Source organism: Oculina patagonica, chromosome 13 (genome assembly GCF_052425735.1).
Source record: "Oculina patagonica isolate OP01 chromosome 13, crgOcupat, whole genome shotgun sequence".
NCBI lineage: Eukaryota > Metazoa > Cnidaria > Anthozoa > Scleractinia > Oculinidae > Oculina > Oculina patagonica.
Window position 1 is genome coordinate 24,066,353 of NC_135770.1, and position 139,882 is coordinate 24,206,234.

The 139,882-nt window shown below is 39.2% G+C and overlaps 12 protein-coding genes, 2 long non-coding RNA genes and 2 pseudogenes across 26 annotated transcripts in view; 1 reads left to right on the plus strand and 15 right to left on the minus strand.

Moving 5' to 3' along the window:
* Positions 1-1,260, plus strand: part of LOC144636250 (exportin-5-like) — a 35,345-nt gene extending 34,085 nt beyond the window's left edge. Inside the window, exon 38 of the mRNA XM_078495409.1 lies at positions 86-1,260. Coding sequence (XP_078351535.1) covers positions 86-235 — 150 coding nt within the window. The 3' untranslated portion in view covers positions 236-1,260. The remainder of the gene's footprint in view (positions 1-85) is intronic.
* Positions 1,261-4,098: 2,838 nt separating this feature from the next.
* LOC144636622 (uncharacterized) lies at positions 4,099-7,168 on the minus strand. The gene is made up of 3 exons (XR_013567575.1): positions 7,046-7,168; positions 4,644-4,713; positions 4,099-4,247 (listed from the first exon to the last, which is right to left on the minus strand). It is a non-coding gene; the product is annotated as an uncharacterized LOC144636622 (long non-coding RNA).
* Positions 7,169-13,861: 6,693 nt separating this feature from the next.
* On the minus strand, positions 13,862-41,696 carry LOC144636369 (uncharacterized). 4 transcript variants are annotated; one of them, XM_078495560.1, is made up of 6 exons: positions 41,364-41,659; positions 41,097-41,237; positions 40,837-40,980; positions 40,685-40,727; positions 40,057-40,183; positions 13,862-14,487 (listed from the first exon to the last, which is right to left on the minus strand). In XM_078495560.1, the coding sequence occupies exons 1-6, from the start codon at positions 41,608-41,610 to the stop codon at positions 13,963-13,965; spliced, it is 1,227 nt and encodes a 408-aa protein (XP_078351686.1). In that variant the 5' UTR covers positions 41,611-41,659; the 3' UTR covers positions 13,862-13,962. The 4 variants fall into 4 exon arrangements, with proteins under 4 accessions (XP_078351686.1, XP_078351687.1, XP_078351685.1 ...); XM_078495561.1 differs by having other exon boundaries at positions 40,837-40,977; positions 41,097-41,240; XM_078495559.1 differs by having other exon boundaries at positions 41,097-41,240; positions 41,364-41,658.
* On the minus strand, positions 17,446-19,467 carry LOC144636465 (putative skeletal organic matrix protein 5). Its single transcript, XM_078495679.1, has 4 exons — positions 19,180-19,467; positions 19,033-19,075; positions 18,190-18,316; positions 17,446-18,107 (listed from the first exon to the last, which is right to left on the minus strand). The coding sequence occupies exons 1-4, from the start codon at positions 19,391-19,393 to the stop codon at positions 17,589-17,591; spliced, it is 903 nt and encodes a 300-aa protein (XP_078351805.1). The 5' UTR covers positions 19,394-19,467; the 3' UTR covers positions 17,446-17,588.
* Positions 22,972-31,115, minus strand: LOC144636478 (putative skeletal organic matrix protein 5). Its single transcript, XM_078495695.1, has 6 exons — positions 31,066-31,115; positions 28,819-28,888; positions 28,262-28,423; positions 28,017-28,053; positions 23,736-23,856; positions 22,972-23,653 (listed from the first exon to the last, which is right to left on the minus strand). Exons 2-6 carry the CDS (start codon positions 28,823-28,825, stop codon positions 23,129-23,131), a joined length of 852 nt encoding a protein of 283 aa, XP_078351821.1. The 5' UTR covers positions 28,826-28,888; positions 31,066-31,115; the 3' UTR covers positions 22,972-23,128.
* On the minus strand, positions 33,604-34,315 carry LOC144635501 (uncharacterized). The gene is made up of 2 exons (XM_078494601.1): positions 34,198-34,315; positions 33,604-34,064 (listed from the first exon to the last, which is right to left on the minus strand). The coding sequence occupies exons 1-2, from the start codon at positions 34,313-34,315 to the stop codon at positions 33,604-33,606; spliced, it is 579 nt and encodes a 192-aa protein (XP_078350727.1).
* Positions 41,697-52,962: 11,266 nt separating the features above from the next.
* LOC144636319 (uncharacterized) lies at positions 52,963-54,793 on the minus strand. Its single transcript, XM_078495497.1, has one exon. It carries the CDS (start codon positions 54,676-54,678, stop codon positions 53,212-53,214), a length of 1,467 nt encoding a protein of 488 aa, XP_078351623.1. The 5' UTR covers positions 54,679-54,793; the 3' UTR covers positions 52,963-53,211.
* A 4,440-nt stretch (positions 54,794-59,233) lies between these two features.
* Positions 59,234-62,021, minus strand: LOC144636592 (uncharacterized). Of its 3 annotated transcripts, XR_013567555.1 has the most exons (3): positions 60,257-60,805; positions 60,050-60,099; positions 59,234-59,953 (listed from the first exon to the last, which is right to left on the minus strand). It is a non-coding gene; the product is annotated as an uncharacterized LOC144636592 (long non-coding RNA). The 3 variants fall into 3 exon arrangements; XR_013567553.1 differs by lacking the exons at positions 59,234-59,953; positions 60,257-60,805 and adding an exon at positions 60,820-62,021 and having other exon boundaries at positions 59,972-60,099; XR_013567554.1 differs by lacking the exon at positions 59,234-59,953 and having other exon boundaries at positions 59,972-60,099.
* Positions 62,022-65,880: 3,859 nt separating this feature from the next.
* Positions 65,881-67,158, minus strand: LOC144636364 (uncharacterized). The gene has a single exon (XM_078495554.1). The coding sequence runs from the start codon at positions 67,132-67,134 to the stop codon at positions 65,881-65,883; it is 1,254 nt and encodes a 417-aa protein (XP_078351680.1). The 5' UTR covers positions 67,135-67,158.
* Positions 67,159-72,092: 4,934 nt separating this feature from the next.
* On the minus strand, positions 72,093-91,315 carry LOC144636469 (putative skeletal organic matrix protein 5). Of its 2 annotated transcripts, none has more exons than XM_078495683.1 (4): positions 91,090-91,315; positions 90,940-90,987; positions 90,291-90,427; positions 72,093-72,678 (listed from the first exon to the last, which is right to left on the minus strand). In XM_078495683.1, exons 1-4 carry the CDS (start codon positions 91,277-91,279, stop codon positions 72,202-72,204), a joined length of 852 nt encoding a protein of 283 aa, XP_078351809.1. In that variant the 5' UTR covers positions 91,280-91,315; the 3' UTR covers positions 72,093-72,201. The 2 variants fall into 2 exon arrangements, with proteins under 2 accessions (XP_078351809.1, XP_078351808.1); XM_078495682.1 differs by lacking the exon at positions 72,093-72,678 and adding an exon at positions 89,432-90,108.
* On the minus strand, positions 80,267-86,278 carry LOC144636454 (putative skeletal organic matrix protein 5). Of its 4 annotated transcripts, none has more exons than XR_013567513.1 (5): positions 85,887-86,278; positions 85,729-85,768; positions 84,981-85,107; positions 84,255-84,896; positions 80,267-80,314 (listed from the first exon to the last, which is right to left on the minus strand). XR_013567513.1 is itself a non-coding variant. In XM_078495665.1 (4 exons), exons 1-4 carry the CDS (start codon positions 86,140-86,142, stop codon positions 84,378-84,380), a joined length of 945 nt encoding a protein of 314 aa, XP_078351791.1. In that variant the 5' UTR covers positions 86,143-86,278; the 3' UTR covers positions 84,201-84,377. The 4 variants fall into 4 exon arrangements, 1 of the variants encoding a protein (XP_078351791.1); XR_013567511.1 differs by having other exon boundaries at positions 85,729-85,771; XR_013567512.1 differs by having other exon boundaries at positions 80,273-80,317; positions 84,257-84,896; positions 85,729-85,771.
* LOC144636467 (putative skeletal organic matrix protein 5) lies at positions 80,380-81,902 on the minus strand. The gene is made up of 4 exons (XM_078495680.1): positions 81,629-81,902; positions 81,502-81,541; positions 81,034-81,160; positions 80,380-80,933 (listed from the first exon to the last, which is right to left on the minus strand). The coding sequence occupies exons 1-4, from the start codon at positions 81,828-81,830 to the stop codon at positions 80,406-80,408; spliced, it is 897 nt and encodes a 298-aa protein (XP_078351806.1). The 5' UTR covers positions 81,831-81,902; the 3' UTR covers positions 80,380-80,405.
* Positions 91,316-95,450: 4,135 nt separating the features above from the next.
* Positions 95,451-98,133, minus strand: LOC144636461 (putative skeletal organic matrix protein 5; annotated as a pseudogene). Its single transcript, XR_013567514.1, has 4 exons — positions 97,745-98,133; positions 97,578-97,647; positions 96,230-96,356; positions 95,451-96,146 (listed from the first exon to the last, which is right to left on the minus strand). The product of XR_013567514.1 is annotated as a putative skeletal organic matrix protein 5 (transcript).
* A 1,816-nt stretch (positions 98,134-99,949) lies between these two features.
* Positions 99,950-102,412, minus strand: LOC144636489 (putative skeletal organic matrix protein 5). Of its 2 annotated transcripts, none has more exons than XM_078495710.1 (4): positions 102,240-102,412; positions 102,081-102,120; positions 100,678-100,804; positions 99,950-100,594 (listed from the first exon to the last, which is right to left on the minus strand). In XM_078495710.1, the coding sequence occupies exons 1-4, from the start codon at positions 102,361-102,363 to the stop codon at positions 100,076-100,078; spliced, it is 810 nt and encodes a 269-aa protein (XP_078351836.1). In that variant the 5' UTR covers positions 102,364-102,412; the 3' UTR covers positions 99,950-100,075. The 2 variants fall into 2 exon arrangements, with proteins under 2 accessions (XP_078351836.1, XP_078351835.1); XM_078495709.1 differs by having other exon boundaries at positions 102,081-102,123.
* A 14,254-nt stretch (positions 102,413-116,666) lies between these two features.
* LOC144636479 (putative skeletal organic matrix protein 5) lies at positions 116,667-122,638 on the minus strand (annotated as a pseudogene). The gene is made up of 4 exons (XR_013567517.1): positions 118,211-122,638; positions 118,066-118,108; positions 117,423-117,558; positions 116,667-117,283 (listed from the first exon to the last, which is right to left on the minus strand). The product of XR_013567517.1 is annotated as a putative skeletal organic matrix protein 5 (transcript).
* A 1,908-nt stretch (positions 122,639-124,546) lies between these two features.
* Positions 124,547-126,761, minus strand: LOC144636486 (putative skeletal organic matrix protein 5). The gene is made up of 4 exons (XM_078495705.1): positions 126,179-126,761; positions 126,030-126,072; positions 125,363-125,498; positions 124,547-125,208 (listed from the first exon to the last, which is right to left on the minus strand). Exons 1-4 carry the CDS (start codon positions 126,306-126,308, stop codon positions 124,693-124,695), a joined length of 825 nt encoding a protein of 274 aa, XP_078351831.1. The 5' UTR covers positions 126,309-126,761; the 3' UTR covers positions 124,547-124,692.
* Between the last annotated feature and the right edge of the window lie 13,121 nt (positions 126,762-139,882).

Genomic DNA, 139,882 nt, shown 5'->3' on the forward strand with positions numbered 1-139,882 from the left:
ACTAGCACCACACTTAGTTTACTTTGGCTTGCAATAATTTTGGCACGGAAAACCATGCGTATTAATGTCCATTGTTATTCCACAGAAACACATTGGTGAATTGTTCAAGAATGAAATCAAGATTAAAGATCTTCCCGCAATTCAGATTCGTGTCAAACCAGAACCAAAAGGCACTGAAGACCTGACAGGACTCGCTGAACTATTTGATCCGTCTAGGAGCTCAGAAATACCATAGACACCATTGCAACAAAGTGAAACAATCCTAACAACAAGTTGTTAAATCTAAAGAAAATGTTGTTAAACAAAACGAAACACAAAGTATTTAGTATTGTGTAAAGATTTTCAGTCAGCTGTACCAAAGTTTATAATACTCCATCACATAGTTCATTGCTTTGTACGTATTTGATATTGCCACATTGCCTCAGATTATTGCTGTAGTTATTTCATAGCAAGTTGTTGAGTTTTATGTTTCCGTTGGTTTCAAAATCACATAAGAAGCTTGACACAAGCAAAAAAAAGAGATCACAATGAAAAAGTTGTTCAATAGAGGTGGTTAATGGCCTTCGTTTTCTTTGTTACCCCGACTCAAAACGTTTTGCTTTTTCTTAGCGTTTTCTTTGCTCTCTCTTTTCTTGCTTGGATACTCCCAGAAACACGTGCACCTCTATACAAGTCATGTTTTTAGGATGTTTACCCACGAACCCAGACAAAAAAGAGTTGGGAAAGTTGTTAAAACATGTCCTATTAGAGAGTTTCGAATTCAATTTAGCAATCCCCATTCCTGTACTGCTGTAGGACCCCCCGTGCCCCCCAATCATTGTTGGTCCCTCACTTTACAACCTTGCGTGTGTAAGTTCGCTTTTCGCTCAACATTGAATAGAGGAGGGGAGGGGAAGAACAGAAAAGCAAAACTTCCCATGACTTTTGTCAGGGGTTGCAGATTGATTGTATGTCCAATCTTGTGCACTGGAACTTTGAATGTATCTTACATACATACATACATACATACTTTATTTAACGTGGAAAAAAGTACACACTTAGCTGTTAGCTAGTTTACAGGTGCTCCACGATTAAAAGTTTAGTATTTACAAAAGTATTTACATCAAAACAAAGGGTATAAAAGTATTACATCAGACTATTTTAAAATGGTTAAAAAAAAAAAAAAAAAAAAAAAAAAAAAGAAACAAACAAACAAACAAACAACAACACCATCTAGCTAAATTAAGATTCCTAAAAAATATATATATATAAATATAAAAATCCTATCTAAAAGCGATAAAATATAATTATTAAACATTGAAATCAGTTTGTCTAATCTTTTTCAAAAAGTCCTTTGAGCCTGCCATGGAACGAATATCACGAGGTAGCATGTTCCAGTGCTTTGCTGCAGCATAACGCGACGACTTAAGACCATATCTGGTAGTGTTTACTTTAGGTATGGAAAGATTAAAATTACCGCGAAGATTGTACGCTGTTCTCTTTTCAGTTATAAGATTTTTGAAGCTGGATGGTGCCCTGCCTTGAATAATATTGTTCACAGTCAATAACATATCTTGAGTGCGACGATTTTCTAAGGTTGATTTTGATCCGATACGCCGCAAGAGCGCTTCGTACGACGAGGTCTTGTCGCTGTACACAAATCTCAAGGCCCTCGCATTTGTTCTTTCCAGTTTTTCTATATTTCTTCTTCCACAGTGATACCAAACTTGAAACTCTTGGTTATTTTTTGCTAGAGAGACAATGACTCATTGTAGATCATTGTATAGGTGGTTACCCTCTTTTGTACTTTGCATCCCAAATGAGCAAAGACTTCACTTAGAATAATTTTAGATGGCTTAGTGTGTCGAAATGTAACTCGCATGGAAATTCTCGTCTTTTTTTTATTTCGCTATATTTCATCCGACATTGAAATTTTCTAGAGCACGCAATGCCTTTTTGGCTGGTTGGGAATACATATGTTGCTTGTGTTTTCTTGACTGACTGAGACTTCATAGAAAAATACCCTAACCAAAAATAGTAAGATTTCATGTTGAAACTGTTTTAAAGACAGAAAAATCCATTTAGGTTGATATTTGACAATTGGTTTCTTTGAAAACTGTGAGTAAAAAAAAACAACTTGTCACATATGAAGTTCTGGAGAATACGTAGTGAATATTCTTTCACTAGAGTATCTTGGGCAATTTTCTTAATTTTTTAACCATCTTGTACCTTTGAGGAATATGGCTTCTCTAGATGGGTTCTCTCTCCAACTCAGTTTTGTATTTCTTTGGGGGGGGGGGGGGGAGGGGATGTTGAACTTGGGAGTCATTAACAATTTCTGTCAATAATCCTTCAAAGTCAAGGTATATAAGCGCTGTTTTTTATCGCAGGTAATCGAGTTCCAGCAATGTCCCACTTGAACTGTTCCTTCAGGGATTTGACTTAAATACGCTTGCGTGTTGCCGAACGCATTTTAAGGGTCCCGAAGATTTTGCAATGTGTAGTTTCAAATACAGTAACAGTCAGAAACATTTATTCCCAACACCACGCTTTATTGATTGTTTTTCTTAAATCTAACTACAACAGTTGTTGAGTTAATCAGTTAACTTCAGAGCTCTTTTGACAGGAAACCATTTTTGCATAAAATTGATTCAAGAGGCATGGAGACAGTTCTTATCACTGCACCAAGATATAACCCATGGCTTTGATGTGTTTGTCTCCATTATCTGGTGAGTGTGTCGCCTCGTTTCCACACGTGTTGGAGTCATCATGTGCCCCTCCTGTACCAAACCCGATTCTGGAATCACAGGAGTGGCAGTGATTTTCTTGGTTACCAAGGAAACCGATCCTTGCTTTAGAATGTGAACTACGAACCACTGCATTGAACCCTTCCTTGTTACAGTTGGGCTGTAAGGAGGCCTGAGAACCAATCAGCGTCTTCCACGTGTTACGGCCCAGTGAGGTGGCGCGGTATTGCCCGTCAGCGATCAGTGAGTACAGAGAGTCGGCCTGCTTGTTGATGACAATGAAGTTGATCTGTTGGCCGATCTTCATACCAAGACAAATCTTGGTGAAGGGTGTGCTCCAGTAGCTCGGTAACTTGGTCTCTTGTGTGTCAAACCCAGTCTTGCCTCCTGCAAGGTTATAGGTATTTCTGTCGCTCCATAAATGGGAATCGAAATGAAAAGTTCTCTGAAATAAAAAAAGGAAAATTTAATTTTCAATTTGATGAAATGTGCGCGCTAACTAGCTGTGCTGGGAATAGGTCTGTACCTTGTTTCCATCAATTTTCATGACTGGCGTCCATCCTCCATCTCCACATCCAAAGTTTTCCATGTGACAGTAAACAGGAATATTTTGTGAGCCAAACATCAGCGTTAACACTTTTGACGACCTGTTTGGGAAAGGATAGAATTGAGCTACAATCATTGACAAGTGTTGACACATAATCAATTTAGGCCCTATTTTATTGTTATTTGGACTAATTTCATCCTTTTGCCCCACTTTTCCACCCCCCCCCCCCTTCCCCCTATCAATGTTGTAGGTTGTTTCTAGTAGCCCATTGCTACAATTTTACAGCATTGGATGGGGGGGGAAGGGGGGTATTTTAGCAGACAGTCCTGAAATTTGAAAACTAGTGGTAAATTTGCCAAAATCAAACCAGAGCGAAGTCAATGTGTCAACTACTCTTGTCGAAGATTGTAGTCAGTTCATATTTAGACAAAATGTATTCTATCGAGAAGATATTGCAGACGATAGATCACGATACGGTATTTTAATTTACCACAAAAGTTAAACTATTTTTTACCCCCATTAAAACATTTCAACATTTCAACATTCCAATGCCAAAAACTTACTTGTGTTTGGTAAACAATTTCTTACAAGAAGAAGCGGGAACGGCTGTAAAGAAAATAACACAGGTTTAAACATGGTTAAAAACTCGTGTCTAAATATAAGTTGTGAATTGCTCCTGAAAAAACTACTGTAAGAATGGCGTTTATTCAAATTGCTAGGATTTCCCAAACATAGGATTTGCTCCGTGGGATTTTAGATTAGTGCCAGAGCATTAAATCTGCTAATACTATCTGCCAGTTGTCTGCTCTCACCTTCAGCAGTAGTCTCCTTTTTAATTTCTTCTACCATGTTCTGGAGCTCGTCGAGTTGCATTTTCATGTCCTTCAATAGAGCCTTGATCTGTTTGCAACATCTAGTCCTTTTTGCGTAAACAGCTGAGCTTAGAACAATCAACACCAACAACGACAAACAACCTGAAAGTGAGAAGAGAAAAGAATACATCGTGAGTGTTTTGGGGTCGCTCAAACATATTTTCACAATCTTACAATCGCAGAATTATCTAGTAATGATATTTGCCAGAAACTTCAAGCACTCTTTTTGACAATTTCTAAAATAGTTTGTAAGACATGTTACACGTGACATGGCACACAATTTGTATGTGATCTTTGTTTGGTGAAAAAAGAAACAGCGAAAAAATGAAAGCTGCTAGTGTCGGTTCCAAAAGAATATGTTTACATGGAACCGGTCAGAAAACCGGTCGCAATACCTGAACCTGCTCTATTGCAAACTTTAAGGAGAATAGGAACGTTGTTCCAACTTCCACAGTAGATTACGGTAATAAAGAAACTATTAATTTTCTTTTTACCCACCTTTCATATTTTTGAAGCAAATGTACCAATGTCAACTCACAGGTGGCGTCTAAACTCGAGTGATAAAAACCTGGCACAAAACGAATGTTTGTTTAGTACCAATTTTGACTTTAGCTCCACAGTGAAAAATTAATAAAGTCCGTCTCAACTGATCCTACTTGGCTTTCTCGTCGTAAATCGAAATTTGAAATAATTGCTAACCTGACCATCGTGTTGAAATTGGAAAGCTAAATTCTATGAATAATCTTCAGTTTTTGTCTTGCTACGGTTGCAAGGGGGTTGTAGGTCAGGGTAAGACCTTTAAGTTTCCAATAGGCCTTATTCGTATTCTCGGTATTGGACTGGAACTAGCTTGCAATGGAGGCTAATGCGGGTAATCTTTTCAAATGCAAATGACATGAAGCTCATTTTAATGATATTCCCCCGCATGAGCCCCCATTGCAAGCTAGTTCCATTCCAATACCGAGAATACGAATAGGGTCTATTAAAATATCTCCCTCAACCTCTTACATAAAATAAGAAACTCTCTATAAATAACTAAAACAGTGTAAAAGGATTATGGACCAATACAGTAACCTTAAGTTTGTTTGATGGCAATTTTTTTTATGAATTATTTTGTGTTTATCTAATGCTCACTTTTGTTTTCATGATACGCTTATCATGTATCTATCTTGGACCATGCGCTATTGGTGTTGTAACACATTATTAATATAATATATATATTAGCTCCACCTCTATTTTCTGGTTCTTAAATTTTGTGAAAATACTCTCATTGAAAATTCATAGCCGAAATAAATCGTCAACTTCAATCGCAGAAATTGGGCTTCGAAACCCTGTCTTTACCATAGACCAAAAGGTAAGATTTGAGCCCACGATAAAATGGTAAAAAGTAACTCGGTCAGCGATCAGCTTCAAAAAGCACATGACCTCGATGAGGTGAACACCTGAGCCCCCGATATGGTGATGTGATACTAGTCAGCGGATACCTTGTTTTATCAGCTGCCAATTGATCATAACATGGATGTCCAATATCAAACATACAAGCCGGCGTTAGCGTTCGTAGGGGTATAATAAGATGGTTTCCCCTTCCTCCCGCTCGGGTTGCTTTGGGACTCCTGTCTACCTCCCCGAGAGTCTGTAGGTGCGGGCGCGCGTACGCTCAATCGATCACCAAAATTTTTTCGGTTTCATGGGTTTACCAAATTTTCTTACCCATGGTGCTCTGCTGGCGCGCCTGCTTTTTTCTAGTTATCATGCTTATCTGCAATAGATTAAGTTTCTCAATGCTCGCAAAATCAAGTCTGCTTTTCCTTTTAGCGAAGATAAGTGTTAAAGTATAACCGTTACAAAGTATATACATTCTGATATGTTCTCTGCTGTTTAATTGTATTTTAGCCGCTCTTTGATGCCCTTTTATTCTGCAAAATCAAGTCATTGACCACATGGTCTACAATATCAGTTAATGAATAAAAACTCTGCACATTATTAGCTTTAATTGCTGGATTTTCCCAAAGAAAATTTTGTAAATTATTACGCTTTCACGCAGCTACTTTGACTCCAGTCCATTACTCGTTTACAAAGTTATAGCCAGTGTCTAAAATAGGATGGCTACATTTCATTTGGCAGTCGGTGGGCATTTTCCAAGATAGAGACAACTGCATTGAATTTTCTCGCTTTTAAAATATTTGTATTTTAGTCATGTTTCTTTTAAATCTGACCAAAATTGATAAGACTACAATTTGTTGTAGATAATAGTAATAAAGTTTTGTCCTCATTCCTTTTTAAAATTAGGTTTTATCGGTCTGAAAGGGGGTACCTCGATGACACTAAACAGTTAAACCGGTGATGGCTTGTTACTTTTCTATCACTGACGACGACAATTATTTCTATTATTTTTTAACTCTTCCTGCATTATTTGGATCAACTACTGACATCATGCTCTTCAAGGAAGAATTTTGCTTTCTGCTCTTGTCACTAACGATCACGAACTCGCGAGAAAGCGACCACGGTAGACTGCTAAACTTCACACTAGTTTTCCCAAAAGGTTTTCTTGGTAACTTTTGTCTTAAAAAAAAAACGTTTCACCCATCGCCAAATTAAATCGATCGGGTGGGATTTCTGCAAAAGTATGGTTTGAAGTTTCATTAGAGAAAAGTTGGTTCAGCGCGGATAATCGTTTACTCAACACATTTTATCCGCGCCGGGCTAGTATTTCGTGAATTCGTACCAATTTTATCCGCGCGGACGCATACCGTTTTTACCCGAACCGTGCCAAAAATATTTTGTCGTGCAAATGGACCTTTAAACGCGACGTTTTTAAAAGATGTTACCGTTAACAGCTTAAGAGTTCTGCTTCGGAATTTAAAAGTACAGTCAAACGTTCTTTAAGTCATGTAACCTACCTTGCTTGTTATGCCTGCTTGTTTTTTCACCTCGCTTCACAAACCAGCAACTCCAGTGTGAAGAAGAACTGCTAAGTATTTGTCGTTTTATACCACTGACAACGACCTTTTTTCGACGTCCGTGATTAAACTCATGAATACTAAACGAAAGTATTTTTGGTTTTTGACATCCTGTTTGCGTTTCACAGGATGAACATTTTTCATGAAACTGTTTGTCTCTTGGAAATATTTTGTTATCACCAATCAATAAACCATTCTTCCAGCTGTAGATTGCCGTTAACAAAATTTGCCCCCTCCCCCTCCCCCCCCCAAAAAATAATAACTGCTGAGCATTTACGAGGAATATTTTTTTGCCGGGTCGGCACCTTCACCTTGCTTCACAAACCAGCAATTCCAGTGTGTAGAACTGCTAAGTGTGAGTCGTTTTATAGCTCTGACAATGACCTTCTTTCGACATCCGTGATTTAACACATGAATTCATAAAAGCAAACTCATCCTGGCGACAAAGAATTCACTTACTTCTTTGTCGCCAGGATGAGTTTGCTTTTATTTTGACGTTTTTAAAAAATAATTCTCATCCTGTTTGCGTTTCCAGGATGAAAATGTTTTTCCTGAAACTGTTGGTCTCGCCTTTTTTCAGACCGGATCCATTTGGATCATTTTGGAACCGCTCAAGTGTAAACATAACCTTAACAAAGACACTAGCAAGTTTCAGTTTTTCACTGTTTTTTTTTTCTTTCGCCAAAGATCATGTAAAGATTGTGTGCCATGTCGCGTATAACATGTCTGACTAACTTTATATGGAAATTGTCACATAGCCGTGCTTGAAGTTTCTGCTAAAGATCATGTCTAGAAAATTATGCCATTGTTAAATTGTGAAAAACAAAACTCACGATGTATTCACTTTCAGGTTGTCTGTCGTTGTTGGTGTTGATTGTACTAAGCTCAGATGTTTACCCGGCCCGACCCGTTAGCTCAGAAGTTGGTAGAGCACCGGACTACCGTGCGGGAGGTCTCGGGTTCGAGTCCCAGACCGGATCAACACTCAGGGTCTTAAAATAGCTGAGGAGAATAAATATGCTGCCTTTGCAATAACATCTGCAAATGGTGAGATATTCTATAAGGACGATAAACCGTAGGCCCCGTCTCCTGTATCTCCAGTGTTACAAATTTTTGCAAACAGGAAGCAACAGTTAATTTTTTTTACAAAATAGCACAAAAATACCTCTGAATGCTTCAAAATACTTTCAAAACAGCTTCAAAACAGTTTCAAAACACAGTTGGTTTGGTAAGGGTGGTCAGCAGGGACGTAAAAGAATCCACACACTTATCGTAAAGAGTAAGGGCATGGAGTTCCCGGTGTTGTGGTCTGGTCTTTGCCCGTTGTACTGTGCTTACTGTGAAATTCTCGGATCGAGATATTAGCTGTATAAGCTACTCTACAAATCCGAGATAAAGAAAAGTGATGTATTTATGTACGAGAAGAGGACTGAATGTTGCCAACAGATCAAGACCGGCGCTAGTGCAGGGGATGAAAATGCAACTCGACGAACTCCAGAACACGGTAGAAAAAATTAAAACCAAGACTACTACTTAAGGTGAGAGCAGATAGAATTAGCAGATTTATTTTTCTGACACTAATCTAAAAACTCACGGAACAAATACTATGTTTTCAGGCTATTAAACTATGAAAATACCAAGAAATTTTTTGAAAGGGGAAATATTCAGAATGAGAAGTCAGAGGGAAAAATTGAACTTATTTCGACACGTTTCGAGCTCTGGAAGCGACTAAGCCCGCCTCACCCCTCCCTACCTTGTCTTTATTATTATGCATGGTAAACATCGTATAATAAAAAGACGCAAATTTGCTTCAAATTGCACGCTAGAAAATGAGTGCGAGAAATTAGAAACGAAACTACTACTGAAGCGTACGGTACTCATAAACCCCTTTGATGAAGGAGGTTTAAGTGGCAGTTTCTCTTAAAGCGGTCCATTGCATTTCGGGTTCGGAAAAAAGTTTTCCCTCAAACTTTGCCCAGTGAACTATCTTAGGTTGTAAGTAAATGCAACGACTTTAGTTTTTGGAAATACGTTAAAATATATATTTTTAGAGCTCTCAACAGTGAAGGCTGCAAAAGGCCTAATTTTGAGCTTGGCCAGAACGAGAAATTTCATAAGTTGACGAGCTCGGCGTTCAAAAACAACCAAACGCACCAAATTATTATTATTATTTCTAAGTTGAGTGGTCCTTCAAAGGTTGGAAACGCATGTTAATTTTGATACATTTTGATTTACGGGTCCGTGAAAATTTAAATATCAGCAACCGTTAGATCGCTTTTTGTAAACATGCAAAAGTATGGTGTCTTCGCCGGCCTTTATTTCACGAGTCCAGACCAGACCATTCTAAATTCCACCTAAATCCTACTAAACAGATGTTAGGAAGCATAGAAAAATAAAAATACCTTGCACTTTTTATCTTCCTTTGCCACAGCGACTTCGAACATTTCGTGCTTATGCGAGTATTCCATACACATTATGCAAATGAGCTTACTTACTCGCATAAGCACGAAATTTTCGAAGTCGCTGTGGCAAAGGAAGATAAAAAGTGCAAGGTATATTTATATTTCTATGCTTCCTAACATCTGTTTAGTAGGATTCAGTTGGAATTTAGAATGGTCTTGTCTGGACTCGTGAAATAAAGGCCGGCGAAGACACCATACTTTTGCATGTTTACAAAAAGCGATCTAACGGTTGCTGATATTTAAATTTTCACGGACCCGTAAATCAAAATGTATCAAAATTAACATGCGTTTCCAACTTTTGAAGGACCACTCAACTTAGGAATAATAATAATAATTTGGTGCGTTTGGTTGTTTTTGAGCGGCGAGCTCGTCAACTTATGAAATTTCTCGTTCTGACCAAGCTCAAAATTAGGCCTTTTGCAGCCTTCACTGTTGAGAGCTCTAAAAATATATTTTAACGTATTTCTAAAAACTAAAGTCGTTGCATTTACTTACAACCTAATATAGTTCACTGGGCAAAGTTTGAGGGAAAACTTTTTTCCGAACCCGAAATGCAATGGACCGCTTTAAGAGAAAGTGCCACTTAAATTGGATAAGGAGCATTTCCGTTCATCTCTCTCGCCGGTCGATCAATTTTGGCTTGAGAATCTGCATTCAAAATCGTTGTATCAAAGTTTTGTGGCTAAGGTATCCAGTAAGCAAACTGCTATGAAGAAATAAGACACCTTTCGTCTTGACTGAGAGAAGATCTAACTACTGCCTTTTAAATCAACTCTTTACACAAAACTACGAGAATTCTAATATAAATTACTCAACAAAATAATATATACAAATGACATGCTATTCAAATTTAGGGAAGTTGACTCTCCTTTGTGTTATTTCTGTGAAGATGAGCCTAAAAATGTTTAGAACACTTCTTTTTTACTGCTTTCTGGAAAGAGGTAAACCTCTTGTTAACTCTCAGGGTATGTTGTTCAGGTCGTTTAATATTAGAGATATTCTTTTTGGGGTCCTTGACACAGTCAGTAATGAAATTCTACTTAGTTATATTGTCCTAGAAAGCAAAAACTTTATTTATCGCAATAAAATAAATGAGACTTCTCTCTCACTTACATTATTAAGCGAAAAAAATTAAAAAGAATATTTCAAATACATGTATAACGTTATATATCCAAACAATAACAAATTACAACTTCCTTATAATAAATGGAATCCTTTTCTTCATCTAGTAGAACAGTAGCTTTCTAAAACCTTGTAAATATTTTGGTCAGTTTTTTTTCTTAGCATATTGTAATGTAGTGTAACGTAGTGTCGTGTATGTAAAAATTTTAATAAAATACAAAAAAACTCCAGTGTGTAGAAGAACTGCTAAGTGTTAGTCGTTTTATACCACTAACAAAGACCTTTTTATCGACTTCCGTGATGAAACACATGAATACTAAACGAAAGTTGTTTTAGCGTTATTAAGAAGAGAACTCGCATCCTGTTTGCGTTTAAAGGATGACCCTTTTTTTCATGAAACTGTCGGTATCTTGGAAACAGGCTTTGGTAGATTGTGCTAGCATAATTTTAAGCATAATTTAGCAAAACGAGCATTATTTTAAGCTTTTTATTTCAGTTTAGCACTGCTAGCATGATCCGAGCTTTTATGCGTTAAAAACAAAAAAAAATGTCATAGTTCTAGAATAATTCAGTTTGTAGCAGAGCTTCCTCGTGCGCCGAAGGTAAGCAAATGGGAATCCATTGAAGAAAAATTTTGGGAGTCGCGTACGCACGGATTAGGCCTGGGGACGAGGTTGCCGTCCGTGGCTAATAAAGAAACAGCAAATAATGCTCGCAGGGCAAGACAAAACATAGACAACGGGTAAAACTTCTCAGCAACACTACACATTAAACCTCGATGCGTCTTTACGCAAAAAATGTGGCTCTCGTCCGATCGCTACACGGTTAAAATTTAATTTTATTGGTCTCTGGTCGCATTTTTTCGTAGCCGTAACAAACAATTGACCTAATCTTCTATCGACTGGATAATGTGGACGTTTCAGTTTGATCTAAATGAAGTTATGGTATGAAAACGCAGGAACCTTTGTTGCGCGGTGTTCACTGTGTAGGCTGAATGAAATTTGCGAAAAGGGGGGGAATATTTGTCTCTTTTGTATAAAGCAAAACGATAAGAGGATCGCAAAACTATTTTCTATTAACTCTTAGTTAATTTTTACGAGGCCGTGAGTTGTTCTGCCTCAAGAATGTTATTTTCGTTGCACCGTAAGACATTCATTTTATTGATGATCGTTTTAAATTTGTCTTGCATCTATGAGCTAGCGTATACATTAAAGCTATGACCGCATATTTATCAGAATGGAAACAATGTTAACTCCAGTGAAAATTAAATAAATGGTGAGCTCCGCTTTTAAGCTTGCCTAAATCTAAACATTATTCTATTTCTGTATTGTTTCTGGAAGATATTGAGGTCTGTGCTAAGGCCCATGGTCAAATATGGTCCGGCAGACTCCAGGTCACTGTGCATATCTGAGAGACTGAGACTCTCCTCAGGCCACCACGCTTATGGCTCGGCGGCAAAGATGGCGTCGTCCTCGAGTACATTCCCCTTCCAGCACTTCCTATGCCGTACCGAGAGCTTCAATCCCTAGAGAACGTGTAAGTTACGTTTTGACCCGGATTCAGAACCCAGAAACGGTTGATTTGGATATCATTTGCTACTCATTTGGCTTTTCGAGGTGCGCACATGCGAGACTGGAAGGTGGACGACATGAATGTTCATTTAAGTTAAAATTGATAGAGTTAACTGAGCTACTTCTGATATTTTTTTTCCTTAAAATCTAAGTAGCATAATTTCGGTGACAGAAAGCATAATTTGCAAAAAGTAGCATAATTTTGGCATAATTTCTAAAAAATATGAGCACTGCTAAAAGCAAAAATGCACTTTTTTCGAGCACAATCTACCAAAACCTAAAACGTTAGAATCACCTTGCCTCAGTGACAATACCACGTGAAAGTACTGCTCAGTAGCTTTCTTTTGAATGGTCACACATAAGAGTTGTTGTGTTGATGTACATTGTTATTGCACAGAAACACATTGGTGAATTATTCAAGAACAAAATCAAGATTAAAGATCTTCCCGCAATTCAGATTCGTGTCAAACCAGAACCGAAAGGAACTGAAGACCTGACAGGACTCGCTGAACTTTTTGATCCGTCTAGGAGCTCAGAGATACCATGATTCAAACAAAGTAAAACAATCCTCACAGCAAATTGTTTGATCTAAAACAATTGTCAGGAAGAAAAAACACAAAATTTTAACTGTCTTTTTCATTAAACAGCACCAAAGGTGGTAGCACTCCATTACACAGTACGTGTTTAGTATTGTAGCATTGTCTCAAAAGATTTTTGTAGTTTTTTTGTAGTAATAAAAGTCACACTTTATTTGCGCTACTGTGTTTTTTGTTCCCAACACCCTTCCAAAAGCTCACCCTTACCACCAAAAATACTAACCCTAATCCTAACCGTAAATTAACCTTGTCTGTGTGTGTTCTTGGTTTCAGTAGGGGCTGTAAAAAAACTTTGCTTATTCCCTTTACCGCGCTTTATAGGTTTTACGACACATTTTTATCGAAATCTAATCGCAACAACTGTCAAAGCATCTTGAAAAGAGATAATGTTTTGGCATGAAATGGCTTCAATGTTCATCCAAACCAGTACCTTCCGACAAACTATAAAACACCCTGGAATCAGCGCTTTAGCAGGCATTTTGTTCGTTGCCAAGGATGCTTATTCGTGCCTAAGATTGTTGCCGGAAAGGAAATTTTACTGACAGAATTGAAGCTGCATGAAAGGTTGAGGCTACTGAATAGTTTAGTTTGTACATCGAGAGATTCCTTTGTAAAGGTGTACACCGATAAAAAGAACGCGGCATTTTAACAACGTTCCCAAGGTATTTTTGTCACTTTGACACCACATGTGATCTGGTGAAATATTGCCCTTTAGAATAATCGGCACGAAGAGGAGATAACGAGAGCAAAGAATGCGACAAAATAGAGATAGTGTATGACTGAGGTAAAACTTATGCATAGACTGAATAGGAGACGGGAAGACAACTGCACTGAAAAGATTTTTTTTCTATACCAAAACTGAAGCATTGTCCAGAATAATCAGTGACCGTCTTAATGGAAGAGTGCCTTCTGTCCGCTTTGATTAAGCAAAGTATTTAAAAGGAAACTGAGCTGTTTTAATCTGGCAAAATAATTTTATTTTGATCTCAGTTCTACAAGTACTACAGCAACGATGTGTGAACCTTCTTCTTTGTATCTTGTCTTAACTTGCATGCGGCTATCACTCACGCACTCATTCTGCCAGCACTCACTCCTTCTGCCAGCTCTCACTGCACCAGAATGTATCCCATGGCTTTGATGTGTTTGCCTCCATTGTCAGAAGACGGGTGATCTATAGCTTCGTTTCCACACGTGTTGGAGTCATCATGAAGCCCTCCTGTACCAAACCCGATTCTGGAGTCACAGGTGCCGCAGTCATTTTCGTTGTTACCAAGAAAACCGATTCGAGCTTTACCCACGTCATTTCTACCACTAGCTGCATTGAACCCTTCCTTGTTACAGTTGGTCTGTAAGGAGGCCCGAGAGCCAATCAGTGACTTCCACGTGTAACGACCCAGTGAGGTGGCGCGGTATTGCCCATCAGCGATCAGTGAGTACAGAGAATTGGCATGTCTGTTGATGACAATGAACTTTTTCTGATGACCGATCCTCATTCCGAGACAAATCTTGGAGAAGGGTGTGTTCCAGTAGGTCGGTAACTTGGTCTCTTGGAAGTCAAACCCAGTCTTACCTCCTGCAAGGTTATAGGCATTTCTGTCTCTCCAGAAATGAGAATCGTAATGGAATGTTCTCTGAAATTAAAACGGAAACTACAAGTTTTATTTCGATGAAAAGTCTACACTTGTTTTACAGTTCTGGGGATAGGTTTGTACCTTTGCACCATCAATCTTCATAGCCAGCGTCCATCCTCCATCTCCACATCCAAAATTCCCCATGTGACAATAAACAGGAATCTTTTGTGAACCAAACATCAGCGTTAACACTTTTGACGACCTGTTTAGAGTAAGAAAAATTGGAATAGTCGGTTTATATTCAAAAAAAAGTTTCCTTTCGAGAGACCTGGAAATTCGTTTTCAGGCAACAATTCAGGTTCATATCTGTACCCTTGGGTTAAAGATATCGCGGAAAGATATCTGTGGTTATTTTGTACCTTACTCAAGAACACAAAATAGTGTCAATGACAAAAATTGATCGCTTCGCTCGTTTTCAGTTCTAACATCTTCATTTCGCAGCCATTTTCCTCTCATTCGTTCTCTGTTTGCGCTGTATTATTTTACACGCTAAATTTCCCGAGATAATCTGCGCAACGACTGCAATAGAAATGTGAAACAATAGAAACATTTCAACTGTAAACTTACTTGTGTTTGGCATACAGTTCTCTACAAGAAGAGGCGGGAACGGCTGTAAAGAAAGTAAAACTCATCAGGTTAACATAGTTATTTAGAATAAAATTACTAAGTTAAAAAGCGCCGCTCCCAACAATGACAATAAGTCGAATGCCGCTAGCTAGGACTGCAAGAGTTTACCTGGTGGTGGTTTTGCAGCAATTTGGCGGGCAATTTGGCGTATGGTTGCCACTGGCACCGCGTACAGCGATAAGAACGAGCAGATTTGCACCCCAAAAGCTGCAAATAAAAAGCGCATTTTGAGAACTCGAGATAAAACTTTGTGCGTCTCAACCGGCTGAATTTTGTGGATAACTGACTTCAATGATTCCGCTTTCCTGTTAACATGACGTTATTGTCAACAATTCGTGAATATTTTCTTGCTTGCAGCCACGTCGACCAATCTACCACTTCCAAATTCATTTTTAACTTAACACGGTCTCTGTGAGCAACTGCCCTCGACAAGCTAATTTTTTTTTAAAAATAATTGACGACAATCGATTCATGTTGCTTCGGTTTTAGCTCAAATAATTTGAAGTGGTTAAACGCTCTGTATAAGATTTGTGAATAACCTTTGCCTTATTACTGTTGAATAGAAATATTCACGCAGTATGCATACATTTAATTTTCGGTGTTACTTCTTAAATTAATATACGTCGGTTTTAATTAAATATTTTGTAAACCGTTAATCACATTGTTGAAAGTGATTTTTAAAATCTTTTTGACGCTTCAGTCTGCCTACTTGTATTTGTATTTTGCTTGAGCGATTAAAAGATTTTGGTAAAATAGGAACATGAAACAAAAGTCAAAACAATTCAACACGGCCCTATGTACAACTTTGTTTCGGTTGAGAGATCTCGACTCTGAGATCTCGAATATTGAAAAAAAAAAAATACTAAAAACTAACTTAGACAACTTAGTAGGTCTTATTAAATAAGTGCTCAATAAATGTGTAGTGTACAAGTTTATTTAAACGAGTTTGCGGACTCGCCATAATACAAAAGACGATAAAAGGTACACCATGATGCTACTCACTAAATTAAATTAAATTAAATTAAATCAAATTATGACCAGCGCTTTCAGAGTTTGAAGCGCGGTTGGCGCTATCTTGTGATCAGAATGAGAGTAGATCAGATACTCTCCTTGGGTTAATGTTTTTTAAAGTGGACATTATTGCTTCAAAAAGTAAATTTTAAAATTTTACAGCACTTAACAATTGCTTCCCTAATATTGAACCTGTGAAATTGCATTTCAATGTGATCAACGGTTTTCTCTTGCCCCAGGCTGATGAATAAAATGTTCACGTAGCGTGTATGCAAATTATTATAACTGTGACAGTATTTTCTGAAGTTGTAGGTTTTAAAATAAGTGAAAAAACTAAAATACCATTATCAAGTCCTTCACGGTGAGTGTTCGTCAACGCTTCCTTGAGCCGTATTCTGCACTCCGTTGTATTTAACGAGTAGGAATGCCTAAAATATACAGAGAAATACAAATCTTCGCAGTCAAAACAAGTGTGCGTCCCGATTGAAAAGTTTCGCTTCAGAGATTTTAAATATTTGTTTTTTGATAAATCAATACAATGTGAATCATTCTCGTCCCCATAGCCCTCACGCTCCTTTTAGCTATATAGCCGGCAGGGCCTTGGCACTAGAAACGAAAGGATCTGGGAACAAACGATTTTTGAACTAAATCGAATTTTTCTATTGGCTGTTTGAAACAAAGAACTCTGTTAACGACAATCAAAAACGACACGACTCTCTCACACAGTATAGAAACTTCAGGACTGCATACATGAAGAGCGGAAGTCCTGGAATCTAGGACTGGAAATCCAGTGTCTCTAGAGCCTTTTGTATCATGTGCCAAGGCGCCGCCGGCTAAAAGAAGCGAAAAGGGCTTTGGGGATGAGAATGGATCTGAATAAGACAAATTTTCTGAGATGAAAGTTTCATTTTCTTCAGAAAAATGCATTTTGGCTTTCATTTGAAAAATGTTTTTTCTGAAAACTGAAATTTACAAAGTTCTGCAATTTCGTGGGAAACATTCCCTCACTAGAGTATCTTGGGCAATTTCTTGTCTTTTTTTAACTATCTTGTGTTGAGAGTCGTCAACATTTATCGTCATCAACAATTTCAATATTCTTTCCATGTCAAGGTAAATAAGCACTGTATTTTTTTAATCGCTGGTAATCGATTTACAGAAATAGGTCCAACTTAAACTGGTCATTCAGGGGTTTCATCTAAAAACTTCTGTGCGCTGCTGAACGAATTTTAAGGGTCTCAGAGATGTGCTTGTCCCAATGTGCAGCGTGCAATTTCAAACTCAATAACTTTAGTCACAAACATTATTTATTACCATCACCACGTTTTATTTGTTTTACCACTGTTTTTTCTTCTCAAATCTAACTACGTACAAAGTTGTTGGGTTAATCAGTTAACTTCAGAGCTCTTTTGACGGGAGATTATTTTTGCTTGAATTAGATGCAAAAGTCACGGAGACAGTTCTTATCACTGCACCAAGATATAACCCATGGCTTTGATGTGTTTGATGCCATTATCTGGTGTGTAAGTTGCCTCGTTTCCACACGTGTTGGAGTCATCATGTTTCCCTCCTGTACCAAACCCGATTCTGGAATCACAGCTGTTGCAGTCATTTTCTTGGTTACCAAGGATACCGATCCTTGCTTTTGAATGGGGAATATCAGTGCCCACTGCATTGAACCCTTCCTTGTTACAGTTGCGCTGTAAGGAGGCCTGTGAGCCAATCAGCGTCTTCCACGTGTTACGACCCAGTGAGGTGGCGCGGTATTGCCCGTCAGCGATCAGTAAGTACAGAGAGTTGGCCTGCTTGTTGATGACAATGAAGTTGAGCTGTTGGCCGATTTTCATACCAAGACAAATCTTGGAGAAGGGTGTGTTCCAGTAGGTCGGTAACTTGGTCTCGTGTGTGTCAAACCCAGTCTGTCCTCCTGCAAGGTTATAGGCATTTTGGTTGCTCCAGAAAGGAGAATTGTAATGGAACGTTTTCTGAAAAAAAAAACGGGAAAGTTAAGTTTTATTCCGATGAAATGTCCACACTAATTTAACAGTGCTGGAGATAGGTTTGTACCTTGTGTCCATCAATCTTCATGGCTAGCGTCCATCCTCCATCTCCACATCCAAAGTTTCCCATGTGACAGTAAACAGGAATCTTTTGTGAACCAAACATCAGCGTAAACAGTTGACTCTTTAAAGAGCTGTCAGAAGCGGAAGAGAGAATGGGGTTAGTTACCTAAAAGTCTTGCTACCGGGTGTTTTCACCAATCCTAGCAATATTTGTAGGCAATTTGCACTTTTGGTTCAGTCCAGTTTAGCTTAAGATTCTTTACCCTTGGGTTGAAGTCATTATCTTCCGATGCAATATCAGTGCAGCTCACACAGGCGCCTCTCTGCGTGCCAGCTCTCACGATCCTGCCGTAAGTCTCACTATTTTTTTTATCTTTTCTCACGGCCTCACGAGAAGACTCAAAATCTCACGTTTTTTTTGAGGAATAATATTTTGGAATGAAATATTACCTTATTAAATAAGAAAAGGAAACCTAATGGGAACGGTAGTGCCATTAAGTGAGAAACTAACAAAGCAGAACACTGCACTATTACATTTTGTACCGTATTGTCTGATTTGTTTGCCGCTTTTGCTTAGTTTCAAGTCCTCTGCTAGTAATTTTATTCAGCGGTTAAGTAAACCATTAACCGAACCTCAATTCTATGCTAAATCCATGCTGGAAAAAGGGTTTGTTCAATCGTGATTTGAAAAAATAGAATCTCACTACTTGTTTTGTAGTCCTTTGTAGGATCTCCAGATTACTTTTTTTACTGTGACATCCACGTTTGTTAAGCTTTTAACTGAATCAGTGTCACGCGACTTACACGTGGGAACGTGTATTAAAAGAAATTTTAACTCTGAACTTACTTATTTTTGTCATACAGTTCCTTGCAAGATGAGGCAAGACCTGCTGAATAAAAGATGACAAAGCGTCGGTTACACTGATGTAAGTTTGAAAAGCCACAACAGAAAAACTTTATTAAAAATCAGTCAAAAATGATTGTGCTAGTTTACCTGGTGGTGTTGGCTGTGGAGTGGGATGGGCAGTTTTGCTGACCAGCGCAGTAAGGTCTTCCAGTTTCTTTTCCAACGTCTTAATGCCTTGACAGATCGTCATCTCGTTGCAGCTGCATTCAGCATTGTCGTTTGGTGTTTGAGTGCAGTTGACTATCAGCGCGAGAAAGTTTGCGCAAAAACAAACTGCGAAGAACAAACGCATTTCGAGCATTCGTGGTAAAACGTATTTGGTGCGTCTTCACTGAAGCCTGTTCTGGTTTACAGATTCCTGTGAGTGAGTGTTTGAGTGTACTTCCTTTTATATTTTCATGCTTGCACTCAGCCACATCCAATCAACATATTCCAAGTTTTAATGGTTTTAATTTCACTTTAAAGATTTCTGGCTAAGTGTTTCCACTTCTAATAGCTACAGAAATATCATATCCGATAGCAATATGAAGACTTCAACGGATAACTGTCAATAACTGATATTATAACACACTGAAGTCTCAATTTCTATTCTGTGAGCTGCAGATAATTCTGGATTTTTTTCATGTGTAGAGGGTGGTTCCATAGCGGGTACTGGGCGAGTATTTCGTCCTTTGTTATTGTTTATTTAAAATTTCTTCAAAACTTCAATGTATTATTAAACAGTTTTTGAATTAGATTTTTCGTGATATCCAGAGTTATCAAAGATTTTGTAAGTGTTATCAGCCTCAGCCATCGGCTTCGACTAGGGCCCTTGATAATTCTGCATATCACGAAAAACCGAATCCAATATTTGTTTATAGTCCGGTGGATACGTGAGAAATTGAGACTTGGCACACACTAGAAATCACGAGGAACATTTGAAAGATTATAGGCAATCTAGATATGACAGATATGACCTTCGTCAACAAATTGGTGAAGTTTTCAAGAATGAAATCAAGCTAGATTTCCGCTGATCAATTATGTTCTGGATTTCAGATTCCGATATTTTCGTGCTTGCGCTAAGATTCCATGTTAAGTTTTAATTTCACCTTAGAGATTTCACGCTTTAAGTGGTTTCATTTTTGACTACTATAGCAACAGTAACATCATATCTGATAGCAATGTGATGGCATTAACTGATGACTGATCATTAACTGATATAGTCCGGCAAATAAGTGAAAACATTGTGTATTTTTATGATAAAAGCACGAGACTTGGCAAACTTATACTAAAACTCATTTCAAAAGTTGTAGGCAATCTGGTTAAGACCTTTGTAAAGGGGAAGGGGGGGGGGGGGGGGAGGGCCTTTTTTTCAAAATATACAGCCAAATTCTTTGTGATGTGATCGCGACAACAATGAACAGAATGACTTGGCATAACGTCAAATTGTTACTTCAAACTAATATCGAAGATAAAAAAAAATTGGCGTCCAATTCTTTTAAAAGTGTATGAAAGCATTTTTAAATTGTATGCGAGCACTGATAACAGATCACGACTGATAAAGCCCGGCGGATAAGTAAAAATATTGTGCATTGTATGATATAAGCGTGAGACTTGGCACACTAACACTTGAAATTCATAGTATATTATATAAAATGAATATGAAAATTTACGTAGCATGTTAACAAATTGCCCGGGGGGGGGGGTACTCCCTTAAAAGGGCTTAACGGGGGCGTGCGGCCCGATAGGGTATGGTTTTCAGCCTTTTCAGTCTTGAACTGGGTATATATTTTACCCCTTGTTGTCTTAAACGGGATATCTTTACATGGGCCAATGTCAAACAGGATAGGCTAATATGTCTGCAGAGGTTTAAATTTATACAAATTATTCCATATTGCTGACTTACATTGATTTTGGTATTTATACTTAGCTTACAACAAAGCCAGTGGGGTACTTGTTTATGTCTTAGACGGGGTATCAAAAATTGGCATTCTGTCTTAAACAGGGTAGGAAAATTAGAGGTTCGAGTCTGAAACAGGGTCAGGGTTTAGGAGGCCGGGCTGCACCTCCCTACTGGAGTTTATATCATGCCCCCCCAGGACAAATTGTAACTGTGACAGTTTTACTTGAAATTCAGAGTTTATAGGTAATCTGGATATGACCTCCGTCAGGGGGAAGGGACATTTTCCAAAATGTTGGCCAGCCAGATTCTTTGTTACGACTGAAACAAAATGAATTGACACAACGTCAAATTGTCATTTTTATGATAGAAACTTAACTAAAATCTAAGATTAAAAGATTGAATTAATTTTTAAAGTGTATTAGAGCGTTAAGTTCGAGTGGTCAGTTCGTGGTTAAATTATCTATTTAAATTGTGAATTTCATTACGACTCAACAGTAATATCATATCCGATAGCAATATGATGACATTAACTTATAACTGATCAACAACCGATACAGTCCCGCAGATATGTGAAAATATTGTGCATGTTATGATACAAGCGTGAGACTTGGCACACTAACACTTGAAATTCATAGTATATAATGTAAAATAAATTTCAAAATTTACGTAGCATGTATACAAATTGTAACTGTGACAGTTTTTCAGTAGTGGAAGGTAACATACGTGCAAAAAACTAATAAAATGGTCTGAAAAACTTTGTCAGCGGCACGCTTGACAAATTGTTCACGGTGAGTGTTCGTCAACTCTTTTTTGAGCCAACTTCTGCTCTCCATTGCATTTAATGAGTTTATTAGAGTATACATTGGAATAAAGTGCTCCGCAGTCTAAACAATTTTATAGCACAACTAAAGTAAAGCGCGCGCTCTAATTGGTTAATTTAGCGTCTACTATTTGCCTAGGGGTATACGCTGACGTATGCCTTTAACCTGAGCGCGCGCTGATCTGATGCGACATGGCACAAGAAATTGCTACTTCTTGACGAGTCTTTCTCAATTTTGCTATCAATTTGAAAAGCTAAACATAAGAAAATCGATCTCTCCAAATTCAAGTCTGAAAAGCTAGGGAGGCGTATCTTATCAAAAGGGGTCAAATCCTTGAACCTAAGGGCATTAACAAAAGAGACGAAATTCAATATAGTATACAATGTGCTTAGAGTAACACCGTTTGATTTACCTTATCTTGTAATATTAATCTTAGTTTGTTTTTCCGTTGGTTTTAATTCAACGGTTATTTTTGAATTGTAAACTTATTTTCAGCCTTTCTGTTGCTATTGAATAGTTCAATTGGCAAATAATTAAGGGCTGTCTTTAAATCTAAATGAAACAGCCCATTTTCAACTTCGTTCCTTGGGTAATTTTCCTCAGTTTGGCACCACAGGACATCTGGTAAAAAAAATGCCCTCCACATCAATTGCTTTGAAGAGAAAAATAACGAGAGCAAAAGGTGTAGCAAAACAGAGCTACAATCCCGGCCAAAACGGTTGAGACACTGCTAAATTTCACCAATTTTGGTTCTACAGCTAATTTTTGTTAATCCCTCCTTCCCTATTTCAATTTTGTTAATGTTGTCGTTTTATGGAAACAAAGCCTGGTGAATTGCAAACCCCATAAAACAACAATGAGTTGGGGGAGAGTGGGATAACATGTTTTTAACAAGCTTGCCAGTCAAGACATTCGCAAAAATCTGTGAAATGCGTTAATTTGTCTCAAGTGGTTTCGTCCGGGATTGTAGGGTACGATTGAGGAATAAATAAAGGGGAGGGTGAGAAACGGGAAGAGAATTATACTGAAGACGTTGCTTAAACTGCACCAAAACGGAAGGATTGTCCCCAGAATAATATTCCATTGCTTAATGAACTTTTAACTTGACAGTTTTATCTGAGACCGTGCCATTTGCCCACTTTGATAAAACAAAGTATTCTAAAGGAAACTGAGCCGTTTTAATCTGGCAAGAGATTTTATTTTCATCTCAGTTCTACAAGTACTACAGCCCCGATGTGTGAACCTTCTATTACTAACAGAGATCATTAGTTTGTATCTTGTCTTGCATGCAGTTATCACTCATGTTTACAAACTCAATTTCTTCTGCCAGCTCTCACTGCACCAGAATGTATCCCATGGCTTTGATGTGTTTAGCTCCATTGTCTGAAGATGGGTGATCTATAGCTTCGTTTCCACACGTGTTGGAGTCATCATGTTGCCCTCCTGTACCAAACCCAATTCTGGAGTCACAGGTGTCGCAGTCATTTTCGTTGTTACCAAGGAAACCGATTCTTGCTTTACCCATGGTGGTGGCATCACTAGCTGCATTGAAGCCTTCCTTGTTACAGTTGAGCTGCAGGGAGGCCTGTGAATCAATCAGCGTCTTCCACGTGTTGCGACTCAGTGAGGTGGCGCGGTATTGCCCGTCAGCGATCAGTGAGAACAGAGAGTCGGCCTGCTTGTTGATGACAATGAAGTTGATTTGTTGGCCGATCTTCATACCAAGACAAATCTTTGAAAAGGGTGTGTTCCAGTAGGTCGGTAACTTGGTCTCTTGTGTGTCAAACCCAGTCTTGCCTCCTACAAGGTTAGAGGTATTTTTATCGCTCCATAAATGGGAATCGAAATGAAGCGTTCTCTGAAATTTAAAAAGGAAAATTTAGTTTTCAATTTGATGAAATGTTTACACCAATTAACAGTGCTGGGGAATAGTTTTTTACCTTGTTGCCGTCAATCTTCATGACTGGCGTCCATCCTCCATCTCCACATCCAAAGTTTCCCATGTGACAGTAAACAGGAATCTTTTGTGAACCAAACATCAGCGTAAACACTTTTGACGACCTGTTTGGGAAAGGATAGAATGGAGCTAGTCAGTTCATATTCAGACAAAATGTTTTCTACCGAGATCAAATAGACCATTTGCATTATGACGTAAAAGCGCAAAGACTTCTGGTAGTTGTAGTTAAGTTCGCGGGAAAACACCATTTCTGGCTTGTGATTGGCTAAGGGCAGCCAAGCGGGAAGGTGGACATCTATGACATTTATTTGAAGCTGAGCTGCTAAAGTTTACGCTCTTGTCGCTTCGAAATTTGCTTATACATTTATATTTCAGTTACCTGCCAAAAATATAGAAAACAGGATAATAGTTTTGGAATAAAAATTGACTGACAAATGTTGTTCGTGTTCAAGTAAGTTATGTACGTTGTGTGGCGGAGTTGACTTGGTAGAATTTCATTCATTGCGGCCGACAACTTCTTTTCGTAAATAATTTTAGCCTAAAATCACAGCTTCAAAAAAATCGCGCACTGGAAACAGATTGCTTGAAAGTACGAGTCTAGCCATTGACTTAGTTTATCATCTATTTTCAGACGTTCAACAAACGATCGCTTCCATCGATCGCAGGTGAATAAATTCTTGACTGAAAAGCTTAGAAAATTTACCATATATCATGATTGTTCGGCGGGACGGTCAGTTTAATTTATTTTTACAGAGAGACAGAGAAACGAGTCAAATAATTTTCCTCGTTCAATCGAGCTTCATTGATGAATCATGAAGGGTCAATGACAGAGGATTTCCAAGCTGATCAGTCAAAACTTCCTTGTGTAGGTGAATACAGATTATTTGTTTTTTATCTTAAAATTGTATTTCTTTTTTTCGTCAAATTAGAACTGTAATTGCAATATTCTTTAACAAAGAAGCTTTCTTGTTTTTTGTACTGGAAATGTCAACTCTTCGATTAGGAGTTGTGGTTTCAATACGAGCGAGGGTCGTGAGCAAATATAATTTTATTTACATAATTTTGTTGATGAGCGATTACTTGTGAGACTCGAACGATGTGCCTCAAAGATTTTAAAGGGAAACAAGGGTCTAGAAAAATTTTACCTTAAATGAAAGCGCGTGTGTTCAGGACTTCAAAAATAGTTGTCGTTTGGTGAAGCGCCGCCTTGAATTTTAGCAAGAGGGCTTTGAAATCGTTCAAAATCACCGCTTTCGAACACCGACGGCCGCCATCTTGAATGACGTAGGCTATGACGTAGCATCAGTCAAAGCTGGTTTTGCGATGACCCAGATCTTCGGTGCAAAAGTAATATCTAATAAAGCCCAGAATATTATGGTTCGCTGCCTGGATGCTGGCTGTAGCAACACATACAAAAAACTAAGGGATTGGTCACCCTTCATAAGTTCCTGAGGGTGAAAAAATCGAAAAAGTGGCACGCCAAGACATATAAACGAGAGGGTAAATGCGGTAAATGACCGAAGCGCGGGAACTGTTTTCTCTGATCCGATCATTTTACGCTAATTATAAAATGACTTCGAGCAAGATTTCCAGGTACGTAAATTGTTTACATGTAATTTATATTTTACATCCTCATGAAAGGTAGCGTGCGGTATTCCGAGTTTATAACATTTATTTTTAAGTGGATATGCTAAATTTGTTCCTGAAATCAGCGCGAATTTCCTGACCGTAAGCGGCGATGTAATTGTTATCGATTTGTTCACGAAAAAAGCCGCAGCACACATAATCAGCCAGTGTTTTATTTTATTTTGTCTCAGGAATAGTTGCAAAATCTAAGGAATCCTCCCATCTCTTAGGGATATTACACTGTTTATTGTTATCATCGCCTTTTCTGATCCTTGTGTCACGCAGTTGATGTTACCAATATTACTGACTGGTACATGTATTTCCTTACAGACGGAGCTACTTGGAACAAAAGGAAAAAAAAACCGCCACTAAAGGAGGAAGCTATTCCTACCATTTTCAGCTACACTTCTGAAAATAGAGTCCGTCAAGCTAGTATTGAGCTAGCAATCGTTTTAAAAATGAGGCACATATCACTGAACATCAGAGGGACCATGAGCCGATCGGCGAATGGTTTGCGATGGCTTTATTTATATTTTTCACTTAGAATAACAAACCTCTGGCGCCCGGGATGGTAGAGTCGCAAAGTTTTACGTTTACGAAAACTGCAAGACAAGAAGAAAATAAAGACACTTTAGACTCTGATCGGGCGAAAATATTTCCATGGAAATATTTATACTCAGGTGAAATCAAGATACAATATTAAATTTTTGCGAAGCTAAGGCCATCAAAGTTACGACGATGCTCAATGAAACTTCTACACTACTCTAATTTGATATCTGTCTGACCGAAACTCGATGAAGAAAAATCTCATTCAAGCTCTGTAGCCAATGTAGAAATGTGAGCAAAAATAAAACATCTGAGTTGCCGTGCGTGCAAATAATTATAATAGGCTTTGGCGACAACTCGAGACAACGCGAAGACTTAATAAAAATTCGCGATAAGCGAATGTTGCCATAGCATTGTTGTTCTACTTTTTTCAAGCAAGTTTTTCTTCTCATTTCCAACGCGGTAAACCTTTTACCATTTTTAGGATGAGTTAGTAGCCTAAAATAGGAGCTACAAGTTGTAGGATTTCCGAGAAAATCGCGACTTGCATTGGTGTAATTTAATTAGTTTTTTGTCTCGCATCGCAGGCATTCGTCTAAAAAAATGTTTTACGTCGCGTAGAATTTATTGGTCATTTTACCACTGAAAGAAAAATTGCAAAGTTTTACTTTTTTCTCGAGTTGGTAGGATGAGTTGGAAGCCTAAAATAGAAGCTACAAGTTGTAGGATTTCCGAGAAAATCCACCGCGACTTGAATTGTTAATTAGTTTTTGTCTCGCATCGCATGCAGTCGTCTAAAAAATTTTTTTACGTCGCGTAGAATTTATTGGTGATTTTACCACTGAAAGAAAAATTGCAATGTTTTACTTTTTTTCTCGAGTTGTCTCCTACAAATAAAAAAACAATAACAACAACAACAACTCACCATTTAAGTCGCATTTGTGAACTGACAAGTGGCTTGCGTGCTGGTTCCGTAAGGTATCTCTGTATTAAAATGTTTACCTTTGAGTAAAAGATCAAAAAGTTCGAAAGGTTCAATTTAATCCTTCGAGGACCAAGCGGTATTAAACCCAGAATGTCCATCTCCTGGTAACAAATACTTTCTGTTTTTGTGGGCTAAACTTGGAAATTGTTGCAGCTACACCGGTCGCGATTGCCAAGATGCGATTGTGTAGGGCTGTCGGCGTCGCATTCCACTATTACAGGTTGATCTTGAAGCTTCTTGATGAGCAATCGGCTCGTGTCAACTTCTTCCTCGAAGGACATGTCGTATTGTGGGCAGGTTTATGGCTCCATCTGACTTGATTTCTGGGACAAGCGCGACTCACTTTTGCTGTTTACTAAACCCCACTAAATCCTTGACTAATGCAACGTCATAGCCTCGCTTGCATGATGGAAAAAAAAGATGGCCGCTCGCGGCAGCAAAATGACTATTTTGCTGTCCCGATTATTGACAACAAATTGGATTTCAAAGCAAATAATTACTATTTTCAGTAATTTCATCGTATGAACTTTCATTTAAGGTAAAATTTTTCTAGACCCTTGTTTCCCTTTAACGAGTGTAGACATCATGTACTTCCCGATGTTTAGAAAGGGTAAAATATTGCGTCTTCGTAAATAATTTGAAAATAAAGAAAATATACATATTACCTTGCAAGCAAAAGTTTTAGGAACTTAAATAAATAACCGCGCAACTGAGACACCACTGGAGGAATTTGAAACACTCGTTGAAACTTCACTACAAAACGTAATCAAGCAAATAAACGATATCTTGCATAACTTTTTTCATTTTAACGGACTTGGTTTTATACTGAGAGCTTGCTTTTTGCCCTTTAAATGAAGCCACAGGGACGTCTTCTTCGTTGAGGGTAATTTTCTTTATCTCCATCACGATTTTCTTGGCCAAGCGGGCTTGATGACGATTCAAAATTTCCTGCGAACTTAACTACAACTACCAGAAGTCTTTGCGCATTTACGTCATAATGCAAATGGTCTATAGCAGACAACAGATCACGATACGGTATTTTATCGCAATAATTCAGATATTTTTTACCTCCATTGAAACATTTCAACATTTCAATGGTAAACTTACTTGTGTTTGGTAAACAATTCCTTACAAGAAGAGGCGGCTGTAAAGAAAATAAACTCAGGTTAAAACATGGTTAGAAACTCGTGGTTAAATGTAAAGGTGTTAATAGCTCCTGAAAAAAGTACTGTAAGAATGAAGTTTATTCAATTTGCTAGAATTTTCTAAACATAAGATTAGCTCCGTGGGATTTTAGATTAGTGCCAGAACATTAAATCTGCTCATACTATCTGCCAGGTGTCTGCTCACACCTTCAGCAGTAGTCTTGTTTCTAATTTTTTCTACCGTGTTCTGGAGCTCATCGAGTTGCATTTTCGTATCCTCCAATAGGGACTTGATCTGTTGGCAACATTTAGTCCTCTTTGCGTAAACAGCTGAGCTTAGAACAACCAACACCAACAACGACAGACAACCTGAAAGTGAGATGAGAAAAGATTACACCGTGAGTGTTTTGGGTCGCTAAAACACAATTTCACAATCTTAGGACCGCAGAATTATTTAGAAATGATCTTTGCCAGAAAATTCAAGCGCTCCTTGTGACAATTTCTACATATAGTTAGTAAGATATGTTACACGTGACATGGCACACAATTTTCATATGATCTTTGTTTGGTGAAAAAAGATACAGTGAAAAACTGAAAGCTGCTAGTGTCGGTTCCAAAAGGATATGTTTACATGGAACGGTCAAAAAACCGGTGGCAATAACTGGACCTGCTGTATTGCAAACTTCAAGGAGAATAGGAATTTTGTTCCAACTTCCACAGTAGATGTCGGTGATATTTAGGCTAGTAATTCTCTTTTTACCTACCTTTCATATTTTTGGAGCAAATGTATCAATGTCACTTGACAGGTGGCGTCTTAACTCGAGTGATTAAAACCTGGCAATAAACGAATTTTTGTTCAGTATCAATTTTGACGTTAGCTCCACGGTGAAAAAAAATACGTCTCAACTGATCCTACTCGGTTTTCTTCTCGTAGATCAAAATTTGAAATATTTGCTAACCTGGCTATTGGAAAGCTGATTTCTGTGAATAATCTTCAGATTTGGTCCTGCTATGGTTGCAAGGGGCTTGTAAGTCAGGGTAAGACCTTTAAGCTTCCAAATTAAAATTTCTCCTTCAATCTCTTACATAAAATAAGAAACTCACTTTAAAAAACTAAAACGATTATGGACTGATACAGTAACCTTATGTTTGTTTGATGGCAATATTTTTTTATGAATAATTTTGCGTTTATATAATGCTCACTTTTGTTTTCATGATGCATGCATTTCATGTATCCATCTTCGACCATGCGCTATTGGTGTTGTAACCCACTTTTAATATAGTATATAAATTAAGCCAAGCCTAAAAGCAGAGCTCCACACCTATTTTCTGGCTCTTAAATTTTGTGAAAATACTCTCATTGTAAATACTGTTAATTAAAAGGATCCTACTCAAGAAAGATCCATAGCCGAAATAAATCGTCAACTCCAATCGCCGAAAATTGGTCTTCCAACTCCTGTCTTTACCCTAGACCAAAAAATAAGATTTGAGCCCACGATACAATGGTAAAAAGTAACTCGGTCAGCGGTCAGCTTCAAAAAACACACCTGAGCCTGCGATATGGTGATGTGATACTACCTTGTTTTATCAGCTGCCAATTTATCATAACATGGATGTCCAATATCAAACACACAAGCTGACAGACGTTAACGTTTGTAGGGGTATGATAAGATGACTTCCCCTTTCTCCCGCTCGGGTTGCCTTGTGACTCCCCTAACCTCCCCCTCCCCGAGAGACTATAGGCGCGGGCGCGCGTACGCTCACTCGATTACCAAATATGTTTGGCTTCATGGGTTTACCAAATTTCCTTACCCATGGTGCTCCGCTGGCGCGCCTGCTTTTTTCTAGTTATCATGCTGAGCTGCAAATGCATTAAGTTTCTCAATGCTGGAAAAATCAAGTCTGCTTTTCATTTACCGAAGGAAAGTGTTAAGTATAATTGTTACAAAGTATATACATTCTGATATGTTCTCTGCTGTTTAATGGTATTATAGCCGCTCTTATGCCCTTTTATCCTGCAAAATCAAGTCATTGACCACATGGTCTACAATATCAGTTAATGAATAAAAACTCTGCACATTATTAGCTATTATTGCTGGATTTTCCCAAAGAAAAGTTTGCAAATTATTACGCTTTCACGCAGCTACTTTGACTCCAGTCCATCACTCGTTTACAAAGTGATAGCTGCGGGTATCTTAAATAGGATGGCTACATTTCATTTGGCAGTCGGTGGGCATTTTCCAAAATAGAGACAACTGCATGGAATTTTGTCGCTTTTAAAATACTTGTATTTTAGTCATGTTTCTTTTAAATCAGACCAAAATTGATAAGACTACAATTTGTTGTAGATAATAGTACTAAAGTTTTGTCCTCATTCCGTTTTAATATAAGGTTTCATCGGCCTTTTATATAAAGGTCTGAAAGGGGCTACCTCGATATTAAACACTAAACACTTATTTTTTTGGCTCTGTAACATGAAACAGTTAAACTGTGATGGCTTGTAACTCCTCTATCACTGACGACGACAATTATTTCTATGTTATTATTTAATTCTTTCTGCATTATTTGGATCAACTGCTGACATCATGCTCTTCAAAGCAGAATTCTGCTTTCTGCTCGTGTCACTAACGATCACAAACTCACGAAAAAGCGTCCAGGGAGGACTGCTAAAATTCACACTAGTTCTCCCAAAAGTTTTGTCTTAAAATACACGTTTCGTCCATCGCGAAAGCGATCAAGTGGGATTTCTGCAAATATATGGTTTGAAGTTTTATAAGAGAAAAGTTGGTTCAGCACCGATAATCGTTTACACAACACATTTTATCCGAGCCGGGCTAGATTTTGGTGAACGCCTACCATACCGTTTTTACCCGAGCCGTGACAAAAATATTCTGTCGTGCAAATGAGCCTTCAAAAGCGAAGTTTTTTAAACATGTTACCGTTAACAGCTTAAGAGTTGTGCTGCGGAATTTAAAAGTAGATTAAAACGTTCTTTAAGTCATGTAACCTACCTTGTTTGTTGTGCCTGGATCGGCTCCTTCACCTCGCTTCACAAACCAGCAACTCCAGTAATAGAAGAACTGCTAAGTGTTAGTAGTTTTGTACCACTGTCAATCAATCCATCCATCTATCCATCCATCCATCAATCAATCAATCAAAACTTTATTTATCGAGGGTGACACGTAATAGTTTTTCAACTAATGAACTTGTGGCCCTCTAAAATGTACTAAAAGTTAAAAATCTACTATAAACAATAATCTTATTTAAAATCTAGTTAAAACTGACCTAATTAAAAATCAAAATGTAAGTTAAAAATTTAAAAGCTAAGCTGCAATGTTAATCCAAAAGTTATCACCTAAATATATCAATCTAAAAATCATTATCTAAAAAAGGAGTAAAAATCTTATTCTTTTTCTGACCTCTGAAACACATGAATATTTGACGAAAGTTTTCTGGCGTTCTAAAGAAGAGAATTCACATTCCGTTTGCGTTTCCAGGATGAACATTTTTTCATGAAACTGTTGGTATCTTGGAAATAGGCTTTGGTAGGTTGTGCTAGCATAATTTTAAGCATAATTTAGCAAAACGAGCATTATTTTAAGCTGTTATTTCAGTTTAGCACTGCTAACATAATCCGAGCTTTTATGCGTTGAAAACAAAAAAACAAAACATCATAGTTCTAGAATAATTCAGTTTGTATTTAATTTCTGAATTGTTTTTGGAAAATACTGAGGTCTGTGCTAAGTCCCATGGTCAAATATGGTCCAGCAGACTCCAGGTTACCCTGTGCATTCAGGGCAGAAAAACGTTCTGCGCATTTTGTCTGCGCATCGTCTATTGCGGGCTCATAGCACTAAAATCACCTAAAAAAATCCTCAAAATGGCATCAAAATATTCCGCAAATGGAGCGATTTGAAGCTATTTAGGACAGTTTTGTCAATTTTCTTTTCCCCCGACGAGATCACAATGAGTTCACAAACACAGGGCACATATTCTGCATTTCCATTCGTAATAAAGAGGAACATGGGATGAGGCCAAACCTCCGAAAGCCACACAAAAGAATTTATATCAAATTCCTGAGCAAATAATTCAAGTCGGACTTATTTCTGAAACTCGATTATCTGCAACAAAAATACAGTGCTTATTTACGTTGATATCGAACAAATATTGAAATTGTCTATGAGGATAAATGTTAATGACTCCCAAGTTACACATCCCCCAAAATGCCAAAATAGAGTTGAAGGGACGATCCATTGAGAGAAGTATTCATCAAAAGTACAAGTTGGTTGAAAAAACCTAGGACAATTGCCCAAGATACTCAAGTGAAAGAATTTTCCCCACTAAATTTTCAGAACTTCATACATGACAAGTTTTTTTTAACAATTTTCAGAGAAAACATTTGTGAAATGACAACCTACAGCGATTTTTCGGTCTTTAAAAACAGTTTTAAAATGAAACTACCATCATAGAGATTACTATTTTTTGGCTAGGTTATTTTTCTATGAAGTCTCAGTCAGCTTGGAAACACACGAAACAAATGTATTCCAACTATCAAAAAAGTATTTGCATGCCTCGGTAAATTTAATTGGGCTGAAATATAGTGAGAGGTTTTAATAATTTCTATTGTTTTTTTTTTCTGTGTATTCAATTTGTGTACCCAAATTATCATGGGATTTTCCCAGGCTATAAAGTTTTGACTCCTTAATTAAGTTTTTTTTCTTTCAGGTTATCTGTCTCACAAAAGGATCAGTCCAGTATAGGGGCAGTTACAGTTACGGACATTTTGCTTCCCGAAGGTTTCCGCTTACGGGAGCTTGGACTGTACTAACAACATGCTGTGCCATTAACATACTAAAAATGCTTTGAAAGTGTAGAGCAGCTTGAAGTGTCAGTATCCCCTACGGCCGTCCCTTAAAGATTACCAGATTTTTGAACAGCCAAAATTTGTATTTGTGTCGCAGGAAACCTCAAAATAATAGTCCATTTATATTTAAAATTGCTATATTAGAGCACTGAAACTGTTAACGAGCACATTTGGCTGCGGATGGCTCGGATGGAAACGGATTGAAACTTGAAAAAGTTAGGCTAACGTTTTCAAGTTGTTTCCGCGCGTCATCAAAAAATCGATATTTATAGCCGTAGGTTGATCTCAATCCGCAAATTAAGGTTATATTTAACAGTTAGACAACAAGCTCTCGGTTTCTACCGACTGAAAGTTGGCTCGGGGCTTCGCCCCTCGCCAACTATCAAGCCGGTAGAAACCGAGAGCGAGCCGTCTAATTGTGTTAGCATAACCCACTGACCGATCTATCAAACAAATAAAAAATATTTTTATTTCAATAATTTTGTTACATTTGTGCAATGAAGCATGCTGACAAGCTGGCGCATTTGTAAAGTTCATTCACGAATGTTCATTCATCACAGGAACAAAGCTACACAGTGATCTCGTACTTTGCGCATTCTCAAAAAAATTCTAAACCGTCGAAGTTAAAATGGTTTGTAAAGCTTGAAAGGCTCAAACTTAGATTTATTTCAAAGTTCTTTTCGTCTCAAACGATGAAAAAGTGTTTTACAGCAATCACCATTGGCTCAACGAAATATAGGTAAGTGTAAAACCAAGCTGTTCGCTGTAATTGCTTAGGATCTTTCGTATCCGCATTTCCCAGTTGACCACTTTCAAACAGCTTTTGTAGTTGCTCGCTTGTGATGGGAGTTTTATGGACCACTCCTGCGACTTTTCCCTCTTTCATGAGATTTTTGCAGTCTGCATTAAGCGTATCATTTGCCTTCTTAAATTCCAAATCTCCGACAATGGACCACGGTTTGTTATTTGGTGCTTGCTTCAAATGTCGATCGATGGCCTCTCGGATGGCTTTCAGTGAAGAAACTTTGAAGGGTTCTCCATTTGTTCGTCTCACTGACACATAAAACTTTTGCAAACAAGTATTTAATTCGGCTTTTGTTTGTTGTTCGATGGGTGTTGTAATTTCCTTTTGGGTTGAAAACCAGTCTAAAACAAAACGAGAACCGAAATATTCTTAGTTTTCTTTGGCAACTTTGTTTTCGTTTACGTAACCATCTGTCGTTGAATGTATTTGATAACTTGAAAGGTTTTTTTTTCTCGGAAATTTTTCGTCACTTACCTTTAAAAATCTTAATTCCATACTTTGTCGATTGCTTGGTTTTCTCAGGAATAGCACTTTGTAACACACTCTCTATGTCGTCTTCAGAAACTTCACGAAAACGCGAAGTTGAAGCCATTATTGATCGAGGAGCTAACAGGTACCTTCTACGGATCGATAGTAGGCACCTGTGTAGCCAATCAGATTGTGCGATCACCAATAATAGGTCCATGTGGTTATGCTAACTTTCTTTAGATGTTCAAAGATAATGTTCTTTATGGGTTTTGCTGCCAACCACTAATTTCAGAACAGTTTAGACCGAAATCTCCGTGACATAGCTCCTTTAACGTAAACCCAGCAAAATAATGTAGGGACTCTAAAAATAACGGAAGTGCTGCTTAAATACAATATAAACTAGTAAGCATATGTGTCTTTATCACCAAAGTAGTAATGCAAATAAATTATTGTCACGGAATAAGACACAGCCAAGGTGTTTGTGTTGTAACAGCTGTGATAATTTAGATTTTCATGTTTGGCGATACTGTGGAGAAAGGGACTACCCCATCGATGGCGTGCCATCAGAGTGTGATTTTCATTTCCGTCAGAAAACTTCTCCAGATCTGCAACGATAGTTTAGTGTTGAGGATAAAGAAGACTAGGATAATAATATTAACACCACCCCACCCCTTACAAATTGTAAAAGTCGCTAAGTATCTTGGGTAAAATAAAAAGCACGAGGTTTGTTTTTGTCCGCCATATTGGACATGTAGTTTTCTCTTACGAGCGTGCAAATTGCGTTCTTCCTCCCTCGGCCGGCAACATCTGGGGGCCTGTCCGGGAGAAATTTTGCTGTAAAAGTTAAAGAAAAAAGCTGATTATACGTTATCAGAAGCCTTAGAAAAGAAGGATACAGCCAGAAGGATATTGATGATCTGTTCAAAGCCATTTTCCTGCCAAAGTTAAGTTACGGACTACCAGTATATGGAGTGAGTGAGTGAGTGACACTTTATTTAAACTCGGAATTCCATCAATTTACAATTGGTTTTCATGAAAGCCGAGTAAGATTTAAAAATTTAAATAGAGTTTAATAACACATAAATATTAAAGTGGGACAAACTATCAATAAGAAGATAGAAACATATCAAAGTCAATATCTTCCAGTCCTCTTTTAAAGGCTGAAAGAGATTTAGCTGACTTAGGGCCTGTTTACATGGAGGGAGGGTGCCCCGGCTAACCGAGTTACCCGGCTAGAAGGGATGAAACATAGCCGGCCTTTACATGCAGAATTTACAGCCCTTCTACCCGAGTTGAGACAGCGTCATTGAAGCGTGTCACAGCGTGGGAAAACCATGTAGCTCCAAATGATTGAAGAAAAAAATGACTTTTTACTAAAAAATCAGGGCTAGCCGTCTTCAAACCTATTTTATTTTGATGTGCAAGCTCTTAGAACTTTAGTACGTCCATTTATGGGGGAATTCAATCGAAATTCAACAGTCTTTGGCCGCCAAATTGAAATTAAATTTGTTGTTTCGTGAGTTGGGATAATCATTCCTACGAAAATTTCGAATTAATTAGCTGTTACTCAAAGAAAAAATTTCCAGCCTACAGATAAAACTAATTTGATCTAATTTTGGTCAAATAGCACTGTTTGGGTCCAGAATTTATACATTTTATGCCATTAACTTCAAATTTAATTTAAGAACACGCGCGAAGACTTATCCCGGCAAGCCGGGATAGCCCTGGCATAACCGTTTACATGGCAAAAAGCTATCCCGCCTAGAAGGGTGCCCCGGGCAAGCAGACCGAGTGCCCCGGCAAGGCGGGTTTCCCGTCTTGCATGTAAACGCTTCAATGCGTTCTCTAAAGAAACGTATGAAAAGTTGGCTCGCCCAGGGTAGCTCGGTTAGCCGGGGCATCCGCCTTCCATGTAAACAGGCCCTTAATTGAATTAGGCAAGGAATTCCACAATAGGCCTTATGCATGATAACGTCATAAGCTCAAAATTCACCACCAAGCCTCGTTTTTGCAAATTATTCGCAACCTTTCGCCACCTTCATGCAGTTTTCACGTGGGTATTCTTTTCATCTTTGCTGCTTTGGGAATTCATTCATGATAATATTTACAAGTTTGCACTTTGAAAGCGAGGCTTTGTGGTGAAACTAGCCAGTCTGACGTAAACGTGCATAAGGGCTATTTAGGACCAGCATAAAGAAAACTCCTTTTCATAAAATCAGTTTTCGGTAATGGTAAATTAATATTTAATTCACTGTTCCTAACATTGTAAGGATTTCTTGCCTGGACTTTGAAAAATCTGTCAATTAAATGGGATGGGGCTTCACCAGTAGAAATTTTAAACATTTGGGTGGCCTTATGCTTAGCTCTTCGGGTTTTTAAATCAGACCATCCAAGTTCCTTTAAAACGTCCTTTGAGCTTACGTCATAGGCAGCCCTTAAAATAACCCTACCAGCCCTATTCTGTAATTTTTTGTAATCTGGTTGCTAGACCTTTAGATAAATTATCCCATACCAAATCACAATAGTCAAAAGATGGCTGGATAAGGGAATTATAAATAGCTATAAGAGTATCATCATTAACGAATTGCCTTATTTGTCTCAAGCCCCCGATTGCAGATGAGACCTTTTTTGCCACATGGTTAATATGAGTGGACCACGATAAACGATCATCAATATAAACACCAAGAGATTTAGCAAAGTAGACACGTTTTATACTTGTATCACCTAACCTGATCTCAAGAGAATAGCCAAGGTTGGCAAGATTGTAATAAGGGGCCAATAATTAAAAATTCTGTTTTAGTGGTGTTTAAACTCAGTTTGTTTGCTAAGAGCCACTGTCTAAAATTTTCCAAATCATGATTTGTACCATTCTCTAATTCAAAATAATTTTTACCAGAAATGGTTAAATTAGTGTAATCTGCAAACATTCTTTGGGCTGAAAAATTTAAGCAATTGGGTAAATCATTCATATATATTAAAAATAACAGAGGGCCGAGGATAGATCCTTGAGGAACACCACAAGGGATATCTGAGAACTCTGAGAGACAGCCATTTAAGTAGCATTTTTGCTTGCGATTAGAGAGATATGAATGAAACCATTGATGTGCTGTTCCAGAAATACCATAGATCTCTAATTATGCAAGCAAAATGTTGTGGTCAACTGTGTCAAATGCCTTGGCTAAATCAAGAAAGACAACAGAGTTTAGGAGACCATTGTCAATATTAAAGAACCGTTCATTAGTAGCATCTAATAACGAAGTAAGAGTAGAATACAGGGAACGAAACCCAGACTGGCTGGCTTTTTGCAGTGTTGTAGCCTAAGTGCTGTTGATAAATGTTAACAGCATCTGGAGACGATAAGTGAGACATTTCCGTCAAATTTGCACAAAATTTCACGGAGCAAGTAAATACACGTGTATCCAATATGACGTCACTTAATTAGTATGGAGCAAGTACATCGGACCTAAATGCAGTACAGTGTTTCCTGAAAAGATGCTACAAGCGGCGACATGACCTACCCGCACACTCTTTAAAAGAACCAGTACAGACGAAAACCACCCTCTGTACAATTTACTACCGAAGCGGCACTGTCCTGCCCGTCAATTACGGTCATCAAACATTGTACTGCTTCTACTAAATACTGAGCGTTTTACGAATAGTTTTAGTAATAGGTTAGCTTTTAGATATAATTAAGCAATTAATTGTTAGTTTTTATATAGTTTTTAATATAATTTTCATCATATTGTAACTAATTTTTAATTTTTATTCTAATTCCTGTATTTGGCTCTTTTTAAATATTTTTACTATTGTAACTGTTGATATGTATTTTATCAATTGGAATAAAGACACTTTTTTAACATAAACTTACTTTCTGTTATCGATGGAATAAATTGTTACAAACATGACAAATGAAGAAGGCACTCGTGCCTAAATGTCGCACAGGAATTTTGACTTCAGCAGGAGCCATAATTAGTCCAATTATTCGGGACGGAGACCGTAAGCGCGTGATGAAAATCGCTCTGATGGCACGCCATCGATGAGATAGTCCCTTTCTCCACAGTATCGCCAAACATGAAAATCTATATTATCACAGCTGTTACAACACAAACACCTTGGCTGTGTCTTATTCCGTGACAATAATTTATTTGCATTACTATAAGCATTACTACTTTAGTGAGAGAGAAAGACACATAAGCTTACTATTTTATAGCAAATTTAGGAAAATTTATTTTTAGAGTCCATTCATTATTTTGATAGGGTTTAGTCGTTAACGTTAAGGGACGGGCGCAGGGATTACTGACATTTCAAGCAGCTCTACCCATTTAGAGCATTTTAGTATGTTAGTGCAACATTATGTTGGTACAGTCCAAGCTCCCGTGAGCGGAAATTTTCTGAGGCATGCAAATGCTCTTTAGTTCTTTATTAGTTGGAATTTGTTTCGTGTGTTTTTTTTTCTCTGAATTCGAAAACTGTGGTAGAAATTTGTAAAATAAATAAATAAATCGTCTTTATTTTACGAGGGTAGCACTTAATAGTCTTGCGACTAACAAACCTGTGGCCCTCGGATTCCCGATTGAATTGGAATTTAGAAGTGTTGGTCTTTTGTGGAGGGAGGAAAACCGGAGAACCCGGAAAAACCCTCGGAGCAAGGACGAGAACCAACAACAAACTCAACCCACATATGACGCCGGGTCCGGGAATCGAACTCGGGCCACATGTGTTAAGTCATGTATTAAGTTTTGGAGGTAAAGTGGTAAGGGGGAAAAATTCTTCACCAGTAGAGTATCTTAGGCAATTTTCCTAGGTTTTGTAACCATCTTGTATTTTTGAGGAATGCTTCTCTTAATTGTTTCTGTTTAACTCTGTTTGGCTTTGTTGGTATGTGTAACTTGGGAGTCATCCATAATTTCAATATTCTTTCGATGTCAAAGTGTCTAAACGCTGTATTATTTTTATCGCAAGTAATCGAGTTCAAGAAATAACTCCGACTTAAATTGTTAATTCAATTGTTTGATCTTTAATACTTCTGTGTGCCGCCGAACGAATTTTAAGAGTCTAGGAGATCGCGCTTGTCCCGATGTGCAGTGTGCAATTTAAAACACAATAACATTAGTCATTATTTACAGTCACGTTATTTATTCCCATCACCATGTTTTATTTGTTTTACAAAACTGTTTTTTTTTCTCAAAATCTAACTAGAACAGTTGTTGGGTTAATCAGTTAACTTCAGAGCTGGATGCAAAAGGCATGGGGACAGTTCTTATCACTGCATCAAGATATAACCCATGGCTTTGATGTGTTTGTCTCCATTATCTCCTCCGTGTGTAGCCTCGTTTCCACACGTGTTGGAGTCTTCATGTCGCCCTCCTGTACCAAACCCGATTCTGGAATCACAGGTGCCGCAGTTATTTTGTTCGTTACCAAGCAAACCGATTCGAGCTTTACCCATGTTGGTGTCACCACTAGCTGCATTGAACCCTTCCTTGTTACAGTTGAGCTGCAGGGAGGCCTGTGAACCAATCAGCGTCTTCCAAGTGTTACGACCCAGTGAGGTTGCGCGATATTGCCCGTCAGCGATCAGTGAGTACAGAGAGTCGGCCTGCTTGTTGATGACAATGAAGTTGATATGTTGGCCGATCTTCATTCCAAGGCAAATCTTGGAGAAGGATGTGTTCCAGTAGGTCGGTAACTTGGTCTCTTGTGTGTCAAACCCAGTCTTACCTCCTGCAAGGTTATAGGCATTTCTGTTGCTCCAAAACTTAGAAGTGTAATAAAAAGTTCTCTGAAATTTAAAAGAGGAAAATGTAGTTTTCGTATCAGTTAATTGTTTATAAAGTAGAAGTTTAACAGTAGACTTATTTGTACCTTTGTGCCGTCAATCTTCATGGCCAGCGTCCATCCTCCATCTCCACATCCAAAGTTTCCCATGTGACAGTAAACAGGAATCTTTTGTGAACCAAACATCAGTGTAAACACTTGACTTTTTGACGACCTGTTAGTGGTAAGAAAAGGGGTTTTTTCAAAATGGAAACTTGTTGATGATGGTAAATAACTTCTAAACAAGATGAAGGGTCAGTAAAATCAAAACTCTACTTCAACATGGAACAGAAACCGATCGTTTTATTCGTTCATTTCAAGTCGCAACGTCTTTCCTTCTTCTTTTCTCGCTGAAATATTAATAGTAGAAGTGCATATCTTAAATCCTCGAGAAACTTTGCTGCTTACCTTAAATTTAGTTGCCGACTCAACCAAACAACTTTTTTTTCGCACACTGTTTTATTTGTAAATCCACAAAATACATAGCTCCGTATAACACGAAATTTTCGCGACGACCTAGTTTCGTGACACTTAAAAAAAACCTTCGCAAATTTGGTTATAAATTATAATCAAAATTATTTACAATGTTCCAAAAATTAGTGGGAACCACAAATTTTTTTTAAACCAATTAGTGTACCATCGAAAGACTATACTTGAACTATATATTAGAACTTACTTATCTTTCTCGTATTGTTCCTTGCAAGAAGAGACAGGGGCTGCTGTGAAAAAAAGATAATTTCCTTCTTTCTAGATGTGAGTTTGATAGCACGCTTGCTACAAGCTCGAAAGACAATCAATATGCGCGAAAAATTGTGTGAGTTTCATTACCTGGTGGTTTAGGCTGCGAAGTTAAAGTTTGGTTGACCAGCTCAGTAAGTTTATCCAGTTTTATTTCCAACATCTTAATGGCTTCACTGACATGCGAATCATTATATTTGTCGTTTTTTTCCTTGCAGGAGGAGGAAGGTGCTGCTGTAAAATTAATAAAAAAAAGATAGTTTAACTTCTTTAAGTGTTAATTTTGGAAGAACGCTAGCTACAAGGACTCGAAAGAATATCAAAATATCCAAAAAAAATTCGAGTTTTACCTGGTGGTTTTGGCTGCGAAGTTAAAGTTTTGTTGACTAGCTCAGTCATTTTTTCCAGTTTCATTTCTAACGCCTTGATGGCTTCACTGACGTGCGAATCATTATGTTTGTCGTTCTGATCCCTGCAAGAAGAGGCGAGTGCTGCTGTAAAATTAATGAAAAAGATAGTTTAACTCCTTTTGGATATAAGTTGGGAAGCACGCTAGCTACAAGCAGCTTCAAAGGCACAAAATATGCCCGAGAAAAATGCGCGAGTTTTACAATTACCTGGTGGTTTTGGCTGCGGAGTTAAAGTTTTGTTGACCATCGCAATGATTTTTTCCAGTTTCATTTCCTGCGTTTTAATGGCTTCATTAACATGCGAATCCTGAATCAAGTTACAGACCATCATGTTGTCGGCGTAGATTTTGGATGGAGTTTGGTTGTCCTTGACCAAAGGCGAAGATTTCGCGCCACGTACAGCGATCAGAGCGAGCAAGTTTGCGGTAAAACAAGCTGCAAATAACAAACGCATCTTGAGAACTCGAGGAAAAACTTTTTTCGTCTCAACCGGCTGAATTTTGTGAATTACTGACTTCAATGATTTCGCTTCCCTGTTAACATGACGTTATTGTCAACAATGCGAGAATATTTTCTTGCTTGCAGCCACGTCGACCAATCGAACACTTCCAAATTTATTTTTAACTTGACACGGCCTCTGTGTACAACTGCTCTCAACAAGTAAATTTATTAAAATTCCCGGCAAACTGAAATAACTACAATTTAAGTCGGTTTTGCCGCAAATATATTAAGATGGTTTAACGCGAAGTGACAATTTTTGAATATTTTTTCTTTAATTACTGTTGAAAAGTAATATTCTCCCAGCATGCATACAATTAACTTCTATCCTGTCTGACGTTGACTATTCAGTAGAAGGTTCACAAATTACAGTTAGGTTTAAAAATTTATGTACGCCTGTTTGAAATACTTTGTCAGCCGTTAATCGAAATGATGTTATTGGTTTTAAGCCTTGTTGAGGCTTCCTTCTGCTGTCTTGTATTTGTATTTAACGAGTATACGTAAAAGATTTTGGCAAGACAGGAACATGAAACACCATAGTCAAAACAATCCAATCGCGACCTTTTCTACAACTTTGTTTCGGTTGAGAGATTGCGAATATTGAAAAAAAAAATGTTAAAATACTACTATATTAATAAACCCTTTTCTTGATAAGTGTGTAGTGTAGCTGTTTGTGTTAAGGCGTCTGCGGAACGTACAGCGATATTCGACACTAAATTTAACTCATTAAAGTTAAATTAAATTATTATCCAGCGCCTTCAAGAGTTTGAAGTGCGTTCGACGCTATCAGGTGGTCAAGACGAGAGTACTTCAGAGACTTTCCTCTTTCGAGTAAACGTTTTTCTTAGTGGACATGATTGCTTCGAAAATTAAATTTAAAAATACATAGCAGTTAACAGTTGCTTTAAATAATATCGAGCTTGCGAAGTTGCAGTTTAATATGAACAACCGTTTAGTTTTGCCCCGGGCTAATAAATATAGCATTCACGTAGTGTGCATACAAATTGTAACTGCAAAACGTTTCCGAAGTTGTAGGTTTACAATGTATAAGTATACAAAACGTTTTGAAAAATGTCATTTAAAGATGTGAATATATATTGTTCATCGGGGTGTAAGATAGGAATGAACGTTTATTCGTTTGTCTCACGATAGAATCGCTTTGAGATGTTGATCGCGACGTTTCGACTGCATTAGAACGATTTCGCATAAGCCGTTTTTTAAATGCTAATGAGTACCATTACACACATATAAGGTGGCGGTTTTGGCACAAATCGAGACAACTCGCTCGGCTCGCCGGCTCGCCTCGCTCTTTGTCTCGATTTGTGACCAAAACCGCCACCTTATATGTGTGTGCAAAAATCGCGAGCGGCACCCAAAATCTCTGCGGCTTGAGCGCTCAAAAATATCAAGCTTAATTGCTGTGCCAGAAACAATTCCTATTAAACAATTGCTTCCTTTGTGTATATACCAAGATGGCTGCCGCAAGATATTCGTCAGAAGTTTTGCAAGCTATGATGGAGGAAAACCTTCGTGAATTTCAAAGAAACCCCCAAAGAAACAATATGTTTTTTGTAACAAGAAACAATTTTAATGATTGGCTTCGTGTATGGAAAATGAACATACCGGAAGCTGACAGAAATAACAAAGATCTTTACACTTTTGCAAGAAAAAACAAAAAAAAGTTTTATGATCTTTTAGTAAGCGAAATTAATGACTTAAAAAGCTTAAAAGCGAGCTTTGGGCTGGAAGTTAAATTTTCGATACAAAGAGACGGTGAAACACAAGAGATGGAGCATTATTTTAAAGAAAAAGAACCGCACGTTTTTAACGAACATAATAAACAACAGATAAAACAAGAGTTCGATAGATTTATTGAAAGAGCAAAGGGTCAAATTGAGGCTTGGTCAGAGAGAGGCTCAGGCTGGATTATTGAAAGAATAACAGAAGTGTACGTTAATGTTGCACGCTATCAGCCATTGCGCGGAGGAAGTTACTTACCTCTTCCTGCTGATTTGGCAAAAAAGAAAGCAATTATTAACGTGCAAAACAGGGATAACGAATGTTTGAAGTGGGCTTTGAGAGCTGCTTTATTTCCACCAAGAGATGGAAAAAATCCACAAAGAACAAGCAAATACCCTGTTAACGATGGAATTAACTATGAAGGAATTCTCTTTCCAACACCTGTAAAACAGCTTGACAAGCTTGAGGCGCAAAACAAAAACCTCGCAATAAATGTGTTCGGCTGGGAAGACAATTGTGTGATTGTACACAGAATAAGCGAGAAAGAAAGAAAAATTCCTCGTATTTGCCTTATTTTAATTGAGTCAGGATTAATTCAGCATTACTGTTTTGTTAAAAAAGTAAGCGCTTTGCTTTATGATCAGAACAAACATCAACATAAAAAACACTTTTGCATGATGTGCTTGACCGGTTTTTCAACAGCGCACTTGCTTGAGAACCACGAAAAACATTGCAATGGTGTGAACGGCAGGCCAACAAGAATCGAAATGCCAAAAAATGGAGAAAACACCCTTTCTTTTCAAAACTATCACAAGCAAATGAAAGTGCCATATGTGATATATGCTGACTTTGAGGCATTGGTAAGAAAGATGCAACGATGTGAACGCGAAACGCTCAAGGACCGCCAGAAGAGAAAAGATCTTGGTGAACAATACGAAAAAGCAAAAACCATTTTTCTTGAAAACTTTGAACTGTTAACAAAAAAAGGAATTTATCCATACGAATACATAGACTCATGGGATAGATTTAAAGAAACAATTTTACCAAAAAAAGAAAAATTTTACAGCAAGCTTAATGATGAGCACATAACAGATAAAGAGTATAAGCATGCACAAAACGTGTGGAAAACCTTTGGCTGCCAGACGTTGGGTGACTACCACGATTTGTACGTACAAACTGACGTTACTCTTTTGGCAGATGTTTTTGAAAACTTCCGAAAAATATGTCTTGAGAAGTACGGGTTGGATCCTGCAAATTATTACACATCTCCAGGCCTTTCTTGGGACGCACTATTGAAAAAGAAAGGAGTACAGCTTGAGCTACTGACAGACTACGACATGCATCTTTTTGTGGAAAGAGGAATAAGAGGAGGAATTTCAATGGTAAGCAAGAGATACGCAAAGGCTAACAATCCTTATGTTGAGGGGTATGACGAAAAAAACCCAAAAAAATACTTAATGTACCTTGACGCTAACAACCTTTACGGGTGGGCAATGAGCAAGCCGCTGCCAAAAAGTGGTTTTAGATGGAAAAGAGTTATGCCGACAGAAAAAGAAATAATGAGAAAAAAGGAGTTTGCAAAAACCGGCTGGATTTTGGAGGTAGACCTCGAATACCCTGCAGAACTGCATGAAGAGCACAACAGCTACCCATTAGCACCTGAGAAAAAGAAAATAAATAAGGACTTGTTTTCACCCTACCAAAAGGAATTGATAAAAAACCTTGATCTGGACCCACCAGACAGCGAAAAGCTTGTTTTAACTCTTGAAGACAAAACTAATTATGTTGTGCATTATCGAAACTTGCAGTTTTATTTGAAACAGGGAATGAAACTCAAAAAAGTGCACAGGGTTTTGGAGTTCGAACAGGAATGTTGGATGGAGCCGTACATAAAGATGAACACAGAATTCAGGAAAAAAGCGAAAAACGACTTTGAAAAAAACTTTTACAAGCTAATGAATAACTCAGTTTTCGGAAAAACAATGGAAAACCTGCGTAACCGTGTTGACATAAAAATAGCGCGAAGCGACGAAACGAACAAAATAAGAAAACTGGTTGCCAGTCCATTGTACTCAAGACACGTTCTGTTTTCAAACGATCTGGTCGGAATAGACATGCGGAAAAGCAGACTTTTTCTCAATAAACCTGTTTACACAGGTATGACTATCCTTGACGTAAGCAAGATTTTGATGTATGACTTTTTTTACAACGAAATGAAAATGGAGTACGGGCAGCGCTGCGAGCTTTTGTATACAGACACTGACAGCCTTCTTCTGGAGATTGAAACAGAGGATATTTACGAAGATATTTATCAAAACAAAACTCTATACGACACAAGCGACTACCCAAAAGAGCACTCACTTCATTCATACGAAAACAAAAAGGTCTTGGGAAAAATGAAAGACGAATGCGCAGGAACACCAATTTCAGAGTGTGTCTGTTTGAGGCCAAAAATGTATTCAATACTGACAGAAGACCAAAAAAAAATAAAGAAAGCTAAAGGAGTAAAAAAGTGTGTGGTAAAAAAGAAAATCTTGCACGAAAATTATTTAGAAACCCTTTTTGGAACAAAGCAGTTATGGCATGGAATGAACATACTTAGAAGCGAGGGTCATGAGATTTACGGAATGCATCTCAACAAAGTCTCGCTGTCGCCTTTTGACTCAAAGCGATGGATAGCGGATGATGGGATACATACAAATGCTTACGGGTATAAGTTTTGCGAAACAGAACGTTTATAGCTTTTCTGGTGGTAACTGTGTATTTGGAGGAATAACAAGCAATTCTTCACGCACGAAGCCGCGCTTTGGACCATCGTGCAAGTAATAAAGAACTGGCTGATTAGGTTTAGTAACAGACCTTTCAATGCTGTAGACTTTTAATGACCAAATCGGATCTGTAGCCCTTTTTACGCCGCCTTCCAGCTCGCCAGGTTGGTAGAGATAGCGCACATTAACGAGAGAGGGTATTTTTTTTTCTTTCTTGCCAACAGGCCTTGTATATTTTGAGGACGGTTTGGACGAAACAGCCTTTTCTTTGATTGCAGTAGCAGGTTTTTTTCCAGTAAGACTGGTAACTTCGTTGTTCAGAGCGGTAACAACTTCGGGAAGCCTTTTTACCCACGTTGTCGACCGCTGGCCAGATGGCAGGTTCATCTCGACACCGTACTGATAACCAAACAGGCGCCCTGCCAGTGTTTGATTAAAACGTTCAACAATAGCTTGATCTCTGTGAATGTTAACACGCCCGCGTCTAATATAGGTTTTGTGATTTTCCATTTCTTTAGTAACAGATCTCATGAATTCGCGACCAGGGTCAACTTGCAGCATCTGTGGCCATTTTAGTGCACTTCGCCTGTAAATTGTCTGAAAACCTTTTGCAACCTCAGTTGAATCTTTGGAGGTCAAAGGCTCGGCCTCTTTGAAACGGCTGGCAACGTCAACAACAGTCAGCGCGTATTTGTAAACTTTTCGCCCTCGCGGCAGTTTGTCGTGTGGCAGAAAAAGAAGGTCCGCCTGGTGGACCGCGTTTGGAGAAGAAACATCGAATTTTGGGCGAGGAACGTATCGTGGTGCCGGAAGGTAGATCTGCCAAAGGGCCTGCTTAACTAGCCACTTTTTTGCGGCATCTTCGGAAACCTTGGCAGCCTCGGCTAATTTTTTTATCGCTGCAATTCCCTTCCAGTAGCCCTGGGGGCTATAGTAGACTTTCGAGATCTTTGCATACAAGAAAAAAAAGAAACGTTTAAAGAAACCGAAAGGCAGCGTACCCAAGAGCAAGAGCGCCTGCGCCAACAAACATCAGTTCACCTTGTTTCTGCTGCTCGCTTGGCTGATAAAAATCAGAGAACTTGGGTTCTTTCGGAGGAATCATTTGTTTGTCAGGATGTGCCTGGTTGTAGAGTTTGAAAGCGTAGTCAGTGTTTGTGAAGTTCTGTTTGGCCTGCTCTTTTATTTCCGCGTTGGTTTGTATCCAGTCGAGGAGCTTGGTGCGGTCTCGAGAGTATTTAGCGTAAGCTGCCTGGTAAGCCTCTAGAGCTTTGTCGTGCCTTTCTTTTTCTTTCAAAGCGGCGTCATCTCCACCACCCAAAGCTCGAGCAAGGTAATTGCCGCCAATGAAAGCAGCAGCGTTCAAGATAGCTCCGCCAGCCATAATCGCGATGCTTGCCATTGTGTGTCTTTGTTCTTATATTATGCGAATTTTTTTTTAATTGGTGGGGAGGATTTTCTGGTCCTCGAGATACTGTTTAAGTGCAACGCTGCCAGCCATGACGGCTGTGAACTTTACATAGTTCATAAAACTGCCGCTTGGGTCGGATGTGAAGTTTTCTTTCACAACTTTTTTGGCAGCCCAGCCGATTCCGGCGGCTAGGCCAGTAAGAGTGGCGGCATCCATGAGTGTTTTTACGAGCTTGTTGTCGGACATGGCGTTTTGATATAAAATAAAAATAAATCTTTAAATTAAAAAATAATTTTATCAAAGAGTTTTAATAAACAAAAAAAACGTTAATTACCTAATTAAAACTTTTTTTGCAGGTCAAAACCAAGCACCCTAAGACATTAGGTTGATTTTGTTTCTGAATTCATCAAACATCAAACTTTGTGCTTCTGCAATTTTCTCTTTTTTATGTTCGTCTGATTCTGAATTAGCATATATATCATTCGCACGTTTAATAAACTTTTTAAGGGAATCTTGAAAACTTTTGAATTGTTCTGGTTTTAGACTGATAATTAAGTCTGCGACTTTTTTCATAGTATCTGTTGCTCCTTCCTCATCTTCTTCAAACCATTGGGCACACTGACTCAACAAAAGAAAGCTTCCAAAATCTATTGGCTCAGGCAGACAAAACAAAGCTGCCAAATCCGTTGGCTCAGGCACAGTGTATGGCTTCGTGTCTGTCATCATGTCGGTCATCGTGTTTCGTTTACTTAAAAATAGAAAATGTTTAAATGGAATTTATTTAATAATTTTTTTAATCCATACTACGGATTCCTCTTTTTGAGCCATTTTGGCTTGTTGGTTGCGGAATTCTAGAGCCCGTTTGGCGCGTGTCTGAAGAACGCGTTGCAACCCTTCCAATACTTTCTGCTGTAACTGGTGTGTCATCAGTTATAAGAGTTGGCGGAGCTTTAAATGTTGGACTTCTTTTTTCGTTTATAAAGGCTTTTATGTCTTCACGTTTCACATAAGTTGTAACGATTGCAACGCCGATACCAAGCAAAGATATCCATTGATTTGTGGTAAGACCGCTTGATTGCGGCTGAGCCTCGGGCGGAGCTGGTTCCACGGGCGTGCCCGAAGGGCTCGAAGTTACACTTCGCTTAGCAGATGCAGATTTCTTTTCCTTTTCTTTTGCAATTATTGCAGCAGCCTCGACAGCAGCTTTTTTCTGTGCTTCACGAGCCTGTTTTGTTTTTTCAGCTGCAAGCTTGCCAGCAGCAACTCGCTTTGGATTTTTGGCAGGCTTCGTTGCAGGAGTTGTTGAAGTAACTTGTTTCTGTTCTTCTTGAGCGATCGGAGTTTGTTCGAGCTCGGCCATTTATAATAAAAAAAAATAATATTTAAATAGAAAATTGCTCAGCAAGATTTTTTGCTAAGCAATTGCTAAGCATTGTTCAGTAATTACTTAGCATTTTCTTAGCATTGCTCAGAAAAATCTTCAGTAGTGTTTGTGTCCGCATCTTTGGAAGCACCTTTGGTTTCGCACAGCGAAGTGTGCGACTTTGTAGCTTCGTTTAAATCAACGTGCTTTGTTGTGATGAGCGCAGCATTTGCAACGGCAAGAAAGCGGCCGCATTTCAAAGCCAGACCGCCTGCCAAAGTGGACAGCTCTTTACTGATAATGTAGTCGTTTTTAAGTTCCTTTTGATAATCATTGACGTCCTTGATATTTACGGCCTTACCAACGACTTTGGTTACAAGAAAAATAAAGCTGTCAATCAAGCTGTCGGTTGTTTTGGATGCAACGTATGCCTCATATCTCTTGAAGTACTTTTCAACTTCTTTGTCTGTCAAGCGCTTCACCTGCTCGTATGTAAGCTGCACACCGATTGCTTCTTTGGCTTTTCCTGTTGAAACAAGGATTGCAAGCTGTTCACGCAAAGCAGGAATGTCAGGGCCTTGAATGAGTGCCATAGCGCTTTCTGTACTTTCTGGTTCAGCTCCTAGCAGTTCCATTACGGAAGCTAATTCTTGTTCACTTGCAGCGCCCTTGACGCTCTCGGGAGGAGAAGTTGCGAAAGGGTCAGCCATTTATTACTATAAAAAATATGTTCAATAAAAAAAAATTGTTCCGTAAGGGTGGCGATGAGAAATGACAAGATGCGAAAACTTATTTTTTTTTTAGCTTTAAAATGATTTCTTTGTAATCCTCATTGGCAAGTTCACCAGCGTAATCCTCAAAGATTGCCTTCGTGGTCTTGGCAGAGGGGGTGTAAAAGAAAACGATTGCCGCCACATTTTCGCGGAATGAGGCTGTTATGCTTGTCATTTTTTGAGTTAACACCCATATGCTCAAGCCTGCGTGGCGAGCAGAGAAAGCAAGATTCACCAATTCACCCGTTCTTCCCTTTACATCTTTCGATGCAGCACAGTCGTCGAGGATGATAAGCGTGTTCGTACCCTCAAAAAGAAATCTTGAAAGCCTTAACCAAGATTCCACCTCGTGCTGCTCGCAAATGAAAACAAAAAATCGAATATCTTCCTCAGCAAAGCGATAATAAGTCTTGTTGTGCTCGAAAGTCGGGCAGATGAGCACGATGTAGTCAAACTTGCCTCGGAAAGGGCCACAAAGCTGATTGACCACGTATCTTGTTTTTCCTGAGTTCGTTGGTCCCACAATGAGGGCGTTGAAGGGTATATTGGCAGGATCCATCTTCGTTCGTATATTATAAAAGCACAGATTCTAACTGCCTGCCAATTATATTCATTTGGGCGTCGCTGATTACGTAAATGTGGCAGTTCAAATTACCTGAGCCGCTTGCTTTCCTCTCTAGCTCAAGCTGGACACCGTCCTTTGTGTTCACAAGGCGCGTGCCGCTTCCGTGCATCGAGTGGTCAGCCATGGAACGCAGATCAATAAGAAGGCCAAACTTGTCTTCTGTGTAAAACTTTTGTAGAGTCATGTGCTGCGTTTTATTTTTTTCTTTCATGTAGAATCTTTTAACTTCTCCCCAAATGTCCATTCCTTCGATGCCGTTGTTGTACAGCATGTTTGGCGAGCCGTTGACAGTGATGCTTACTTTTGTAAGGTCCGGGTTAATGTACTTTTCCGAGCTCCTTGCACCTTTGTTATATTGCTCAATAAATAGGAGCAAGATACCTTTCATGGACCTCCTCTGCGGGTTGACCCTTAGATTCAGACGTGTGTCGGAGCCTTTTGCAAAAGTCGTCACTTTATCACGCTGGATGTGGTCGTAAGCGAACTCTTTGCCGCCCGAATAAGCGCTGAACGCTTCATCTGCAATTTCCTTGCTTCTTATCATCTCGTACTCCAGCTGGATGTTTGTCAACTTGTATTTCAGTTTTGTTGTATCTGAGCCTCTGACCACATGTTCGGCTGCCGCGAGCTTCAGTTCGAACACAAGATCGTTGTATAGTGCCTGAGGATAAAATGCCCCATGGTCAGTTAAAATCTGGTGATCCAGACGGATGCGGTATTTATTTCCATATATCTCATTCAGCTTTTTTTCTGCGTCCACACCTGAAGTTTTCTTATCGCCAGCATTTGAGCGAATTTTGTTGAGGTCCTCGCTCTGAATGCCCTCTGGCACCCTGTCGTCGCGCTCCTCCTGCGAAAGGAAAAAATCCTCAAATATTTTGTAGATGTCATAGCCCACCGTGTCCTGCACGACGGTGCCTTCGTACTTTACAACAAACTTGTCGACCAGAGCTCGGCTGACGTTGTCAACCAGAAAGTTGTTGGCATGGCCTCCGCTCAAGTCGATGTTGAAGCGCAGCGCCAGCGAGCCAGGCACAATGACCTCGTTTTCGTTCAGCTTGGGCACTGAAACATACAACGTTTCCTCTGGATTGGCTTCTGTGCGGTCAAAAGTGATTCGTTTTACCGCGCGCTCGGCTTTCAGTGCGCCGAGTATTTTCTCTGTGCGTCCCGGTCGAAGGTTTTCTTGAACAGCAGCCATCTCTCGATTGGTTTTATTGTTAAATTGAAAAGTTTAATTTGAAAATATATATAAATTACGTGATGGCGGAAGGTGGTGGTGAGTTTGGATACGAGAACCCTGATTTGGACCAAGATCTTGACCACAACAGTGATAACGATGATGAAAAGGAACAAGAGGTCGACACAACCCGACCATTTCAGCCCGTGGAGGCATCCACACCCTACCATGGGGGTGAACAACATGAAATGCAAACGATGCAGCACGAACAGAGCGGGCTGCCAGACACATCATATGATGAAACACCTTTGCTTGGCAGTGCGCAATCAATGAGCGAAAAGGCATGGAATGCTCTAAAAGGGGTGTTTCCAGAAAGCTCATCAACAAATCTTGAAGCCTCTTACAGTCTAAAGGGCAGATTACAAGTAAAAATGGCCGGAGCTGGTAAAAAATTATATAACCTTTTCACCACCAAAAGGGGTACAGGTGGTAACCAACAGCTAAATCCAAGTCTTACAAAAGAAATCAGGAAAGAACTTGGACCAATGGCACAAGAACTTATTGAGAGAGACAATGAAGAAATAAGAGAAAGCAGACAAAGATTAAGAGAAGCTGAAAGTCAACTACAACAGGCAGAAACAATTGCCATGCAGAAAGAAAAAGCCACCCAAGAAGTAGAAGATCTCAGAATAAGAATCGAGCGAACAAATGCCAAGATGGATCAACTTGGGTCAAATGTTGAAAATGAATCAGAATTGCGCAGACTTAAGCAACTGAAAAAAAATCTTGAAAAGGATTTTGAAAACTCAAAAAAAGAAGTTGCTGCTCTTGAAAAACAAGCTAAGCAAAAGGCAAAAGAACAAACACGAGTCGACCAACTAAGGGCAAGCCTCGCTGCCAAAGAGAGCGAAAGAAACACTTTGCAAGAAAGGCTCAACGACACAAGAGCTTTGGAGGATCTAAAAGAGAAAGAAGCCGAGCTGAAGCGCCAAAACGAGGAAGATCAGGCTGTTATAGAGGATGAGAATGCCTCCCCCACTGACAAACAAGCCGCGGAAGAAAGAGTTGCGGAAAGAACCGAGGAACTTGGACGCTTGCAAACGCAGATTGCCGAAAGAGAAAGAGCGCTTCCACTTCGTGAGAGGATCAAAGAGATCTTCAAAAAACATGGCGTGACATTAACAGCAATACTTCTTGCTGCTGGTGTCACGATTGGTTCTGTTATTGGAGCCATTACAAACTCTTTGAAGGCCACCGGCAAAGCGTTGGGAAAAGGCCTAAGTGATATTGGCTCAAAGGTAGCATCAGCTCTGCCTGGTCTCATTGGCTCGATTGCGAAATTTCTTTTCAAAATCGCTGGTCAAGTAATTGGATTTCTTGCAGAGCACACCTGGCTGCTTATCCTTGCTGTGGTTGCTTTTCTTGTTGAAAAGTACATCAAAAAGAGACGTTAGCGCATAAGGGTGTAGAGCAAAGCTGCTGCTCCAACCGCACCAACAGCGACAGTTGCTTTGTTTATTTCGTGTGAATCATTGGCTACGGCCTTCGTAGCTTTAGCGCTTTGCGCGTTGCTAGCTGGTGTTTCAGCAGCGCTTGCGGCGAGTGCCTGATTTTTTTTTGCTGTGGCGCTCTTGTGTATAGGATTTGAAGGGTGGCTGTTTGGTGGGTTGATTTTTGATTTTCCTCCAGCCATCAGTTTAAGAGCTGCTTTTTTTTGTAGCTTTATTAACCTCATCATTCACTCCTAATTTCATCCCAACAACAGCCTGCTTAAGCTGGTTATTGTAGCCAACAACGCTTTCTGTGTTTATCACCATTCGAGCGGGCATAAGCCAGGCACCTGGGCAGACTGCAAGGTTAAGCCGAACCTTAGCCTCGTCGATGGCGAGTTGGTATCTTTGGACCGACTTTGCCAGATCAGGTTGCCTTATAGCGTCTTCAACCAACACGAGGAACTCACTTTGCGCTTCCTTTGCACGGCCGCCTGTGCCAAGTATGCTACTTCGAACGTTGACCTGCGAACCCAAAATACAGTAGACAAAAGCCTCTATCGACTGGTTTACTCTCGACAAACCCGCCTGAGTAAGCCCTTGCGTTGCATTTGCACAAAACCAGTCAGCCTGTGATGCTGCAGAATCATCTGGCTGAATGTAATAAATAAGGTTACCGTCGCTTGCAGTTCCACCTTCATCCGAAAATTTATCGTAATCGGGGTATTTTGCTCCAGTTTTTTGTATACCATTGCTTGAAATCCAGATATAAATAGCACCAAGTCCGTGGTTTGCACCTGTTGTAAAACGAAAATCGCTTGACGGGTCGACACCGAACTCAGCACATATTCGTTTGTACGAAGCCACGTCGTACTTGTTGTCGAACTGGCTAAAAGTTGGGTCGCCTGGCAAGGCGCTTACGCTCTGAATTCCCCCCATCTGAAACAATATTCGCCTTATCGTGAAATAAATGTGAAAAAGATAAAAATTACGCACAATCGGTGGCAAGCTAAGAGCTGAGTGCTCTTCATCGAAAATATCTCGACTTATACCGCAGCCTGTTGTCGCGCACCATACCGCAAAGTTAAGTTGCTGGGGCCAATAGGCCATGTTAGGCCCCGCAAGCCACTTTTTTGACTCTTTTCCTGATGTATGCTTCAGTTTTGTTTTTTGAAAAATCTCTCTTAATTTCGTTGTGAAATATTGATCTGGTGTTACGTAGATGTTGATTTTGCTGTTAAATATTTTTTTCAAACTTGGTGCGGCTTCGTGAAATCCAACAGCTGGAATTGGCAAAGATGAGCCTTTTGCGCCGCTTGGTGACAGCTGTTGTGGAAAACCGCCTGAAATTTGATTCACCCCCAGTGCTTTTTTCATCTCTGGGCTCCAATATTTGCTGTCAGAGCCAAAAACATTTATCAAATGGCCTTGCTCTGCCTTGTAATAAATGTCTGCCGTTGCTGTGTGGTTGTACGCGAACTCAACCTGTGCAACAAATTTTGTTCGGTCAGCGTTTGGATATTTTGCAAGAAAAGGTTTCCATGCATTGTCTTTTGCCGCTTCAGAAATTTTAGTTGCTTCTGGGGTTTTCATCCACTTCATAAAATCTCTTTCTTTGGAATCAAGAAAAATTGATTGAGAAATGTCATCAGCTCTCGGAATAGGCGGCGCCATTTTATATTAAAGATTTATTTTTCAAAAGATAATTATAAAGATGGTTGTGCTCACAATCGACGCGAGTTCCAACGGGGAAGCTGTTTACTTTGACCAGCCAATTGAAAAACCAAGGTTTATCAGCCTGCTGTCATGCTCGTTACAAAACAGCTGGCGTAATCTGGAAGAAATTGGCTCCATAAGCATTAAACAAAACAATGTGAGCAACAATGTTGCTGTTTTTTTTCCAGGCAACTACAATTTTGATGAAATTACAACTTACCTGACTAATAAGTTCAAAGATCAACAAAAGCTAACAGTGAAAAGGTATGATTTAAAAAGAGGCTTTTCAATAACAAAAACAAAAAATATTGAAAGCTTTTCTTTTGATAAAAATCTTTCTAAACTTTTTAAGAACACAATTGTTGATGCTGCTAACGCAAGAATTGAAGATTTTACTATACCAGACTTTTATTACATTCACTGCGATTTACTTTCCAAAGAAAATAACTTGTATAATGGAAAGCCAAGTGACATTCTCGCTTGTGTACCAATAACCGGGAAACCTTATGATTTGGTTCATTACCCTCAAAATTTTATCAATAATTCACGTCGAATCGACGCTGTTCAGAGTGTGAACAGTGTCACATTGACCGTCAAAGACAAAACTGGCAGTAAGTTTGACTTTGTTGGAGCTCCGCTGCATTTTGAATTAGAATTAAATTAATATTTTTTTATTGTATACGACCATGTCATCTGCTAATGTTTTCCCGAGTGCCCCTGCTTATGGTGATCGCGAAGAAACACAACTTTATCCAAGCCTACCAACAAATGCCGAGAATTTTCGGCTGACTGAAATAAGTAAAATTGAAAAAGAAATATCCGCTGAAGCTGAGCATTACAGGCTTGTGTTAAAAAAAGATAAAAAAGTCCGTAAAGTTATTCACTATTCCGTGGTCTGTCTTGGCGCCGTGACGGCAGCTCTGTCTTCTGGAGCTGTTGCGACTTCACTTACTGGTGTTGGAATTGTTATCGGCGTGCCTGTTGCAGCAGTAGCAGGTATATCTGGCGCAGCTTCCACTGGCCTGTCAGTTATCAACAAAAAGCTTGAATGTAAAGTTAATAAGCACTCAAGAATCCTAGCTCTGGCTGTTGCAAAACATGACTCGATAAACAGCTCTGTCTCACAAGCTCTGAATGATAATCGTGTTTCTGACAAAGAGTTTCAACTGATCACACGAGAAATGCAGAAATATCGCCAACTTAAAGATACTTTACGCTCAAACTTTGCACAAAAACAAACAAATTCACTCCAGCCAGACATCGGAAAAATTCGGGAAGAAATCAAGAGAGAAGAACGCAAAAGATTGGGAAAAAAACTTCTCGAAAGCGACACCGACATTTCGAAATAAAATTTCAGTCCAATAAAACATTTTTTCATTTTATAAAAGAATGATTGTCTGCGCTCATCTTGTCGTTTACTATGTGTTTGAATATTTCACGCCCGAGTGTCAAAAAATATTCGATACATAACCCGCGATGTTGTTAATTGCCTGAACGAGGCAAAATAAAATGTTACAGCGCACTTAAAGTCACTTTCAGCCGAGTCGAAAGGATTAAATCTGAGTGTGCAAAAAATACAATTAAGTTGAAGCGAACAGCGAGAAATTGCGTGACCCACAGCGGCATGCAAATTTTTTTTGTGTTTGCGTGCGTGGGTGTACAAAGTCGGGGTATTACCCGAATGATATTTTTAGACGGTGTAATATCATGACTCATCGCCAATGACAAACACCGGCTGTGGTGTTTGTCAAATTCCCTCTCTACGACTGTTTTAATCAGGAGTCTTTTCTTTCAATTTCTGATCTTTTGCAAGTTGATTATCGAATTTTTTGCTTTAGCCGTTTAAAGCTTGAGTAACACATCGGCTTGTTTACAATCATGTCGCTTCAGAATATTCTGGACTTCCGGTACGTCACACACACATACCAAACATGCCGATTCGCCATTGATTTTCAGCGTTTTTAAAAAAAATTTTTTTTCGTGAAAAAAAAAATCACAAGCGAACAGGAATGTGTGGTGCGATTTGGAATGTCCTTTCTATTGTGCGATTTGGAATGTGCTGTATAAGCAAAAATAATTTTACGCATTATTTTTTTTTCACTTCTCTGGTTGTTAAAACAGTTCAATTTAATATGATCTATTTTATAAAATATTATTTTTTTGGCTTTTAGGTTCCAAAATTTGGTTATGGTGTTTGCTTAAAAAATACATCCCTGACGCCATTTCTATTTATCGGTTTATATTCTAAAAATGCACCCATGACGACATTTCTATAACTGAGCTCTGTCCTCTAAAAACTCCTAAAAAAAAAAACAATTAGATTACGTCAAGGGGGTTTTCCGTTTCTTGACAGCAATACACCCACGCAATCAAAGTCATTGTTGTGACTTTCTGTGTTGCTGCAATAATTTATGCACTCACCGGAGCGTGCAAGTCTTGTTTAGCTTGTTAAAACGTTTGCGACAACACTGCTGTCTAATTTTTTTAATTTTTCAATCAGCTCGTCTGTTAAAAAGATTGTTATTTGTTTTTCATTTTCTTTAGTTTTTTTGTAGGTTGTAAACGCTTTTCCACGAGATCTTTTCAAGTTTTTCTTTACATTCAAGTTAATTTCTCCAGTTCTCCCTCTTCCCATCTTCGTTTACACAATAAGAGCATTTGTTCAATAGGAATTTTTTCTGGCACAGCAATTAAGCTTGATATTTTTTTGAGCGCTCAAGCCGCAGAGATTTTGGGTGCCGCTCGCGATTTTTGCACACACATATAAGGTGGCGGTTTTGGTCACAAATCGAGACAAAGAGCGAGGCGAGCCGGCGAGCCGAGCGAGTTGTCTCGATTTGTGCCAAAACCGCCACCTTATATGTGTGTCCATTAAATGCTGATGAGGAAGAACAATAGAGATTTTCCATTTGCGTTCATACCAACGTGCCTGCCTATGTCCCAGATATGGAAAACAACACCAAACAAAAAGTGTAGTTCTTGAACCCTATTTTTTTATTGCTGAACAGTCCAATGTGGCGAGAAAATTAAAGTCTGCTTGCAGAACTTAAAAGCAATCGGATAAGTACCAAAAAATAACAAAAAAATAATGTAACAAGTGCTAAGAAATGAAAAAAGCAACATTTCTGAAAGCTGTGCTTCAAATATTCGGTTTTAAGTATCGGCTGTCCGCGGCTTGAATACTTATACCCTTTTAAAGAGTCTTACGCGCCTGCTTTGATCGCAGACAAAACAAAGTATTCAAAGAGAATAACACCAACAGAGCGCAAAATTGAAGCCGTCAAAACGAAAATTGACGAAGAGTTTGTCGCGTCGTCGTCTGAAAGTGGAGAGGAAGAGGGTGAAGGTGGAAAGAAAAGGAGGAAAATAGATAACCACAATGCGCAGCACACAAAAAAATGTGTGAAAAGGCGATGGACACAATAGACAGTGTCAAAAGCTTACTCACTAAGAAATGAAGAAATGAAAAGCGTTACATGTAAGACTGGTCGTAAAGAAGTCATTTCATTTCTTATCTACATGTACGATTGTGGCCTTTGTCTAAAGATTTAAATAATAACATTTATTTTTTTCTCAAGCATCTCAGCGGTCCGGAATCCTGAATCCTTTAATCTGATTGGCTAATTGCGCGCGCTCCAGCGGTCCGGTTTTTCTCATCCGGACCCCGCATACGGACCGCTCACGGCGCGAAATCATTTTGCACCTTTGAGTCTAACGAACACATGAAAGTTTTGCTCTCCAAAGACAAAAATAGCTTCACCATCCATTGTTAATGCTAAAGGACAAAAAAGCAGTGGAATTAAAGGCCTCAAAGTTCTTCAAAAGGCGAGGTATTTATTTATTTCTCAACAAAATCGAGTTGTAGTTTACCGTTCGCAGTTTGCCGTTGTTTGTTTATCTCGCAATGATTTTCACGCCATTGTGGTAAAATTCATTCGGTTTTTTAGACTCTATCTATGTGCTAAACTGCATTGTTAATCTGTCACTTTTTGCTTAAACAGAACACTATTTACCATCATTCAAGGAAATGAGATTCTTTGATTAATAACTGGCAAAGTGGCTGCGAGCCACTGAACTCGGAAAATTTATCGTGAAAGGGTGAAAATGTATGGCTACTTAGTGTGGGTGACAAAGAGATTATTTTTGAGTTGTTTGTACTGTAGTAAAAAATGACAGGAACATTTTGTTTGGTCAAATGTCATGCATAGGTCGTAGTACATCTGATCTAAAGTGGATGTACATGGTAGCAATGAAATTTGTAGCTGGGCATATGGTACAAATACAGTACAATGACAATAATGTCCAAGAATGATAATTTAACATTCACAAGTCTAAAGAGATTAAGAGACTGTAAATTGACATAAGCCCATAACCCGGAACGCAATTTTTTGTTAATTATTAGGCATGTCCCCAGAGCCCATAACTACATGATTCTTGGTGCTGACAAATAAGTGACACCTCTGGGGACAAGAAAAGAGCAGGATAGATTATAAAATGAACAAGTTTTACCTAATAGGTGCAACAAGTATTTATTGAACTTTGTAAAAATACTGTACAAACAAATAATGATCTGCTAAATTTAAATAGATTGGTGTCATGTTGTCTGAGTGAGTAAAAAGCGACAAAAAATTTACATTGACATTGTCAGTGATGAACACTGCATTGTTTTATCAATTCCATTAGAAAAATGTACATGTATGTCGTACATGCAAATAAAGATTATCGATTAAGCCACCATGTATATATATATAATACAGTTTGTAAAAACTTATCAATGACATTTTTGTTAGGAGCAGGACACATAATAACAGTACTTGCCAAGAAAAATAATTTAACAGCCACAACTTGGAGGTATCATCTGGATAACAGTGTGACCTTTCCTTTCATTTTACTTCAAAGAAGAAGTTCATTTTAATTGTTTGGTTATTATGACTGATTACTCTGCATGTGGCAAAAGTTATTAAGTGGTGATATCATTACAAGTCATGTAGAATGTCAGAATTTTTCTGAAGCAATGCATCTTCTTTGTTGGCATCCTTGACTTTTAGTAATGTACATGGAAATCAATGGATCAAGTTCCAAATTGAAGTGTTTCTGAATTCTGTGATTACACATACATGAAGTGCAAGGAAGTCATGCAGTCAAGTACTTGTACTTGATGTCCTTTTTTGAGAGTATACATGTAGATGTAATTCTCAGTTTTATTCCATGAAGTTCACCAGGATAACTTGTCCTGCAGGCAATGTTCAACATCACTATTAGTACCTCAGCAAGTGTCAAAGTTGTTAACATTTCTCTGTTGCTTGGATAAATGTAGTTGGCAACTTGCACTGTTCATTTTGTATCCACACATGTTGACCAAAGAATAAACTGTTGCACCTAAAATAATTAATAAGAAAAATCACATTCAGCTGTAGGTTAAAGAGGATACATTAATATAAAGTAAAAGGTGTATAAATGTAGTTCAAATGCTTATCAGTCTTTGTATAAAATCCCCACCCCCACCCCAGTAACCCTCTTAATGTTAGCAACCTACCTAAATCTGGATTCCTTCTAAGCAGGGGTTTAAGGAAGGGCATGCCAACTGACATGTCATCCTTACCCTAAAAAAAATGAGGGTGAGTATTTTTCACTCCAAAAGTTTATGCTCACATTATGCAAGTTGTAGCAGTCCAAGTATTTTGGAACATGAAAATAACAAGCAAGTCAAAATATCCTTTGTTTGTTTGAAACAAAATTCCTGTTTTCTATATCAGTCATTTAATAGATTGTTGTGTAATTATGTATTGACATGAACATAGAGCATTTTGTTATTTATGGGCACAAGTGATATATGCTTTAAAGTTCTGAGAATAAATTACTGGTACAAAATGAATGAGCAATTCATAGAGTTTGTTTGCTTAATTTACTATATGCTCAACAAGATTACCCCATGATGTTGCTTTGCACCTCTTACACACAGCCATGTCACTACATGTTGAAAAGCCTCAAAGGTTTGCAAAATGCTCACATGTTGTTCCGACCATACCCGAAAGAAAATCTATTAAATGTTTCGTATACAGACAACAATCATTTAAATATTGTTAATGCTTAGCTTACCTATGATGGTTCCCAAAGCAACAACCATGAATAATTCCACTCTCAGACACTCTCCACAATGATGTGAGTCCATTCGTAACTTGTGTAGCGTACGTCTGATCAGAACAGTTCGAGTGTCGAAGCAGCGAAATCGGGCTCTTCAACAAGCACTCCTGAGACCACTCTCGAATTGAACGTCCATGCACTTTACTGATGCACAAATGTGAGATGCTGTCACCAAAGCAAATCACTTGGTAAGTAAACCAGACTAAACTGTAGGTTTTTGCAGGTTTCAAAACAGAAACCTCGACGGACCGCACATTTCTTCAGCGAGCCGGCAAGAGAACAATTTACGACACTTGGTTGAGCCCGCTTCTCCACGGAATGACTCAGCGGTTCAAATCCGATTTTTCTCACATCAACTTCCGGTTGTGGCGTCGTGGCGCAAGTGGCAGTGAACTGCAAACTGAAGTTCGCAATTGTTAAGAGTTCGAATCCAGAACTAACAAAAAATTTTTTTCTTTTTTTTTTCCTATTGGTTTTTTAATATTTTTTAACGCGCGTATTTATATGATTTCTCTACAAGCATATCATTTATTTAATTATTGTACCAATTTACCGGAACGAAAAATCATGCCAAGTTTTACGTTAGAAATCATGTATTCGAGAAATCGTATATTGTTCATTTCTTTTGTAATTCTTTTTAGCGAACGAGTATTGTGTTTCCATTTAAAATCAAGTGTTGAAGCTCATACCGAAGCTAAAAGCTTATACAAAATGTGTTATAATGATAGAAGAAAGGGCTAAATACGGCTTCCTGTGGCTTAATACATACCCTCGACGATCGATTGTTACAAATTTTCGCCTTGTCAAAGAACTTGATTTCCCATCAGTTTCTGCATCTCCTTTTCACTTTTGAAACTACAATGGCGTATTTCGATCATGGATGGTACGACGTTTAGTCATCTCGGTGTTAACCATTGGACGACATTTTAGAACTATGTAGATTTCTTGTGATCGATACCAATATTTATCACCTCGAGTCTTGTGCGCATGCGTGTGTACGACGTTTAGTCGTCTCGGTGTTTACCATATTGGACGGCATTTTAGAAATGTAGATTTCTTGTGATCGAGCCAATATTGTCACCTCGAGTCTTATGCGCATGCGTTTAACGCAAAGTTCCCTGTGCTTGGGTTTATGGCTGGAAGAATACGTACCACAAGGAGAGCATTGAGGCTTCAGAAACAAATATATAGCCTTTGTTTACTTCTAAAAAAGTAACACAAATAGGGTTCACATTTTACCAAGACCCCTACCCGCTTTACAAAATTAATGATAATTCAATTTGATATTAATTAATTAATTAGCCAATTAAATGTTAACAGGAATCGAGTGAAGGATGGAAGGAGTGAAATCGGCCCCAATCACCAAAACTCGGAATTTTCCGAGTTAAAAACGGACAAATTAATTATCACAATATTAATTGTGCCGTACGTAGACGCTACGCATTTCATTCAGTTTGGCACTGTTTATCAGAATAAGAATCAACGCAGAGATTATTAAGACGGATTCCGCTGAAAGTTCGAGCAATGAGTGCGAAAATTAAGTACCAAAAATCTGCTCATAGCACGGCAACATTTTGTATACTATTCAAAAGATCTTACTGAAATTCACTTGTCTTAGTGACCCCGTGACTAAATTCTAAAGCATTCTCGAAAAAATTGAAGTCAAACCTCGTAAAAATGTTCAAAACGCGCGCCATTTTGTTTTGAACTGGCGTGAAACGTCCGTTTTAACTGAAATATAGATAATTTCAAATCCATTTTTCTCTCGCGGGGTCAGCTTGAGTGCTAACATTTTGTCAGGTTTTTATTGTTGTTCGTTCGGTAACATGAACGAAACTGAATTTATTATATGTGAAGAATGGATAAATACATACTACTAGGATACGTGCGTGACAGTGCGATAAAGGTGCTAGTGCATATAATTATTAATACATTCTTAGGTGCAAATGAATGTGCAAGTGATAATTACATAGTGCAACACCTTTCCCCTTTTGGAAGATGAAAAATAATTATGAAATGTCCATACACGCTCCATAAATTAAAATTGAAACACTATTTGTCTTAGCTGTTGTTAGTCAAGGAGAGTCTTTAAATATCGAAAGCAATGTCCAAATTTATAGTCAAAGTTCAATTCGCTTGAGCGTTCATTCCATTATAAAGTTATTAAATCTTGCGGGGAGTCTACGTTCTCTTGTTGAACGGCGAAGTGGAGGTGCAAGTTCGTGTTCCATTGGAAGTGGAGGTGCAAGTTCGTGTTCCATTGGGTGATCAGGTTCTTCTGTTGGTTCACTTTCAGACGGTAGGGATGCAGTTTCAAATCGGTCCAATCCTCTATCATAGTTGTCGACTGGTTCTGCCTTTGCCTCCCTGATTTGTGCGTGGTTTCGCCTTACTGGTCCCAAAGCTGTGCTCACGATGCAGGAACTTGGGGCAGGTTTTCCAATTACCTCCCCATAGATCCAGGGTCGATGTTTGTTTGTAGGCCTAGGTTTCACGTACACTTTTTCTCCTTTTGAGAATTCGGTAAGCGGCGCCGATGCCCTCTTGTCGTACTGGGCCTTTGACCTCCGTCTTCTTTCCCTAATGTTTTCTTGTACTACGCTTGGGGACACTGTCTGTGGAATAAGTTGATGCGGAGCTGTGGGGATTTTGTCATGTAGTCTTCTAGACATGAGGCGTTGTGCTGGTGAATAATTGTATCCTTGCTGTGGTGTGTTTCGGTATGCTAAAAGGGCCAGGTAGGGGTCCTCGTGGCGAGACTTTTTCAGAATGTTCTTTGCAATCTTGACTGCGGACTCCGCCTTTCCGTTCCCTCGGCTGTGGTATGGTGATGATTTGCGTGTAATGAATCCGTATTCTCGAGAAAAACGTGAGTATTCATGGCTTTCAAACTGCGGGCCGTTATCGGTTATGCACTCGTCTGGAATTCCATGTCGAGCAAATTGCCTTTTCATGGCTCGGATAACTGTGTTGGCTGATGTGTTCCTGCCGAGGGGGTCTAGTTCAAAGAAGTCTCTGTAATGGTCGACCATAACGAGGTAGTTGTTTCCGTCCAGCTGAAATAGGTCGGCACTTATTTTGGACCACGGTCTAGTGGGTATCTCATGGGATTGCATTGGTTCTCGCGGTCACTCGCTTAGGTACTGGGCACAAAGTCCACATGATAAGCAGTTTCTCCCTGATTGCGGCCTGCATTCCTGGCCAGAACAGAGACTCGCGTGCTCGTCTTATGCTGCTGTCGGCTCCCTGGTGCGCTTTGTGTATTTTCTGTAACATCTCGTCTCGTAGAGTGGCTGGGACAATTACTTGATGAGACCTGTAGAGGACACCATCATAAACTGAAATTTCATCTCTGAAGTTCCAATACAGCCTTAGTTGCTCTGGGGCTTCCTTTCTTTCTGAAGGCCACCCATTCTTTATCACCGTATGTAGAGCTGCTAGCACTGGGTCTTTGGCAGTTTCTCGTCTTATTCGTTGCAGCGTGTCGGGTGTAACTTGATTTGGTTCAAATTGCATCTCAGCCATTTCCAGACGGAACACTTCGCATTCTTGCTTGTCAGTGGAGATGGGCTGATCAGTGACAGGTGCGCGAGACAAAGTGTCTGCAATGTAAAGTTCCTTTCCTTTCTTGTATCGGACAGTGAACTGATATCTCTGTAACTTCAGCATCATTCTTTGCAGTCTGCGAGGAGCTTTGCTAAGAGGCTTCTTGAAAATCGTCTCGAGCGGCTGGTGATCTGTATGTACCGTTATGTCGCGTTTCCCGTATAAGTACTGGTGCCACTTATCCATGCAAGAGACGATTGCAAGGCACTCTTTCTCAATTTGAGCATAGTTCTTCTCCGTACTGTTGAGGGTATGTGATGTAAAGCAAACAGGTTGATCATTTTGCAGCAATACGCCACCGATCGCATCTTCAGATGCATCCACTTGTAGCGTGACGGGAAGGTTTGCGTCGTAGTAGCGTAATACAGTTGCTGAAGCAATGAGGTTCTTTGCCGAGTTAAATGCATTTTCATGATTGTTTGACCATAGGAATGAAACATCCTCCTTGGTCAAGTCCCTCAATGGAAGAACTGTTTCTGACAAATTAGGGCAGAACTTGCTTAAGTATTGGCACATGCCGAGAAAACGCTGCACCCCAGATTTGTCAGTGGGCGTTGGCATCTCTGTGATTGCTGCTACTTTGGCTGGATCGGGCTCTACGCCTTTGTCGGTAAGCTTGTGCCCCATGAAGGTGACAGAGGGAGATTTAAACTGCAATTTTTTCGCCGAGAGTCGCAGGTCATGGCTGCTGCACTTTTCTAACAGGCTCGTGAGATTTTTGTCGTGATCGATGTCAGCTTCCTCTTTTGAATCTCCGCATCTAAACACACAGATGCCATCGGCAATGTTTATTACCCCGTGTAAACCGTCTAAGAATTCATGTTGGCGCCGTTGGTATTCCTCCGGTCCTGAGGCGATCCCAAATGGCATGCGAGTGTAGCAGTAGCGACCGTTTGGTCTCTGGAACGTAGTGAGTAGAGAAGACTCTTCATCCATCACAATGGTGTGAAAAGCTTCGGATACATCGACAATGGTAAACACTTTGGCCTTAGTCAATTGTGGAAGCTTTTCTTCAATAGTCGGAATTGTGAACTTGGGTCTTCTGATGGCCTTGTTTATCGTTTGACTAGGATCAATGCATATGCGAAGTTTGCCGTTCGGTTTCTCTTTCACCAGGATGTTTGAGAGCCAGTCTGTAGGCTGTGTGACCGGCTTTATGATGCCTTCATCACAAAGTCTCTTTAACTCGTCATTTACTCTGTCCAACTTAGCCACGGGAACTCGACGCGTTGAGGCGTGTACTGGAGTAACATTAGGATCAAGATCGATGTGCAGAGGGGTTCCAAGTGGATTTCCGCGACCCGGCCTAAATACGTTTGAGTAGTTGTGTAACACGTCTTCCTTTGTCAGTTTTCCCAGTGGTGGAAGTGACTGCGTATTGCGCGGAATCTCTTCTTCGACTGCGTTTATTTAATCAGCGTACACCTTCAAGTAATCCAGGGCTTGCGCGTCTCTTCCGCTGAGTAGTGGGGGTTTCTGATTAGGCACTTTTACCACAAGAAAGTCAATGGTGTGAATCTTGCCCCTTCTGTCACAACACAGCGTTACTTGGCCTTCAGGACGAATGGTTTCAGTTCCATATGTGTTAATCTTGCTTTTGGTCCGCGAAATCTTTACGTCAGGAAACAACTGGCTTAGTAGACTGCTAGGTATAGTGTTGCACGTGGATGCCGAGTCGAGCTGTGCTTTCACAACTTTTGTTTTCCCACCTTGTATGAGGTGAAGGTGAGCAAAATATTTCCTTGCAAGCTGTGGGGGTGTCTCGCAATCCGCCACGAACGCTTCTTCTCCGTTGTCATCATCGACAAAATTCGATTGCTGCTGTCGCCCTTGTCGACGTCTTGATCCACCTTTACAGGCACGTGCGAAATGGCCAGTGATTCCACACTTACCACATCTTTTGCCAAAGGCTGGGCAGTGCCTTTGACGGGGCTGTTGATGGTTGCCTCCACACCAGAAACACGGTGAAAATTGCTGTTCTTGCCTCGGATTTACAGATGTCAATTTGCTCGTAAAATTTACTTGTTCCTGTTGTGTGTTTACTTGTTCCTGCTGTGTGTCCCGGGCAGTTTTCATGAGCTGATTCGCAACCATAGTCGCTTCGAACGTTTTGGCAACTTCGACAACTTCTCTTAACGTATCCTTTGTTTGTTCGGTGTCTTTGTGTTTGTGTCCTTTCCCGATAAGTTTCACTCGAAGAGCATCAGACGTTAAACCGGCGATAAATTGGTCCCTCATTAGCTCATCAGCGAAGTCTTCGTATTCACACTGTGCTGCTTGGTTACGTATTCGCGTCTCCCAGGAGGCGATTGATTCGTTTTCGTTTTGCAGCAAGCGAAGAAACTTTTGTCGTTCGCCTGACACTCCAATGCTAGCACCGTAATATACTTTAAGGGCGGCAACAACACAATGAGGTTTCTTTAGATCGGCTTCGCTAAGGCCCAAGCTATATTTATACACTGTTCTTGCTGCCGGGGATAATGATGCGCGGAGACAAGCCATTGCTTTGTCGGGCTTCAACCACTTCTCTGCGTCAGATTCTTTCGACGGATCGAACCACGAATGCATTACGCAGTAATCTGTTAAGTCCTCTATATACGTTTCCAAATCGCGTTTGTCATCGCATGTCGTCTTGAATGCAGGAAACGGTGTATTGAAAGCCATATCGCTGTATCCTAAAAACACTAGATCCGCTAGATCCGTTAGATTAGAGAACTTCCACCGCTGCCACCATGTTGTTTGTTCGGTAACATGAACGAAACTGAATTTATTATATGTGAAGAATGGATAAATACATACTACTAGGATACGTGCGTGACAGTGCGATAAAGGTGCTAGTGCATATAATTATTAATACATTCTTAGGTGCAAATGAATGTGCAAGTGATAATTACATAGTGCAACATTATTACCTGTAGTTAAACTGTTACAATGCTATGAGCTCTCTCTGGTAACTTTATTTTTGCCTGTATTGCTCGAATGTTGGGCGGAAACCTTCTTAATTTGTTAAATACAAGTGTATTAATAGCTTGTTAAACTGCTTTTCGGTCAAAGAGTATTTTTGAATCAGAAAAATAGGCTTAGCAAAGTTGCAAAGCTTCTATCAAGACTTTTCAAAACATTTAAGCTTTTAGGGAATTGTTCGGGAAGCCGAAATCGATTTAAAAGTGTTAGGTTTTGTGGCATATTTGTGCTATATTTTAGTATGACTTCATTTACTTTTCTTGATTTTCTGCAGTGTAAATTAAGCTGAACATTTCTTGAGTACGGTTCATTTTAAGCGAAGCTATTTTATTCGGAATTAATGTTTGTCTTGCTTAATGCTTGACTCTTGCTTGTCGATCAAGTCGGACTCGACATTGAAATCAAATCCGCGCGTATACAAACAAAGATTTTGTGACAGATTTTTTCTCGGTTTCTTAAATCCAAACAAACTTAAGTAGGAAAAAAATAAAAACGTTATTTACCGGCCTAGGTCGGTCCGTATTGGGAGAAACTGTACCCTCGGTCTTGAGCACGGCCTCAGCCTGCTGCCTCGGGCCGTACTCAAGACCTCAGGTACAGTTTCTATTGTTCTTCGTTATTAGCAATTTACCGGATCATTAGCATATAAAAGTCGACTTATGCGAAATCGTTCTAATACTGCTAGTCTTCATCAGGCGATGAGGTCGATTGTTTACCTGTCGCTATTTATGCACGTTGGTTCGCTGTGATTGGTGCATTTCGATCCTCGTTATTATTCCGACTAACAGATGATGTTCCCTCTGAGGTCCGCTTTGTAGTTGAACGGCTGTTATGCTTTCTGATCGTAGGTATCCATGCTTCAGGAATTTCAATTCCGCCGTCTCTATTGATGTTATTAGAATGAAGTCTTATTTGGATAGCCTCTTTGACCCTGCGTGTGTATCGGTTAGGGTCACGATCGATAAACTTGACTTGATTCCATAAAGGAAGATGCCCCGTTTCGTTTGTTGTTGTAGGCAGCGGCGAAGATACACCTTTAATGTAGGGTAAAACCGCAGTAGATTTAAATTCCTGCGTGGGTTCGTTATTGGCTGTTGGTCTTGTGGTCTTACTAAGTTTTCGTATGGACGAAGAAGGATAACCGTTAGAAACAAGTGCCGACGATAAATGTTTCTTTTCTTTAGAGATAACTGATGGTTTTGTTATGAGGCGTTCGGCTCAACACCACGCTTCACTGACTGAGGATGGTGTGAGTCATGGGCTAAGTATTGCTGGTTTTCACTGTCGCGCAATCAAAAAATAAATTCGAAACCATTCAACTACAGAAGCTATGAATTTCAAATATTCTAGATGATAAATAGATAAACAATTTCTCCAAGTTTCGGGTCTGTGCGGTGTACCGTTCGCGAGCTATTTTCCGAACCTTTCCACGCAAATTTATAAAGCTTAGTATGGAGACGCCATAACTGTGTCCTGCTGAGGGACACAAATCAGACACAAATCAGAGAAACCATCTGGAACTCAATTCTGTTTACAACAGCGGCTATCCTTGGCTTAAGAGAGTCTTAAGAGCTAGTACACTTTCACATAAACACCACTTATTATTTCTGAAGTGTTCAATCTGCTCAAAATGGAAAGGAAAGGCCTTTATTCAAACAAAACAGCTTTGTCACGGCACTCAGCTTGATGTCACATACGACGGAGAACTCAAATATTCAAAATGCTCTGTTTTAAAAACGAATGACACTATCGATCTGGAAATTTGCAAAAATATATATTTTTAGTTTATCTTACGCCTTATGACAACGAAAATTTAGCAGGCCCAGTGAATTTTGATTTCAGAATGTTATGACGTAACATGAAAACCAAGATTTCTATATACACTGGTAGTAAGAAGGCCGTTTGAGTCCCTTATAACTGACGTATCGAGAAAGGGAATGCTGTTATCTTTCTCGGTTTGACGGTTTCCATGGTAAAACGAATAGTGGGCTGTTGGTTATCTTAAAAGATGTTGCAAAAAGCCGTCGACTTGGTCTCGATCTAATATAGTGAAGGTGTCATCTACATATCGCTTTCAGATCTTAGGTTTGTAGATCGCACTTTCTATCGCACGCTCCTCAAAACCTTCCATGAAGATGTTGGCTATAACCGCGGAGACAGGGCTCCCTTAGCGGCTCCGTCCTTTTGTTCGTAAATTGATCCATTGTTCTGGAAATACGTGGATCGTAAAACAAAGTTTGAAAGGTCGGCAAGACCGGGATCGTTTTCTAGTTTGCGAAGTGCGGCCTTTACGGCATCTTCGATGGCACGTTCGTAAATAAAGATTCTACGTCAAATGATACCATGATTTTCTTTTCTTGTATTCTTTCATGGTTGTTGGTATTCACGAAATGAGTAGAGTTGGTAGCTGCGTACTCTGATTTGCCTGTCAGTGGGGACAGGATGTCAGCTAAATGAGCCGACTAATCATAAGCAAAGGTGTTTATACACGATACAACAGGTCTCAGTGGTACATTTGGTTTGTGTATCTTAGGCTGACCGTAGATCCTAGGTGGCTGTTTGTGCTTTGGCCTGATCTTGTTGTTGATAGCTCCTGATAGATGTACACTTCGTTTTTAGCTAAGAAGCCTCTCAGTGAGTTTACGGCCGAGTCGATCCGTGGGGTCTTTATTAAGGAGTTGATATGGGGTCGACCCGTTTCGATTGGTGTCTTCCTTTTATCATGGTAGGTGTTAGTATGCATCAGAAAGCATAACAGCTGTTCAACTACAAAGCGGACCTCTGAGGGAACATCATCTGTTAGTCGGAATAATAACGAGGATCGAATTGCACCAATCACAGCGAACCAACGTGCATAAATAGCGACGCGTAAACAATCGACCTTATCGCCTGATGAAGACTAGCAGTATTGCAGTCGAAACGTCGCGATCAACATCTCAAAGCGATTCTATCGTGAGACAAACGAAAAAACGTTCATTCCTACCGTTTTGAAAAACTTTATCACCCCCAATCTTATCAAATTGGTCATGGTGAGTGTTCGTCAACACATCCTTGAGCCGAAATCTGTACTCCACTGTATTTAGCGAGTTAACAATCCTTACAATAGACACAGGAATTAAAAACTCCGCATTCAAAACAATTGTGAGACCCATGTGTAAGTATTTGGCTTAGAGATTTTAAATATTTGTTTTTGTTAAATTAATACAACATAAATAATTAAATACAGATTTCCAACGAGTTTATGTAATGTTTAAAAAAATGAGCAGCAGTGTTTTATCAAGTTTAAAACACGAGGCGCAGCTAGTCCGCGCCAAGTTAGTAATAATAGTAATTCGAACTTGCCACCTGTATACTTTAATTTTTTTTCAATTTTATGCTCATACAATAAGCTTACAATACTTCAGAACTGACAGTAGAGTTTTTTTGACAAAATAATACAGTGATGTTCTTACTGAATAGTGAAACTACCATAGATTAACAATTGACCCATTGGAGAATACAAACAAATTCTTCGAGCTTCGTTTTTGCATCGATGGTATCTTTTAATCCAGCGGAAATAATATATTGTGTTTCAGCAGTCAAAACTGTTTGTTATGTTAGTCAACCTAGGTTTTCAGGTCAGTCTGAGGCACGCGACTATATTGTAAACCATGTTCAGGAATATTATTTTCACAATTTTATTAATGAAATACGTCATGGGACATACTAAGCCTTTCTTCAAGTTGGCTTGACTGACATGCTTGTAGGTATTTATCGCTTGCTGCCGGTGCAATAACTCCTCTAACATTTACCCCCACGGTAGTCAGGTTTGTCATCCATATACAGTCGCTCAATCTTCACAGACTGCAAACGTCAGCTCGTTAGGGAAATGCGGATCCCCTCCACCCCCACCACCACTCCCGCCGAAGTCGCAAGTTGTTTTGCTTATTCTTAGCGTTTTCTTTGCTCTCTCTTTTCTTGCTTAGATACTCCCGGGAACCAGTGTACTTCAGTTCTATACTTGTTTTTTTACCCAGATTGTTTTTATGCCCAATCTTGTCCACTGGAATTTTGGATGAATCTCGGTTATTTTTTTTTCTAGAGAAGAAATGAGCCATAATAGATTATTATATAAGTAGCTACGCTCTTTTCCAATTGCGAGTTTGAATGTTTAAGAAATTCAATTAAGAAACGCAACTACCGTAAATGTTTACATCCGTCTCTAAAGTCAAATCGCGTAGTTTGTCGGAATGAGACTCGCATGGAAATTCTCGCCTTTATTTCTTTCGCTATATTTCAGCCAACATTGAAATTGTCTAAACCTTTTTAATGCCTTTCAGGTAGTTGGAAATACAAATGTCTTTTCTGAAAACTGTGGAAAAAACTTGTCACCTATGAAGTTCTGGATATTTAACGAGGAATATTCTTTCACTAGTGTATCTTGTGCAATTTTTCTATGTTTTTGCAACAATCTTGTACTTTCGAGGAATACTTTTCCTGTTCATTCATGATCCGGAGCTTGAACTACATACTTCTGCGTGCTGCGGAACGAATTTTAAGGGTCTCGGAGATTGCGCATGTCCCGATGTGCAATGTGCAATTTAAAATACAATAACATTAGTCCGAAATCTTTTTTATTCCCATAACCACGTTTTATTTGTTTTACATCGCCGTCTTTTTTAAACCCTAACTACAACAGTTGTTGGGTTTATCAGTTAACTTCAGAGCTCTTTTGACAGGAGATTATTTTGCATAAAATGGTTGCTAAAGGCATGGAGACAGTTCTTATCACTGCTCCAAGATATAACCCATGGCTTTGATGTGTTTGTCTCCATTATCTGGTGAACAGCATGCCTCGTTTCCACACGTGTTGGAGTCATCATATAGCCCTCCTGTACCAAACCCGATTCTGGAATCACAGTGGGAGCAGCCACTGCCATCGTTACCAAGGAAACCGATCCTTGCTTTAGAATAGTTGCGCTGCAAGGAGGACTGTGAACCAATCAGTGTCTTCCACGTGTTACGACCCAGTGAGGTGGCGCGGTATTGCCCATCAGCGATCAGTGAGTACAGAGAGTTGGCCTGCTTGTTGATGACAATGAAGTTGATCTGTTGGCTGATCTTCATACCAAGACAAATCTTGGAGAAGGTTGTGTTCGAGTAGCTCGGTAACTTGGTCTCTTGTAAGTCAAACCCAGTCTTGCCTCCTGCAATGTTATAGACATTTCTGTCGCTCCAGAAATGGGAATCGAAGTGAAAAGTTCTCTGAAATTTAAAAGGGAAAGTTTAGTTTTCATTCTGACGAAATGTCCACACTCATTTAACCGTTCGGGATAGATTTGTACCTTTGTACCATCAATCTTCATGGCAGCGTCCATCCTCCATCTCCACATCCAAAGTTTCTCATGTGACAGTAAACAGGAATCTTTTGTGAACCAAACATCAGGGTGAACAGTTTTGATGACCTGTTTAACGAAGGACAGAATGGAGTATTCAGTTAATATTTAAACAAAATGTTTTCTCCGAGAGACCAGCATTGTAGCCGCAACATTTCAGATTCATACCTGTACACCTTGGTTAAAGACGCTGAAAGATGCCAGTGGGAATTATGTACCTTACTCAAGAACAAAAAACGGCGTCAATACCAAAAATCCATCGCTTCGCCCTTTTTAAGCAACTACATTTTTATTTTGCAGCCAAATTTCCTGTCTGCTCTCTGTCGAAAGATCAGTGCAGGATATTACAGGAGCCTGTTTGCGGTCCTATTTTCTACACGCTTCTCGAGCAAATCAATGCAACGTTTGCGATAGAAATGTGATGAAAACATTTTGCTGTGAGCTTACTTGTGTTTGGCATACAGTTTCTTACAAGAAGAGGCAGGAACGGCTGTAAAGAAAATAAAGCTCAGGTTAAAACATGGTTAGAGACTCGTGGTTAAATGTAAGTGAAGAATCGCTCCTGAACAAAACTCCATTGAAATTTAGTCGAATAGCAAGGATTGCCCGAGTTTACCTGGTGGTGTTGGCGTTGGCGATGGCATTGAGATATTTTTAACCAACGCCAGAAGGTTATCCAGCTTTGAAGGAGACTTACAATCAACTTGAATCTGATTTTTTGCTTGAATCAACGTCCTTGTATATATAATGGCAGGTAACTAATACGTAAAAGAAAATAACAGAGGATAAATGTTATTTCCTTTGGGATAAACAACATAATTACGACATAACCAAAATTTCACAGATATAGGCGTTTATGGAGGTGGGGCGTTGGGATTTTCGGTTAAGCGGTTTTGGCAATTTTTTAGATCTGTTTTAATTTTAAATATTCTTACTTATTTTTTTTTCTCAAGCATCTCAGCGGTCCGGAATCCTCAATCCTTGAATCTTGCGACACGATTTGTCTCGGTTTCTTTTCCAAACAAGGAAAAAAAGGAGGAAAAAGTAGGAAAAAAATAAAAACGTTATTTGCCGGCCAAGGTCGGTCCGTATTGGGAAAAACTGTACCCTTGGTCATGAGCACGGCCCTGCTCAAGACCAAGGGTACAGTGTTTCCCAATACGGACCGACCTTGGCCGGCAAATAACATATATATACTCTGTCACCTTTGTTTGTATTTAAAGTTAAAACTCGACCGTTATCTTTATTTCTACTTGATGATGGAGTTAAGATGACTTCGAAACGTCGTAGCCTTATTTCGCTAATTTTTAAAGTAAATTGTTTATCGAAATGTCTTCTTAACCCTTTCACTCCTAAACACGCATACCGTATTTTCTCGATTAAACACCGGGCCCCGAATAAACGCCGGGTCTCATGGGTAGAGTGGTAAGTAATAATAATAATAATAATAATAATAATAATAATAATAATAATAATAATAATAATAATAATAATAACTTTATTTAACGAGGGTAAAAACACTTTACAGTTAAAAACTGAGAAACTAGTGGCCCTCATTATATTATACATAAAAAAAGATAATTGAAATGACTAAAAACAAAATACTAAAATAGAGTTTAACTTAAGAAATAGAGAAATGGTCGAGACCTATGTATGATTCCTTAAGGTAATTCACGTAATTCTTTTTAAAAAGCTTAACATTCTGACTAGATCTAATTTTAATAGGGAGCTTATTCCACTCCTTCGCTGCCGTGACTGCAAAAGTCCTTCCTCCCTCGGTTTCACGCGAGTATTTCGGGCATCTCAGGGTTATGCTTCCATGCCTCGACTGTCTCGTAGTAAGCGAAGTAAGCCTTTTAGGCATTTATTTGAATTGTAATATGCTTTAGGTATGATGGCAAGATACATTCATGTCACGAATTAAGATTAAAACCCTTGTTTAATAAACATTTTACTCAAATAAACTGCACCATTTAAATAAACGCCGGATCCACGGAGCCAAGTTTGAAATAAACGCCGGGGGGCGTTTAATTGAGAAAATACGGTAAGCACTATTTGGAGACGCAGTCATTGAACCACTCGTGACGTCATCAATTTGCACTTCAGTGGATTTTTGTGATAAGCAGCTGATAGAGCCAGGATTGACCTTTCTACAGAGCTGTTCATTTTGAATATCGGTTGCATTCTGACAGAGCTAATCAAAGAAAAACACGATCCGTTTTTTGTGTAAAATCGGTGCTTAAACAGGCCAACACAACTGTAATTGATCAAGGTGCCCAAATTTTGGCTTATGCGCATGACCCAAAGTGAAATATTGTACATTTTTACATGGAATCTTTATCAAAATATTGTTGATGTGTGAAAAAGTGCTTTTCTAGCAAAGTTTAGGTAAATTCAGAACAAAGCACCAAAAATTCAGTTTAACAGTTAAAAACGCGTTTGGGGGGGGGGGGGGGGGGGGAAACTCGGGAGTGAAAGGGTTATTAAATACGCGCTTTGCGGGCATCGATCGGATAGACCCCTGCTGCACAGTGTCGCCAAATATGAAAATCTATATTATCACAGCTGATACGCTGACAACTGAAACACCTTGGTTAAGTCTTACTTCGTGGGAATAATTTATTTACTGGAATAGCTTAGGTAGGAAAAATTTTACTATGTATTTTAGTTAGAAGACACAAAAGACTGTCATAAGCTTTCTATTTTATAGTGAACTTAAGCTTGTATTTAAGCAGCACATCCATTATTCTTAGAGTCGACCGATCATTTCAAATATGTCATTGCTGGATGTGAATAAATAATTTTTGATAGGTTTAAGGGACGACAGAAGATGACTGACATTTAAAGCTGGTAATCCATTTTTAGAACATTTTCAGTATGTTAGTACAGTCCAAGCTCCCGTAATCGAAAACCTTCGGGAAGAAGAAAAGTGTCCGTTACTGAAGCTAGGAGTATAAGCAAGTATAAGTATTAGTATAAGATGAGGGATGGTTGGTACAAACTATTCACTCAAGAAATGCAGTCGGTATGCGACTCGCTTGGAAATTCTTGACTTTTCTAACCTGCGTTGCAGCCGGACGTGACTATACCGGCAGTTTAGACTGTCTGTGACGCAGGCTAGACTTTTCTTCTTTCGCTATACTTCAGCCACATTGAAATAACATTTTCCAAGGCATGCAAATACCTTTTTTTTTCTTAGCTGACTGAGACTTTCATAGAAAATACGCAAAACAAAAAATAGTGATTTCTAAGATGGAAGTTTCATTCAGTTAAAACTCTTTTTTTAAAAAAAAATCCTCTTTAGGTTGTCAATTGACAAACTGAAATGTTTTGAAAAAAGTGGAGAGGCTTGTCATGTATGAAGTTCTGGAGATTTAGTGGGAAATATTTTTCAATTAAGTACCTTGGACAATTTTCCAAGGTTTATTAAACTATCTTGTACTTTTCTCAATGAGCTGTCTTTTTAACTCTATTTGGCATTTTTTGGATGTGTAACTTATTAACACTTTCAGTATCCTTCAATGTCAAGGTAAATAAGCGCTGTATTTTTATCGCAAGTTATCGAGTTCCAGAAATAGGTCCGACTTGAACTGGTCATTCAGGGGTTTGATTTAAATACTTCTGCGTGTTGTGGAATGAATTTTAAGGGTCTTGGGTATTGCACTTGTCCCGATGTAAAGTGTGCAATTTTAAACGCCATAACATTAGTCACAAACGTTATTTATTCCCGTCATCACGTTTTATTTGTTTTACAACACTGTTTTTTCCTCAAAATCCAACTAGAACAGTTGTTGGGTTAATCATTTAACTTAAGAGCTCTTCTTGACAGGAGATTATTTTTGCTTAAAATGGATGCAAAAGTCATGGAGGCAGTTCTTATTACTGCTCCAAGAATGGCTTTGATGTGTTTGTCTCCATTATCTCCACCGTGCCTAACCTTGTTTCCACACGTGTTGGAGTCATCATGTAGCCCTCCTGTGCCAAACCCGATTCTGGAATCACAGGTGTTGCAGTCATTTTCGTTGTTACCAAGGATACCAATTCTTGCTTTGGAGGCGCGCTTATCAGCACCAACAACATTGAACCCTTCCTTGTTACAGTTGCGCTGTAAGGAGGCCTGTGAACCAATCAGCGTCTTCCACGTGTCACGACCCAGTGAGGTGGGGCGGTATTGCCCATCAGCGATCAGTGAGTACAGAGAGTTGGCCTGTTTGTTGATGAAAATGAAGTTCATCTGTTGGCCAATCTTCATACCAAGACAAATCTTGGAGAAGGATGTGTTCCAGTAGGTCGGCAATTTGGTCTCTTGGAAGTCAAACCCAGTCTTTCCTCCGGCAAGGTTAAACTTATGTATGTTGCTCCAGAGTTGGGAATGGTAGTGGAAGGTTGACTAGATGAGAAAAAAGACAAAAGCCAACGTAACTGATTATTGTTATCTTATTAAACGGAGGGTCACTCAAATATAGGGTAATATTCTAGGATATTACGATAAAAAATAAACCTGCGAAAAATAAAAATTCTCTCTGTTAAAACTTTACTACTTTAGTGTTAAAATCTCAGAATTTATCCGAGTTTGTTGTACACAAACGATCGATGAAAAAAATCTAATGACTAATTTTTCTGAAATCGAGCCGAATTCATTTTTTTTGGTTGATTTTTAATTAGCTGGGTTGCCATAGTAACGCAACATGGTCTTACGCGACACGCAAAAATTTCAAATGCAGTAGCTGATCTTGTGAAATGCCAAATTTGAGCTCGTCATTTGCAATGGTTTGGGCGTGAGAGCAATATGTAAGATACGTACTCCAAAATCGCAAAACTGTGTTCAGCCACATTTACTTACTTGTGATTCTGGTAAATGTCTCTATACTACACGAGGTAAAAGTTGTATCTGTGTGTGAGAAAATTACAATTTAGTTGACGACAATAAAAAGAAAGCGATCAAACAGCGTAATCAAGGCTATATTTATACCTGGCGGATTACCGCCGTTCAGCGCGTTAGCAATGGCTTTGACATCGGCTTCAACATTCCTTAATCTTGCATCAAAAGATTTGATGACCGCCTCGCAATTGTCATTAGATGCTCCCATGACGGTGAACATAAAAAGGACCTCTATCAAGGCGAGCGCGCAAACCCAAGTCTTAAACGAGGAGTACATCTTCAGTTGTAACTAAGTCTCGAAACTAAGCCTTTGAGCTTCAAACCAAGCTGAACACTAATCTCTTGGTACATTACCAACACACAGACGTTTTGTAAACAGAACGCGAAAATTTTGTCGCTGACGCCTAGCGCCCAATCGTGATTCTTCTTTTCTATTTGATTTCATCTTTGAAGTTTCATTGACAATATGACTAACCATTTTCATAAAATAAATCATAGCACATTCAGCCTTGTTTCGCTATTATTAAAGTTTACCAATTCGTACTCCGCTGTACTCATTTTGGGGTTATTTTCTGCTTTGTAGTCTAAAAAACTGTTTTTAAAGCTAACTGTCTCGGCCTTTTCTGCGGAAGTGAAAGTGATCAAACGTCATTCGTCTCAGTATTTAGATCCGATTATTTCACGGATTAGGAACTCTTCGCAGGAATGTTGAAGCTAATTGTTGCAAAGCCAGCCCCAAAACGCACTTTTTGTTGAAACAGGTTTGCAATGCCATATTTACATGAAAAATCACCAAACGTAAATATTTCTCGTGAAAATTGAGACGATACTGACTAAGATGTTGGTCACAATCTTAACTGCTTTTCAATTCTTTGTTGATTTACTTGAACTAATACTTGTATCGTAATTTACCGCAGGTCGGCAAGGTTTGACAAAGTTTTTTTTTAATTGCCTGGTTTAAATTAGCAAACTGTTGTTCCTGTATCGTAGCTTCAAAGGATTGTAAACAAATGCGCTTTGCGGGCATAAACTTATTTCCTGTTATGGAATAAATTGTTACAAACATAACAAATGAAGAAGGCACTCGTGCCTAAATGTCGCTCATGTATTTTGACTTCAGCAGGAGCCACAATTAGTCCAATAGCGAAACGCGCGAGGTCTAAAAATAGAATGCAAATGATGATACCACCCACGAGGCTCAGAAAACATCAGCGTGTTCTGAGAGAAATAGAAGGAATCTAGGCAAAGTTTTCGTTTTAAAAAATTGTTTTAGGAACACCGGCTGTTTTAGAAAGTGTTCTAGGAAAATCTTCCTTATTCCGGTTTGTTTGTCTGAGTCTTGTCTGAGTTATGACGTCACTCGCGCGCTTCGCTATTAATCGGGAACGGAGACTGTAAGCGCGTGATGAAAATCATTCTGATGGCTCGCCATCGATGAGATAGTCCCTTGCTCCACAGTATCGCCAAACACGAAAATCTAAATTTTCACAGCTGTTACAACACAAACACCTTGGCTGTGTCTTATTCCGTGAGAATAATTTATTTACATTACTATAAGCATTACTACTTTGGTAAGAAACTGGCACAGAAGCTTGTATTTAAGCCGCACTTCCATTATTTTTAGAGTCCTTACATAATTTTACTGGGTTTACGTTAAGGGACGGGCGCAGGGGATTACTGTCACTTCAAGCTGCTCTACCCTTTTAGAGCATTTTGTTAGTACAGTCCAAGCTCCCGTAAGCGGAAATCTTCAGGAAGCAGAAAAGTGTCCGTAACTGGAGCTGCCTCTGTACGCGAATGATCCTTGTGATAGATAAATACCTAGAAAGGAAGAAACTTAATTAAAGTGTCAAAACCGTATATTATTAAAACCTACATGAGCTGGCCACTACCAGTATGAGGGATGGGTGGCACAAAATATTCACTTAAGAAACGCGCGCAGTCGGCATGCGCCGCATGGAAATTCTCGTCTTTTCTACTTTCGACATATTTCAGCCACAATTTGTTTCGTGTGTTTCGAGGCTGACTGAAACTTCATAAAATTATACCCTAGCCAAAAAATAGTGATCTCTATAATGGAACTTTTATTTTCAAACTGTTTTAAAGACAGTAAAAAAATCGCTTTAGTTTGTCATTTCACAAATGTTTTCTCTGAAAAATTGTGGAAAAATATGTCATGTTTGAAGTTTTGGAGACTAAGTGGGGAATATTATTTTACTAGATTATCTTGCACAAGTTTCCTAGGTTTCTTTCAACCATCTTGTACTTTCGAGAAATACTTCTGTCAATGGGTTATCTATCCAACTCTATTTGGCATTTTCTGGAATGTGTGGCTTGGGAGAAATGAACATTTGTCTTCATCCACAATCTCAATATTCTTTCGATGTCAAGGTAAATGAGCGCTGTATTTTTATCGCAGGCAATCGAGTTCCAGAAATAAGCCTGACTTGAACTGTTCGTACAGGGGTTTGATTGTAAATACTTCTGCGTGCTGCCGAACGAATTTTAAGGGTCTCGGAGATCGCGCTTGTCCCGATGTCCAGTGTGCAATTTAAAACACAATAACATTAGTCGTAAACATTTATTATTCCCAGCACCACGTTTTATTTGTTTTACATCACTTCTTCTTTTTTCCTCAAAATCTAACTACAACAGTTGTTGGGTTAATCAGTTAACTTCAGAGCTGGATGAAAAAGGCATGGAGACAGTTCTTATCACTGAACCAAGATATATCCCATGGCCTTGATGTGTTTGTCTCCATTATCTGGTGAGTACGTTGCTTCGTTTCCACACGTGTTGGAGTCATCAGGATACCCTCCAGTACCAAACCCGATTCTGGAATCGTAGGTGTGGCAGTCATTTTCTTGGTTGCCAAGGATACCAATCCTTGCTTTACTTAGGTCACTTCTGGAAGTAGAAGTACTCACAGCATTAAACCCTTCCTTGTTACAGTTGTACTGCAAAGAGGCCCGTGAACCAATCAGCGTCTTCCACGTGTTACGACCCAGTGAGGTGGCGCGGTATCTTCCATCAGCGATCAGTGAGTACAGAGAGTTGGCCTGCTTGTTGATGACAATGAAGTTGATCTGATGGCCGATCTTCATTCGAAGACAAATCTTGGAGAAGGGTGTGTTCCAGTAGGTTGGTAACTTGGTCTCTTGTAAGTCAAACCCGGTCTTGCCTCCTGCAAGGTTATGTGCATTTCTGTCGCTCCAAAAATGGGAATCATAATGGAAAGTTCTCTAAAATTTAAAAAAGACAAATTTGTTTACCGTGAAGTTATCCACAAAACCAATGATTTAACCGCAAGAGATACTGTAACCGTTCGGGATAGATTTGTACCTTTGTGCCGTCAATCTTCATGGCCAGCGTCCATCCTCCATCTCCACATCCAAAGTTTCCCATGTGACAGTAAACAGGAATCTTTTGTGAACCAAACATTAGCGTAAACACTTGACTCTTTAAAGAGCTGTCAGAAGAGAAGGAGAGAGTGGGAATTGTTACTCAAAAGTCTCACTACACCGTGTTTTCTCTTATCTTAGCATTAAAAGACCAATAAAATCTGAAACAATTTGCAGGTTATTCTGTACTTTTAGTTTAATCGAGTATTTTACCGCAATTGGTTAGCTGATGATTACTTTCTGTACCCTTGGGTTGAAGTCGTTAATTTCCGATGCAATATCAGTGCAGCTCATACAGGCGCCCCTCGCCGCTCTAGCATCCTACACGTTTCTCAAACTATTGACTGTATCGGTGTAACGTGACTGCAGTTGGAAGGTGTATTAAAAGAAATTTTAACTGTGAACTTACTTATGTTTGTCATACTGTTCCTTGCAAGATGAGACAGGACCTGCAGTATTAAAATCTTACGTTAAACTGAAAGGCCACAACAGAACAACTTCATTGAAAATCAGTCAAAAGCATTGTCACAGTTTACCTGGTGGTGTTGGTTGTGGAGTGGGAGGGGAGGTTTTGTTGACCAGCGCAATAAGGTCTTCCAGTTTCTTTTCCAGCGTCTTACAAATCGTCATTGCGTCGCAGTCTTTAGTAGTACCGTTTGGTGTTTGGGTGCCATTGACTATCAGTGCGAGAAAGGGTGCGCTCAAACAAACTGCGAATAACAAACGCATTTTGATCATTCGTGGTAAAACCGATTTTGTGCGTCTCCACTGAATCCTGTTTTGGTTTACAGATTCCTGTGAGTGAGCGAGTGTATGATTGTGCTTCCTGTTATATTTTCTGGCTTGCACTAAGCCACATCCAATCAACATTTTTCAAGTTTAGTTTTAATTCCACTATAAACATTTTGCGCTAAGTGTTGCTATTTTTAACTAATAACTACAGTAATATCATATTTGATAGCAATATGGCGGCATTAACTGATAACTGATCAACAACTGATATCAATTCTTTAGCAAAAAGCGCACAGTAAGCTTCTAGAAACACTGTAGTCTTCCATACGCTTTACATTCAAAACAGTTGTGTTGGACCCTCGATATTTTTGCTATGTCATAGCTATTAAACTGCGGCAAAAATAAAGAAAATTAAAAACCTGAGATTAGTAAGAGTTTTGGTGCGAATATCTATCAGTTAATACAAGTTTCGTTGAATGAAATTTGTTACCCAGTGGTCCTCCTTACATCCTACAAAAAAATTCAACTTATTTTTTTTGAATACGCAACGGCGAAGAAGTATTCCGAAAATAATTTGGACATACCAGCTGTATATTTGATGTTTTTAGCGATGCTTGTAGTTTTTTTCATTACGTGCCTGTCCGTGTAATAACTCCTCAAACATCGACCCCCACAGTAGTCAGTTGATATGAGTTGCCATTCATGTACAGTGGCTCTTCACAGACTGCAAAACAGTCCACAGTTAACGTAAGGGCGTTGGGCGAAAACACCCCTCCCCAACTTCTTCCAAAAATAAAAAATAAAAAAATACGATTGAGATTGACTAAAAGTATTTTAACTGTGAAAAGTATGATAGGCATCTGTTTTAACTTAATGAATTATAGAGTAATATATCACCGAGTTATAGCAATGGGAATCATAATTAGGATAGCCTTTGGTGTCTTTAATTTTCCCGGCATCTACTTAACAACTAAAAAGTTTTTGTTTCGATTCATAGGATAGGTTCAACACTAAGTGTAAGTGTCCAAACATCTCGAATGCCGTCACTGAATTTGGAGATCGGAATAAATGCAGTCTCGAGTGTTTGATATATTACACGCAGTAAAATAAACAGTAAAATACTGGCTTATAGCTTTGATTTAAGTCTTTTTCACCACAATAGGCCATGTTAACTTTTGATGTCCACTGTTATTTCACAGAATCACAATCCTTAAAACAAATTGTTTGCGAAAAAAAAAACACAAAAGTCTTACTGTTTTGTTGAGGTTTTTGTTCCGGTTGCTTTCAAAATCACATGAGAAGCTTGGGACAAGCAAAAAAAAAAGGTGAACAAAATCAAAAGAAAACAGTTGAAAGAGGAAGTTGAAGGTCTTCATTTCCTTTGTTTCCCCGACTTCAAATTGTCTGCTTGTCCTCGTAGTTTTCTTTTGCTTTCTCTTTTCTTGCTTCTATCTTTCCAGAAAGAAGCGCATTTTTATGCTTCACTAGTTTTGGGATATTTACTCAGGTTTTTTTCAGGTTATTTTAGATGTATCAAGGTATCATTTCGCTAGAGAATAAATTAGTCATTCAGTATACCTGGCTATGCGATGTTTTTCTCTTTTTGAGATTGAATGTTTAAGAAATTCAATCCCAATCCAGCCAAGTTACTTGTAGTTAGCACAAGCTACTCGCTTAAGAAACAAATACCATAAATTTCGAATCGCGTAGTGTGTCGGCATGTGACTCGCGTCGAAATTCTCTCGTTTTGTCTTCTTTCGCTATATTTCAGCAACATTGAAAGTTAAGTTTTTGTTGAAAATTCATTTGTTTCTTGTGTTTCGCAGCTGACTGAGACTTTCCTAGAAAATACGCTAACCAAAAAGAAGTCATTTCTAAACGTAAGTTTCATTTTCAAACTGTTTCAAAGACAGAAAACTTATCCCTTTTGGTTGTCATTTGACAAATGAATTCAGCTTAAAAACTGTGGAAAAAACTGTCCCATGTAGAGACTTATGAATAATCTTCTCTCACTAGAATATCTCGGGCAATTTTCCGGGGCAGTTTTTTCTATCGTCTTCTGCTTTTGAGGAATACTTGTCTCAGTGGATTGTCTCTCCAACTCTGGTATTTTTTTTTTTTTGGGGGGGGGGGGGAGGGGGAGGGGGGGAGGGACTGGATAGATTGAGACTAAGGAGTCATCAACATATATCGCATCAGCAATTGTAATATTCCTTCGATGTCGAGGTAAATAACCGTCATATTAAAAAAAAACTGAAGTACGACTTAAACTGTTAATTCAGGGGCTGGATCTGAATACTTCTGAGTGCTGCCAAACGAATTTTAAGAGTCTTGGACATTGCGCTTGTGATGTAGTGTGCAATTAAAACGCAAAACCATTAGTAACAAACATTATTTATTCCCATCATCACGCTTTATTTGTTTTACAACACTGTTTTTTCCCTCAAAATCTAACTAGAACAGTTGTTGGGTTAATCATTTAACTTCATAGCCCTTTTGACGGGAGATTATTTTTGCTTAAAATGGATACAAAAGGCATGGAGACAGGTCTTATCACTGCACCAAGATATAACCCATGGCTTTGATGTGTTTGTTGCCATTATCTGGTGAGTGCGTTGCTTGGTTTCCACACGTGTTGGAGTCATCATTATATCCTCCTGTACCAAAACCGATTCTGGAATCACAGGTGTGGCAATCGTTTTCGTTGTTGCCAAGGAAACCGATCCTTGCTTTAGAAGCTCTATTAACGGTACACATGGCATTGAACCCTTCTTTGTTACAGTTGGTCTGCATAGAGGCCTGTGAACCAATCAGCGTCTTCCACGTGTCACGACCCAGTGAGGTGTTGCGGTATTGTGCATCAGCGATCAGTGAGTACAGAGAGTTGGCCTGCTTGTTGATGACAATGAAGTTGATCTGTTGGCCGATCTTCATTCCAAGACAAATCTTGGTGAAGGGTGTGTTCCAGTAGGTCGGTAACTTGGTCTCTTGTGAGTCAAACCCAGTCGTGCCTCCTGCAAGGTTATAGGTATTGTTGTTGCTCCATAATTGAGAATCATAATGAAATGTTTTCTAAGAATTAAAGAAAGGGAAAAATTAGTTTTTATTCCGATAAAATGTTCTACTGGCTTAACAGTGCTGGGGAAAGGTTTGTACTTTGTTGCCGTTTATCTTCATGGCCAGCGTCCATCCTCCATCTCCACATCCCAAGTTTCCCATGTGACAGTAAACAGGAATCTTTTGTGAACCAAACATCAGCGTAAACACTTGACTTTTTGACGACCTGTTGGGGGGAGAGAAAGGGGGTCAGTTTTCTTAAAAATGCAAACTTGCCAGTGATGTTATTAAAGAATGTCTAAACAGCAAGAAAACCCCCCAAAATCGAACTTCTACATCATCATGATCAGTAAGAAAACTCGATCGTTTCTCCGTTCATTTTAAGTTGCGACACCTTTGCCAATTCTTGGCCATTTAATTAATTACCCTGTCTTCTCGTTTTCTCGCTGAAAAATTGATAGTGCAAGTGAAAAACACAAACCCTCAAAAAAATTTGCTGCTAAAATTTGATTTAGTTGTGAACTGAACCAAGCAACTGTTTTTATGCAGTGTTAATCAACTGGTAGAATTTTTTTCGTATACTTTTTTTAGGTCCATAATTCCTTATTTCACGAAATTTTCGCGACAACCTAATTTTTCGACACTTTAAAAATCTTCGCAAATTTGGAGAATTTGGTTTTCTTTATAAAAATAATGTACGGCTTTTTTGGTGACAAAATTTCACAATTTTCCAAAAAATAGCGAGAACCGCGATTTTTTTTCTAAACTAATTAGTGAAGCATAGAAAGACTATACTTAGAGAAACATGTATTAAAAGGAATTATTTGAACTATATATTAGAACTTACTTATCTTTGTCGTACTGTTCCTTGCAAGACGAGACGGGGGCTTCTGTGATAAAAGATAATTTAACTTCTTTTAGATGCGAGTTTGAAAGCACGCTAACTACATGGGCTCAAAAGACAATCAACATGCCCGAAAAAATTTTGCGAGTTCATACAATTACCTGGTGGTTTCGGTTGCGAAGTTAAAGTCTTGTTGACCAGCTCAGTAAGTTTTTCCAGTTTCATTTCCAGCGTCTTAATTGCTTTGTTGACATGCGAATCCTGAATCAAGTTACAGACCATCATGTTGTCGGCGTAGTTTTTAGCGGGGCCGGATGGAGTTTGGTTGCCCTTGACCAGCGAGGAAGTTTTCGCGCCACGAACGGCGATTAGAACGAGCAAGTTCATAGTAAAACAAACTGCAAAAAACAAGCGCATTTTTAGAACTCGAGTTAAAACTTTGTGCGTCTAAACCGGCTGAATTGTGTGGTTTACTGTCTTCAATGATTTTGCTTTCCTGTTTACAAGATGTTATTGTCACTCAGCAATACGCGAATATTTTCTTGCTTGCAGCCTCGTCGACCAATCAACCGCTTCCACATTTACTGTTAACTCAACATAGTGTCTGCTAACAACTGCTCTCGAGAAGTAAATTTATAAAAAAAATGACGACATACTGAAATCACAACATATAACGCCGGTTTTCCGGCAAATATATTGAAGTGAATTAACGCGTGTACGATTTGTGAATAATTTTTTCTTTAATCATTGTTGAAAAGGAATATTCGCGCAGCATGAATACATTACATTTGTTTGTGTCTAGTCAATTGAATAGTGGGGTTCAGAAATCACAATTAGGTTGAAATTAATGGAACTTGGTTTGAAATACTTTGTAAACCGTTATTAAAATTAATAACTGCGAGTGATTTTTAGTCTTATTAATGCTTCCTGGTGCTGCAAGACTTGTAATAAGTGAAAGATTTTGGCAACACAGGACATGCATGAAGCGACACAGCAACTAAAAAAATAATAATCGCGACACCTTTGATCAACTTTGTTTCGGTCCAGAAATCTTGAATATTGAATTAACATATCTTTACTAAAAATAAAACTTAAGGTAAAAGCTGTTAAAATTGATACTAAACGTTTTCGATCTTTTCGATTATCATCAGAGTTTTACGTTTTATTTTTAACTTTTTATCGGCGAAATGTATATGTCTTTACTAGATAAGCGTGTAGTATAGCCATATACTACTCTACTACTATAGATAGCTCAGTGTATATTTTTACTACTTAACAATTATTCTTTGAAATCGAGGTGAATATTCTGCCGCTATTCACCGAGATTTCAAAGAATAATTGTTTTAGTATATACACACGAAGTGATCTCAACAACAAGCGATCTCAAAGTTTTCAGAAGGAAACCATTTAAAGTCGATTTAATTGACCTCTCAATTCATGCGTGGAAAACGTACATATAAGCGGCACTAACCGACATGCGCGAAACAGTTTACAGAATCTTCAAACATGGCAAATCTAGTTAATCTTTGATAAAATCCTCGTCACAATCTAGCAAAATGGTCCTTTAACACCACAAACCTGCAATCTGATCAAAAACCTGCTTGCAAAACATTTTGACCGTTGAATCAAAGCTTTTGAAGTTCACTTGAATTGAAAATTGAAAGAGCAGTTGGCGAAGGATCCACCTGAAAGTTTGGATTATAAGCTTCTGCAGAACTGTGGTGAAAACTGGATGTTTTCTTGCACAAAGACTTTTTCCTGAATATTTGTGGAGGATCTTGGTTGAATAACACTTGATGTTGCTGCCGATAAATCTGCGGTATTCATTTCTGTCGATGCCGGGCGAAGAGAGACTTCACGGTAAGCAATTGTTTATCGTTTTAGTACTCGAGTTGTGTGGACATTGTGCTGCAAATTGCGAAATATGAAGTCTTCTCTTACTTTGAAAACCATCAGGCCAAATTTCTTAGCCTTTTTTTGTCTTTTCTGGTTCAGCATCTTCTTGTATTCTTAGTATTTGCGATTCAGAAACGCCGGCGAAACGCGAGTTTACGCCGGCCATTTTGTTTCAGTTTGGATCAAGCATTATTCACTCCGTAGGGAGTGAATAATGCTCATTAGCCCGAGATAGCGAACCAATCAGATTGCTTGAAACACCAAGATCACTGAGTGTGTATATACTAATAAAAATTGTACAGCGCGTGCATCATCCAACGCTTACTGTTTCCTCTTTATGTCCAAATCAAGGCTTTGAACCGTGTTTGGCGCTGGTGTGAGCTAAAATATCGTGGTATGATATTTGAAATGGTTTTGCGGGTTATTTGTGCTTTACAATGTTAAGATCACAACTGACGTCACACGTGCGATAAGCATTAAATTGCGCTTTCTATTTTCCCTGTCCGTTCATGGGTCACCCGTGTTAATCGCTCGGACACTCTATATTTCTTGTGAACATTCCTCGATTCCTCGTTTTTGCCTCTTTTTTTCACTCGCTGTTTTCGCGATGCTCTTAGCTGAACTACTGGAACAGGAGTCAATGGTTTGGTGCAATTAATTATAAGCCATTTCCTGCCATTTTGGCTCTCCAGTTTCTAGCCTTGGGCAGCATACTAGTGGGGGCGAGGTTAAAGGAGCTATATCACGGGGATTTTGCAGATTTTTGGTCTAAACTGTTCTGAAATTAGTGGTAGGCAGCTAAACCCATAAAAAACCATTATCTTTGAACATCTAAAGATAGATATAACTTTAATTTGCGGATAGAAATCAACCAACGGCTTAAGATATCGATTTTTTGATGACGAGTGGCAACAACTCAGACAACTTGAAAACGTTAGCCTTACATTTTCAAGTTGCAATCCGTTTCCATCCGAGCCATCCGCAGGGCAGTAAAACTTATCAAATTTTTGTGAGAATACGTCAAGTCTAGCTGTACAACTGAAATTGTCAAAATGCATGATAATAGAATGCTGAAAGCGAGGCTACAACGCCGACTAAATCTTGATTTCGCGTACATTACTCATAAATTTTGATTATGAACTGCTGCGCCGCTCGCTGCGCTCGCTCAGCAATGAAGCAAAACTCATATTCCGAATTTCTCGAAAACCGTATAAACTTTTAGATAGTTGCAACAACATTCTCAATGATCAGATAGTGTTTCAAAAAAAATCGAGCCGGTCCAGGCAGCGATTATCAATATCTTTCGTCAGGGCCTCTAAATTATGGAGACTGTATTTGTGATCTACTTCGAAGCAGTCTTCCATATTGTTTTCGGAACACACAAATATTTGTGTTCGCTTTAATTTTGAGCAATTGTTCTTTTTTTAAAATATTGAAAGACTGTGAAAAGGAATACCTCTTTTTGTATTTCTTGGGGCCCTGTTTGCGCAAAATGGAGCTGCACAAACAGGCATTCTGACAAACAAATGTCACTACAAAGAAACAAGGAGTTTCGAGTATTTAAATTTTCCCGACAAACTCCAGGCTGAGCTTTTTGACGTCACGCATACATTACCAGCTCCAAGATGGCGGCGTCCAGTTCTCGAGTTTTGGGCTACTTTAGAGAAAGATTTCGTAGGGGTTTAGCGACGTTGGAAGCTGAAATGAGTTACATATCTTTGTATAAACTTTCGAGAGGCGTTATGAAAAAAATGGCCACTTTAGATTGAACTACTCCTTTAAAACTCATCAACATTATATTAGTCACAAACATTATTTATTCCCATCACCATATATGCTTTACAACACTGTTTATCTTCTGAAAATCAAACTACAACAGTTGTTTGGTTAATCAGTTCACTCAGAGCACTTTTGATAGGAGATCATTTTTGCATAAAGTGGATTCAAGAGGCATGGAGACAGTTCTTATCACTGCACCAAGATATAACCCATGGCTTTGATGTGTTTTTCTCCATTATCTGTTGAGTGCCGTGCGTTGTTTCCACACGTGTTGGAGTCATCAGGATACCCTCCAGTACCAAACCCGATTCTGGAATCACAGCTGTTACACTCATTTTGGTCGTTACTAACGATACCAATCCTTGCTTTAGAATGTGAAGTAGAAGTACTCACAGCATTGAACCCTTCCTTGTTACAGTTGCGCTGCAAGGAAGAATGTGAACCAATCAGCTTCTTCCACGTGTTACGACCCAGTGAGGTAGCGCGATATTTTTCATCAGCGATCAGTGAGTACAGAGAGTTTGCCTGCTTGTTGATGACAATGAAGTTGATCTGTTGGCCGATCTTCATTCCAAGACAAATCTTGGAGAAGGGTGTGCTCCAGTAGGTCGGTAACTTGGTCTCTTGTAAGTCAAACCCGGTCTTCCCTCCATGGCGGTTAAACTCATTTTTGTTGCTCCAGAGTTGGGAATTGTAGTGGAAGGTTCGCTATAGATGAAAGAAAAGGAATAAAAAATCAGCTATTTTTTTCAACTTCGTTAACTTTAACCGAATATTTACAAATGTCGTAATCTAGTTAGAGGAAACATCCTTCAAATTCGTCAAACACCGAGTGGGGTAAAATGGACGGTTCAAACATCACATTCTTTGCTTTCGTCATCTTATTATACCTTATTGCCATCCGTTTTCATAACCAGTGTCCATCCTCCACCCCCGCATGCGCCAATACCGTAGCTGGTCATGTGACAATACACAGGAATCTTTCCATTGTTGGTCTGCAGCAAGTAAGCCTTGTTTCCTGGCGAGCTGATGAATGATTCGAAATAAAATAACTCAGACAAAAAAGTATTTTTTGTAATAAATTGCATTTCAGGTCGGAGCGAAAGTTACCTATCCCTTGAGAAGTTAAAAGCAAAATATTATTAAATTAAAGCACAGTAATACTGAACTTCGCAAGAAACTTTTGCTCAGTTGAGCGGAACTGCCAGGGCGTCTAAAGGCTTAACTTGGTGCCAGCGGCATATGCAGCAGCGCATTTTAGACCGAATAAAACTTTCAATGTTCCGTTCCCGATGAATGGCTAGAAAAAAGGCAGAAAGCAGTCACTGATACGCGGATTCGTTTTTTTTTTTTTTTTTTTTTTTTTTACATCTCTACCTTCTACTTCGATCTGATTGAAAAAGGAATCAACGGATTATATGAAAAGCCTATTTCTCTCCTTCCGTTCTCTGACTCATTTTTTACATCCTGGCAGCTTCTTAAGAGCGGATAAAGAAAACATAAACTCCAATGCTGATGACGGATACAATTTTACTTAATTGTGTTTCCCGTAAATGTAAATGTCTCTGCACGAGGTAAAAGATGAACCTGTGTGCGGAAAAATTACAATTTAGTTAAACAGTTAAGCGAGCCACTGAGACGTCAATAAAAAGAAGGCGATCAAACAGCGTTACAAAGCCATATTTATACCTGGCGGCGGATTACCGACATTCAGGGCACGAGCGATAGCTTTGACATCGGCTTCAACGTTCTTGAGTCTTTTATCAAAAGATTTGATTACCGTCTCGCATGAGTCACTAGATGCTCCCATGACGGTGAACATAAAAAGGACCTCTATCAAGGCGACCGCACAAACCCAAGCCTTAAGCGACAAGTACATATTCAGTTTTCGTTAAACCTTCGATCTTCAAACCAAGCTGAATTCGAACACTTAACGACTAATGGACTAAAACTTAGCACTGAGTACATACCATGAACATAGACGTTTTGTAAACAGAACACGAAAATTTTCTCGCTGACCCCCAGCGCCCAATTGTGGTTCTTCTATTCTATTTGATTTCATCCTCGAAGTTTGTTGGCTTAATGAGGTTTATTGACAATATGACTAACCAGTTTGACAAAATGAATCATATCACATTCAGCCTCGATTCGCCATTACAAACGTTTGCCAATTTGAACTCCGCTGTACTCGTTACGGGGTTATTTTCTGTTTTGTAGTCTTTAAAACTGGTCTTAAAACTGTCCCTTCCTCGCGGTCCAAGTAAAACTGACCAAACGTCAGTCACTGACGTCTCAGTATTTAAATTCGATTGTTCCACGAGATAGGAAACCTTCTCATAAATGTTGAAGCTTATTGTTGTAAAGAGAGCCTCAAAATGCATTCTTCGTTCAAGGTAGGTTTACAATGCCAAATGCTCATTAAAAAATACCAAACAGAAAGATTTCTCGTGAAAATTGAGTCGATTCAGAGTAATAGTTGCTTTGGTCTCATGACATCGACAGGAAGAAATTGTCACACAATCTTATCTGTTTTTCAATTCTTTGTTGATTTACTTAAACTAATACTTGTATCGGCATTTACTGAGGGTCGGTGAAGTTTGACAAGGTTATTGGTTCGTTTAAATTAGCAAACTGTTGTTTTTGTATCGTAATTTCAAAGGATTGTAAACAAACAGAAAAGTGGTCTTAGCACTTTGCCGGGATAAACTTAAACTTTCTGCAGTCGAGTAAATTTATACAAACACGACAAATTAAGAAGGCACTCATGCCTAATATAATGTCGCTCAGGTATTTTGACTTTAGCAGGAGCCCCAATTAATCGGGGACGGAGATCGTAAGGCGCGTGGGGTCCGCGCAGTCAGATGATTTGTAGCATCCGAACAAAAACGCCCCCACTCGCGAAGTCATAAAATCGCGCGGATACACACAATATTGCGACACAAGACTGTAATTTATCGTTGCAGATCTGGAGGAATTGTCTGACAGAGATGAAAGTCACTCTGATGGCTCGCCATCGACCGGATAAGCCCCTGCTACACAGTATTGCCAAACATGAAAATCTAAATTATCACGGTTGTTAGGGGGTTAACGGAAACAACCTGGCTGTGTCTTATATCGTGGGAATAATATATTTACTGGAAGAGCGTCAAAAGGCAAGTTCCTTTTATTTATTTATTTAGTGAGAAAGACACACTAACTTCCTATTTTACAGTAAATTTAAGCTTTAAGCCGGTTATATTAATGGAATGTGTAAATACATAGTTTGTATGATGGGAGTTCAAACGAGGTTTTGTCTAGGCGTCCATAATTAAGTAAAGCCGGTGCTTACGAGAGAGTCCGTTAAACAGCTTCGACTGTAGTAGCACTTTCGGCACTGACCAGGTCTTCATAGAATTAACTGAAATATCACAATAACGGTTTAAAACTTTAGAAGAACTCAAAAGAAACTCAGAAAGGTCAAGAAGGGGCTTGGATGGGCAAAATTTGCGAAGATTAAAACGGATTGCGTTCGGGTAAACTTGAAAAACGTCGACCGGACATTTTTCAAGTTTGTCTCAATTTGTATGAAAGTGTCATTTACAATGCTCGAAAATCATCCTTGTTTGTTATGTAGCCGTGATTTTGCCAATAAAAGACTATTGCTCTGCAAATTTGATGTTTAGAGCTCTTAATTAACAAAAATAGATAGAATAACCTAAAATACCGTGACGTAGCCCTTTTAAGTTTAGTGCGAAACTAGTGCGATGACAACTCGATCACACTGGTTCCATCTTAATTTGGTCAGCCATAGCCTACTACTGATGTCAGACTGTATTTTGCAGGCTTTTGAGGCTTCTTGTTTTGAAGGCAGACAGTTTCACGAAAAGGGAAAAAAAGAGCAGATTAGAAAATTGGTATCTGGAAGTGTAGGGGTGAACACATTGCTTTCACTGGTTAGGCCAGTTGGGAGATTCACGAACTTAAAATATGTAGAGCACAACACACATGACCACGTGAAAGTACTAATCAATAGTTTTGATTTGAATGGTCACGTACAAAGGTTTCGTCCACAGATTTTAAAGCTCAGTAGAATCACCTTGTACAGCAAAATAAACAGTACCACGTGGAAGTGTACTGCTCAGTAGCTTTTATTTGAATGATCACACACAAGGGTTAAATCATCCACAGATGAAATAGTCACCTTTTACGCAACTTTTACACTACAGTTAGTTCACTCTTGTTTGCAATATTGAAGCACCAAAAATCATTGCGTATTGATGGCCATTGTTATCTCACAGAAACACATTGGTGAATTGTTCAAGAACGAAATCAAGATTAAAGATCTTCCCCCGATCAAGATCCGTGTCAAGCCAGAACCGAAAGGAACTAAAGACCTGACAGGACTCGCTGAACTGTTTGATCCGTCTAGGAGCTCAGAAATACCATTGATTGGAACAAAGTGAAACAATCATCAAAACAAATACATTAATCTATAAAAAAAATGTTGAAAAATAAAACAAAACACAACGTATTTACTGTTTTGTGTAAAGATTTTCATTAACCAGCACCAAAGTTGACAAGACTTATTGCCGCATTGTCTCAGAAGATTATTGTAGTTATTTATAGTACTAAAGGTCACACTTTTCATAGCGTTAGTTGCAGTTGAGGTTTTTTTTATTTCCACTGCTTCCACTTTAGAAGCTTGGGATAAGCTAGAAAAGAAAAGGAAAGAAACAAAGAAAGAAACGATTAAAGAAACAAACAAAAAAGAAAGCGTTTAGAAGATGAGGTTTAAAGTCTTTATTTTGCTTGTTTCCCAAGTTTGAGTGTTTATGAAATTCAATCCCAATAAAACCAAGTCACTTGTAGTTGGCCTAACTATTTACTCAAGAAATGCAGTTAACATGTGACTCGCATAGAAATTCTCGCCTTTTCTTCTTTCGCAATATTTTTGTCACATTGAAATTTTCTTAAGCATGCAAATGCTTTTAGGTAGTTGGCAATACATTTGTTTGTCGTGTTTCTAAGCGAGACTCATAGAATAAATGGCACGCGATGCATGCAGAAGCGATGGCGTTTCACAAAGGGTCTTACATAATTATGAGGGAAAACTTGATTGTATAGCTGTTATGAATTCACACACCAAGGATGCAAATAATACATTTTCTTCGTAGATTTTCTCAATTGAAGAACAGTAATATTTTATTTTATATTTTTATACTTTTTTTAGATTTCCCTATGTTGTCTCAACAAATATTGCGTTATACTGTAGTGTGATATCACGGATAAACGACATACGATACGCGCGAGCAAGCTTTTAAGCTGCGAGAAACGTCAAACGGTCTCTTTCTCACAGTGTCCCTTTGTATTATAAGAATTAGAAATTTCTGTCAACTAAATCTAATAGACCCCATCATATATAATTAGTCTCTTTCGTTTATACATTGTAGTGTTCCATTCTAACTGTACGGAAGTATTTTGCTTTTGTGTTTACGCGGCGATTTCTTGTTAAGTTAAATTTGATTTTCTGTTCGATCGGGCCAAACAGACAAAACGAACCGATCTTTCGATGGCATAAAGCGATGTCACGCCATCGCTTAAAAATACAGCAGCCAAAAAGTGGTCATTTCTAAAATGGTATTTTTTTGTCAAACTGTTTCAAAGACAAAAATTCCCTTTTGTTTGAAAATATATAAAATTTTCTCTAAATACTGAGGAAAAATTGTTGTTTATGAAGTTCTGGAGATTCAGTGAGGAATATTCTTTCAAAAAGCTGACAAGAGTTTCTTGGGCAATTTTCTAGGTTTTTTTAGCCATCTTGTACTTTCAAGGGGTATTTCTCTCAACGGGTTATTTCTTTGACGCTGTTTGGCATTTTTTGGGGATGTGTAACTTGGGAGTCGTCGATCAACTTTTATATTCATCAACAGTCAAGGTATATAAGCGCTGTATTGTTTCTATCGCAGGCAATCGAGCTCCACTGATCATTCAGGGGTCTGTAAGCTGCCGAAGAAATTTTAAGGGTCTCGGATATTGCGCTTGTCCCGAGGTGACCATAACTCAATAACGTTAGTCACGAACATTATTTATTCCCATCAACACAATTTATCTGTTTTACAACACTGTTTTTGATTTTTCAAATCTAACTACAACAGTTGTTAGGCTAATCAGTTAACTTCAGAGCTCTTTTGAGAGGAGATCATTTTTGCATGAAATGGAGGATACAAAAGGCATTGAGACAGTTCTTATCACTGCACCAAGATATAACCCATGGCTTTGATGCGTTTGTCTCCATTATCTGGTGAGTGTGTTGCTTGGTTTCCACACGTGTTGGAGTCATCATCAAACCCTCCCGTACCAAAACCGATTCTGGAATCAGTTGTTTTGCAGTCATTTTCCTGGTTACCAATGATACCGATCCTTGCTTTAGAGTTGTGTCTTCTGGAAGCCATGGCATTAAACCCTTCCTTGTTACAGTTGGTCTACAGGGAGGCCTGTGAACCAATCAGCGTCTTCCACGTGTTACGACCCAGTGAGGTGGCGCGGTACTGCCCATCAGCGATCAGTGAGTACAGAGAGTTGGCCTACTTGTTGACGACAATAAAGTTGATCTGTTGGCCAATCTTCATACCAAGACAAATCTTGGTGAAGGGTGTGTTCCAGTAGGTCGGTAACTTGGTTTCGTTAGTGTCAAACCCAGTCTTGCCTTGTGCAAGGTTATAAGTGTTATTGTTGCTCCATAACTTAGAATCATAATGAAATGTTTTCTGAAATTAAAAAGGAAAAAAAAATATTTTCATTTCGATGAAATGTCCAAACTAATTTAACAGTGCTGGGGATGGGTTTGTACCTTGTTACCGTTTATCTTCATGCCTAGTGTCCATCCTCCATCTCCACATCCAAAGTTTCCCATGTGACAGTAAACGGGAATTTTTTGTGAACCAAACATCAGGGTGAACACTTGACTTTTTGACGACCTGTCGGGGGTAGAAAATGGAGGTTTTCTAATTTAAAAACCAACGTAGCCCATAATGTTAAAAAGAGTTTAAACTACATATTAAGGCCTGTTCGCTCATTCAAAGTCGCGCTGTCTTCACTTTATGACCGCCTTCCTTCCCGGCATCTTCTCGCTGAAAAGTTGATAGAGTGTATACTCTGCAAGTATAGAGCTCAGACAGTCCGAAACATTTTGCTGCTTAACTTTAATGTATTTGACGTCTGCAGAAAGTAAGTAACGTACTGTGCGGTAGATTGGTAACGTAATATTTAAGCAACATATAAGGTGACGTAAATAATGTCCTGTTAGTAAGTTCTTTGTCAAATAAAGGTAAATAATAAAAATAAAAAAATGTTGTCGACTGAACCAAACAAATGTTTTTTTTTTTTCAGTGTTTAATAATCAGCTGGTAGAAGATTTTTTCCGTATACTGTTTTATTTGTAAGATCCACAAATATTTCTAGTTCCTTCTAACACGAATTTTTCGCGACGACCTAATTCGCGATCTTGGCCAGAAGAGAGATCTATTTCGCAACACTTAATTTTTGCGAATTTGGAGTATTTGTGTAGCACTTCTTTTATCGTATATCAGGAAATGATCTATTGTATTCAATAAGCCACTTTCTTTTTAGCGACATCGAATTTTCATTTTAAAAACCGCGAAAAACGCCAAACTTTGATGTCGCGTGAATGTCGTGTGAGTATTTATAAAGACGTTGAACAGCAAATATAGCATAAACATGCGTCTTTTTGTGTTTTTTATTTATTTATCGAGCGAGCGTTCCAAGTACGCGTAAGCAACGCCACACTCCTCAGCTTCTTTGGCCTGGGATATAATAGACAATAGTTTAAATTACATCGTATAGACCGCTTTTAATAGTTTTTAATATATTAGAACGTAAATAGCTTTTAATATTTTTTAATCCTGTAATATATATATATATATAGTTTTAATACATTTTCATAAAGTTGTAACAGTAAACGTAATTCAGTGCAAGGACTGCTATAAGTGTTATAGTTTTTAATAAACGATACTTTTTTTTTTTTTTTTTTTTTTTTTTTTTTTTTCTTTCTTTCTTTCTAAACCCAATAAATAAGGAGACGAAGAGAAAGTTCCAAAACGTTTCCCAAACTATTAACGTTAGTATTAGTAACGTGACTGAATTGGAACGTGTTAAAGACATTTTAACTGTAAACTTACTTATTTTTGTCATACTGTTCCTTGCAAGATGAGACAGGTCCTGCTGTGGTAGGACCTGCTGTAAATGGGTCTGATGATAAATATTCGGCTTAATGTAATTTTGAAAGCCTTCCCCACAACAGAAAAACTCCATTGAAAATCAGACAATAATGACTGTCCGAGTTTACCTGGTGGTGTTGGCTTTGGAGTGCACGTGCAATTGGAAGTCTTGTTGACCAGCGCAATAAGGTCTTCCAGTTTCTTTTCCAGCATCTTAATGGCTGTACATTTCATCATCGAGTCGCAGGTATTTGGAGCGCTGGTTGGTATATGGGTGCCAGTGACTATCAGCGCAAGCAAGTTTGCGCTAAAACAAACTGCTAAGATCAAACGCATTTTGAGCATTCGTGGTAAAACGTATTTTATGCGTCTTCACTGAATCCTGTTCTGGATTACAGATTCCTATAAGTGAGTGTATAATCGTGATCCCTGTTATATTGCTTATACTCAGCTACGTCCAGTCAACATGTATTCCAAGTTTAGTTTTGTTTACTTCACCGTAAAGAATTCACACCACATATTTCCATTTTGAACTTATCATGGCTACAGTAATATCATATCTGATGGCAATATGAGGCCATTAACTAATAATTGATCAATATCTTAAATCATTTCTATAGCAAAAAGTACACAGTAAGCTTCTAGAAACACTTGTGTTGGACCCTCGATATTTTTGCGTTCTTACACGAGTAAGTTATTATCTATTTAAATGCGGCAAAATTAATAAAATTAAATACCGGAGCGTTTTCAGAGTTTTGGTGCAAATATCTTTGTGTTGATAAAAGTTTCGTTGAATAACATTTGTACCCAGCGGCCGTCCTTACATCCTACAAAAAATATCAACTTATTTTTTTGATTGGGTATTAGTCAACGGCGATTGAAGTACTCCAAAAATAGTTCGGACGTGCTAGCTGTATATTTGATGTTTTTTAGCGATGGTTTGCTCATACAACACTTGACCATACTTCAGACCGGACAATACTAGTCTAGTGAACTTTCCTTTGCGGAGTCAAACTTTAAATGCCAGTATTGACGTTTTGTACTGCGCAGTAAAACTACCACAGATGAACTACTGCTCTGTTTCACTGAAAAATACAAACAATTTCTTTGAGCTCCGTTTTTGCACTGATGGAATCTTTCAACACTATCCGGAATTAAAATGATATTGTGTGTCGGCAGGCAAAAATGTTCTCCACGAAGGCAGCCTAGAGTGCTCGTTTCTGGCCAATCTGAGGCACGCAGCTAAAAAACTATTACAAACCATGTTGAGGAATATTTTTTACAACTTACGACTTTAAAAACTAATTATAATAAAAAAAATCATGCATGGGACACATTCAGCCTTTCCACATTATCTTTGACTGATATGCTTGTAGTTTCTTCACCGCGTGCTTGCCCGTACAATTACTCCTCTAACATCGACCCCCACAGTAGTCAGTTGATATGAGTTGCGTGTACAGTGGATCTTCACAGACTGCAAAGCAGTCCATATTTAACATGAGGTCGTTGGGCGAAAACACCCCTCCCTAACTTTTGCCAAAATATATTTAAAAAAATACGAGTGAGATTGACTAAAAGCATTTTAATAATAGTATACCGAGTTATAGCAATGGGAATCATAATTAGGATAGCCTTTGGTGGCTTTTCCCGGCATCTACTCAACAAATAAAAAGTTTTTGTTTCGATTCATAAGATAGGTAGGTTCAACACTAAGTTCAACACTAAGTTTAAGTGTCCAAACATCTCGAATGCCGTCACTGAATTTGCCGATCGGAATAAATGCAGTCTCGAGTGTTTGATATATTACACGCAGGAAAAAAAATACTGGTTGATAGCTTTGATTGAATAGTCATTTACACCACAATAAGCCATGTTTTGTGATGTCTACTGTTATTTCACAAAATCACAATTCTCAAAACAAATTGGAAGAAAGATGTAAATAAATTACAGAAGGCTTTCGACACACGTCTCTGAAATGAAAGAAAATATTGATTACATGCCCCGAGCAGGATTCGAACCCGCGTCTCCCTGTTACTAGTCAGGCGTGATATCCACTACACCATCGGGTCACCACGCGTGGTGACCCGATGGGAGTCATCAACATATATCGCATCAGCAATTGTAATATTCCTTCGATGTCAAGGTAAATAACCGTCATATTAAAAAAAACTGTAGTACGACTTGAACTGTTAATTCAGGGGCTGGATCTGAATACTTCTGAGTGCTTCCAAACGAATTTTGAGAGTCTTGGACATTGCGCTTGTAAAGTAGTGTGCAATTAAAACGCAAAACCATTAGTAACAAACATTATTTATTCCCATCATCACTTTACAACACTGTTTTTTTCCCTCACAATCTAACTAGAACAGTTGTTGAGTTAATCATATAACTTCATAGCCCTTTTGACGGGAGATTATTTTTGCTTAAAATGGATACAAAAGGCATGGAGACAGTTCTTATCACTGCACCAAGATATAACCCATGGCTTTGATGTGCTTGTTACCATTATCTGGTGAGTGCATTGCTTGGTTTCCACACGTGTTGGAGTCATCATTATATCCTCCTGTACCAAAACCGATCCTGGAATCACAGGTGTGGCAATCGTTTTCGTTGTTGCCAAGGAAACCGATCCTTGCTTTAGAAGCTCTTTTAACGGTACACATGGCATTGAACCCTTCTTTGTTACAGTTGGTCTGCATAGAGGCCTGTGAACCAATCAGCGTCTTCCACGTGTCACGACCCAGTGAGGTGTTGCGGTATTGTGCATCAGCGATCAGTGAGTACAGAGAGTTGGCCTGCTTGTTGAGGACAATGAAGTTGATCTGTTGGCCGATCTTCATACCAAGACAAATCTTGGTGAAGGGTGTGTTCCAGTAGCTCGGTAACTTGGTCTCTTGTGAGTCAAACCCAGTCGTGCCTCCTGCAAGGTTATAGGTATTGTTGTTGCTCCATAATTGAGAATCATAATGAAATGTTTTCTGAAATTAAAAAAAAAGGAAAAATTAGTTTTCATTCCGATAAATGTCCCACTGGCTTAACAGTGCTAGGGAAAGGTTTGTACCTTGTTGCCGTCAATCTTCATGGCCAGCGTCCATCCTCCATCTCCACATCCAAAGTTTCCCATGTGACAGTAAACAGGAATCTTTTGCGAACCAAACTTCAGTGTAAACACTTCACTTTTTGACGACCTGTCAGGGGTAGAGAAAGGTGGTCAGTTTTCATCAAAATGCAAACTTGTGTGCGACGTTAAAGAACAGCTAAACAACACGATGAGTCCCATGAAATTCGTAGAACATCATGATCAACAACAAAACTCGAATGTTCCGTTCGTTCATTTCAAGTCGCAACGATCCCTTCTTCTTTTCTTGCTGAAATATTAATAGTACAAGTGAAGGGCTTGACCCTAAAAAAATCTTGCTGCTAAAATTTAATTTAGTTGTCGACTGAACCAAACAACTGTTTTCGTTTTTTCAACTGGTATAAGATTCATTTTGTTTTCGTACACTATAAAATTTTTAAATCCACAAAGTACATAGTTCCTTATTACACGAAATTTTTGTGACAACCTAATTTTGTGCAACTTTTAAAATCTCCGCAAATTTGGAGAATTCGTTTTAACAAATGTTTCATAAAAAATGCTACGGGTTTTTTGGTGACAAACTATTAACCATTTTCAAAACGCGAGGGCCGTGAATTTTTTTTCTAAACTAATTAGTGTAGCATCGAAAGAATAGAGTGAATTCGTTTAACCCGTTTTTTATATGTTAATGAGTCGTATAATATTATAATGTTTGTGTGAAATAAAACAATACACGTGTGGTCAGAAAACCTCAAAGAAATCACTTTAATAGTTATACAGAAAATAAGTATAAGCAGGAGGTGTCTTTCTTTAAGCACTTCAAGAACTTGTTGACCCTAAATCGAAAAATTAGCGGTCTGGTTTAAAATACGAAGGATTTAGTCATTTCACGTTGTTGTTTTTCAGAAGACAGGAAAGAAATTTGTCAAGAATAATAGAACACATGCACAGCTATTTTCCTGCTAATTAAACCTTTTGTTTGCTAAACAAAAGTTGTTTGTCATCGTGATTTGCTAAAGCTCCCCATTGGATTGCGCGCGCAGAATTGCGTTACAGTCAAGCTTAATTTGTTTTTCTTTACGCGATGTTGAATATAAAATGTTTATCTAAAATCGCAAGACAATTCAAGGCATGATAAATTTTAAGCCCCGTTATCTGTTTTTGTTTTTACATATTGGTAAATGCTTGAATTTTAACCAGTGACTTCCACTTGCAAATACTTACGATTTGTCCGCAATTTTCTGTTTTCCTGTACAGCTCATTAAAATATTACACGGCGCATTAGCATATAAAAAGCGGGTTACACGAATTCACTCTAATATGTACTAATATAAAGGAAACGCGTATTAAAACGATTTATTTGAAGTATATATTATAGAACTTACTTATCTTTGTCGTACTGTTCCTTGCAAGAAGAGACGGGGGCTTCTGTAATAAAAAAAATTATTTAACTACTTTTAGATGCCAGTTTGAAAGCACGCTAGTACAAGGGCTCAAAAGACAATCAACATGCCCGAAAAAATTTTGCGAGTTCATACAATTACCTGGTGGTTTCGGCTGCGAAGTTAAAGTTTTGTTGACCAGCTCAGTAAGTTTTTCCAGTTTCATTTCCAGCGTCTTAATGGCTGCGTTGACATGCGAATCCTGAATCAAGTTACAGACCATCATGTTGTCGGCGTAGTTTTTAGCGGGGCCGGATGTTTGGTTGCCCTTGACCAGCGAGGAAGAGGGGTATCAAATGGTCTTTGCGAGCATTTGCGAGCATGCGAGCACAGCGTTTTTCTTTGCGAGCACGAGCATTGACAAAAATTAGCCTTGCGAGCAACGAGCACTTTTCAAAAACCTACTTCCACTAAAAACCGAGCATGCGAGCACTTGTAAAAATGTGCGAGCACGAGCAAACGAGCACCCACTAAAATTTTGCGAGCATTGCGAGCACTGCGATATTTCGAGGGACCATTCTTGACTCCTAGGAAGATTTTGCGCCATTCACAGCAATTAGAACGAGCATAAAACAAGCTGCAAATAAAAAGCGCATTTTGAGAACTCGAGATAAAACTTTGTGCGTCTCAACCGGCTGAATTTTGCGGATCACTGACTTCAGCGATTTCGCTTTCCTGTACATGTTAACATGACGTTATTGTCAACAATACGAGAATATTTTCTTGCTTGCAGCCACGTCGACCAATCAACCACTTCCAAATTCATTTTAACTTAACACGGCCTCTGTGTACAACTGCTCTCGAGAAGTAAATTTATCAAAAAACTTGACGGCAAACTGAAATCACTAAAATTTACGTCGGTTTTACCGCAAATATATTGAGGAGGTTCAACGCGAAGTGACGATTTTTGAATAATCTTTTCTTTAATCACTGTTAAAAAGGAAAATTCGCGCAGCATGCATACATTACATTTTCAGTGTTATTTCTGAAATTAATATACGTAGGTTTTAAATATTCTGTCAACCGTTAATTAAATTGTTGAAAGAGATTTAAAATCTTTTTGACGTTTCTTTCTGCTGACTTGTATTTATATTTTGTTGAAACGATTAAAATATTTTGGTTAAATAGGAACATGACTCGCGGTCGTCGCTTCGCGACGCTTTTCGGCTCGCTTCGCTCGCCAATAGAGGGCGACTTGGTGCAAGTCTAAACAAATTAATGCGACCCTTTTGTACAACTTTGTTTCGGTTGAGAGATCTCGAATATTGAAAAGAAATATTAAAAACTAATATATCTCACTAGGCAACTTATTAGGTCTTATTAAAGAAGTGTTCGATACTGAATGTGTAGTGTACATGTTTATTTAAACGAGATTGCGGACTCGCCATAATACAAAAGACGATACGAAGTAAAGCTTGATGCTTCTCACTAAATTAAATTAAAGTAAATTATGACCAGCGCTTGTAGGAGTTTGAAGCGCATTTAGTGCTATCTTGTGATAGGGTAAACGTTTTTTCTGTGGACATGATTGCTTCGAAAAGTAAATTTTAAAATTGAACAGCACTCAACAATTGCTTCCCTTGCATTGAACCTGTGAAATTGCATTTTAAGAGTGACTTTTACGAACGGCCGAGCAAGAATTTGATTTCTTGGCAGAAATTGGATAATCGATTTTTCTTCGTTTTTTGCTCATTATTAGCTTTAAGGTAGATAAGAAACCTGATGTAGTTTGTTTCCCCTAGAGGTCTTCTAATTTTGAGAAAACAAAGAAAATCCATTTCGGTGGACGAAGTCACAAATTTCCTAACTTTTAAACCCGAAATTAGCTATTATGAAGACTCCTCGCGTTCGCTTACAAAACCGCGCAGAGAAATTTGGTCACTTTCTATCTACATAAAAACTCTTTTTCTTTCGCTGGAATATAATTTCAGGGCTTTATCGCAACTCTTCCAACTGAAAAAAATGAACTGACGAGGAATGCTTTTTACGATAACAAAAATTTGAATGAAATAGTAATTTTCAACGGCAGTATTTAGCATGTGGTATAACATTAAATTTTTTCAATTCTCGCTCAAACATGCATACAGATATTCTTATTAAACATACCTGAGAATTGGCTCGGGTTATTGGAAAGATTCTCACTTAGAGGGCATCAAACTTCGGCAAATTTTCACAGCATGACCGTAAACTGTGTAAATACTTCTAATTGCCAAACGCCACGATAATGAATGTTTTAACCCCAAATGCTCGTCTTTCCTTCTTCTTGCCGAATGTTCCATTGCAAAATTCCCTTTTCAACGAAAGAGTGAGATAAAAAAGCCAACCTGGGTCAATTAAGGTCCATTTTGATCGCAAAACCTCTTCCATTTTGCTACAAGATTAGATTTGTGACTTACGTGACATAATACACGTGACATGAAACACGATATTGTGACGTAAGTGAGTCTGCGCAGTAAGAGCTCTGGGGTCAAGAATGTCACGGAGTTAAAATAACGCAAAACAATTCTCCAGCACCGACAACGCAGTTTGAGGAAGCAAATTGAGCGTTCTGGCGTTCTGTACACACTTTCGTCAAGAGAAAAAAACCACGATAAAGGACAATTGCTAAGGATGAAGATGCAAAAGGAATTTCGCGCTTAACAGTTGCTTTGTTGCATTTTGGAGCCAAGAAATGTTTAGCTGTAAGTTAGGCTATTTTGATCGATATCACAACATTTTGTGGGACTACGATGCATTGATAAATGAATAGCTTGATGCAAAGGTATGCTAAGTGACTTTTAAGATGAAAAATCGTTTTTTTCCTTCAAACGTGCCCGAATTTTTGCATGTGGTCTTCAATTTAATGGAAAAACATTGTCCTCGAATTAAAATTTCTGGTTTGCACCTTGTCTTCGAGAAAACTAGAACTATGGTCACTTTAAAACAATAACACGCGGCAAAGAGAGAAAGAGGATTAAACTTAGCAGTTACAGTAAAGTAAAGTTAGGGTCAGCTAGTGTTAAGGTTAGGGTTAAGTGTCACGAATGTTATATAAACATTGAACTTGACCGATCGACAAACTTGAGCGACTGAACAGTGAAAAGAAGTGAAAAATATATAGCAAAATGAACGAGAAATCCTTAAACAAAAACGACTTACGCCGTTGCCCTTTCCTCTCGCCAGCTTCTAACCACAAATGCACTCGCCAAATGTTCAATGTTTCGTTTTCAGTCAGCAAATTTAGGCTGCTAAAGGTTAATCCATAATATGTTTTCGCTTTTCCCCAGTTTCTCTCCGTAGTCACGCGTAACGCAATTTGATCTTGACTCACAAGCAACGATCGTTCTTTTAAACATTCAGGCCTTTTATTCCTGGAAAGGATCGCAGCTTAGGGCTAGTTTTTGTCGAAATGAAGCAATTTGTTGCTTTTCTTGGTAAAAATTATCCTTTTCTGTCGATTCTGTTGTGTTCTGTTGATTGAGTGAGCGTTTTCCGTCTTTGCCGTGCCGAACGAACTTTGTTTATTGTGACAATGCGTATCGAATGACGTATCCATTAAAGATTATTATGGGATATCCCTGAGTAGCTGAAATACGGGAAGTCCTATCGCCAAATCTAAGAGAATTTTTATAAGTCTAAAAGCACCTCCTTATTTCCAAACGTTCAATGCGGCAACACGAGGCAAATGAGCCAAAACTTCGAGAAAATAACGTTTTTTGGAACAGAAGTTGCTTCTAGACCTCGCCTGGCTCAATGCGCCTTCGAAAGCCAAGTTTACCGCCAGTCTTGGCAGGGCTTAGCAATCTTCAGGCAGCAACACATCTCGCTTCTTTGAGATATGCTAGTGGCTTACGGGTTTCCAGACTTAATGATGTCCTTTCACCACCAGACGGGCGTAAATATGTGTCAAATAAGCGAAAATAAGCGGACTTCTAATGCGTAAGGTGAGTTTTCAACTGGTCTGATTGAAAGTCTCGTTGCCTCGGCTTCGCGCGCCAAAATAATTCAAACGTAAGCTTACGTCACAAAGTAGTTTAAGAAATTCATTTCCAGATCCCGTTTTTGAGCGAGCGAATAAATCCCCCCCCCCCCCCCCCCCCCCAACAAAAGGACAACGATTTTCTATTTAATCGAAGACCACACGCAAAAATTCTGGCACGTTTGAGCAAAAATTCAGGCGCGTTTGAAGGAAAAAACGATTTTTCATCTTAAAAGTCACTTAGCATACCTTTGCATCAAGCTATTCAAATATGCTGCCTTCAACAACCCAAGCAAATTCTCAGGTATGTCTTAGATAAACATTTACATGTGTGTTTAAACGACAATTGAGGAAATTTGGAGTTATACCACATAATAAATAATTCCGTTGAAAACTGCCGTTTAATTCGACTTTCTAGTATCGTGAAAAGTATTCCCCACCTTTTTAATTATTTCAGTTCGAAGAGTTTTGCTTAAGCCCTGAAATTATATTTTAGCGAATGGAAAAGAGTTTCTCTGTTGATAGAAAGCATCCAAAGTTTTCAATGTGGCTTTGTTTGTGAACGCGACGAGAGTTAACGATAGCGAATTTCGGGTTGAAAATTGTGTCACTTTGAGGCTCCGATCACGAAAACTGACTTTGGTTTTTTTCTCGAAATTAGAAGACTTCTGGGGGGAACAAAATACATCAGGTTTCTTATCTACCTAAAAGCTATTAATGAGCAAAATAATGAAGGAATTTGATTTTTCAATTTTCTGCCAGTGCAAGCGCGGTTTTTATTTAAAGTCCTTCTTAACATGATCAACGGTTTGCTTTTGCCCCAGGCTGATGAACATAACGTTCACGTAGCGTGTATACAAATTGTTATAACTGTGACAGTTTTTTCCCAAGTTTTAGGTTTAAAAATAAGTGCAAAACTAATAACACGGTTTAAAAAAAATTTCACCCGTAAGCTTATTAAATTCTCCACGGTGAGTGTTCGTAAACGCTTCCTTGAGCCGTATTCTGCACTCCGTTGTATGAGTTAGAATGCTTAAAATATGCAGAGGAATACAAAGCTTCGTAGTCAAAACAATTGCGCGGCCCGATTGAAAAGTTTCACTTCAAAGATTTTAAATATCGGTTTTTGATAAATCAATACAATGTGAACCATTCTCGTCCCCATAGCCCTCTCGCTCCTTTTTGCTATATGGCCGGCAGGGCCTTGGAACTAGAAACGAAAGGATCTGGGAACAAACGATTTTTGAACTAATTCGAATTCATTCTCGTCCCCATAGCCCTTTCGTTTCTCTTAGCCGGCTGGGCCTTGACTCGAGGAAACAATGGGCTCTGGGGACATAGGATTTCCAGTCCTAGATTCTAGGACTTCCGGTCTTCGTGTATGCAGTCATGACGTTTCAAAAGAATGTATGAGAAAGCCGTTACGTTTTGAACTTCCGTTTAGGAATTCTTTGTTCCAAACAGCTAATCAAAAAATTTCGAATTAATTCAAAAATCCTATGTCCCCAGAGCCCTTCGTTTTCTCGTGCCAAGCCGGCAAAGAGAAACGAAAGGGCTATGGGGACGAGAATGATTCGAATTTTTTCTATTGGCTGTTTGAAAAAAAAAAAAAAAATTTGAACGACAGTCAAAAACGCCACTACTCTCTCACACAGTATAGACATCAGGACTGCATACATGGAGAGCAGAAGTCCTTGAAACTTGGACTGAAAATCCTAAGAGAAGCGAAAAGGACTATGGGGGGCGAGAATGGATCTGAAGACGACAAATTTTCTAAAATGGAAGTTTCATTTTCATACTGTTTTAAAGGCAGAAAAATGCCTTTTGGACGATCATTTCACTCTCCCGGAAAACACAGAAACGCGAATACCATTGAGGCCCATAAACAGCTGTATTGGCGCGCCGACCTACGAACTATCAAAGTATCTGGCCTCCTTTCTGAAGCACCTCGTGAATGAAACCGAATATTCTGTCAAGAACGCTAAACAGTTTGCAGAGTTTGTAAGTGACCAGGAAGTGACTGATGACGAGCTGGTCGTATCGTTTGACGTGGTTTCACTATTCACCTCCATACCAATTGACATGGCTATAGATATTGTTCAGCGAAAACTCGAGGGATCTGACGATTGGAGAAGTCACACACAGCTGACTAAAGGCCAGGTCCTGGATCTACTCTCCTTTTTGCTACACAACAGTTATTTTGTATTCGAGGGAATCCAATACCACCAGGTATCGGGATGTGCCATGGGATCGCCAGTCAGTGCGGTGATCGCAGAGCTTGTAATGCAAGAAGTCGAAGAGAAAGCGTTAGAAACTTCGCCCGTTCAACCAAAGTGGTGGCGCCGCTATGTCGATGATTCGAATGCGTGATTAAGAGGGACGGTGTTGAAGCTTTTCACAGCCACATAAACTCGATAAACGCCAACATTCAGTTTACAGTGGAGATGCCTACAACAACTATGGGCAAGAACAGCATAGCCTTCCTGGACACCAACAACACCGTTAATGAGGATGGTAGAATCGAGGTGGGTGTATACCGCAAGACCACACATACGAGCAAGTATTTAGACTTCCATTCACACAGCCCAGCGCAAAGCAAGAGAGCTGTCGTTAAGACTCTAATGGACCGAGCTAAGTGCATTCCATCAACCGTGACAACCGCGCAAAGACAAAACGAGAAACAACGCGTTATTAATGACTAAAAAGCTAACGGTTATCCCGAGAGCTTCATCAAGTCAGCTGGCGAATCAAACAAAACAAACACGCAACCAAGAACCCAAGAGAATCCGAAGGCATACACTTCCATCCCGTATGTGAAAGGAGTGTCGGAGCGCGTTCGACGGATTTTGAACCGCGAAAACATCAAGACAGCGTTTAAACCAGTACGAACGTTAGGAAATATCTTCAAAAAGCCCAAGGACCGACCGAATAAAGAGCGGTTGAAAGGAATTGTATACAAAGTGACTTGCAGGACATGCTCATATGCATACGTTGGGGAAAGCAAAAAAAGCTGGAAATCGCGAGGAGCCGAACACAAGCCCGGAACAAACGGAAATATCAACTCCGCGATTAAACAACATGCAGAAATCGGCCACGACATACATCCAAGTTACGCCGAAATTCTTGAAACAGGTGTAAGCAGCAAGAACAAAAGAAAAACATCGATTCGTCGGCTATTTAATTCAGATGGAAAAATAATTTTAAATTCAAAATTCATTATGAAAGAACTTGAGGATTATTACACATCTCTCTACAGAAACCAGGATTCAAGCGATGGTGACCGATTTATTCCAGATTTCACCAACAGCGTTCACATTCCTAAACTAAGCGATGATCAGAAAAATCTTTGTGAAGGAATTTTGTCAAACACTGAGTGTTTTAACGCACTATCTAAATTCCCAAACGGAAAAACACCTGGAAATGACGGCTTAACACCAGAATTTTACAAAAAGTTCTGGAATCTTCTTGGCCAACTTATGACCGATTCCTTGAATTTTTCTTACCTACACGGCGAATTGTCTAATTCACAAAAACAAGCAATAATAAGACTTATTGAGAAGAAAGGAAAGGATAGACGTTATATAAAAAACTGGCGGCCTATCTCTTTATTAAATGTTGACACTAAAATAGCTTCGAAAGCATTAGCATTGCGATTAGAAAAAGTATTGCCTTTTATTATAAACGGGGACCAATATGCTTATGTCAAAGGCAGAACTATTTTCGATGCGGTCCGGTCAATCGAAGACATCATGGAATACACGAGAATTAACCAGATACCTGGGTTAATGGTGGCAATTGACTTTGAAAAAGCATTCGATTCTATAAGCTGGAATTTTTTGCTAAAAGCATTAAAATCGTTTAATCTTGGTGAATCTTTTGTTAAATGGATCTCTGTTTTTTATTCTAATATATCCAGTTGTGTCACAAACAATGGTTTTTCGACGCCATTGTTCAATGTTGAAAGAGGTGTTAGACAAGGAGACCCGTTGTCACCGTATCTGTTCATCATAGTGTTGGAACTACTATTAATTAAAATAAGAAGTGATCCTAGTATTAAAGGAATTAAAATTGGTAACGTAGAGGTAAAACTTGCAGCCTTTGCTGATGACTTGACAACATTTGTACACGACAAAGCCTCCATAGAACATTTGTTCAGTACACTGGGACTATTCGAAAAATGTTCAGGCTTGAAATTAAACAAAGACAAAACGGAGGCCTACTGGCTCGGGAGTAGCCATAATTGTAAACAAAACTTGGGTATAGAAACTGTTAATGAACCAATGAAGATTCTGGGAATTTATTTTACGTATAATTCTCGCCTAAAACATGAACTTAATTTTGAAGCAATACTTAAATCTTTAAAGAAAACCTTGAATGGTTGGCAATGGCGAAATCTAACTGTGTTCGGCAAGATTCAAATCATTAAAACATTCGCAATGCCAAAACTCATGTACCGTGCTTCCGTACTAAATCTAGACAAAGATTTTTTGAAAAAGGTTAATTCTGTGATGTTTAATTTTTTATGGAACGGAAAAGATAAAATCAAACGCTTAGCTCTGATCAGCGATTATAAAGATGGCGGTCTGAAAATGCCTCACGTGGAGTCTGCAATCAAAACTCAGAGAATCATTTGCCTAAAGAAGTATACTGAGAACTATCATAGCCCTTGGAAACTTATTCTATCAAGGATTCTCAAAGATCACGGCGAGAAATTCCTTCTTCATTGTAATTATAATGGTGCTGATCTACCTAAACACCTTCCTAAATTTTATCGCGAGTGTTTTGAGACCTGGGCGACAGTCAATACTAAAGAAATGTCCTTCCGAGACGTCATCATGGATCAAATACTATGGAACAATCAATTTCTGCGTATTGGGGGCAAACCTCAATTTTGCAAAAAATCATATATGGCTGGAATTGTAAAGATAAAAGATATCCTTCTCCCGAACGGCAAATTAAAAACTTGGAATTTCTTTAGAGAAAAAGGGCTGAATTTTAACAATTATTTCTTAATCCTTGGTCTGTCAAAAGCACTTCCAGACGCATGGAGAGTCTTGATAAACTCGAAAAATCCACAACCCCCTGATGCGCAAGAGCAGAGCACCACCACAATTTTGGATTTAACTCAGTTTGTGCTCAATTGTAATAATGAAGAAATTAAGCTCAGTGAACTCACGAGCAAAAGACTGTACTGGATTCTGATAGGGAACATACACGTCCATCCTACTGCAAGATTAAAATACAACTCTTTATTTGATGATCAAAATCTTGACTGGAATCAAATTTATTTAACGCCACAAAAAGTGACTTTAGACATTAAAACAAGAATGTTTCAATTTAAAATTCTTAATCGTATAATATATACTAACAAATTGTTGAATAAAATGAGGCTAATAGATACCTCGTTATGTACGTTTTGTGGAGAGTACGAAGAATCTCTCGAGCATTTGTTTTTACACTGCAAATTTACCATAGATTTCTGGACGCATACTACTAACTGGTTAAATAAATTAAATATTACCATTTCTAGGCTAAATGACAGCGAAATTCTGCTAGGTATTACAAAAGAAAGTCCTCATTGGACTCTTCTCAATCATATTCTCATTGCTGGTAAGCAAGTAATCCACGCTAATCGGCTCAGGAAAACAAAACCACTCCTACCTTAGTTAATAGCTAAACTTAAATATATTGAACACATTGAATATTGCATCGCTAAGAAAAGGGACAGGCTTAAATTTCACCAACAGAAATGGGAAATACTTAAGTTTTCTTGAGAAATTATTGTATCTTTAAATAAGTCCTTTTACTTAATCTTCATTGTTGTAAATAGTGCATAATTAGTGTCAAATAGAAGTAGCTTAGCAATCAATCAAAACTTTTGTTAAATAGGAGTAGCGCTTTACGTTAGCGACAATAGTATTGTTTTTTTTTTTTTTCATGTTTGTAGTGTATGCAATGTTAGAATCGTCTTTGTAAGTAATTGTCAGTAATTGTATTGTAATGTAGTGTGCATGAATCAGTAAGAGCAATAAAAAAAAAAAAAAAAAAAAAAAAAAAAGCAAGAACAAAAGACGTTTCTGGAGTCTTTACATTCTTTCCTCGACAAAAACACTATAAACGAAAGAGCGCCCTTCCCAAGGGTTTACGCATCGCTAGTTGCTCCCCAGGGGGGCAACGAACAATAACGTCAATGCAACTTATTAAAATTCTGCGAACCTTCCAAATTCCATCATTCTCTGAAGAAGACCCAGAAGGCGATCGAAAATTTAGAGTATCCTTTTATATTTTTAGATCTGTTTAAACTAATTTTTATATTTTAAAATGCCTTTTGGTTGTTTTTTTTTTCTGAAAAATGTGGGAAAAAATACCATTTACAAATTTTGGAGATTTCGTGGGAAATATTAGAGATATGTCCAGAAATGCACGCAATGACGAAAATGACGAATTTGGCGAAATTTCGCCAAAGTCTAAGATTTGAGCGAACGAGCTCGAGAGGAGGGGTACCACGAAAGCGGCGAATTCGACGAAAACGACGAATTCGACGAAAATGACGAATTTGGCGAAATTTCGCCAAAGTCTAAGATTTGAGCGAACGAGCTCGAGAGGAGGGGTACCACGAAAGCGGCGAATTCGACGAAAACGACGAATTCGACGAAAATGACGAATTTGGCGAAATTTCGCCAAAGTCTAAGATTTGAGCGAACGAGCTCGAGAGGAGGGGTACCACGAAAGCGGCGAATTCGACGAAAACGACGAATTCGACGAAAATGACGAATTTGGCGAAATTTCGCCAAAGTATAAGATTTGAGCGAACAAGCTCGAGTGGAGGGGTACCACGAAAGCGGCGAATTCGACGAAAACGATGACTTCGACGAAAGTAAGGATTTTGGCAAAATTTTGCCAAAGTCGAAGATTTGTATACACCGCAATGACATGATTATTAGCCAACAAGTTTATAGCATGAGTTGGCATAGTAAAACAATATAATAACGAAAAGGAAACTCACATGCCTACCGGTAAGTGTTCTTATATGGATTTTGTCATTTCCATCTGCAGGTAACATAGTGTCTTGTAAAATTTTTCTATCTTGTTACTAATATTCTTATACTTGGAGGAGTAGAATTATTGAAGCCATCACTGAAGTCAATCCACTGAGTGATGTCTAAAATATTTGCCACAGGTTGTTGATGTGAAACTATTAAAAGTGAGTCCATCACACTTATAGGTTTTATCACACTCCTGACAGTTGTGAATTGAGTAGATGTACTCAATCTATATACAGGTGGCTCTTCAAGCTTTCTTTGTCCAACTGCGAAGAAATTTGCTGGCGTATTTATGCAGAATTTAGTCTTATTTTAAGATGAAGAAATTCTGAATTCGCAACAGAGAACGCAGTGAAAGCTCGAGTTTCCTTGATGTAGTGTTATTTCCAGACTTTGCGTTTCACGTTTATAATAGTTGTTTGAACTGCATGAAGCTCACATCAATTGTGGTACTGGGAAGAACGGGTATATGTGTTTCACTCTGTGTGAAAACCAAAAAGCTTGGAATGTGCCACACCAAGTCTTCACTTACTTGAGAAATTAATCATTGTTCTTGAAAACACAACAATAATCAACGCCGCCATCTTGGAGGCAGTTAGCTTACATGACGTACCTACCCATGGCGTAAGGGAAACCGCTGTGTGACACACATTGTAATCTCAGATTGCTCAGACTATGATCTTTATAAACAGCGGATTTTTTCTATAACACAAAATACGTCATGTAAGCTTTCTAATTCCAAGATGGCGGCAAACCATCGATTTCTTGGCGATTTTTGGGAGTGTAATGGCCCTGGACTTTACTGGATTCCTTCGTTCTACACGCCTTCTTTTGGAAAGGTTAAAAGCAGTAAAACAAAAGGAAAAGGGTGATTCTTTCGTACAGCCAACTGCAGCCTTGTTACAATTCCATCAGTGCACAAACACAATCTGGAATTCCCTAGAGCTACATTATATCAATGAAACTCTGCTCAGGACAGCAGGAAAGGCTGCATGGATACGAAAGATTCCTTGTATTTTCTTCTCCATGTTTACCTGACCATGTTTGAAGAACGAGACATGTCCAATGTGTCAACATGTTGAGCCTGTGCAAGTGGCATTCCTGATTTCGATAGAGCTTCAGTATATCAACGTCTCCTACGACAGCAGGAAATTCTGCATGGATAGGAAAGATGCCTAAACCAAATGAGGTTAATTGTTTTCATTGGAACATATATCTCATGAAGTTGGTAAGATTGCATAATTGAGTTGATTCTCATACAAATATGCAAATAGAATAACAGACCACAACAAAATTGTTGTTGTAATGTTTTAACCTGTGTCATGTCTAAAGAACGAGGGATTCATGTATGTATGCACATTTCCAGTTGTTGAGTTAAATGACATAACTTTGCTGGCTTGACGAATTTGACGAATTTTCGTCGAATTCGTCATTTTCGTCATTTTCGTCAAATTCGTCAAATTCGTCAGCACTGCATGGGTTGAGTTAAATGACATAACTTTGCTGGCTTGACGAATTTGACGAATTTTCGTCAAATTCGTCATTTTCGTCATTTTCGTCAAATTCGTCAAATTCGTCAGCACTGCATGGGTTGAGTTAAATGACATAACTTTGCTGGCTTGACGAATTTGACAAAATTTTGTCGAATTCGTCATTTTCGTGAATTTCGTCATTTTCGTCAAATTCGTCAGCACTGCATGGGTGGAGTTAAATGATATAACTTTGCTGGCTTGACGAATTTGACGAAATTTTGTCGAATTCGTCATTTTCGCCAATTTCGTCAAATTCGTCAGCACTGCATGGGTTGAGTTAAATGACATAACTTTGCTGGCTTGACGAATTTGACGAAATTTCGTCAAATGACGAATTTGACGAAATTTCGTCAATTTCGTCATTTTCGTCGTTGCGTGCATTTCTGGACATAAGTGAAATATTATATCATTAGGGTATTTCGGGCAATTTCTTTTTTTTAACCATCTTGTACTTACGAGGAATACTTTTCTCAACTGGGCATCAGTTGAGAGTCATCAACATTTATCGTCATTAACAATTTCAATATTCTTTCGATGTCAAGGTAAATAAGCACTGTATTATTTTACCGCTTGTAATCGATTTACAGAAATAAGCCCAACTTGAACTGGTCATTCAGGGGTTTCATCTAAAAACTTCTGTGCGCTGCTGAACGAATTTTAAGGGTCTCAGAGGTGCGTTTGTCCCGATGTGCAGCGAGCATTTTCAAACTCAACTTTAGTCACAAACATTATTTATTCCCATCACCACGTTTTATTTGTTTTACAACACTGTTTTTTCTTCTCAAATCTAACTACGTACAAAGTTGTTGGGTTAATCAGTTAACTTCAGAGCTCTTTTGACGGGAGATTATTTTTGCTTGAATTAGATGCAAAAGTCATGGAGACAGTTCTTATCACTGCACCAAGATATAACCCATGGCTTTGATGTGTTTGTCTCCATTATCTGGATCGTGCGTTGCTTGGTTTCCACACGTGTTGGAGTCATCAGGATACCCTCCTGTACCAAACCCGATTCTGGAATCACAGGTATTCCAGTCATTTTCTTGGTTACCAAGGATACCGATCCTTGCTTTTGAATGGGGAATATCAGCGCCCACTGAATTGAACCCTTCCTTGTTACAGTTGCGCTGTAAGGAGGCCTGTGAGCCAATCAGCGTCTTTGACCATACTGTGTGGCAGGGGACTATCCGATCGATGGCGAGCTATCAGAGAGTGATTTTGATATCGGTCAGAAAACTTAAGTCAAAAAAGTATTTTTTTTTCAAATTTGTTTGAAAGTCTATCAGGTTAGAAGAATGTTTGATGTAAGAAGAGAGCTGAGCAATTGTTGTAAGACGGTTGCACAAGGTTTAATCAACTGTTCCTTAGGAATGATAAATGCGATGTTGAAATAAGTCGGAGATGTTTTTTAGTTGGAAAAACATTTGTTTCGTGTGTTTCTCAGCTGACTGAGAGTTTTATAGAAGATACCGCAAACCAAAAAATAGTGATTTCTAAGATAGAAGTTTATCTCAAAACTGTTTTAAAAACAAAAATCTCTATAGGTTGTCATTTGACAAACTGAAATGTTTTAAAATGTTTTCAAAATATAGAAAAAGCTTGTCATGTTCATGAAGTTCTGGAGATCTAGATTTAGTGGAATATATTCTTTCACTAAAGTATCTTGGGCAATTTTCCTAGTTTTTTTCAACCATCTTATACTTTCGCTACTCCCTATGGGCTGTCTCTTTAACTCTATTTGGTATTTTTTTGGATGTGTAACTTATTAACACTTTCAGTATCCTTCGATGTCAAGGTAAATAAGCGCTGTGTCATTTTTATCGCAGGGAATCGAGTTCCAGAAATAAGTCTGACTTGAACGGTTCCTTCAGGGGTTCGATTAAAATACTTCTGCGTGCTAAGGAACGAATCGTAAGGGTCTCGGAGATTGCGTTTTTGTCCCGAAGTGCAGTGTAAAATTTAAAACGCCACAAAATTAGTCATAAACATTATTTATTCCAATCGCCATGTTTTATTTGTTTTACAACACTGTTTTTTCCTCAAAATCTAACTACAACAGTTGCTGGGTTAATCAGTTAACTTCAGAGCTGGATGAAAAAGACATGGAGACAGTTCTTATCACTGCACCAAGATATAACCCATGGTTTTGATGTGTTTGTCTCCATTATCTGATGAGTGCGTGGCTTCGTTTCCACACGTGTTGGAGTCATCAACATTCCCTCCAGTACCAAACCCGATTCTGGAGTCGCAAGTAGCGCAGTTGTTTTGATTGTTGCCAAGGATGCCAATTCTTGCTTTGGATTGCTGAGAGCTGTCACCAACTGCATTAAACCCTTCTTTGTTGCAGAAAGACTGTTACGAGGCCTGTGAACCAATCAGCGTCTGCCATGCGTGACGACCCAGTGAGGTGGATCGGAATTTCCCGTCAGCGATCAGTGAGTACAGAGAGTTGGCCTGCTTGTTGATGACAAGGAAACCAAGACAAATCTTAGAGAACGGCGTGTTCCAGTAGGTCGGTAACTTGGTCTCGTGATGATCAAACCTAGTCTTTCCTCCAGGAATGTTAAACTCATTCTTGTTGCTCTAGAGTTGGGAATTGTAGTGGAAGGTTGACTAGATGAGAAGAAAGGAATAGTTCAACTTAGCTTAATATTCACAACTGCTGTAACCTCCTTAAATTCGCCAAACGTTGAATGGGGTAATATGGGAGGGTTAAATAAGTCACAGTTTTTGCTATCGTCTGTTATTATACCTTATGGCCATCAGTTTTCATGACCAGTGTCCATCCTCCACCCCCGCATGCGCCAATACCGTAGCTGGTCATGTGACAATACACAGGAATCTTTCCACTGTTGGCCTGCAGCAAGTACGCCTTGTTTCCTCGCGACCTGATAAATGAAACTAAATATATAAGACACAGCCTACAAAAGCAATTCTCTGTAACTGCATAACAACTTGGAGTTAAAGTGACCTACTCCTTGAGAGGTTGGAAGCAAAACGGTACTGAACTTGAAGTAAAATACTGAACTGTGCAGAAAACTTATGGCAGTTGAGCGAACTTGCCAGCACGCTAATAAAGCGTATCTTGGTGCCTTTTAGACAGAATAAAATTTTAAGAAACGTTCCGTTCTCAATTATGGACGAAAAAGCCAGAAAGCAATCATTGCCGTATGCGAACTGGTTTTCTCTTATTACATCTCTGCCACCTACTTCAATCTGCGCCTAATGTAGTTCCGACGGTTAAAAAAGGACGATCGATTATATGAGCAGGCGATTTCTCTCCGTCCGGTTCTCTCACTCATTTTCCACTCCTGTACTAGCAGCTTGAAAAAAAAAAAACGGATAAAGGGAAAAAATTAAAATTCAATGCTGATGACAGGTAGAGTTTTACTTACTTGTGATTCCGGTAAATGTCTCTGCACGAGGTGAAAGAAGTCCCTGTGTGTGCAAAAATTACAATTCAGTAAAACAGTTTATCGAGCCACTGAGACGTCAATAAAAAGAAAGCGACGAAACAATGTAATGAAGGCTATATTTTACCTGGTTGATTACCGACATTCAAAGCACGAGCAATAGCTTTGATATCGGCTTCAACATTCCTGAGCCTTTTATCAAAAGATTTGCATGAGTCACTTGATGCTCCCATGACGGTGAACACAAAAAGAACCTCTATCAAGGCGAGCGCGCAAACCCAAGCCTTCAGCGACAAGTACATCTTCAGTTTTCGTTAAACTTTCGATCTTCAAACCAAGCTGAACAAACTGAACACTTTACAACTAATAGAATAAAACTAAGCTCTAAGTACATTACATATACACAGACGTTTTGTAAACACAACGAGAAAATTTTCTCGCTGACCCCTAACGCCCAATCGTGGTTGTTCTATTCTATTCTATTTAATTTTATCCTTGAAGTTTGTTGGCTTAATGAGGTTTATTGACAATACGACTAACCAGTTTGATAAAATGAATCACACCACATTAAGCCTCGATTCGCTATCATAAAATTTTGCCAATTTGTACTCCGCTGTTCTCGTTTTGGGGTTATTTTCTGCTTGTAAGTCTTAAAAGCTGTACTTAAAATTAAGTTAACTGTCCCGTTTTTGCGGAAGTTAAACTTATCAAACGTCACGCGTCTCAGACAGTATTTAGATTTGATCGAGATTTAATTATTCCACATGTTCCACGAGTTACGAAATCTTCGCATGAATGTTGTAGCTTATGTCGCAAAGAGAGTCTTCAAATGCATTCTTCGTTCAAGGCAGCTTTACAATGCCGGCCAAATTTTATTAAAAATTACAAAACAAAAATATTTCCCGTGAAATTGTGTGTATCCGCGCGATTTTATGACTTCGAGAGTGGGGGCGTTTTTGTTTGATGCTACAAATCGTCTGTCGCGTGGACCCCACGCGCCTTACGATCTCCGTCCCCTGCTAAAGTCAAAATACTTGAGTGAAATTAAGGTACGAGTGCCTCTTCATTTGTCATGTTTGTAACAATTTACTTGATTGCAGAAAGTTGAAGTTTATCCCGGCAAAACTTCAATCCTTTGAAGCTTCGATACAAAAAACAATAGTTTGCTAATTAAAATCAAGCAATAACCTTGTCAGACTTTACCGACCTTCAGGAAATGACGATACAAGTATTAGTTTAAGTAAATCAACAAAGAATTGAAAAACAAATGAGATTGTGTGACAATTTCTTCCTGTCGATGTCATAACACCAAAGCTACATCTTAATCTGTATCGACTTTATTTTTTACAAGACTGTAATTTATCGTTGCAGATCTGGAGACGTTTTCTGAGAGAGATGAAAATCACTTTGCGCCTACTCTGATGGCTCGCCATCGATCGGATAAGCCCCTGCTACACAATATCGCCTAACATGAAAATCTTTATTATTACAGCTGTTAAACTGACAACAACGGAAACGACCTTGCTGTGTCTTATATTAGTGTTAAGGGACTACACAGAAGATGATTGACATTTCAAGCTGCTATTCTCTTTTAGACTATTTGCTATGTTAGCATTTGCCATGTTAGCGGTATGTAACCACAGTCGAAGCTCCCGTAAGCGGCGTGCTCCTCACAAGTGTTTGTTGTGTTTCAGGTGTTGGCAATCCCTCGTAATAATATCGAGTAGAATGTCCACTTGGCACTTATTTAAATTAGTTCATATGAATTCGCCGGTGACTATGCAGTCCGATTCGGCAAGAAAAAAATTCTCGGACAGACTGGACATCTGAATTTAGTAGAGGTTGGAACTGCGCTGGCATCTTTTTGTCTCTCTTTTCTTGCCAAGCGGAGTCTCTCACTGTGTTCCTTTATCTGTTGCTCATTGTGCGCCTCATCAGTTTGGATTGCATTTCTCCAGCTAGGCCGGTCGTTGGCTCACTGCTCCCAGTTTTCGGGGTTGATGCCGCACTGCTTCAGGTTGTGTTAATGGGTATCCTTAAAGCGTTTTTGTTGCCTTGCCTTGTTTTTGACTCCTTGCACCAGGGAAATCTCAGCTTAGCCCTGAAGAACCGTTTCGAAGCTTTGGATAGTGAAGACCTGAGTGTAGATGATGCATGGAGAAGGTATCGAGACATCTACCGCAGCACGGTGACTGAAACTCTTGGGCAAAGGGGGAAAGCATTGGTTGAGCCCCTCTATCTGGAACTACATTGAAGACGTGTGCTGAAACACAGCCTCATGAACTGCCGTTCAAAACGAGTGAAGGAACAAAGACAGCACCTTTACCAGATGAAAGACAAGGAAGTTAATAAAAAGAGCGAGAGCAGACAAAAGGAGGCCTTTGGTAAAAATCGCAGAAGAGGCTAAAAGAGTAGCGCACCAGAATAACCTGTAATGAAGACGAAGCTACTTAGTGGATGCTTTAAGAAGCAAAGCACTGGGATACGGGCTAAAGATGGTAAAGTCATCACCACAGAGGAAGACGTGCTTGAAGGATGGCGAGAACATTTCTACGAGGTCTTGAACGTGGCTTGCGAAGAATCTGACTTTCCTGAAGGATGCCAGCTCGACGCCTGCAAAGGACCTATAGAGATAGATACGAGCCCCTTCGCAATCCAAGAGGTAAGACGAGCCATATCTCGGCTGAAGAATGGTAAAGCTACCGGTGTGAACAGCATCAGTGCAGAAATGCTGAAAGCCAGCCCCGCAATCGCCTTGAACCGTCTTCTGTACATCTGCAACCAGTGTAACCGACTCTCAACCAGTGTAAAGCCCCGTCTGACTGGAGGAGATCTCTCATGGCCAGAATGCTGGGGGATTCGTCTATCTGTGATAATTACCGAGGAATTTCCTTATTTTCAGTACCTTACAAGGTCTTCTGCCGAATGCTCCTGTTAGGACGCAGGAAGCAGTCGTGAAGAGATAACGGCAAGAGCAGGCCGCCTACCGAAGAGGAAGTAGAACAACTGAACAGATCTTCATCCCTAGAAATATCTTAGAACAGAGTACTGAGTGGCAAGCGCCTTTGTACATTGGTTTCATTGACATCCAGAAGGCATTCTATAGCGTAAAACGAGACTGGCTCTGTAACATCCTTAGGCATAACGGCTTTCCTGACAACTTCGTCAACATCATACGAGAACTTTACAATGGAAGCACCCGCTGCTGTGTTGTTGAACTTCGGCAGACATCAGACAGGTTTCCTGTAAAGACAGGTGTCATGCAGGGCTGTGTTATGTCTGGTTTTCTTTTCAAAATCATCACTGACTAGATAATAAAGAACACCAGCAACACAAGGAGAGGTTTGAGATGGAAGCTCAACGCAGTCCTAAATAATCTTGACTATGCAAACGATATAGCTCTTCTCTCACGCCGGCACAAAGACCTCCGTGAGAAGTGCAACCGCCTCCATCAGCTCCCAAGGTTCACTGGTCTACGCATCAACACCACCAATACAAAGGTTGCTGACCCGATTTTCATCGACAGACAAGAAGTTGTAGACGTCAACTCATTCATCTACCTAGGAGCCACCGTCCACGGAGAAGGTGGATCACACGAAGGCATCACTCGCCGGAGAAGAGCAAATGCCACGCTTAATCCTGTCTAGAGGTCAATGATGCAGCAGATATTGAGCAGCTAGACGTTTTGCACCGAACATTTCTATGGAGAGACTCGGCATATACTGGCCACACGATCGCTAACTGTGATCTCTATAGAAGAGCTAGGGAGAGACCTATCTCAGAAACCGTGAAGGTAAGGCGATGGAGATGGATGGGTCATTTCTTGAGGAGAGGGAAAGACACAACTGTCAAGTTGCTCTCACCTGGAAAATAAGAGGCAATTCCCAAAACAAACTGTAAAATCTAAAGAAAATGTTGACAAACAAAACAAAGCACAAACGTCTTACTGTTTTGTGCAAAGATTTTCCTTTAACAACTCCAAAGCTCATAACTGATAAAGAGCTCCATTGCATATTACGTGTTTCATATTCCCGCATTCTTTTTTTTTTGGAAGGTTACTGCTGTTATTACTAAGTAATAAGGTTAAACTTTCAATAGTGTTGATAGTGTCGGACAAAAAAAAAAGAAAAAAAAGAAAATAATTCAAAAGAGGTGGTTAAAGGTCTTCATTTTCAGTGTTTCCCAGACCCAAACTGTTTTGCTAGTGCTTAGCGTTTTCGTTTGCTCTCCCTTTTCTTGCTTAAATTCTTCTATACTTATTTTTGTGATGTTCACCCAGAATTTTATGCCCAATTAATCTTGCGCACTGATATTTTAGTTGTATTATGGTTATTGTCACGCTAGAGAAGAAATGTGTCTCTGTAGTCCATCATATACGTTAGTACGCTCTTTTGCACTTAGCGAGTTTCGAATGTTTAAAAAATTCAATCCCAATTCAACCAAGGCACTTGTTGTTGGCACAAACTATTCACTCAAGAAACGCAAAAGACCGTAAATGTTGAAATCGAAATATTTTTTAAATATTTTTTAATTGTCATATAGAATGTATTCATTTCGAGTTTCCAAATTAGTTTATAACATAGCTAGCAGAGCCGCGCAATCAAATTCAGTATACGTAAGCGTGCTTAAAATCCCGATGGAGCACGCTGATGACGTAATCGACGAGTGAAAATCTCACTGAGTAAAGCTCATACGCTGTGTTTTGCTAAAGCGATGACATATTATCTTCGGAATATGAAAAGTCAATTCTTTCAATATTTTTCCAAGGATACGAGCTACAAGGTAAGCTGTTTCTTATTATGAGACGGAGAGCGAAAGAGAAAATAAATTCGATTTTACCGTCGAAGTTGTTTGTGTACTTCTCTTCATTCAAACAATAACAACTAACGAGCGAGTCTCGAAGGACGAAAATCATTTTTTTCACGGCCCTAACGTGGAAGAATGGGCCAACCATGAATGACAACAGCTCGATGGCACTAAAAACTAGCTGCATGACGAAAGTTTTCGCGTTTTAAGCATTACACCAAAGCGTCTACGGCTCTGTTGTGATTTTGCCGCTCGGGAAAAATTTAAGCTTACTTCATCGGGCGCTTCATTCAAATACCGTTTTCAAAAATAAATGTTTATTTACATCAATTACAAATAAAATCGGTCCACAAAAATACTTAAAACTAAGCATGGAACCGAATTCTTTGACTCTTTTAACCCTTGGAATCTGTTCGGTTGTTCGAGGTTGTTTTGTTTTAATTTTCTTCCACTCGGGAGTAAACATTTTAATTTTAATTCAGCGAAAACTAACCTCAGAATCAACAGCAGTATTTGCTGTTTTCGTCCTTTTTTTCCTTCGCTCTGCCACCGTATAAACTTAGTAAATTTATCAGCCATTTGACACAACCTGCTCCAATCGTGTAAACTTGTACATGTGTAATTTATTACTCGACCGCTAAGTTTATGTTCTCACACTGCACACAATAAACACAGTTTTTCCCCGCAGCCGGTTTTGATGCAAAATTCCACCGGCAATGTTATAAAACAATTGGTTCATGCTTTTAGCTGTGCTCCATCGAGTTATGGAGCACTTGGGAAGTTTGGAGAGCACTCAAGAAGCTAGAGTTGCCCTCGGCTATCGCCTCGGGCAACTCTTACGCTTCTCTCGTGCTCTCCAAACTTCCCGCGTGCTCCATAACTCGATGGAGCACGCTAAAGCATGAACCAATTGTTAAATGGGTTTTCCCGAGCTTAGTGGTTATTTGACACGTTAATAAAGTTTCTATTTTATATTTTATTCTATCTAATTTCATATTTCAAATTCTAGCCTTCTCTTTTTTCGCTATATTTCAGCCACATTAAAATTTTCTAAAGCATGCAAATGCCTTTCAGTTAATTAGAGATACATTGTTTCTTGTGTTTTTATCTGAGATTTTATTGAAAAATATCTAAGCCAAAAAAGGTCATTTCTAAGATGGAAGTTCCATTTTCAAATTGTTTTAAAGACAGAAAAATCCCTTTTGTTTGTCATTTGACAAATGTTTTCTCTGAAAACTGTGCAAAACAACATGTGGGTATGGCGTTCTGGAGATTTAGTGGGAAATATTCTTTTACTTGGCAAATATTCTTTCACTGGACAATTTTCCTCTGATTTTTTCAACCATCTTGTGCTTTTGAGACATACTTCTCTCAATGGGCTGTCTCTTTAACTCTTTTTGGCATTTTTTTTCGATGTGTAACTTGGGAGTCATCAATATTTATCGTCATTAACAATTTAGTATTCCTTCGATGTCAAGGTATATTAGCGCTGTATTTTTATCGCAGGTAATCGAGTTTCAGAAATAAATCCGACTTGAGCTGTTCATTCAGGGGTTTGATAGAAGTACTTCTGCGTGCAGTCAAACTAATTATTACAAGAGTCTTGAAGATTGCGCTTGTCTCGATGTGCAGTCTGCAATTTTAATACACAATAATATTAGGCACAAACATTATTTATTCCCATCACCACGTTTTATTTGTTTTACAACACTGTTTTTTTCTTCTCAAAATCAAACTACAACAGTTGTTGGGTAAATCAGTTAACTTCAGAGCTGGATGAAAAAGGCATGGAGACAGTTCTTATCACTGCACCAAGATATAACCCATGGCTTTGATGTGTTTGTTGCCATTATCTGGCGAGTGCGTTGCTTGGTTTCCACACGTGTTGGAGTCATCAGTATACCCTCCTGTACCATAACCGATTCTGGAATCACAAGAGGTGCAGGCATTTTGTTCGTTACCAAGGATGCCGATCCTTGCTCTAGAAGCTCCACTATAGCACATAGCATTGAAGCCCTCCTTGTTACAGTAGTGCTGCAAAGAGGCCTGTGGACCAATCAACGTCTTCCACGTGTTACGACCCAGTGAGATGGCGCGGTGTTGCCCATCAGCGATCAGTGAGTACAGAGAGTTGGCCCGCTTGTTGATGACAATGAACTTGTTCTGATGGCCGATCTTCATTCCGAGGCAGATCTTGGAGAAGGGTGTGTTCCAGTAGGTCGGTAACTTGGTCTCTTGTGAGTCAAACCCGGTCTTGCCTCCTGCAAGGTTATAGGCATTTCTATCGCTCCAAAAGTGGGAATTGTAGTGGAAGGTTGACTGAAAGGAAAAAAGACAAAAGCCAGCGTTTAAGAACCTTTTCAACTGTTGTAATCTTGTTAATCGATATATTCTTTAAATTCGTCAAATGTCGGATGATGTAATGTGGGAAGGTCAATGAAATAACAGTCCTTGCTTTCGTCTCTTATTATACCCTTTGGCCATCAGTTTTCATGACCAGTGTCCATCCCCCACCTCCGCATGCGCCAATACCGTGGCTGGTCATGTGACAATACACAGAGATCTTCCCACTGTTTGTCTGCAGCAAGTACGCCTTGTTTCCTCGCGACCTGATGAATGAAATGAAATATTTTACACAAGCAAGGCCATTTTCTGTAATAAATTGCATATGAACTCGAAGTGAAAGTTACCTATACCTTGAAAGGTTGAAAGCAAAAATGCAAATTATTAAATTTAAAGCAGAATACTGAACTTCGCAGGAAACTTATGCCAGTTGAGAAAAAAAAATGTCAGCGCGTCTAAAGGCCTATCTTGGTGCCAACGACGTAAGTATCACCTCATTTTAGACCGAATAAAATTCTGCAAACCGTTCCTTTAGCAATTAATGGCCAGAAGAAGGGCAAAAAGCTATCCTTGCCGTATGCGAACTCGCTTCCGTTTTTTACATCTCTGCCTTCTACTTCGGTCTGCAGCCGTTTGAGTTCAGACGGTTCAGAAAGGACGATTGATTATATTAAAAGGCGATTTCTCTGCTTCCGTTCTCTGACTCGTTTTTTTTTATTTCTGTACTGGCAGCCTGAAAAAGAAAGGATAAAGAAAAAATAAACTTCAATTCTGTTGTCGGGTACAGTTTCACTTACTTGTGATTTTGGTAAATGTCTCTGCACGAGGTAAAAGATGGACCTGTGTGTGAGAATTTACAATTCAGTCAAACAGTTTATCGAGCCACCGAGACGACATTAAATTAAAAGAAAGCGATCAAACGGCATAATCAAGGCTTTATTTTTACCTGGCGGATTACCGACATTCAGTGCACGAGCGATAGCTTTGACATCAGCAACAACATTGCTAAGCTTATTTTCAAAAGCTTTAATGACCGTCTCGCATGAGTCATTAGATGCTCCCATGACGGTGAACATAAACAGGACCTCTATCAAGGTGAGCGGGCAAACCCAAGTCTTCAAACGACGAGTTCATCTTCAGTTTTCGTTAAACTTTCAATCTTCAAACCAAGCTGAACACTTTACGACTACTAGACTATAACTAAGCGCTGAGTACATAACATAAACACAGACGTTTCGTAAACACAACGCGAAAATTTTCTCGCTGACCCCTAGTGCACATTCATGGTTCTTCTATTCTATTTGATTTCATCCTTGAAGTTTGTTGGCTTAATGCGGTTTATTGACAATATGACTAACCATTTTGATAAAATATATCACACCACATTAAGCCTCGATTCGCTATTATAAAAGTTTGCCAATTTGTACTCCGCTCTACTCGTTTTGGGGTTATTTTCTGCTTGTAAGTCTTAAATGCTGTACTTAAAATTAAGTTAACTGTCCCGTTTTTGCGGAAGTTAAACTTACCAAACGTCACGCGTCTCAGACAGTATTTAGATTTGATCGAGATTTAATTATTCCACGAGTTACGAAATCTTCGCATGAAGTTGTAGCTTATTGTCGCAAAGAGAGTCTTCAAATGCATTTTTCGTTCAAGGCAGCTTTACAATGTCGGCCAAATTTTATTAAAAATTACAAAACAAAAATATTTTCCGTGAAAGTTGTGTGTATCCGCGCAATTTTATGACTTCGAGAGTGGGGGCGTTTTTGTTAGACGCTACAAATCGTCTGTCGCGTGGACCCACGCTGTCATGTTTAAGCTTGCATAAATTAGAATACATTATGTTGCACGTGACCAGTTGTGTTGTTGAATAAAGAATTCAAGATGTCGCTGTGTGCGTCCGAGTCTTAGTGACAAACATTACATGGTACCAGGAGTAAAATCTGGTAAAATGGATTCGTTCAAGCCTCCGGAAGCTTTGTCGCTTCAAGGAAATCCAAGTGAAAATTGGAGAAGATGGGTCCAACGATTCGACCTTTATCTGACGGCGTCTGGCAAAATAAAAGAAGACGAGAAAGTTCAGTGCGCGATCCTGCTTCACGTGGTCGGTGAAGAAGCGCTGGAAATTTATAATACCTTCAAGTTTGCTACTGGTGAGGATCCAAACAAGATTGCTGTTCTTAAGAAGAAGTTTGAGGAGTATGTCAACCCGAGAAAGAACACTGTGTTCGAAAGATATCGATTTTGGGAATGTAAACAGCAAGAAGGCGAGACAATTGATCAGTTTATCACCGAGCTGAAAACACGTGCAAAGTCCTGTGAATTTGGCGATCAGCATGACCTCATGATCCGCGACCGAATTGTGTTTGGTGTGAGAGATACCCGACTGAAAGAACGACTGCTCCGTGAATCGTCAGACCTTACCCTAGAAAAAGCAGCGAAGCAAGCTCGAGTCAAATAAAGGAATTGGAAGATTCTGACAAGAGCGTTCCAGTTCATTGGGTCGAAAACAAGTTCAATTCAAGGCGTCCAAAACCGCCGCGTCCTAAATTACCGTTCAACTGTTCGAAGTGTGGTACTAAGCATCTACCAAAGTCTTGTCCTGCGTTTGGAAAGCTTTGTCTCGTCTGTAAAGGAAAAGATCACTTCGCCAGAGTTTGTCCGCAAATGAAATCTCCCGTACACGTAGTCACTCCGAGCGATCAAGGCGCCATTTGTGGAGTCAAATTAGAAGCTCAATCAGATAATGGAGATCAAGAATTATTTATCGGAACAGTGACTAGTGCACCGCCTGTCGAAGACTCGGCTTGGTTTACGAATTTACGTGTCGGCGGAACACCGATTAAATTCAAACTGGACACAGGAGCCGAAGCGAATGTGTGGCCACTCAGTGTGTACTTGAAACTCAGAAATAAGTCACCGCTTTCGGAAACCAGCGTCATTCTCTCATCTTATGGAGACTTCAAGGTTAAACCTGAAGGAACACTAAACTTACACTGTGAAGCTCGTGGAATGAAACAAAACCTGCCATTTTTTGTCGCCGCTGTTGAATCACCACCGATTTTGGGACTTTCAGCTTGCCAAAAATTAAATTTGGTGAGAAGAGTAGAGAGTGTTGCCCAGGCCCCACTCACAAAGGAAGAAATTTTGGATGAGTTTCCTGACGTCTTTACTGGACTGGGCTGTATGGAAGGCAGTTATCACATTGAATTGGATGATACAGTTGAGCCTGTCATTCACCCACCACGGCGAGTGCCATATAGTCTGCTTGAGAAGCTGAAAGAAAAACTCCAGGAGCTAGAAGAGAGAGATATTATTCAGAAAGTGGACAGACCCACTCCGTGGGTTAACAGTCTCGTCATTGTAGAGAAACGTGATGGGTCCCTGCGCCTGTGTTTAGATCCCAGAGATCTTAACAAGGCAATTCGCCGAGAGCACCACAGGATTCCAACTGCAGAAGATATAGCAAGTCGTCTAAGTGGCAAGAAAGTCTTCTCCATAGTGGATGAAAAGGATGGCTTCTGGCAAGTGTGTCTAGATGATGAAAGTTCTCACCTCTGCACGTTCAACACTCCGTATGGCCGTTATCGCTTTAAAAGAATGCCATTTGGTATAAGTTCAGCACCAGAGGTTTTTCAGAAAAAGAATGAATCCATATTTGGAGACATTGATGGTGTGGAAGTCATATTTGATGACATAATTATCGCTGCTAAAGATGAGTTTGAGCATGATGCAATCATGAGAAAGCTTTTGCTAAGGGCACGAGAAGCGAAAGTTAAGTTCAATCCAGCAAAGCTCTAGTACAAAGTCAGTGAAGTCAAGTACATGGGGAACATTGTGTCTGAATCAGGATTGAAGCCAGATGTCGAGAAAGTGCGAGCCATAATTCAAATGCCATTACCCTAGAACAGAGAAGAGCTGCGGAGATTCTTGGGAATGGTGAACTATTTTTCTCAGTTTATTCCTAATCAGTCAGAAGCTACTGCCCCCTTGCGAAGCCTGTTGAAGAAAGATGTAGTTTGGATCTGGTCACATGAGCACACACAGGCAGTGGAGCATCTAAAGGAGATCCTGTCAAGTCAGCCTGTTTTAAAGTTCTTTGATCCTTCCAAGCCAGTCAATTTGCAAGTGGATGCCTCTAAGTCAGGTCTAGGAGCATGCATTCTCCAGGATGGCCACCCAATTGCCTACGCATCAAGATCTCTCACCCAAGCAGAAGTTAACTACGCCCAAATAGAGAAAGAACTTCTTGCAGTGGTATTTGGCTGCGAGAGATTCAATCATTACGTTTATGGTAGACCAGTAGATGTTATGTCAGACCATAAACCACTGGTATCAATCACAAAGAAGCCACTGGTTAATTCTTCTCCAAGACTTCAACGCCTGCTTCTGAGACTTCAGAAGTATGAAGTCAACATCTCTTATGTTCCAGGCAAATACATGTATGTAGCAGATACACTCTCAAGAGCCTTTCTGAATGAGCAGCCTACAGATGATGATTTGAACGATGACATGGAGGTGATGGTCCATAGCCTCATTACAAATCTTCCCATGACCCAGGAGAAATTGACGCAAATGAAGTCTGCAACAGCACAAGATGAGGACCTTCAGAAATTATGTAAAGTTGTTAAGAATGGTTGGCCTTCCCACAGAAGCCAATTGCCTGCATCAGTTGCCCATTACTGGAGTCTTCGTAGTGAAATTCATGAAGTAGAAGGCCTGTTGTTCCTTGGCCAGAGGCTCATAATCCCCCAAGATATGAGACAAGATGTCCTGAATTGTATCCATGAGAGTCACCTTGGTATTGAAAAGTGTAAGTCAAGGGCCAGAGCTGTAGTCTATTGGCCAGGCATGTCTACTGCAATTGAGAGACTGGTGGCTAAATGCCCAGTATGTCTCAAGTATCAAAGAGAGAACCAGAAAGAGCCTCTCCTGCCTCATGAAGTCCCCCAGAGACCATGGCAGAAGCTTGGTGCAGACATATTTGGACTGAACACTAACTCTTATTTAGTTGTGGTTGACTACTACTCTAAGTATCCTGAACTTTGTCTTATGAAAGACAAGACAGCTAGCTCTGTTATAACTAGCATGAAATCAATCTATGCCAGACATGGTATTCCAGATGAAGTTGTTGCCGACAACATGCCCTTCTCAAGCAAGGCTTTCCGTAATTTTGCAAGTGAGTGGGGATTTGAAATCCCCACATCAAGTCCCAGATACCCACAGTCCAATGGGATGAGTGAAAGAGCAATCCAGACCATCAAGAATTTACTTAGAAAAGCTTGTGCAGACGGAAATAACCCCTACATTGCTCTACTGGAGTACAGGAACACACCTATCTCTGGACTTAAGGAGTCACCTGCTCAGCTGTTAATGAGTCGCATGTTGAAGTCCAAACTACCTACTGTGGAGTCTCTCTTGAAACCTCAAGTGGTTGATAGCCCCCAACAGAAGCTGCAACAGCGGAGTGATAAGCAGAAGATATACTATGATCGGAATGCTTAGCAGCTGCCAAGTATTAAGGAGGGTGAAACAGCTAGAATAAGAAAAGGAAAGACTTGGGAGCCTGCCATTCTTACTGCACAACATAGTGCTCCAAGATCCTACATAACGAATGGACGTGTGCTGAAACGCAGCCTCATGAACTGCCGTTCAGAACGAGTGAAGGAACAAAGACATCACCTTTACCAGATGAAAGACAAGGAAGTTAATAAAAAGAGCGAGAGCAGACAAAAGAAGGCATTTAGAAAAAATCGCAGAAAAAAATTATTAAATCGCTCTTCGTTGGTCATAGCACAGTAAAGAATAATGAAGAACGTTTTTATTCACGACAAGCGACGACGCATAAATGGGATGGAATTGCATGTTGTGAGCAGAAATGAATAGAAACGTTCGAGATTTCATGTTTGAAAAGTCAATTGCCTTCAACTCTTCTTTACATACTCGTGTTTGTTGTGATTATTTTTTGTTTTTGACGAAAGACAAGACAAAGAATTTGGGATGCCGCCAGAGCGACAATTAACCTTGCATATAGGTGCAATTTTGCCTCTTGCCGCTTGAAACTAGTTTTCAGTCTGTTGCAATTTTATAAAACCACAGAAAGATTGAAGCTTATTGAAGAAACGGAACAAGTTCCTCTTTTACGAAAGCAATTTACTTCAAAGTTATAACAGTAACTAACAGAAAATGAGTCCGTGAACACGCAACATAATTCAACGTATAAATGTTTACATTTCACATGGTGACTCGGATCAATTTCACGGCAACAGACAGAGCGAAATAAAAAATAATTACGGCATGATTTTGATTTCACGGTCGTCATTTTCACCCCAGGAGTGAAACTAGTAAACACAGCGTGGAATCTTTAATAATAATCTTTAATCTTTGAAATGAAGACGAAGCTCGAAAGGTGCTCGAAAGGTGAAAAGAACATTTCCACGAGGTTTTGAACGCGTCTTGCGAATAATCTGACTTTCCTGAAGAATGCCAGCGTATCAAACTTTGCCTACTGTTATGGTTAGGATTTTTCAAGACAATGACGCTTTTGTTATCCCCCCTTGGGGACTTAGATGTTCGGTGACGCGAACCTAGACTCGGGTTAAGTCGGATCTAGTCGGCAAATTTTTCGATGATGACATTTTTTTCCCCACGGGAGACCACTAGGGAAAACACAGCTAGACTAACAGGGGGAGAGTAAAACAATGATGGTTACGTCAACGAAATAATGACTTGCGCGTACTACTCGCGGCAGCACGTGTGATAGTAATACGTTGATTAGAGATTCACGTAGGTTGAATTAAAACGACGTGACAACATTTGAGCAGAAAATTTCACTTTCGGCCAACCGGCAGAAGGATCTAAAAACTTCTTTTCAAAAATATTCCAGTTGATTTAAAACTAAGTCGTAATTCTCACTCGCACTCACGTTCAGAACTCCACTCCAGAAAAAAAGATAATAACCTGCGAGTGTGGCTAGTAAAAGATTTATTAAATCAAAGACAACGATTTTTGACAGAGAGGTAGTTTGAAGGCTCGTTTACACGATCGCAAGTGAAAACTAGTGGCGAATTTATCAATGCGATATCGATGAGCAGTATCGCAAGTGAAAACTAGTGGCGAATTTATCAATGCGATATCGATGAGCAGTTTCGAAATATACTTTCGATTTCAATGGCGAGCTCGCGGATTGCGCCGGACGAAAGTTTTTCTGGATGCGCGTCAAACTGTTCGAATAATTACCGTACCCAAATTCGCAAGTAGCCAATCAGAAGCGCGATCTACTGTCCTGATATCCTACGATATCAAGTCACTGACCTGATATGCCCCATATCACGGTCACTTTGAAGTAAAGTAGTGTTACTGTACGATGAATTAAGGAGGAGGTTTTACCAATAAAAACAGAACTTTGTAATTTAAATTTAGCGGTGTTTAGCGGTCGTAAAAAGAGAAAAACTTTCCCGCCAAAACTAAACTTGAGTGCGCTTGCCAATTGCGCGATGTTTGCCGACGAGTAAAAAATGAAAATGAAAAAATGGAGTCGGAATTTCCAAATTTTTCGCTTCATTTTGATTTTGAAAATTTAGAGAATGAAACCCTAAACAAACGAGTGGAAAAAAAGGCAGAAGAAGAACTTGGTAAAAGTGTTGAAGTCCAAGTCAACATAATTTGCAGTACGTTTTTTGCAAGCATGGCTTCAACAGAGCGAAAAATATAACCGGACTTTTGGCTGAATTTGGGTACGGTAAATACCTAATCGTACCTTTTTGGTACGCTTCGACTGCATATCAGGCTCGTTTGGTCTCGCCATGGGTATTTTGGCTCGACTGCGTCTCGCCAAAATACGAACCGGCATGGCTCGACCAAACTCGCCTGATATGCCGCCGAAGCGTACCAAAAAGGTACGATTAGGTATAAAAATAGCTTCACGGTGTAAACGAGCTTCAACTTAAGCTTCAACCGACGCAAGCACAAGCGCAAGTAAGAGAAATGGAAAAAAAAATGGCCCTTGTTTTGCTTTCCGCAAGCATAAGCATCGAAATTCAATCACGGTGAAATACAAAGAGCTGTTATCCTTGCGCTTGTGCTCGCGTTTCTAGTAGTAGCTTCTAGTGAAAACCAGGCTTTGATTGTTTGTAAAGATATCTGAGAAAAAACTCTTAAATTAACAGACGTCATGTTCAAAATTCTTATATTAAAACGCGAAAAAACAAAAAACAAACGGCTAGCGCGCGCACTACGAGCGCGTGTGCAGAGATGCCCTCGAAAATTACAAGCTACCGTACGCTACTTATATTTATGCAAAATCTACAGCAAAACAAAAAACAAACAAACTACACATGAAAGTTAAAAAACGAAAAATGAATAAAATGTTCCTTAAGGCTCAGGAACAGGAGGCAACGGTCCCAATCGCTCGCGCAACGGTATGTCGGCTTCTTCTTGACCGTTTGAGCGACCCCTGAACCTGAGCCAGAAAAAGTAAATTATAAAAACGAAAAAAGGCATTAAAACAACATTAATAATTAAACCGAACGCAATTGACAAATAAGAAAAGAGTCTTGGAACAAAGTCACTAATAAAAAAAATAAATCTTGAGGAGTGACCGGGTGGCGTGGTGGGTGATCTTGTGGCGTGATTTTGTGGCGTGGTGGATTTGGTCGATGAAATGAATGGTGGCGTGGTGGATGTACTGGTCGATGAAATGACTTGTGGCGTGGTGGATGTACTGGTCGATGAAATGACTTGTGCCGTGGTGGATGTGGCGGTGATCGGTGTGCGGCTGGATGATTTTGGCGTGGTAGATGATGGCGTAGAGGATGGTGGCTTTAAACAAAGTTGTGGTGGTTCAGGAAAGAGGGTGCAGTTAAGATGTGGTGGCCAGTCGATTGCAGCTAAATCATAATACTCTTTGCAGTGGAAAAAAACATCAAGACAAACTGAACGGCATGGCAGAAGTGGTGGTAAATCATTGTGGCTGGTGCAGAACTGAAAATGTGCGGTGCAAACAAAAAGATGACTCAGTGCAGAACATTGAAGTTTAAATAAAAGTTTGAAATGGTGTAGCAGCTCTTCCGTCAAAGTTTGCTGTTGTTGCAGACTGTGCGGCGTACGGTACGTTTGGTTTTTCCCAAGAGCATCTCTGCAAATTTGTACTTCCACTTCGCTGCATTCAGGCTGGGTTTTAGCAAGAGCGCCAGCAGCAAAAAGAACAAAAATGTAGAAAAACATTCTGAGAAGGTTGCTGATAAATCTCTCCGTGACTCTCCGTGACGTGACTCTGGTGTGACTGAAACTGCTATGCCGTGAATTCTACTAAAACCAGAGTTGTTCCTGTTTCGCACTTTTTATTAGCCAGTAAAAACCTGAGATCTTCAACAGTGAAACCCGGAGATAAGGATCTATTCATGGCCAGCAAAGAAATTACTAATTAAATTAGAAAACTATCCCTTGTCAAAAGTTTGAATTCACTGTCCTAGCTTGCGTTAAATGTTCAGTATTTTTCTCAGCTGTACTTATGGCCATGGTGGATAAAAACTAAACTAAATAAAAAAAACTGGAATGATCATTACAAACATTACGGAAATCCTTGAGCAATTTGTCTTTGTACATCCTTTTTTTTTCGCTTCATGTTCAATATCTAAAATCTCAGCACGGTAATCTAACACGGTAATCTCGGTAGCTTTTGCGAGCGGAAAAAGGCCACGCTTTATTTGAACAAGACAATTTTTTTAGCTTGTTTTTTTTCCCTTGTGGTCAATAAACTCACAACAGAAAACTTCGCATACCGCCATTTCGCGCGCTGATGACAAACTGATTGTGACAACAAAAAAGTATGTGTGATAAACTGGCTATTGTTGTTTGCTTTTGTTGTCATAAAAAGGTCCATTTCTCACCTTTTATAAATAAGGGAAGGCGAAGACTGACAGGAAAACGACGCTGTCTTAAAATAAACCACGGCGTGGTAGGTTTTGCGAGCGGAAAAAGGTTTAGCCTGCGTAGCAGGCGTCTTTGTACGTTGTTTTTCGCGTTTCCCATACGCGCGCTCGAAACTAAGGCGCCTGCTACACAGGCTAAAAAGGTTAAAAAACAAACACAAATGCTTTGTTCTATTATAAAGCACTCGAGAAAGCCAAACAGTTTATCCTGTTTTGTTTTATAATTGTCAAACATCAATTCACGATTAAGGAAATTTCAGATTTTAAATCACCACCCTCCGCCCCCAATCGCGACTGCAATCGCGAAGCAACGAAAACTAGTAAATTAAAAGGAATTGTTTTAGCTTGAAATCCCTTAACAAAAACATGCTTAAGCGTCTTTCAAAGTCGCGCGTCATTAGACTATTGTCTATTGGGGTTTGTCCTATAAACAGTTAACTTACAATTATATGCAATCTTAACTCATTCGGATAAATTACGTGTATCCACGCAACCACACAATCGCAACAATCTTTTTTTCAAGTACACATCGCTAAAAACTTATTCGTTGTCAAATATGGGTTTTCTCTGTGGGAAGAAGTATAATTTGATAAGCACATTGTTTCCACGTTATCATCTGTAGCATATTAAAGCCGGCGCCATACTTGGCCGATATCTAGCATGTCAGATATCGGCGATTTTATTCGCCGATCGCTGGCGATCAAATTCGCCGCGATCGGCGTATAAACTCGCCAAGTGTTTCGCTGGCTTGTCGCGCCAATTTTAAATTTGACTTAGAACTAGTGTCGCTTTCGATTGCGAAAGCGCTATCGTGGCCAGAAAAAGAGACTTGTATTGTAAATTTTGTAATTGCCGAGATAAGTTTTAATTCTAGAAGCTGCAGTTGTAATGGTTCGCGAGCTTTCGGAAAGTTTTAACTAACATTCAGAGTCGTTTCATGAAACGGAAGTTTTTGCTTACTTACTGTCCAGGCCTCGCTCTTCGCGTCACAATCTTCCCCACCCCACTCCCTTTAGATGTGTCAAAGCTACAACAAGCATTACCGCACCCTCCCCCACAAAGGCTGGGTTTGTAACACTTGTCGCTTCCGAAGAAATTTGAATTTCGCGCTCGGAGAGCTGGCTACGCGTCGTTGATTACCAACCTTTGTCTTACGAACAATAGAGACCCTTTCCTTTAAACAATAGATAAGACCATAAAAGGAGCGAAATCTAGTCTTTTTGTCAGCCAAAATCCTAGCCAAAATCCTAACCAAAAGCTTGATACGATTAAACTGGGAAAAAATAAATAAAATTAAAAATCTGAGTTTAGTAAGAGTTTTGGTACAAATACCTTCAGTTAATACAAGCTTCGTTGAATGAAATTTGCTACCCAGTGGTCATCCTTACATCCTGCAAAAAAATCAACTTAATTTTTCTGATCGGGTTTTAGTCAACGGCGATTGAAGTATTCCGAAAACAATTAGGACATACCAGCTGTATATTTGATGTTTTTAGCGATGTTTTGCTCATACGATACTTCAGACCGGACAATACCAGTCTAGTGAAGTTTCCTTTGCGGAGTAAAACTTCAAATGCCAGTAATGACGTTTTTCAGTGCATAGTAAAGCTACCACAGATGAACTAATAGCCTGTTTTAATGGAAACTGAATGCAAGCAAATGTTTCGAGTTCCGTTCTTGCACCTATGGTATCTTCCAATACTATCCCTAATTAATTAATTCCTTAATTAAATTAAAATAGTAATTTATCTAAGCGATAAATTTAAATAAAGACAACAGATCACTACTAAGTAAACCACTATAGCCAGTCATTGAGTCTGTTACTTACACAAACATAGCTATTAGGACTTTCTTTACCATCTAGTCTGTAAACTCTCTAGTCAGTCAGTCTTATGGATGGTTTTCTGCACTTTCGACCTTCGTCTGCTCGTTCTGTTTGTTCAGACCTTTCAGGTGCTTATGTACATGTTTGGCTGTTCACTCGGCAGTTCATTCGAATCGTTGTTTCTGCAGTTTTCATATCCGTTACTTACATGAACAGTAAAAGCCGAAATATTAAAACCTATAGAGTTCCGAAAATTTTTGGTTTTAATATCATAAATGGCATGCCACAGCGTTGGAACTATTCCTTCGCTTAGGAAAATCAAAATAACAAAAAGCCAGCAGCCAAAAATGTTCTACACGCAGGCAACCTAGGGTGCTAGTTTCCGACAAGTCTGAGGCACGTCACACTAACAAGTCAGTGAAAACAATGTTTTCGAATATTGGTTTACAATTGTCGGCCTTTCTTTCTTCATTATAGTTAGCTTCAGTTGACTGAGCAGTTCATCGCGTGCTCGTGCAATTGTTCCTCTTACATCTCCCCACCCCCCCCCCTCCCCGCCCCCTCCGGAGTAGTCAGTGTACAGTCGCCAACGGGATTTACGATTAGCATGCCCCTTTTTTCCGGCATTTTCTGAATAACAAGACAGTTTTTTGTTTCGATTGAGAGACATGTTCACCACTTGAGAAAGAGATCGGATTAAATGCAGTCTCGTGTTGATATTTTACGCACAGGAAAAAAAACAGCACCACATAAAGTACCAAGGCTCTGCTCTGCGCCAACGATATGCTTCCATCGGGACCGATCTTTTGCCACAAGTTGTGCCTCGCCCCGAGTTAAACCCATCTCGCTTAGCTCGGCCATCACAGTACGTCTCCGGGTTGTCTTGGGCGGCCCTCGCCTCCTTTTTCCAGGTGGTGTCCAACTAAGGGCAGGCTTGGGGATACGGTCTTGGTCCATTCTGAGGACATGTCCAAGCCAACGGACTCTTTGTTTTCTTGTAGAGTTCTTCATTCGAAATCTTGTTAGGCCAGAAAATGTTTTTATTTTTTTAATTTTATTTTTATTGCAAAACACACACAGAACGTTCTTACAAGGTGACATGTTCACTACTAATTACTTACTACACAAGACTTTACTAATTACTTACTATACAAAGCTTACTCTACTTACAGTACAATCCACTGCTTACACTACCTACATAACAATTAAATTGTTTACAACACACTACTTACAATACAATACTCAATTTCTTAAAATTTAATATTTATACTTATAACAGCGCAATACAATTTATCTCTTTTATTACATTTACAAAAAAAAATATCAACTACTTTTGGCTTATTAAAGATAAATTATAATGGCAGAAAATGCGGCATATCCTCCTGAGGCAGCCGTTGTGGAGGCGTTAAGCTTGTTCATATTGCTCTTCACCACACGCCAGCACTCGGCGCCATACGACAGAACTGGCTTGACAATGCTGTGGTATAGTCTAAGCTTGGTTCTAAGACTGTACTTCTTCGATCTCCATACAGGCTGGAGTCGTGCTTTGGCACCGCAGGCTTTCCCAAGCCTTGCCTTGATGTCCTTCTGTGCTGCACTATCCTTTGCGACGAGGCTACCTAGGTAGGTGAATTCCTCAACAAAGTCAAGTGATTCACCAACTGCCGTAATCGGTGCATCTGGGGTGGCTTTGTCATTACCATAGTCTTAGAGATGTTAATGTTTAAGCCTGTCTGCTTGGCGAACCTGTTGACCCTGTCGGTCTTCTCCTGTAGGTGATGACGATTAGTGGAGAGAGCAGCAAGGTCATCCGCAAAGTCATGATCTTCGAGTTGGGAAAAGAGTGTCCATTGAATGCCCCGGGGTTTGTCGGTCGTTGTTGTGCGCATAATCCAGTCGATGGTGAGCATGAAAAGGATGGGTGAGATGATACATTCCTGTCGCAACCCTGACCTCACAGGAAACCACTCTGACAGGTTGCCATCAACAATGACACTGCACTCGAACTGCTGGTAGAATGAGCTCATAAGGGGGGTCATCTTTGGAGGGACTCCGTATGATCACAAGATCTCCCATAGGGTGTCACGGTGCACACTGTCAAACGCCTTCTAGAAGTCAATGAAGTTGATGAAAAGAGGGGTGGTCCACTCGATTTACTGTTTCTCAGAGCAAAGATCTGATCTATGCATTCGCAACCTGTTCTGAATCCTGCCTATTCCTGTCTCAATTTAGTGTCAATGACTCTGTCTATTCTGGCAAGAAGAATCCCGCAGAAAACCTTGGATGGAATTGACAGCAGTGTGATGCCCCGCCAGTTGTCGCAATTTTGGAGGTCACCCTTCTTAGAAATCTTGACAATTAGGCCTTTGGTCCAGTCATCCGGTATTGTGTCTGTCTCCCAGATCGATGTCTCTGAAGAGGTCCGTGAGGACCTTGGTTGACGTACAAAGGTCAGCTTTTAGCATTTCAGCGTGGATGGAATCAATGCCTGCGGCTTTCCCGCTCTTCATGTTTTGGATGGCATGCCTGACCTCAGCTTCAGTAGGGGGACTGATGTTGAGAACATCTTCTGTTGGTGAGGGTCAGCAGGATCATCTGGTTCCGGGCGATTAAGTACCTCACCGAAGTGTTGTACCCATCTTGCAGCCTGCTCACGTTCTGTTGTGAGGTTGGTATTGTCCTTGTATTTGACAGGGGCAGACTGGTTGATGTTTTAACCACAGAGTCACTTTGTGATCTTGTAAACAGCGCTCATCTCTCCCCTTGCAGCAGCCCGTTCAGCTTCACCTGCTAACTCCCCACCAAAGGCTCTTTTGTCATTCTGGGCGCTCTTCTTCACTTCCTTGTCCTTCATCTTATAGGCTTTTTGGACCTGCTGCTGGACCCCAAGTGA

Coding starts and splice junctions, on each gene's coding strand:
- LOC144636369 (XM_078495559.1), bottom strand. CDS start 41,610: ATGCGTTTGTTATTTGCAGCTTGTTTTACCGCAAACTTGCTCGCTCTG. Junction 41,241..41,363: donor TCCGCAGCCAAAACCACCAG/GTAATTGTAAAA, acceptor TTAATTTTACAG/CAGCACTCGCCTCTTCTTGC. Junction 40,184..40,684: donor GAACAATACGAGAAAGATAA/GTAAGTTCTAAT, acceptor TACCACTAACAG/GTCGTCAAAAAGTCAAGTGT.
- LOC144636465 (XM_078495679.1), bottom strand. CDS start 19,393: ATGCTCGAAATGCGTTTGTTCTTCGCAGTTTGTTTTTGCGCAAACTTT. Junction 19,076..19,179: donor TCCACAGCCAACACCACCAG/GTAAACTAGCAC, acceptor TCTTTTATTCAG/CAGGTCTTGCCTCATCTTGC. Junction 18,317..19,032: donor GAACTGTATGACAAAAATAA/GTAAGTTCAGAG, acceptor CGCTTCTGACAG/CTCTTTAAAGAGTCAACTGT.
- LOC144636319 (XM_078495497.1), bottom strand. CDS start 54,678: ATGGCGCCGCCTATTCCGAGAGCTGATGACATTTCTCAATCAATTTTT.
- LOC144636486 (XM_078495705.1), bottom strand. CDS start 126,308: ATGTTCACCGTCATGGGAGCATCTAATGACTCATGCGAGACGGTCATT. Junction 125,499..126,029: donor GACATTTACCAAAATCACAA/GTAAGTGAAACT, acceptor TTCATTCATCAG/GTCGCGAGGAAACAAGGCGT. Junction 125,209..125,362: donor TGAAAACTGATGGCCAAAGG/GTATAATAAGAG, acceptor TTTTCCTTTCAG/TCAACCTTCCACTACAATTC.
- LOC144636489 (XM_078495709.1), bottom strand. CDS start 102,363: ATGATGGTCTGTAACTTGATTCAGGATTCGCATGTCAACGCAGCCATT. Junction 102,124..102,239: donor TTCGCAGCCGAAACCACCAG/GTAATTGTATGA, acceptor TTTTTATTACAG/AAGCCCCCGTCTCTTCTTGC. Junction 100,595..100,677: donor TGAAGATTGACGGCAACAAG/GTACAAACCTTT, acceptor TTTTAATTTCAG/AAAACATTTCATTATGATTC.
- LOC144635501 (XM_078494601.1), bottom strand. CDS start 34,315: ATGGCTTCAACTTCGCGTTTTCGTGAAGTTTCTGAAGACGACATAGAG. Junction 34,065..34,197: donor TGGAATTAAGATTTTTAAAG/GTAAGTGACGAA, acceptor GTTTTGTTTTAG/ACTGGTTTTCAACCCAAAAG.
- LOC144636467 (XM_078495680.1), bottom strand. CDS start 81,830: ATGATCAAAATGCGTTTGTTATTCGCAGTTTGTTTGAGCGCACCCTTT. Junction 81,542..81,628: donor TCCACAACCAACACCACCAG/GTAAACTGTGAC, acceptor TTAATACTGCAG/GTCCTGTCTCATCTTGCAAG. Junction 80,934..81,033: donor TGAAGATTGACGGCACAAAG/GTACAAATCTAT, acceptor TTTAAATTTTAG/AGAACTTTCCATTATGATTC.
- LOC144636454 (XM_078495665.1), bottom strand. CDS start 86,142: ATGCGCTTGTTTTTTGCAGTTTGTTTTACTATGAACTTGCTCGTTCTA. Junction 85,772..85,886: donor TTCGCAACCGAAACCACCAG/GTAATTGTATGA, acceptor CTTTTATCACAG/AAGCCCCCGTCTCGTCTTGC. Junction 84,897..84,980: donor TGAAGATAAACGGCAACAAA/GTACAAACCTTT, acceptor TTTAATTCTTAG/AAAACATTTCATTATGATTC.
- LOC144636478 (XM_078495695.1), bottom strand. Junction 23,857..28,016: donor GAATTGTTTACCAAACACAA/GTAAGTTTACCA, acceptor TTTCCCAAACAG/GTCGTCAAAAGTGTTTACGC. Junction 23,654..23,735: donor TGAAGATTGACGGCAACAAG/GTAAAAAACTAT, acceptor TTTAAATTTCAG/AGAACGCTTCATTTCGATTC.
- LOC144636364 (XM_078495554.1), bottom strand. CDS start 67,134: ATGGCTTTCAATACACCGTTTCCTGCATTCAAGACGACATGCGATGAC.
- LOC144636469 (XM_078495682.1), bottom strand. CDS start 91,279: ATGTACTTGTCGCTTAAGGCTTGGGTTTGTGCGGTCGCCTTGATAGAG. Junction 90,428..90,939: donor TTACATTTACGGGAAACACA/ATTAAGTAAAAT, acceptor AATCATTCATCA/GCTCGCCAGGAAACAAGGCT. Junction 90,109..90,290: donor TGAAAACGGATGGCAATAAG/GTATAATAAGAT, acceptor TTTCATCTATAG/CGAACCTTCCACTACAATTC.